This window comes from Vulpes lagopus, chromosome 19 (assembly GCF_018345385.1).
Source record: "Vulpes lagopus strain Blue_001 chromosome 19, ASM1834538v1, whole genome shotgun sequence".
Taxonomy (NCBI): Eukaryota; Metazoa; Chordata; class Mammalia; order Carnivora; family Canidae; genus Vulpes; species Vulpes lagopus.
In genome coordinates, this window is record NC_054842.1 from 8,869,898 (window position 1) to 8,971,765 (window position 101,868).

The 101,868-nt window shown below is 39.7% G+C and overlaps 1 protein-coding gene across 1 annotated transcript; it reads right to left on the reverse strand.

Moving 5' to 3' along the window:
* Positions 1–15,282: 15,282 nt before the first annotated feature.
* Positions 15,283–95,727, reverse strand: SCN11A (sodium voltage-gated channel alpha subunit 11). Its single transcript, XM_041734234.1, has 26 exons — positions 95,461–95,727; positions 92,202–92,320; positions 90,829–90,930; positions 81,390–81,518; positions 79,989–80,095; positions 74,976–75,149; positions 74,160–74,223; positions 73,157–73,298; positions 72,383–72,580; positions 71,391–71,564; positions 68,807–68,936; positions 67,534–67,772; positions 63,933–64,115; positions 62,657–63,025; positions 60,338–60,727; positions 49,244–49,357; positions 48,394–48,508; positions 46,013–46,167; positions 42,893–43,066; positions 38,133–38,234; positions 37,386–37,655; positions 36,659–36,712; positions 33,536–33,677; positions 26,918–27,018; positions 19,733–20,003; positions 15,283–16,793 (listed from the first exon to the last, which is right to left on the reverse strand). Exons 1-26 carry the CDS (start codon positions 95,725–95,727, stop codon positions 15,763–15,765), a joined length of 5,316 nt encoding a protein of 1,771 aa, XP_041590168.1. The 3' UTR covers positions 15,283–15,762.
* Between the last annotated feature and the right edge of the window lie 6,141 nt (positions 95,728–101,868).

The window sequence follows — 101,868 nt, forward strand, 5'->3', positions numbered from 1 at the left end:
AAATAAATATGTTTGGTTTAACTATGTCCTGCAGCTGCTATGAGCCTCAGGGGAGCTAATGCACATAACAGCACCTCATAAAATATGAAGTACTAGCACTGTCCAGGACTGCACTACTAAATGAGGTCCTAGAACCAACAGCATTGACACCACCTGGGAGCTTGCCAGAAATGAAAATTCTCAGCCCCGCCCCAGCCCTAATGAGCCAGAATCTGCATTGTAACAAGGTCCCAAGTGATCCAGGTGATCCAGGTGCATATTAAGCTTAAGATGCACTTCTCTGAAGAGTTGAGGGCCTGTCTCATAGGGAGGTCAGGTGACAGAAGACAAGTCAGCTCACCCAGGACACTTCCTCAAGCCTGATTAAGTATCTTGTGAGAGTCACTCTCCCCATCTGGGCTCAGTCTTCCTGCCTGTTACAGCAAAGGTATGCACCAGCCTCTTGCTCCCTGAAGTGTGATCTTGGACCAACAGCATCACCCATCACTGTTAGGAATGCAGAATCTCTGGCCCCACTCCAGAGTGATAGAATCAGTAGCCTGCATTTTGGCAACCTCTCTAGGTATGACATCTGTTGATTCAAGTTCAAGAAACCCTGCTCTAGATGCCTATGTGCCTTAGTGTGAGAGAAATCCAAATAACGTAGGCAAGTGGTCCCAGGGTTCTGGACTGATGTGGCTGATAAGAGACCACCATATTCCTACAGTTCAGCAGATTGGGCTGAGTACAGATAAACTCCCTCTGAAAGCTCAGTGATTGGTAGACCACAGGGTCAGGGAGTGTAGTGGGCCCTACCACTGGTACTGTAGAGAGAGATGCCTGGGATAGGTCTGGGGGCAGGATCAGCTGGGGGTTCCTCATCTGGCACTTCTCCTCCAGAGCTGGAAGGGTACCTGGAGATTAAGACAGGAGCCGCAGGTAGGGCTCTGGAGATGGCTCTGAACCATGCCTCCCTCATCCCCTTTCTCTCTCCAAGGAAGGTGGGCACATCTGAGATGCATGAGTGAGCAGTGTGTGCACCATTGAGTCAATGCCACCGGCTTTCAACAGCAGAAGTGGAGCCTATCTTGCCAGTCTTCTTGCCACTGAACACTGGGTTATTCAAAAGAATCCTTTAAGACTGCTTGATGTTTTGGACTAAATAAAGCTGTGCTCCCACTCCAATTGAGCTTATAATGGAGTCTAATTTTATAAAGAAGCCGATTAATGGCTTTGTAAATATAAAAGAAAGGATCCCTGCTTTTTTTCTTGACCAGAAAGCCCCAGAAGTTAGTCCTGTAAAAATGTCAAATCTTGCTTTAAAGAATGGCAGGACTTGTCTAAGGAGAATAACAGGAAATGACTCACAGAGGGCACCCCGAGGCAGCTCCACTCAACAAAGGGGCCCCCTGCGCAGTAATGTGAGGCTGCTGGCAGCTGCAGGAGGAAGGTGCCCCTCCCGCCCACGGGTGTGTGTGTGTGTGTGTGTGCGTGCGCGCGCCCATGCCCATGCTGTCTCTTCTTTTTTTTTTTATAAATTTAGTTTTTATTGGTGTTCAATTTGCCAACATACAGAATAACACCCAGTGCTCATCCCGTCAAGTGCCCACCTCAGTGCCCATCACCCATTCACCCCCACCCCCCGCCCTCCTCCCCTAGTTCATTTCCCAGAGTTATGAGTCTTTCATGTTCTGTCTCCCTCTCTGATATTTCCCACTCATTTTTTCTCCTTTCCCCTTTATTCCCTTTCACTATTTTTTATATTCCCCAAATAAATGAGACCATATAATGTTTGTCCTTCTCCGATTGACTTACTTCACTCAGCATAATACCCTCCAGGTCCATCCACGTCGAAGCAAATGGTGGGTATTTGTCGTTTCTAATGGCTGAGGAATATTCCATTGGATACATAGACCACATCTTCTTTATCCATTCATCTTTCGATGGACACCAAGGCTCCTTCCACAGTTTGGCTATTGTGGACATTGCTGCTAGAAACATCGGGGTGCAGGTGTCCCGGCGTTTCATTGCATCTGAATCTTTGGGGTAAATCCCCAGCAGTGCAATTGCTGGGTCGTAGGGCAGGTCTATTTTTAACTCTTTGAGGAACCTCCACACAGTTTTCCAGAGTGGCTGCACCAGTTCACATTCCCACCAACAGTGTAAGAGGGTTCCCTTTTCTCCGCATCCTCTCCAACATTTGTGGTTTCCTGCCTTGTTAATTTTCCCCATTCTCACTGGTGTGAGGTGGTATCTCATTGTGGTTTTGATTTGTATTTCCCTGATGGCAAGTGGTGCGGAGCATTTCCTCATGTGCATGTTGGCCATGTCTATGTCTTCCTCTGTGAGATTTCTCTTCATGTCTTTTGCCAATTTCATGATTGGATTGTTTGTTTCTTTGGTGTTGAGTTTAATAAGTTCTTTATACACCTTGGAAACTAGCCCTTTATCTGATACGTCATTTGCAAATATCTTCTCCCATTCTGTAGGTTGTCTTTGAGTTTTGTTGACGGTATCTTTTGCTGTCATGCTGTCTTTTCTAGGCTGGGACTGTCTGTGGGGCCTGGGAACTGCTGACATGCTAGCCCCACAGAGACAGAGCAGCATGTCGGGCTGAGAGCCAACACAAGCAGCATTTGTTGCTTTAAGAAAACTCACCTAAAAATAATGTTAAACTCACCACACCAGCCCACAGACTCTTACCTGTAGTAGACTCTTTGGCTCTCACCTTGATCCTATTTGATGAGCAAGTGGAGACAGGGAGATGCCTCTCCTGGTTTCCTGTGGACTAACTCAGGCCTAAACCTTCTATTCTGTCGTCTGCCTCTATACCATGTGCCCCCCCCTTCCATTGCTTCTTCTTGTACTATTCCTTCCTCAGTCCCTAGGCTTGCCCTGTCCAAGGCCCTCACTGAGGACAGGATCACTGAGTCTCCCCCAGACTCCTAGATCTCAGGTGATGGATGGAAAGGATGGCATTCAGATGGAACACACTGGTACAACCACAGTATTGTTAAGATATTGAATTTTTTCCATGACAGTTGTTAAGGAGCTACTGCCTTGAGGTCCTGCATTAGTCAAAAAGTAGAATCTACATCAGATTGTTCAGGAAATGTTAATGGAGTGACTATTTACAGAAGTCTGGATGTAGTTATATTAGTTATCTACTGCTGTGTAACAAATTACCCCAACATTTTGCAGCTTAAGCCAATCTACATTTATGATCTCACAGGGTTTCTGAAGGATGAGAACCTGGGAGTGGCTTAGCTGGGTGGTTCTGGCTCAGGGCATCTCACGAGGCGGCAGCCAAGCTGTTCACAAGGCCTGCAAGCATCTCAACATTGCCTGGGGCTGCAGGGTCCATGGCTCACTAAGGGGATTGTCTGTCAGCAAGCCACAGTTCCTTGCTGGCTGTTAGACCATGTAGCCACTCCCTAGGGTTGCTGACCTGGTGGACTGCCCCTACCCCCAGAATAAGCAACCAAGAGAGTGAAAGCTAGAGGACACCCTAGACAAAAGTCTGCAATCTTCTATAGCCTATTCCCACAAGTGGCATACCATCCCTTCTGCTTATTCCATTGCCCATACAACACAAACCTGGCACAGTGTGGGTGGGGACCACTCAAGGCAAAGAATACTAGAAGTCGTAGATCAGTGGGACCACCATGGAGGCTGGCTCCTATGGGCATTAAGGATATTGAAGCACTCAGAGCCCAGCAATGGCAGGATGCTTTTTCTATCCCTAGACCTGAAGGGGTAAGAGGGAGCTAGACCTGTGGATGAGGAGCACGTAGCAGGACACAGCCACTGCTGGAAACACAGCCTGGAGCAAGCAGGAAACAGGGGAGATATCCTGACTGCTTCCTATTCCTTCCCCTCAGTCTCCTGCTACTGTCTCCCATGAACTGAACCCAACTGGAAATCAGGCAGCAAGTGAGTCCAACTGATGCAGCCTGAAAGGATCAAGGAAGCATGACAGAGAATGATCTCAGGTGAGGATGTGGATAAATCAGTTCTAACCAGCACCCCCAAATGTTCTCTGGCCACCCCAGCTGCCCTGGCTTTTTCCCTGTGACCCTCAATCCCAATTATGTCCTGTGATCCAACAGTTCAAGGGCTACACTGGCCATACCTCTAATCCTCACACTTACTACTTCTACTCTGGCCACTCTCAAGGACCCTCCACTACTTAGTGACACCCATTCTGTTTGGTCAGTGCCCAAGTCTTATCATTCTAAATATTTTGAATACCACCTCTGGTCAGAACAGGCAACAAAAGAAATAATTTGAACCAAAGCAGAGAATGATGGACAAGGAGGGTTAAATGAGAGAGTTCAGTCTAGGAAAGGAGGAGCCCCCAGTTCACACATTGTCCCACATTTCTGAAGCAGCCTGAACCCAGAGCAGAATTGGGCTCTTGGATGCTCCCTGGCTCAAAAGAGCTGCCTTTTAGAACACGGAATGAATCTCTCAGGGCCACCAGTATTTTACCTGTGGTTTGTTATGCAGTGGGAGGCCCCAGTGGTAGGATGGGAGAGCAGACAAAGCCTTTTCTAGACAGAGCCTCCTCCACATCATGTCCGAGCTGTTCCCTGTGTAATGATGGCATATGCAGAATTTAAGGATAGGAATCTTCTAAGGTATCTTGGAGTAAAGTCAGGCAGAGAAGTTTCATGAAGTGGAACTCAGAGCTGCTTTGGAAAGGAACAAGAAGGGGAGAGCATTCTAGTGGAGGGGATTAGGGGGAAGGGGATGTGGAGGCAGGAACCACCAGTATCACTCAAAGACCAGCTGAGGGATGGCAGGCCACAAACAGGAAGTAATGAGGGGGCTGGTTAGAGGTAAATTTATCATCATGACCTGCGTAAGAAGACCCAGACCCTGGAGCCGACCTGAGACATGTAGCCCATGACTGAAGCCAGCTGTGGCACATCTGGGGCCAGCTGATGAGATGTTTGGAATGGCACAGGGAGTTGAATGCCATACAGAAAAGGTGGCCAGGTCACTGTAACCTGGACTGTGCTTTGCATAAATCTCTACATGTTAATTATAATATATTTACCCTCTCAAAGAACAGAAACCCATCCAGAATCTCTTCCTCTTTTCCAACACTTCTGTTTTTTGACATTTCTGCTGCTGGCTATTTCCTTCGAGATCTCTAACCTGATGTGTCCTCCTATTCTTGCTCTGCTCATCCAGTGATGGATGACTGTGATCGGGGACTGTGAGAATGACCAGGTGAGCACACACCTCAGAGAACAACCGAGGCAGTCCTTCCTTTTAACTCATGTCAAATTAAGCCAACGGAGGGGATGGGCCTTGCTCAAGGTCACATAGCAAGTTGGTGGCAAAGCAGAGGTCAGGACCCTGCTGCATTGTGAGGAAGGGCAGGGAGGTTTTCTCAGCATTGTGTAGATGGAGCGGGAAAGCATCTGCAGGCCCCAGCGGCTCTGAGAAAAGGCTGCTGTGGGGCTCATCAGAGCATTCTTAAGTGTAATTGACTTTTAGGCATTAAATTTTTACCAGAATGAGCTCACAAGGTCTGTAGGGAGAAGGAAAGTGCCTGGCATTTCCTGCCTCTTGGGGCAGTGTCTGGGGTGCAGAAAGCTCATCCTCAGGATGAGCTCCATCCTGCAGTATGGAGCCCTCCCCTGAGAGGGAGAAGAGTGAGGCCCTAGGAGAGAATGCAGACCAGGATACAGAGTTCAGTGGCCAACCGGTTCTCATTAACTCTAGGGGAGGAAGAGAGGATGAGAGCTAAGTACCCACCCAACAGCCCTCAAGCAGACATGCTTATGCAAAGGGTGCCTACTACAGAAGTCTCGGAGAAAAGACAGGCAACTCAGTACTGCTCATAGGGAGCATCCCAACCTCCCCTGACCATGCTCACCCACCATTTTCATCCCTAAACCTGTCCCACCATCAATCATGGACCTTAGGTTGGATCACTACCAATCTCAGGGCCACAGTTTTCTTATCCATACACAGTATGGTCAAGATGATATCTGGAAGTTTTTTGAGCATTGTCATTTCTTAATGAGGGAGTTAAGGTTTCCACATATTGATGCAGCCACTCCTTCCTGCTGCCAGGCAGGGTGTCACCTGCCAGGCAGGATGTGCAGGTGCCAAGGCTTAACAGCCATCCCTGGAACAGCAGCAGCCACTCCCTTTAGGCTTTAGTGCTAAAATAAAGATCCAGAGGCTTATGGAGACTTATTTCCATTTAGATCTGAAAAATTCAAGAGCTGTGTTTTTTTTTTTTAAAGCAGACTTATTGACATGTAATTGACATACCATGAATTGCTCATTTTTAAAGTGTACAAGTTGATAAACTTTGATATGTATTATTTGCTTATAAAACCATCACCACAATCAAGATTGTGAACATATCTATTATTCCCAAAAGTTTCCTCATGCACCTTTGTCCACCCTTTAACCAACTCTTCTTTCCCCTATCCCCAGGTCACCACTGATTTATTTTCCGTCACCATCATTCTGTTTACATTTCTTAGAGTTTCATATAAATGGAAACATACAGTGCCTATCTGTTTTTATCCAGTTTATTTCACTTAGAATAATTCTTTCAAGCAAGCATCATTTATGTCCTCACTTGTATAAATAGTTCACTCCTTTGTACCAGGTAATGTAGCCTTGGATGGATATGCCATGATTTATTTATCCATTCACCTGTTAATGGACTTGTTTGCAGTTGTTTGGGTCTATTAAGAATAAAGCAACTATTAATATATGTAAACAAATCTTTGTATGGATATATGCCTTAATTTCTATTGGGTAAATTTCCAAGACTGGAATACCTGGTTGTGTTATAGGCTAATGTTTAACTTCCTGAGAAATAACCAAGCTATTTTCCAAAGTGTGTGCACTACTTTCCACTCCTACCAGCAATGTATGACAGTTCCAGTTGCTCTACATCCTCACCAAAACGTGGTGCAGACTTTTCCCCTTCTTTTCTCTTTTTTTTTTTCACCATTTCAATAAATGTGAGGTGGTGTCTCACTGAGATTTTATTTTTTTTTAACTTTATTTATTCATGAGAGACACACAGAGAGAGAGAGAGAAGAGAAGAGAGAGAGAGAGAGAGACTGAGAGGCAGAGGGAGAAGCAGGCTCCATGCAGGGAGCCTGATGTGGGACTCGATCCCGGGACTCCAGGATCACACCCTGGGCGGAAGGCAGGCGCTAAATGGCTGAGCCACCCAGGGATCCCTCACTGAGATTTAAATTTGCATTTGCCTGATGACTGATGATGTTGAGCATCTTTTCATGTACTTTGTTATCAGCTGTCTAAAATAGTTTACCCATTTTTTATTAGATTGTCTTTCTTCTTATTGAATTGTAAGGACCCTTTGTATATTCTAGATATAAGTCCTTTATATCTTTGGTATATGTTTTTCAAATGCTTTCTCCCAGGCAAAGTCTTTTAAGAACAAATGTCTTTAATTCTGAAGTCCAGGAATACTAAATCCAGCAAAACTATTCTTCAGAAATGAAGGAGAGATAAAGGCATTCCCAAATAAAATACAAATCAAAACCACAATGAGATACCACCATGAGATATCTCACACCAGTGAGAATGGTGAAAAGTAACAAGACAGGAAACATTTGTTAATGTTGGAGAGGATGTGGAGAAAGGGGAACCCTCTTGCACTGTTGGTGGGAATGTGAACTACTGCAACCACTCTGGAAAACTGTATGGAGGTTCCTCAAAGAGTTAAAAATAGATCTGCCCTATGACCCAGCAATTGCACTGCTGGGGATTTACCCCAAAGATACAGATGCAGTGAAACGTCAGGACACCTGCACCCCAATGTTTATAGCAGCAATGCCCACAATAGCCAAACTGTGGAAGGAGCCTCAGTGTCCATTGAAAGATGAATGGATAAAGAAGATGTGGTCTGTGTGTACAATGGAATATTACTCAGCCATTAGAAGCGACAAATACCCACCATTTCCTTCGACATGGAGGGATCTGGAGGGTATTATGCTGAGTGCAATAAGTCAATCGGAAAAGGACAAACATTATATGGTCTCATTCATTTCGGGAATATAAAAATTAGTGAAAGGGAAAATAGGGAAAGGACAGAAAATAGAGTGAAAATATCAGTGAGGGTGACAAAACATGAGAGACACCCAACTCTGGGAAATGTACAAGGGATAGTGGAAGGGGAGATGGGAGGGGTTTGGGGTGACTGGGTGATGGGCACTGAGGGGGGCACTTGGCGGGGGATGAGCACTGGGTTTTATGCTATATGTTGGCAAATTGAACTCCAGTAAAAAATTTTTTAAAAAGGCATTCCCAAATAACCAAAAGCTAGAGGAGTTTATCACTAAACCTGCTATAAGAAATGCTAAATGGAGTTCTCAGGTTGAAATGAAAGGATGCTAAGGGCTAACAGGGAAACATGAAAATATATAACTCACTGGTAAAGGTAAATATATAGGCAAACTCAAAATACTCTAACACTATAATGGTGGTGCATACATCAATTTTATCTCTGGTATAAAAGTTAAAAGTAAGTAGTATTAAAAATAATGTGGCTACAATAATTTGTTAATGGATGCACGACATTAAAAGATGTAAAGTATGACATCAAGATCATGAAATGTGGAGAGAGGGGAACTAAAGGTATAGAGTTTTTGTACATGATTGAATGTAAGTTTTTTGTTAGTTTTAAACAGACTATTAGAGCTATAAGACATTTTATGTAAAACTCACGATAATAGCCACACACACACACACACAATATTTCCAGTAGATATACAAAAGATAAAAAGAAAGGAATTAAAGCATACCACTATGAAAAATAAATAATTAAGGAAAAAAACAAGAGAGGAAGAAAGGAACTACAAGCAGGTACAAAACAATGAACAAAATTGTAATGGTAAGTCCTTACCTGTCAATAATTATTTTAAGTGCAAACGGATTAAATTTTCCAATCCAAAGATGTAAGACCCAACACCATAAAACTCTTATAAGATCTCTCTGACATTGGTCTTGACAATGATTTTTTTGGGTTTGACACCAAAAGCACAACAAAGCAAAAATAAACAGATGGGACTATATCAAACTAAAAACCTTCTGCACATCAAAGAAAACCATCAACAGAAGGAAAAAGCAATGCACGGAATGGAAGAAAATATATGCATAGCATATATCAGATATGGGGTTACTATCCAAAATATATAATGGACTCATGCTACTCAAAGCAATAAATAAATAAATAACCCAATTTAAAAATGCACAAAGGACTGAGTAGATATTTTTCTAAAGAAGATATACGAATAGCCAACAGGTACATTAAAAGGAACTCAAATCACTGATAATCAGGGAACTGCAAATCAAAACTGTAAATATCCCCTCACAACTGTTAGAATGGCTATTATCAAAAAGATAAAACATAACAAGTGTCAATAAAGGTGTGGCATTAAGGGAACCCTTATATACTGTCGGTGAGAATTATAAATTGGTATGGCTATTATGGAAAACAATATGGAAGTTCCTCAAAAATATAAAAATAGAACTAATCATACAATCCAGCAAACTCATTTCTGGAGGAAATGAAATTACTATCTCAAGGAGGTGTCTGCACTTCAATGATCATTGCAGCATTATTCACAACCACCGAGATGTGAAAACAACCTGTGTCCATCAACAGATAAACAGGTCTTAAAAATGTGAGTGGAATATCTTTTGGAATAGTAATGGAATATCATGCAGCCATGAAAAAAGAAGTCTTGCCATTTGTGACAACATAAAAGAAACTGGAGGGCATTATGCTAACTGTAACGAGCCAGACACATACTGCATGATCGCATTTATATATGAAATCTAAAAAAATGTCGAACTCATAGAACCAGAAAGTAGAAAGGTGAATCCCAGGAGGGGTGGGAGTGGAGAGTAAGGGAAACAGATATACTGGTTAAAGGGCACAAACATTCAGTTGTAAGATGAATAAGTTCTGGGAATTGAATGTACAGCAAGGTGATTATAGTTGGGGCACCTGGGTGACTCAGTGCTTGAGCATCTGCCTTTGGCTCGATCCCGGAGTCCTGGGATCGAGTGCCACATTGGGTTCCCCACAAGGATCCTGCTTCTCCTTCTGCCTATGTCTCTGCCTCTCTCTCTCTCTCTCTGTATCTCATAAATAAATGAATAAAATCTTACTATAGTTAATAATACTATATTGTATACTAGAAATTTGCTAAGAGAGTAGATCTTACATTTTCTCAGCATGCCAAAAAAAAAGGAAACGGAGGTGATGGACGTGTGAATTAGCTTGATTGTGGTAATCATTTCACAATGTATACATATATCGAAACATTGTGTTGTACACCTTAAATATATACAATTTTTATACCTCAATAAAGCTGGGAAAAAATAGAGTATGAGCCATCAGTGTGATTTGGAAGTGATTTTAAAATATAAGAAAGAGCTTAAAGGAGGTAAAGGCACTTGAAGGTGCAACAGCTCAGCAGACACAGTGATTTTAGTTTGACTGTACGCTCCTTCTGGGTGGCTGGGGTTGGGAGGCTGATGGACAGTAAGGAGAACTAAATCGGCATGGCCACCATACCTCTCATACCACTACTATCACATTAGCGCACTTGAAGCCTTCATTAATAACCTTATTTAGATCGTCCAAAAAGAGAGGAGAGTCCACTCCTGCCACCTTGGGCACCAGCTGCTAGAAAAGGTAGATTAACCAGAGTTTGCCTGGAGAAGGAGGAAAAAAATGAGAAAAAGATGGAAACTAGGTCAAAAATATTAGGGAATCGGGTACATTGACAGAACCTGAGGATGTAGAATTTGCAGAGGGGGCACAGCATCTCCATTTCCTCATGTACAGGATGCTTCTACAATGTAAGAACTTCAAAACTATGTTTCATCTCCAGAGGAGAGGAGATGGATGGTGAAAGGTTCACAGACTAACGTGAACAGGGAAACTGCATCTTCTCTTTCAATTGCAGCCGCACTATCCCTTGGTGTCTGGCCAGTGTGGTGCGGTGGTTGGTAGCTTGAGCTCTGCGGCCAGGCTGCTTGGGTTTTGAACTAGTCTCTTACTTCCTCTACATGCCTCAATCTTCTCATCAGAACAATGAAGATTAAAAGTAGTTTATGTCTAATAAAGCTGTCGTGCAGATTAAGCGGGGTATTCTTGGTAAAGTGGCAGCTCAGTCCAGAGTAAGTGCTCAATAAATGTTAGCACCTGTTTTCTCACCGCCTCTATGATTACTCCTTGTGCAGCAACGGACAGGATTGCCCAGCGAATGACCCCGGAGCTTCTCTCTTGGGTTGCCAGGCAACAAGCTATCTGGGACTGGCAGCTCCCCCTCCTTGAGCAGGAAGAGCCATACAGGATTTCAACTTTCCCAAGGGCACTGAGCACTAGTAGCTGACATTCCAAGACAGCTCCCCAGAACAGCTGGCTTCTGAGCCTGGATTGTTTATAAGGCAAGCTCTCATGCTGGTTCAGTAAAAAGGTAGAAGAGTAGGGAGTGGGGGGTCCTTTCCTGGAACACAACCACACTGTGTCCTGGCTCCTTGCTTGCTTCTTGGTGGAAGGGATGAAAAGGTGGAACCATGTAACTCATCTTGTTAGCCGTGAATTTCTCAGGAAGCCTGCTCCAAGCCCAAACTGTGTGTTGTGATGTTTACCTTCACCTGCCTCCCCACACCCTTCCCTGAATGGTCTCTGCTCCTTATCTTTACTCCCTGAAAGCATGCCCCTAGGACAAGTCTTCTGCCTCCTTCTAGATCTAGGTATGCTCCATTTCCCCAGGATTTCACCTGCTCCTGGGGTTTCAGATATCATTCCTGTGCTGAGGACCCCTGCTCCTGTCAAGTTCCTGGCTGGATACTGTCACTTGGAGCTGGCATCTTAAACCTTTAAAATGTTCCAAACTGAATAACTTTAAAAATTTTCCTCTGTAATAGCCATGAAACTAAATAAACCTTTTCTCTCCTATATTCATTAACTTCATAACTTGTACTACCATCTACCTTCTCACCATGACAAAAATCCTAAGGTTCTCTCTAAACCCTTCCGCCATGGCCAGTTAGTTGACACAAGCATCCCTAGGTCTCACTGCATTGCCCCTACCTCTCTCCTCACTCAGTGCCTCTTCCGCTCCAGGACCAGATTCTGCTCTCTTTCCATTGTATTGCATCCTGCACACTCTGTCTGATTAATTTTTCTCCCCCTTTCAAATACCTTTAATCCCTCCCTATTACCTACATATGTTCTAACTCCTCACTGGCACCTAAGGCTCTCCACAAAACAGCCCATTTCTAAAATTCTGTTGGAGCTGCTCCACTAACTACACTCTTGAGTCCCAATTGGTCAGTTGGATAGCCTGTACTTCCTTACACTTTCTCCACACACTCATTACACTCTGCTGTCCCCTCCACTTCAAGCACCCTCCTGAACAAGCTCCCCCTGTCATAATCCTGTACATCTATCAATCTCATCTCAGGTGCCCCATTGTCTCTCATGAAGCCTTCCCAGCCTGCCTACAGTCACACTCTCAGAGCAGAGCGGGTGTCCCTGGTTTACCAAACCTGTTATGTTGCATTGTATTATTCTCACATGAATGCTTGCCTAATACTTTTCCCAATCAATATATATGCTCTTGAGATTAAGGGCCATTGGTTGTAAGCAGTTTATACAGGGTGGTATGGCACCGGCCCTCAGGAACACGTACGTCTGTTGACTGAATTAGTAGCCCAAATCAGTAGGGGCTGATTTGCCTAGAAATAAGCTCAGAAGACAAGACGTCTGACTTCTTGTGCCAGGTAGGGCTGTTTGCCCTGGACATTCAGCGTGACCCCAGGAGGATGGAGTTCAGACTATCATCTCTGTGTTTTAGGGTATCTTAGATCCCGTCAAGGGAGAGGGCTTTCAAGCACCCATCTATGATTTAAATAATTCACCACTCCCTGCCTTGACTTTCCTTCCTTAGCCCTCTGGCTCTTTGAGTGCCAGGCTCACACACAGTTGCTGGGCAGCACCCAGAAAAGAGCATGTTGGGCATTTGCTGCCATCTAGTGAAGCAAATGTGGCTCAGTCTCTTGCTAAAACTAAGCAGATCCTATGCTGTCCCAGAGAGCTGGCTTTAGGAACCCAGCCTTGGTGAAAAGGGACCATCTGGGGATGGACAGACATGTAGGGGAAAGGTAAAGCTTCTGCACAGAACACATCACACCCAGGCCCCTAAACTGTAATCCAGGATGGGCAAGACCATATCCTTCTAGAGCCTCCCCTACTTCCAGGCAAAGGGTATCCCTACTGGAATGATGGCCAGCCACCTTGTTCAGAAAACTTGGTAAGCATTGAGTGTTTGTAAAACATCCAGTGTTTGTAATCAGAGGCATCTTTTAGGGAAATCATCAGTCATCCACAGTGCCTCAGGTGGAACTGGCCATGACTTTGGAGCTGGTGATTTCTATAAGGCCCTTGCAGCCCTGCAGGTAGCCCTTGTGGCCCTGTCTCAAGTTTCCTGGCTCTGGGAGCATCTACTCCCCTTCCCCAGCATTGTACAGAAGCTCTGGCTTCACTAGATGAGTGACCACACACTCATAGAGTTATGATCATGAGATTATTCATGATAAATGCTCAGCCAGTGCCGAATGCACAGCCACCACTAAGGAAAAATTAGATATTGATAACAATTAGATAATGATAGTATTGCTATTTTACCAATGCTCCAGAGCATAAGGCTGCCTACAAAACCTATAAAATTCAAGCCCTGAACATGAATACACACTAAAAATAATCACTGCTTCATTGCACCAGAGCATCCAGTGATGGCCCCTTTCCCTTGGGCAAGGAGGAACAGATCAGAGGCTCAGACCTCAGACCTTGTGCTGCTGATTGGACACGTCAGCCCCTCCAGCTTGTCTGTGGGATAGGTTTGTGGAGGGTTTTCCTCCAGACTCAGTTATCATGATGTAGGTTCTCTACCTTCTAGGGCAACTTGTTACCAAGCCTGATGTCTTATTTGGTCTCTGGGCATCTCAAGTTTTTAGGAATATCCTGGGCCTTTTGATAGGCCTGAGTTGTTCTCTGGACTGCATTTCACACAGACATTCAAGCAGAACTGACTACAGGGATCATCAAGTTAAGATCGCTGGCTAACCAATATCTTCTCTGGATTCCCTAACCTGGGGTCCAGGTGTGGCTTCTAAGGTGCTCTCTCAAGCCAAGGTGGCCACTATATATATATATATATATATATATTATATTATATTATATTATATTATATTATATTATATATATATATATATAATTTTTTAAGACTTTATTTATTTATTTATTTGAGAGAGAGTGAGTGAGTGACAGTAACAAGCCAGGGGAGAGGCAGAGGGAGAGGAGGAAGCAGGCTGTCCGCTGAGCAGGGAGCCCAATGTAGGGCTTGATCCCAGGACCCCAGAATCATGACCTGAGTGGAAGGCAGATGCTTAACTGACTGAGCCACCCAGGTGCCCCAGCCACCACAGATATTTTATTTTATTTATTTATTTATTTTTTATGATAGTCACACACAAAGAGAGAGAGAGAGGCAGAGACACAGGCAGAGGGAGAAGCAGGCTCCATGCACCGGGAGCCCCACGTGGGATTCCATCCCGGGTCTCCAGGAGGGGGGACACAGCTGTAGAAGGGGGATGGGCCAGGTTGGATGGTGTGAATCGACGTTTTCTTTAAGAAAAAAATTATAACAATCTATTTACACCCGGGGGGGGGGGCATGCAGGGAAGGGAAGAGGAATAGACAGGCCGGTCAGGCACTAAACCGCTGTGTCACCCAGGGATCCCCACCACAGATATTTTAAGTGAGTCTTTCTTATTGGCTCCAGCCAGCGGTGTGCTGGAGCCAGGTAGGGCCAGCTCACAAGAATTGATTGGGCATCTCTTCCCAACTCCACATTCAGGAGTATCAGGTTGGTAGCCTACAGTCCTGATGGGAGTATTCACCACAGAAATCAGTACATGTTACAAATCAGGGTTCTTTTTTTTTTCCCTAAAGATCCAATTGTTATACACTTATCAGCATATGACTGGCTCCCATCTTAATTCCAAGCAAAGCACCACTTTTGAGCGGCTACTTAGCCACCAAATGAGATTTTTTAGTGTACCACCTGAAAGAAATGCAAATTGAAAGTCTCATTTATTTATTTTTTTCCAAATGTGCAGAACAGAGATTGTGAAAGACAGGGTGGTAACTGACAAGTCAAGATCATGCTTTTTCATTAGAAATAAACCCCAAATACTAATGTTGGTAAAAAATATCTGCAATAAGCTATTTATTTATTAGCAGTTTTTGAATTTTTACTCAGCATGCAAAAGAGTTTTATGTGTTTAAGCAACATATTTGCATTGGGGAAAACATGGAACAAAAGTATTGAACAGTGTGCCTAGAAACAATATAGAAAAACATCTTCTAAATTTTTAACATGTTTTTGTTTCTTTTTTTTTTTTTTACATTATTTGATTTATGTTTCAGTCCTAACATCGATGTGTCCTCTACAGCCCTTCGTTTTCTTTCTTGCTAAAACAGTACCAGTGGTTCATAGTCAGGCAGACTTATCTTCTATCCCTGTAAGAATCATTTGAAATAAACATTGAAATATCACTTCTTTTAGGCAGAAAAATATAATGGCTAGTTCAGAGAGTCAACTGCTTGTTCACAAACTGAGCTATGGACCTGGAGCTCAGACACCAGAGGCCAGATTGTGAGGCTCTGAGGTAAAAAGTGGAAGTAGGGTCTCAGTCATAGTGGACCTTGCCCTCGGCCACCCCAGAGCCAGAAAGGTCTCCATTGCAGAGTGTGTGGAGTGGTGAACCAGGCCTATCTTCCAAGGCATACGTGGACATCTTCACCTTATATTTTCGAAAGGCCTTTTGAATAATAGCAGCACACCTTTCCTCTTCCTTCCTCTTGGTGGTGGTGACTATGGGTTCATATAACTTCTTGGAAGGGTTGGCTTCCATGAACTTCTCCTCCATCATGACCTTCATGTTGTCCAGGCCACTGGAGTCACCGAGTACCCTTGTGGTGAATGCGAAGAGAATATCCAAGCAGTGAAGACGATCTCCACTCACCATGGGCAAGTCCATCATGAGAAATTGAAATTTATTTGGCTTTGCCACACGCAAAGGTTCAGGAAGGGCATCAGCAAAGTCAGAAAGGGCAGAATATTTGATGAACTGTGTTGCTTCTGGGTCAAACTTTTCCCAGACTTCATAGAATATCTCAAAGTCATCTTCACCCAAAGGATCCTCACTTTCTTCTGTGGCTGTGTTGAAGTTCTCTAAAATCACAGCAATGTACATGTTGACAACAATGAGAAAGGAGATGATGATGTAACTGACGAAGTAGGTGATGGCTATGGCAGGGAGGTGGCGGCTGTCTAAATTGGGGTTGCATGAATCCTTTGATTGCAGCATGGGCCTAAGGAGGGCATCCCAGCCTGCTGAGGTGGTGATCTGGAAGAGACAGAGTATGCTGCCAACAAAAGTTTTGAAGTTGAATATGTCATCAATTCCAAACTCCTCATTCACTTTGCAAAAGCAGCTCATACCAAAAATGGCATAAATAAACATAACCAGAAAAAGTAGAAGACCGATGTTGAATAGAGAGGGAAGGGACATCATCAGAGCAAAAAGGAGAGTCCTTATTCCTCGTGCTGCCCGAACAAGTCTCAGGATTCGACCAATGCGAGCCAACCGGACAATCCTGAAGAGTGTTGGAGGGAAAGGAATATGCTCCTGGTTCTCCAAGGCAGAAACCATTGTACCTTAGGAGAAGGAGATAGGGTGATTAATTTCCAGCAGGTACCCTGCTTCCAGAGGCAGCTTGTCTCTCCTGCCTTGGAATCTAACTGGACCAACTTTTATCAGTACTTTTCGTAATTCATATACTGCATAAACTAAGAACCTCCTTTACCAATATCAGCGAAAATATCTATCTGTACCTTAACCTGGAAAGTAATTTTCAAGCACTGTACAACTTTAATGGGACTTTAGATGAAATAAGATGTCTATAATATTGAAGACACCCAAGGAAAGGGAAGAGAATACAGTTTATGAAAAGCTATTTTATGACGTATCTCATACATTTGAAATACATTATCTATGTTGGGTATTGAAAGTCACTCATGGAATAACAAATATAATAGTTTCCCATATTTATTGGATATATAGAATGGAAAACAGATAAATTAAGGATGGAGTCCTACAGATTAGAGTAAGGAGAAATTTCTGATACTGATGGTTGGCTTGACCCTGAGCTGTCAGTGGAAACTGTAGAACTTCTAACAAAGTCCTGCCTTAAAAAGGCAGGTTCTTATTTGTATAGAGAATTTGAACACAACCTACTATAAGAGACAACAGGATAGGGCTGGAGGAAGATGGCAGTGTTGTGACCTGGGTGGAGCTGCCATGGAGCTGTCATATTTGACCATATGCTCATCCCAAGGAAGGACTCTTGAGGTCCACTCAAAAAGCTTAAGGGACTAAATTGGAGATACTTTCTATTGTTATAGACACTCCCCAAAATAGCATCTTGAGCAGAGGTTTTTGCAAACAGTTGAATATTTGACCTAAATGTTATCCTGTTCTATTATTGGCTGTTCAGCAAGGAAGTGATACAAGATTTGAAACAACTCACATTTTGACCTGAATATTATAGAATGGCTGGAACATGCTTGTCTTGTGTAGACATGGCCTTGCTCTTGTTCTGGGGGTTCCTCAAAGAAATTAGGGGTAATTGTCAGCCAAAATTATCTGCTATCCCCTAATGACTAAAGAGAACTTGTGCATAATATATTTTACCAACTGCCCAATTGTGCCAAAAAAGCTGAATGCATATGTTAATTATGCAACCAATGCTAGTGAGATGTGGAATTGATTAAGTTCCAACTTCGTAACGACTAGAGGAGGTCCACCCTTTATGGCCACCTCCTTTACAAATATTTCTTTGACTAATGGAGTTTACAGTAATCTGTCCTTTATCTGAACTCAGTTCTTCTGTATACCATGAGTTTTGGTGTGCAGTTAATTTCTCTATGTTTTTTTTTTTTTTTGACCCTTTAAGGTAGAGTAAGTCTTAATACTTAAACTGCATGGCTAACTCCTACAGAGAGATTCACTTCAACTCATACTCATTTTGTATTTCTCTGAAAGCTTAAGAAAGAGCTTGGGAAAGTGTAGGGGTTTAGTGTTGGGTGGCAGATCTACTGGCAAAGCCATATAAAATGCTATCCACATTGGTGAGTAGAATTTGGCTCAAAGTGTGGATGTTCTCATCCACTGGAGCAAAATGTTACGCAGTGCTCTGCTGTGTAACTGCAATTGCCTAGCAGTTGTTCAAATGACAGAAGTAAGAGATATTTCCACAATCTGCATGATGGCTGGCACTGCCTAGAAGGAGTTCAGTAAGTAGTGGAATAAATGAGCTGCTCTCTGCATAGTGGAGGAAGGGTCTCCTCAAGTTCTCAAAGGGCTGTGTTAGAGTCATTCTACCATCATTTTCTGACCTTATTGTTGCTCTCAGTTTCATCAGGACTTGGGATTGGAATTAAGTGATAAAGATTACTGGTCTATTTCCCTGGAGGCATGTGGAAGGATCTATTGCTAAACTTTATCTACATAAACTTCATGGCTTAGAAACCAGAACAGACTATGAACTGTACCATTTTCTTGTTCTTGGAAATATCTGCATTGCTGCTGTAGTGATAGGAACCAAAATATTTTGATCTCACATATCTGTTTAACACATTCTTTCTGAAATAGTATAAAAGCTTCCACTGTGAAACCAGTTTTCATTGTCTTCCTTGCTTTTTGAACTATGAGAATAGCCCCTGGGTGGTTGCACACAATTATAAAAAGTCAAATTATCAGTGTATTTAAAAGCAAACTGCAAAAACCCAGAGAGTAAACTCTTATGGGTAGCTATGAAGAATCTAATTTTAAAGTTGATGTGTATATGTATTATAAAAAGATATATGTCAACAACCCTTTTTTCCTTTATTCTTTTTTCATAAATCTTATAGTTAATCCTGCCTATGTTAAGAAAAATATACTGATTATAGAATAAGACTGGTTGGTGAATGGGATCCAACAGTTGAGACAAGCATAGTTCATGCTGTGGTTTAAGTTAACATGGGATACAGCATAAAGAGAAAGCACTTCTTGTCTTCATGACATATTCTTGGAAGCCCAATCTAGCCTGGGCCATGGAAATCCTGTATAGGAGGTGAGAGAAGGCCTAGCAATGTCACAGGGGCACACTAATTGTGATATGATATCCACATGGATTTTGAACTAAGGAAAACCGTGGCAACTAAGTACCAAATCCTTAAAACTAAAAGATGCTCATGAGAGTTTATAGTTCAACATGAAAGGTAGAATTTTGACTCAGTTGCCTGGATATACCCAAGAATCCCCACAAATACTTTAAGGTCATCTTAATTTTGTCTATCTCCACTGAATAAATGGATCCACACAATTCTTTAACTCTCTGCTTCAGTTATGTAAACAGTCAAGGGAATGAAAATTGCTCTGTATCTCCTAGCAACTTCCCAGTACAGAATGGCATCAGTATACCTGTCTATTTTTTTAGAAACCACAGTAAGCCTAATTTGTTCCTTTGTGGATAGTTTGGACATACTTCCAAATGATAAGATTTACTTCTAGCTCTCAGATTAAAGCTCCCCTGGCTTCTGATAATACTTACTAACAATAGAAAGAACCACGATCACACAATCAAATAAATTCCAGCCAATGGTGAAGTAGTATTGCCTCAAAGCAAAGATTTTGATGAGACACTCAATTGTAAAGATGACCACAAAGGCCAGGTTGAGACGATCAAGGATGAATTTTGTGGTATCAAGCTGGTTTTCTGATTCAGCCATCATGCTAAGCATGTTGAGGAAAATGAGGATGATGATAATGACGTCAAAGACTTGGTTTGTGACTAGGTCATACATGAGACCCTGGCATTTATTCTGTGAGGGGAAAAAAAAGGAACCTTAGACCATTTTGCATTGGAAGAATGAAATCACATAAATTAAAAAAGGCACATACAACAGAATTTGTCCTTTTTTTACAATTGAAGAGTTTTCTTGAAAAATGTACACCCTTTTGAAACAAATTCTTGCACTTACATTTTCATTTAAATGTAATTACATGACTGTTTTTAAGTTGCAGGCTTATAGCTTTAATTCCATTTTAAAACAAAAAATGTTTGGAAATGACATAACTTTGATGTGATATATGATGTTGTTTTGCTGAAATAAAACAGCTCATGTTGGATTTAATAATAAAAAGATGACCTTTGGTTTCTATATTTCATGTTTCTTTATTTAGGCTTCAGTAATATTAATGCAAAGAATACCTACTCACATAATTATGTTGGAGAAAATGGAATTAACATCCTTAAGCCTCCTTTTGTTAATTCAGAATAATCAGACCTTATATGTAATTAAATCTCTGTATTCAAGCAGTTCTTGAATGCCAATTTTCTAAATCTTGTTCACTTGAAAATAAGGCTAGATAAATGGGATTGTAATGCAATGATTACTAAAAACAAAAATAGAAAAGTTGATTATTTCATTTTATTACTGATGGTGAGCTTGCATATTGATTGGTACATAGATGGCCCTACTGCTCACAAAGTAAGTACATGCTAATTGTTCTGGTACAGGTTCTAGCTCAAGTTTGCACACCTAATCTACAAAGTGCATCTAAATTACTCACTTGTCTCACTATATTTTCTGTAATCTAACAGCTGTGTAACCTAGGATTTCTCTTTACTTAGTGGAAAACTATTCTCAAACACAGACTCAGACACTAATATTGTAGGTATTAGGTTTGGATTCTATCAGTGACTAAGCCAGTGATTCTATCACTGATCTAAGCCAGGTTCCTGGGTTCCTATTTTGACTTACATCATTATCAACAGGGCTCACCTAATTTACAAATCTTACAATTTTACTCCAGCAACCAAAATGACTCAGTACTTCTCTTTTGCTTCTATAATAAAGTTCAAGTTTATCAACTTGGCAAAAATCCTTCTCTGAATGTGGCCTCAACCTGCATCTCCTGCCCATTCTCACTTTGCACTTTGAGTTCTATTCTCCCACTAAACACACTACCTTGTGCTCTGTACCACTGCTGAAACAGATTTCTCTGCTTGGAATATCTTACTTCCCCAAGGAGCTAATTCCCACTCATTCTTTAGTATTCAACTTGTGCTATGTCTTTTTTAGGTTAGTAAATTCCCCACTCAGAGATCTCTCATCATTCTGAACACACCCCGCTCATAGCAAGTACAACTTAATTAGGAATTATTCCTTTATAGATGTGTCTCCTCTAACCAACAGTTTATTCATAGTCACATTCCCAATACTTGGCATATAAAAAATATTCTAAAAATGGTTGTTGAAATTTTAGTGAAGACCAGGTATTCAACATGAACAGCATTTCTCTGATCTATATACTCAACAGCAACATTTGTTGGACTGCTGAAAATAGCCTTTGCCATCATTGCCAGTAAGGCTGTAGGACAAAGATATTCTCATGTGGGGTTAAGGAACATAAACATTGATTCACAAAGAGAGTCACTCAGGATGAAGTGTAGCTTGTGACTACCATCATGCAGAATCCAAGCCAATACAAGATTACAGACTGCTTCTGGAACAGACAGAGTGACATGAAATATGGAAATTACATGCAGGTTCTGGCTAATGGTCTGGAAAACAAACTCTATAAAGACCTGGAGCAACTGAAAAAGATTCAGGTGCCACTCCTGGGGCCTTCATGCTCAAGGTCAACATACCAAGACCACTCTGGCAGTGGCTGCATCATGGGTATGACCCAAAAGTCCACAAAAAAAGTCTATGGGCCTCGTATATTAGAAAATAGTTTATACACCTTTTAAAAATTCAACATCGAGTCACTGGTATTGATTATGAAAAATTCCCCTTCCACTTTTTAAAACAGGGACAGGACTTATGCATCTCCAGTAAACTGGCATTTCTACCATTCTTTATAGTTCTTCTTTTCAGATTGGATTGGCAATGTAATTTGCACATTTTTCACAAAACACTGGGATACAGTTTATTAGAATTAAGAGACTAATTTAAAGTAACTAAGTTCTTCCACCTTGGCCTTCCCTTTCTTTTGCTAACATGTCTCTCCTCTCCCCAGTAAGAAAGAAGTAAAAGCTTAAACAGCATGGTTTTTTTCTAAGTAATCTTTCAACAGTAGATCACTGCTGCCTTGATGCCACCCCAGGGACCTCCAAACAAGAAGAGGTTAGTGTCTGGGGCACCTGGGTGGCTCAGTGGTTGAGCATCTGCCTTTGGCTCAGGTCATGACCCCCGGGGTTCTGGGCTCAACTCCCGCATCAGGCTCCCTGTGGGGAACTTGCTTCTCCTTCTGACTGTATCTCTGCCTCTCTCTCTGTGTCTCTCATGAATAAATAAATACAATCTTAAAAAAGAATTCCCCAGCTGTTTATTATGTGCTGTAACGTTTGAGAACCATTGTTCTAGACACTATTCTCTTATTTGGGCCCAAAATGAAGAAGTGGGACTACTGGTTAGAAGCCACTGGGAGACAGATCTGAACTCCACATCCCAACTAATTTTCTAATAAGCAGAACTGTCTGAAGAGGAAATGATGCCTTTAGAGATAGTGAGTTTTCAGTTGTGGAGATGTGTTGGGTAAATTTCTGACACCTCTGTTGGGGGATAAGGCAGCTTTGGGATGAGCTTTGGGGTAGAAACAGCAGCAGGGCTTGGAGTTGGGTGTGGGATCCGATGCCAAACAAACTATAAATTGTTTTACAATATATGTACATATTAGGTATTTTATATTATATTATCATGTGATCCAAATATACATCCACTAACTTATTTAGAAAACTCATAAACTCCTGAGAATAATTTTTAGAACTCTAGGTATCTGTTATGGTAATCAGGCAAAAGATGATGTGGTTTGTGATGCTAACAGTGGAGAGAGATGTAAGCATTTAGGTTTTAAGAGCTAATATGGAAGTAGATGCAGGAGTCAGAAGGTGTTTGAATGGAGGTGGCTATGGGAAAATGATAGGCTGAGGCTATCATTTCTGATTGGTAGACACATTCAATCACCAGAGAACAGAGAATAAGGCATTTTGGAGGGAAAGGATAAGATCAGTCCTGAGTTTAAGGGCATAGTGGGGCATCTGAGGGCCCTGGGCAGGTAAAAGTATGGGTTTGGAACTCAGGTACAGAGCTGGAATCCAGATGTGGAATTCAATGGCATCATTACTGATATGAATTAAAACTATGAGAGTGGACGATATCAGTCAGGGAGAGCAAGAGTGATGAGAACTGAGAGGGTAGGGACAGCACTGGAGGGATACTACATTCAAGTTGGTGTCTTTCAAATTTTATCCGAGAATCATTCAAGCTTTTATCAAAGAGTCTGGAGAAGAAACTTGAAAGTCCATTGCATTTGCTGTGTGAGAAATCATCTGGGAAGTCAGAAAGGACTTGGTGAAAAGGTGCTCTCCAGGGAATCACGGTGAATGGTAAGAATAACAGCGAGGGTGAGGTGCCTGGGTGGCTTAGTGGTTGAGCATCTGCCTCTGGCTCAATTCATGATCTGGGGGTCCTGGGATCAAGTCTTGCATCCGGCTCCCCACAGTGAGTCTGCTTCTCCTTCTGCCTATGTCTCTGCCTCTCTGTCTATGTCTCTCATGAAAAAATAAATAAAATCTTAAAAAAAAAAAAAAGAATAACAGTGAGGCAGGGTAGGTCTAGGCCTAATGTTTAATATTTAGACAAGAGATCAAGAATATAAGTTACCTAATGATATCAAAAAGCATTTGATATCACTTTGGAATGATTCTACATCTCAGTATCATTTTTAAACCAGTAATAACGCCACTCTGTGTGGATGGTTCATAAAGAATCAAAAATTATCCCAAATCCCTTCTTCTACTGTTTTTTTTTTCTTCTACTGTTTAATTAAAATGCATCACTGCTTAGATTAAAACAGCCAGATTCCCCCTTCCCTGTACAACTGCTATTCATTTGTTCCAAAGGTCAAAAATGGTATTTAGATTTTAGAGATTAAAAAAAGTCTGTGGGGAGATAAAGTTGTGAGTTAAGGGCTAACAGCTGATTTAAAAGTCTTAACTGAAACTCAGGGACATCTGGAAATATGTATTTATCTCATGCAACACCTCTTTCTGGAATTCAGAAGTTAAGGTAAGTGTGATATATTCACTGAGGAGATGGTACCTGGTTGTTGGAATTGCTCCTTGTGAAGTCCTGACTGGTAAGCTGTAGCTACACAGGGATGTCTATGGCATGACACCTATTCCCAAATGAACCATGTGATGAACATGCCATAAGACATAGACTTATGGGGCATGCCCCATGAGACATGCCACCATGGAGGTGGAAGCTTGCCTTGGGTAAAGTAGACCATGCCTATCTGAAGCTCATCACTTGCAGTTTAGCATGCCCAGTGCAATGGAGAGGCCTCAGAACTGCAGCTGTGTCATTGCAACTCTCTTTGGCTATGTGCTTCCTTGCTCGATTCATATTCTTTTTGAAAGAAATGGGTAAATATGTGGGAAGCTATTGTGTCTCATGATTCTTTTAGTTAATCTCAAATCTGGGACCAACTGGTATTGACAGTGGGTGCACAGCATGCACATGTAAATAAAAATTCTTTTTGTCTTTTTTGTTGGCTCAAGTTCAAATAAGAACCTCTCCAGATATAATTGTATCATTAACCTCTCAGTAAAAAATTCTTCATTGTATAAATTCTAAACACTTTGCCTTAACATTCCTAGGTATTTTTAGTGCAATACAAATATTTAATCCTAATGGAATAGACTCTGTGTGTACCCTAAATCATAGTCTTTCATTCAACTAATAGTTACTGAGGATATACTTTAAGCCAGGCTCTATTCTTAGTCATGGGAATAGCAGTAAACTAAACATACCCCTGATAATTTTGGGTCTCATGTTCAAATGAAAATCTCTAAATCCTCTACATGCTTTGGATATCAAGCCCCTCTTCCATACCGCTTTCCTGAATTGAAAACCTTCCAACTCACATGTGAGAGCTATCAATTATTCTTAGCATATTAGCTTATAATCTGATGTGCTCAAATTCCAACTCCTCAATTAGACTGCAAGCACAAAGCAGCCCTGGAGTACCTGAAAAAGCAAGATTCATTGAGAGCAAGGGTCAGCAAACTATAACCTTTAGGCCAGATCTGGCCCACTACTGGTTTTTGTATAGCCTGCGAACTCAGGATAGGTTTTATGTTTTTTAATGTTTGGGGGAAAAAACTCAAAAGAAAAATAAAATTTTGACATGTGAAAATTAAAGACATCCAAGTTTTAGTGTTTATAAATCAAGTTGCACTAGAACATAGCCATGCACATTTGTTTTATACTATCCATGGCTGCTTTTTTGTTACATGGCAGAGCTGAATAGTGTGGCAGAGATCATGTGGACTGCAAAGCCTGAAATATTTATTATCTGACTCTTTATTTTGTCAACTCCCAATATAGAAATTTTATCATAAGTACTGGTGAAGTGGAAGCCAGTATGCATGACCTAGACTTCACACCAGGAAAGGCTGCAAAAATATATTATAAATACATTTTTAAATGGTCAAGTTTTAGTCAAAACTATAATGAGATATCACCTCACGCCTGTCAGAATGGCTAAAAGCAACAACATAAAAAACAAGAGGTATTGGATGTGGATAAAAAAGAACCCTAATGCATTGTTGGTGGGAATATAAACTGGTGGGAAACAGTATGGAGTTTCCTCAAAAACTCAAAAATAGAACTACCCTAAGATCCAGCAATCATACTACTATTCACTCAAATAATATAAAAATACTAATTCAAAGGGATTCACCCCAATATTTATAGCAGCATTTTCTATAATAGCCAAATTATAGAAACAGTCCAGGTGTCCATTAACTGATGAATTGGGTAAAGAAGATGTGGTGTATATACAATGGAATATTATTCAGTCATAAAAAAGAATGAAGTCTTGCCATTTGCAATGACATGGGCGGTGCTAGAGAGAATAATGCTAGGTGACATAAGTCAGAGAAGGACAAATACCATATGATTTCACTCAGATGTGGAATTTAAGAAATAAAACAAATGAACAAAGGGGGATAAAAGAAAGAGAGGCAAACCAAGAGACAGACTCAACTATAGAGAACTGATGGTTACCAGAGGGGAGTTGGGCGGGGGGATTAAGGAGTGCACTTGTGATGAGCACTGAGTTATGTATGGAAGTGTTGAGTCACTGTATTGTATACCTGAAACTAATATAATTCTGTATGTAACTATATTGGAATTTCAATTTTTAAAAAAGATTTAAACTATTAAGTTTACATCATTGCAATGAGTTACACTAAGGACCTATTGTGTGCTTACTAAAAATCAAATGAAAGTTGTTGCTCAAGTTCCTTTTTTTTAAGATTTTATTTATTTATTTATTTATTTATTTATTTATTTATTTATGAGAGACACACAGAGAGAGAGAGAGAAAGAGAGAAAGGCAGAGACACAGGCAGAGGGAGAAACAGGCTCCATGCAGGGACTCTAATGTGGGACTCAATCCTGCGTCTCCAGGATCATGCCCTGGGCTGAAGGCAGCACTAAACCACTGAGCCACGCAGGCTGTCCTCAAGTTCTTATTATTGAATTTGAATGTCCAATTTTCCTAAGGACTTGAGCTGGACACCACTGTATCTGAGTCTTTGTTGAATTTTTAGATAATGCCTATAAACTTAAAAAAAAATAAAGGAGAACAGCACTGCAGACATCTGACCTCAAGACCACTTAATGGATCTATGTGTTTAGAATGAATCAATTGCTCTCACCAGAGGCCTTGGAATGGGCTTTTGAGGTTTTTTGGATCCTAATTTTTTCATTGCATTATAGTATTTCTTCTGTTCTTCAGTCATAAAAATGTCTTCACCACCTAAGTATACAGAGAAAATGATCGCTAATTAACAGTTTTTTTAGAAACAAGTTCTGAGTTTTCAGAAGTAGTTTCAAAGTTATATTACATTCTATCACAATCCCTAAAATTCCAATGGGAAATAAAAGAGGCTGGACTCTGTGGGAGGGCTGAAACAACATTTAAATTAAGGAATAGGAAAAAATGTTACTTTTATCAGGTGTATCTTTATAGAATATGAACAAAATTACATACTTTTTCCAAACATCCACCAAATCTTTACAAAAATTGAGTATATTTCAGGTTGCTTACCTCAAATCACAGTGCAAGCAAAATAGATACTAGTAACAAAAATTTAAACAAACAAAATCTCATCAAGTGGCAATTAAAATTCTCCTAAAGAAATGAATAAGTGCATAATCACTAATAAAATCTCATAAAATTTTCCAGACCCATTCTCAGGAAAACAAAACAAAACTAGAGAGCTTTAAATGTTTTCACCATTGAGCAAGAATGAATAGAAATATGAACCAAAATTTTCATTTCTGGAAATTAAAATATCAAGAAATGCTGAGTAAATTAGAACAGAATTCTTTTAAAATGTATAGGTAACTTGCAAAAGTAAGGAACATTTCTGGGGTCTGAAAATCAATAGTGATCAAAAAGAGTAGTAAACTAGCCTGAAGCCACTGTTGGCCTAAGAGCATTCTTCAATCTCTGTAAAAACTAGAATCTTAGGCTTTAATAACTACAAGAGAGTAATGGGGAAAAGACTGTGGGCTTATGCCAAGATCCCTGCATGAATCTGAGACTTGTCAAGTGCTGCCGATAAAAGGGTGAAGAAGCAAACAGAATCTGTCAGTAGGCAATGCAAGACAAGGAGGAAACTATCTTAGTCTGGACTACGGGTAAAAACCCAGTCTTCCCTGACAGTTTGTGAATCCAGGCCTGCCTTGATACAGTGTGGGATTTGAATTTGCACCACTATCAGTAGGGACCAAAAATATACAGTCCTATGACAGTCTTTTTGACAATGATGCTGGGGAAACTGGATACCGACATGCAAAAGAATAAAGTTAAGTTCTTACTTAACACCATACACAAAAATAGCTCAAAATAAATTAAAGACATAAATTTAAGATCTAAAACAACAAAATCCTTAGAAGAAAACATGGGGCAAAAGCTTTACAACACTATATCTGGTAATGATTTCTTGCATATGACACCAAAGGCACAGATAACAACAACACAAAAAAACAGACAAACTGGACTTCATGAAAATATTAAAATGGGTCTCACATAAATGTGAGGGTCTTTAATCCATTTTGAGTTTATTTTCACATGTGTTGTTAGAAAGTAGTTCAGTTTCATTCTTTTACATGTAGTTTTCCAGTTTTCCTAGCACCATTTATTGAAGAGACCCATTGTAGATTCTTGCTTCATCAATGTTTTATGGTTTTCAGAGTATAGGTCTTTTGCCGCTTTGGTTAAATTTATCCCTAGGTATTTTCTTCTTTTAAGTGCAATTGTAAATGGAGTTAATTTTTTAGTTTCTCTCTCTGCTATTTCATTATTAGTGTATAGGAATGCTACCAATTTCTGGGTATTAATTTTGTTTCCTGTACCTTTGCTCATTTATTACTTCTAGTAGTTTTTTGGAGGAGTCTTTAGGATTTTATATGTGTAGTATCGTGTCATCTGCAATTAGTGACAGTGTAACTTCTTCAACAATATGGGTGATTCATTTCTTTTCTTGTCTGATTGCTGTGGCTAGGACCTCCAGTTCTGTGTTGAATAAAAGTGCAGAGTGGATATCCTTGATTCTTCATCTTAGAGGAAAAGCTCTCAATTTTTTCCCACTGAATATAATGTTAGCTTTGACTTTTTCAAACATGGCCTTATTATGTTGAGGTATGTTCCTCTAAACCCACTTTGTTAATAGTTTTATCATTAATGAGTGTTGAATTTTGTCAACATTTTTCCAGATATGTCTCCTGAGGCAAGGGAAATAAAAGCACAAAAAAAAAAAGTTATCAAGACTACATCAAAATAAAAGGCTTATGCACAGTGAAGGAAATGATCAACAAAACAAAAAAGGCAACCTACTAAGTGGGAGAAGATATATGCAAATGATATATCCAATAAGGGATAAATATCCAAAATATATAAAGAACTTATACAACTCAACAATCCAGTTAAAAAATTAGAAGAGGACCTGAATAAACATTTTTCCAAAGTAGACATACAGATGAGCAATAGACACATGAAAAAGTGCTCAACATCATTAAACATCAGGAAAATGCAAATCAAAACTAAAATGAGATATCACCTCACACCTTTCAGAATGGCTAAAATCAAAAACACAAGAGAGAACAAAAGAAACCCTCATGTACTGTTGATGAGAATGCAAAATGATTCAGTCACTGTGGAAAACAGTATGGATGTTCCTCAAAAAATGAAAAATAGAAATCATATGATCCAATAATTCTACTACTGGGTACATATCCAAAGAAAATGAAAACACTTATTTGAAAAAATATATGCACCCCTATGTTTATTGTTAGCATTATTTATCATAGCCAAGACATGAAAGAAACCTAAGGGTCCATTGATGGATGAATGAATAAAGAAGATATGGTACACACACAGAGGAAGATTATGCAACCATAAAAAAGAATGGGTTTGTGACATGGATGGACCTAGATGGTATTATGCTAAGTGAAATAAGAAAAACAAATACCATATGATTTAACTCATATGTGGAATCTAAAAAACAAATGAATAAACAAACAAAAAGCAGAACCAGATCTTTAAATACAGAGAACAACAGATGATTGCCAGAGAGGAGGGAGGTGGGGGATGTTAAATGGTTGCGGGGGAGTGGGAGGTACAGTCTTCCAGTTATGGAATGAACAAGTCAAGGGAACAAAAGGCACAGTATAAGGAATATAGTCAGTGATATTATAATAGTGTTGTATAGTGACAGATGGCAGCTACACTTGTGCTGAGCATAGCATAACATATAAACTTGCCAAATCACTATGTGTATATCTGAAAGTAACGTAATATGTGTCAGTTATACTCAAATTAAATAAATAAGTAGTAAACAATCTGATTGGCAAAGGACTTCAGTAGACATCTCTCTAAAGAAGATATGCAAATAGCCAACAAGCACATGAAAAAACGCTCAACATCAATAGTCATTAGGGAAATACCAATAAAAACCACAGTGATATACCACCATACTCATTAGGATGGCTACTATCAAAAAAAGAGAATGCAAGCATTGGTCAACATGAAGAGAAATTAGAATTACACTGTTGGTAGAATGTAAAATAGCAGCTTCTGTGGAAAAGAGTACAGTGATTCCTCAAAAAAATTAAAATATATTATTACCATATGATCCAGCAATTCCACCTCTGGATATCAGGGTTTCAAAGAGATATTTGCATACTTATGTTCATAGCAACTTTTCAAAATAGCTAAAATGTGGAATCAACCCAAATGTCCATCAACAGATAAATGTATGAGCAAAGTGTGGTATATTACATATAATGGAATATTATTCAGCCTTAAAAAGGAAGGAAATTCTGAAATATGCTACAACATGGATGAGCCTTGAGGACATTATGCTAAATGAAATAACTCAATCACAAAAGACAAATACTGTACAATTCCACTTATATGAGGTACTTAGAACAGTCAAATTCATAGCAAAAGAAATAGAATGGTGGCTGCTGAGGGCTAGGGAAAGGAGAATGGGAAATTATTGCCTAATAGGTGTAGAGTTTCAGTTTTACAAGATGAAAAGAGTTATGAGGATGGATGTTGGTAATGGTTGCACACCATTATAAATGTATTTAATATCACGGAACTGTACACAAAAAAATGGCCAAGGTGGTAAATTTTATGTTATGTATATTGTACCACAGTAAAAAAATTTGTGGAAAAAAAAAAAAAAGCAGCCTTAGAAGTTAAGATTGTTTCAGGATGCCTGGCAGATAAAAGTGTCTTCAGTAATTATACTCATCATGATAGTTTGTATTAATACTATTATTCTGAGACTGTCCTATGTGTGTGTTGGGGGATAAAACAAAAACGATTAATTACAGAAAATTTTTATACTATTATTTCCTATGCCCGCGAGAATCAGTTTTCTCAATGTGGAAGAGAAGAGATACAGATTATTATTAGAGAAGAAGTTAAGTGAAAACCTTGTAGTTCTGAACTTGAATGACCAGTATTCATATTTCCACATACATTTCCTTGAAGTCCTAAATATGACATAGCTCTGTCCGCTGAAAAAGCCTTGAAGCAATGACAATGAGCATTCTGGGTTGTGATCCTGAAATACCACCTCCCCACCCCATCCCCAGAAAAACAAAACTCCTTAGAGAAATGGCTGATTCTTGATCTGGCATAAGAATGGTATCACTTAGCCCTGGAATATCTTGTCACTTCAGAGATCAAGGAATCTGTCAAATGGGAGGACCTGATTTTAACCCTGACTTAAAAAGAATATCAGTTGATCAAAGAATGAATAAATATTTTAAGAAAATGAAAGACTCAAGGAAATTTGAACATCGACTGGGATTTGACATATTTAGAGAATTCATGTTAAACTTTTTAGATGTGATCATGGAATTATGATTATCTTTAAAAAGAGATATATTTTGAAATACCTGTGAGTAAAACAATGTTAGATTATTTGCCCTATTAAAAAATCTGGTGGCATGATTGGATAAGGGTGTAGATGCCATAAAGATGTTCTTAAGTCAATAAACGTGATGGGTGACTGGTCTTTTAGGTTCATTTTAATATACTCTTATGCATGGTGGAAATTTTCTGCAATAAAAAGTAAAGCAAAACAAAACAAAATGCCATGGCCTGATCAAAACAGTGATTTCAAATATAAGCTTCCATCTAAAATCAAAGGCCTGACATCCAAATTGCAGAGATTGATTGCAATCAAGCTGCATATTACAGAGGTGGCTCTACAAAGTGCACTTCCAAATAATAGCAGCAATGTAGTTACAGAAGGACAATGAGTGAGTCTCCCAGCAGACAGTTAAGAAGGCTGATCGGCACCAGGATACATTTTGGATAGACTGCAAGAGTTCAAAAAAGATTTTAAAAAGCCATAAAGACAATTAGGAAAACCAAAGGTGAATATTTAGTTACCCCATTTTAGAATTTTGGGATTCAGTTCCTACATGAAAGGGAAGACGTCAAAAAGGACAAGATTAGGAATCTGACGCAATAAAACCACTAAAGGTCTATAAATAAAAAATGTCATTATAGACATATAAGAAGCAAGTCACAAATTAGACTTAATATATAAAAACATGAGAAAAAGATGACAATTTCAATTTTAAAAAAGAGACAAAGGGAGAAATACAGCCATTTATCTGTGAAAAAGTATAATCTCACAAATGATCAAATAAATTAATATAAAACAATGAGATGACACTTTACCTCAAGCTAGAAAAAATAATAAAAATTATAAAAATAAGAATGGTGAGAACATAGTGTATAGGCATAGTTATATCTTGCAAAAGGAGAGTACCTAGTACAGCATTTCTGAAAGGTTACTGTAATGCTTTAAATTCTAGAAATGTATCCTGAGGAAATAATCACAGATATAGAGAGAATTTTAAGAATGTTCATGATTGTTTTAGAAGAGCAAGAAATTTAAAAATGATCTAAATGTTCAAAAAAGAAGGGAATGATTAAGACAAATTATTATTTATCCATCATATAGGAAGCAATTTAGTCCTGAAAATTCTTATAACAAAGATGATTTCATCACATGGGCTCATAACTAATGGGGAGGAGGGGAAGCTACAAAATCATTATCAGGTAATCTCAACCATGTACAAGGAATACATACATATTTAGTGAGAAAGTAACTAGAAGAGATTATGTCAAAATGATGAGTTTTAATCTAAAATTGTTATAATTTGGTGGTCACCTTATGGGTGATTAAAATTTTTTAAAATCTTTCTTCGTTTTCCACATTTACTACGGATACCTTATGAATTATAGAATCAGAAAAAAATAAACATCTGTTTATTACAATGCATGAAGAAAAATATCTCCCCCCGAAAGCCTGCCTTCTCCTCAAACATCTTTCCAAGTTCAATAAATCTGCTGAGACTGGTGTGCTATAAGCCAGGACACAAACTTTCTGGGAAAGGAGAGTTTTTCTTTTTATCCTGAATAACAAGGTACCCTTGAAAGGTTACTAAAATTTGACTATAGTGTCATAAATACTAATCCTGGTACTTGTTTTTCTGTTAGGGTTTAACAATGCCTTCTGTTTGAGGGTAGAATGGAAAGTAAAAACGATGACTTAATAAAACCCAGATGTCCTCAGTCTCTTTTCAGCCAAATCTTCGAGGATCTTCCCCAGGTGGCCTTGTTCCCATGCAGATGATAAAGGTTGCACCCTTGCACAGCAATTCAGATCAGAACTGTGTTCCATTAGAGCCCTTTGGAAAAGAAAGTTGAAAATACCAAACCAGGACAACCCCCATACTTATCTTTTTCTGCTGTTGGTTGAAGTTGTCAATTATAACACCAATAAAGAGATTCAGAGTAAAGAATGAACCAAAGATGATAAAAGCCACAAAGAAAAGGTAGTTGTATGGGCTTTCCTCAAACCCTGGCTGTTGTTCTTTCTGTTAGGGATTTTAAAACAAGAAAAGAAAACAATTACTGGAGAAAATTATAAGCCTTCTTAATAATTTATCTAGAAGACCAAAGTATTTCTCAGCAGTAGTGTTAACTACTCAGGCTTGTGAAAACAGCCCTGGCCCCTGCAGGGAAGACCCTCTTTCAGTTTCCCCTAGAGGAGCTTGACTGTTACCATGCAATGGGGAGGACATGTGACAAGAGGGGTAGGCCTTTTCTTCTAAGCAATGGAGAATCATGAAAGAGTTGTAAGAGAGGAGAATGGCATAATCACAGATGTCCTTTGAGACGGTTTCTAGGATGTCTGTATGGACATAACTTGAGGGAGCCAGACTGGAGATGAGGCCTCTGGAGATGGGTCACAGTCTCTTCAGGCACAAGTGACTGACTACCAGCTCTTGATGAATGACAACATCCTTCATGCAGAGCCCACTGTTGTATTTAGTCTGTGCTTGTGTCCGTCACTCTTGAATTCCTAGAGCCTAGCATACTTTGTGACATGTAGATTCTCAATATATATTGAATGAATGTTTGGATGGATGGACGGGCAGATGGATGGATGGACAGATGGATGGATGGGTGGATGGATGGATGGATGGATGGAAGGAAGGATGGATGCATGAGTAAATGAATGAATAATCAAGCTATAGAACAGACACAAAAATGGACTTTAACCAAGTTCCCCCAACTCAAAGTATGGCCAAAAGCATCCAAAATCCCTTTTATCCAAGTTCTTCACATTGTTATTGGCTTTATGCAGTTTGGGCATAGCTGGCAGGAGAATTTTTCTTTTCTTTCTCCAGATCACATTCAAAGATAGCTATGAGTGTTGCTAGCTCTGTCACCTGTTGAATGTTTTTATATTTGTTTTTCAAAACCTACCGTATAGACTAATGTAATAAAGGTAATATTTGAAAATATTTTTGTCTTTGCCTTGAAGAGTACATGACCTTAGTCCCAGTTGGTTTTATATGCTAAGGGCAGGCATTAGTACAGAAACGATACAATGGAAAGAAAAAATCACTATCAGCATCTGACATTTCAAATAAGACTATGTAGGCTAACAGTCCTACAAAAGGAGGTTCAGATAGGAAGAGGAAATGACAAAAGCTCACCCTTCTTGTACCTAGGGAATTGCCAGAAAAATAAAGAGAGAATATCAGAGCCATGAGATATGTGTCCTGATTCTCTCACTTTGGGTTTATAGAAGGGACTTGGGATTCAGTAAACTGAAGGGAACATGGGAGTACAAAAGAGGGTATTCTAGCTCAAATTACTCCACAGGCAGGATTACTTAAGAGGCTAGATGGAGTTGCATAATTGGACAGAGAGTCTCAAATTTTTCAGTTTTCATGAGGCTTGGACATGGAGTTGATAGCCTAGGCCTGCCATGATGGGCTTTTGGCAAGAGTTAGGAGTAGACTGCTGGATCAGGGGACCATGTAGAGGACATCACAGAATCAGTGTTTGAGGCCAGGATGAACTAAGTGGGGAGAAAGGCCCATGGTTTTACCAATATTTGAGACCAGCAAGATTCTCTGTGACTACACAGACAAGGGCATCATTATGCTAGAAGCCAGTACATACACACCAACTATAATGTCCCAGGACCAGCATCAAGATGGGCATCCCTCCACATACCTCCACCGACCGTCATTCACTCAGGGAACATATAAGCCACATATCTCTTCATGCATACATCTGCATAAAATTTCCTCCCCATCTCCTATCTCCACCTCAAGGCACATGGATGCCTTAGGTAAACTAGGGTGAAGGTCATATATTCAGAAGACAAAAAAAAGCACATTAATATTTTAAAATACTGTCTTTGTTATAAATTGGCTCTACTACTACTACTATAACACTTCTTGGCGTGCATGGGTGGCTTGGTCAGTTAAACATCCAACTCTTGACCTCAGCTCAGGTCTCAATCTGAGTCCAAGCCCCATGCTGGGCTCCACGCTGAGCATGGAACCTACATTTAAAAAAGGGGGGGGGACACCTGGGTGGCTCAGCAGTTGAGCGTCTGCCTTCGGCTCTGGTTGTGGTCTTGGGGTCCCGGGATCGTGTCCTACATCGGGTTCCCCGCACAGAGCCTGCTTCTCCCTCTGCCTGTGTCTCTGTCTCTCTCTCTCTCTCTCTCTCTCTCTCTGTCACTCATGAATAAATAAAATATTTTAAATATATATATTTTTTAAAACCCCACTTCTTATACCACTTCTGCTGCCACTACTAGCTCACATACCAAAGTGACTCTGTGACTCTGCAGGCATCAACTCTGCAGACTCTCAGACAGAACAACAACATGTGTGTGCTGACAATAATAATAATAATAATAAACAATGCTGATTCTATTCTTGGTTCAGCCATTTGCTTACTCCATGGTTTTGGGCAACACTCTTCCTTTCCAGTTCTCAACTTTCCTGACTGGGAAATAGAAATAGACTAGATGGCTGAGTACTCCTCCAACTCTCAGAATCCATGATAACATTTTACTTAACTAGAATTTTACAGTTGGCAATCACTAGAAACCCATTTAGTCTCTGAGCCTAGAGAGGTCTCTCTTATAGAGACCCTAGTCCAGGTATAAGGTTTTCCCAGAGTTCAGGGCTGTACCCTTTGAAATTTGGTTTTTGCCTGGATACCCATTTGGAAAAGAAGTGAGAGAGGAAAATAAAAGGCATTCCACAATTCTATTGCTTCTGGCTCCATCTCCTGCAGAAGAGGTTTCTCCCTGGTCACTATGGAGAAACAGGACTGGATTTTGGAGCAAAATAGGATGTAATACTAATGAAAGGGTGAATAAGAACATCTTTTATCCCTATTTTATAGTCATTGTCCCAAGGAAAAAAAGGCAAAGAATGCTGGCTGGTGAAACTATGATGTGGGATGTTCTAGACTATCTGTGCAGTCATGATATCCCTGATTTGACCATAGCATTCTAGAACATGGCTCAACAAAAGCTTACCCCTCTGGAATCGACAGCTGCATACATAATATCCATCCAGCCCTTAAATGTTGCCTGTAACAAAAGTAGAGAAACATGAACACAATTATAGACTTGCTATCAACAGACAAGTGCAATACAACAGCAAGCAAGGCTCACTGGGCAGATATATATAAGATAGAACTGAATGTCCAGAACAGAATATCTAGATAAAAGAACACTAGAAGGGAATTCAAAAACAGGTGTCTTGGGTTTTTTTCTTCTTTGTTTGTACAAGATAAATTTTTAAAGGATATTTCTACATTAAAATTTCTAGAGAAGTTGTGTAACAACTGCTGGAAAGAGCCTTTTGAGACTTTCCTGATGCCATATGTTTGCACCATATGCCTAAGACCTGGCAACTTTGTCTTGACCAGGGAACTGACTTCCAACAGAGAACTGCTGCTAATGGTGTGGCTTAGCATCTGAGGCTCTAGTCCTCTTTGGATGGAGCTCTGGAGAGTAAGGCACCATACAGGACAGAGTGATATGTACAGGGGCATTGCTTGGGGGTTGAGGATCAGTAGACAGTAAACTTGGAGATGCTTAATGGGGAACAATTCCAGAGGGCATTGGCTTCCACATGAGGAATTGGGATTTGATTCTACTATCTCAGTGGAGTCACTGTATTTTTATTAAACTGAGAAATGATTTATGCTTCTTTAAAGGTTTCTCTCCTCAGAGTGAAAAACATACCAACAGCACTTACCACTTGCAGCAGGGCAAGGTAAGCCATTCCCACATTGTCAAAGTTGACTGGAAGGTTGACCCAAGATAAATTTCCACCTTCACATTGACTTTGATTCGCAATAGTACTGTAATTTATAACTGAGTTTATATCTGTTCTATTAATGCATCTTCCAAATTTTCCAGAAAAGAAGTTTACTCCCAGGATACAAAATATCAGCCAGAAAATGAGGCAGACAAGCAAAACATTCAGAATGGCAGGTATGGCACCTATGAGAGCATTGACTACCACCTTAAAAAAATAAAACAGAAGAAAAATATAACAGATGCATGGGATTCACCAAGCTCTGGATCTCAGGATAGGCTTGATGTGTGAGACTGGACCTCTTAGAGCTCTGTCTTTACTTTCTACCTCCAACCCCCCAACCATGCATCCTATGACAAGCCCTGCTCTCAGCTTCACATACATAATGGATCCTTTCTATTGTCACTAAGGATCACTTGAGAAGTGTCCTCTGATGACAGTGTTACAGACTTATGGGACACCTGCCCTAGTATGGAAGGGAAGCCAGAGCTCATCTTGGCTACCACAGAATGGATGCTATACCTTAAATTTTTCTCCATCTCTCAGATTCTAAGCAGTGGACTAGATGAGAAGGAGCCCAGGAAGAGCCTGGCAATTTAAAGGAAGCCCAGCCAAAGAAGAGCAATTGGCTTTTCCACCTCTCCCTGACAGCTGACCTTCCTCCCATCTGCCTGAAGAATGTACCTTCATTCCTTGGAACTGGGACAATGCTCGCAAGGGCCTCAGTGCTCGTAGGGTCCGAAAGGACTTCAAGCTCTTTAAGTCAATGAGACTGGTCACAGAGACCTGGTGGGAAGAGAAGCCACAGATAGTATACCTGACTCGGTTTCCAGAGAAGCCAGTTGGGGGCTGGTAGCCCTCATTCTGAGAGGCAGACACAGGGTGACTTCAGTGGATTATTCAGAAACAGAAAGCAACCAGCCCCTGCTGGAAGTGGGAGGGCCAATGAAGAAGCTATTTTTCTCCGAGATTGCCAAAGCTACAGCCCATAAAGGTGAGGACAACGCATTTACATTATCTGTTTAATGAAAGACAAAGAAAAGCTGAGAAATTGTTGTAAGTTAAAGGAAACCAAAGGGATATGACAATGATATGTCACTTGGGGTTCTGAACTGAATCCTGGATTAAGGGGAGGTGAGGGAAGACCAGGGTGGATGGATAGAAAGAATTAATCATAAAGGACCTTGTTGAAACAATTGACAAAATTTGAAAATGGATATTTTTACTATTGAGTCATGTTAAATTTCCTAACTTTGATCATTGTGCTGTGACTGTGTGAGACAATATCTTTTTTCTTAGAAAATACACACTAGAATGTTTAGGGATAAAGGGATGTAGTGCCTGCAACCTAAGCAGTTCTCTCCAATGAAAAACAGAGAGAAAATAACAAAGCAGATGGGGTGAAATGTTATTAATTGGTGAATCTGTGGAAAGAGTATAGGGGGTTCTTTACACTATTTCTTGCAACTTTTCTGTGAGTTTTAAATGATATAATAAGTTACAACGAAATAATAAATTGTTTGCTAATATTTCCCTTCCCTCATATGACTCCTTTTTGGGGAATACGCTGAATTGAAACTCAACAAATACAGTGAGTTTGAGTTGAAGACCACTATTTGCAGATTCCAGTCATTCGTACTGATCATGCAGAGCCTTCAGAGATTCAACTTGGAAGAGGGGCAGCTCAGCAGGATAGGAAGTGAATTATATGACTGACTATGCTGGTATCAGAGTCCACTATTGTCTAGCATCATTCCCCTACCAATTCATTGTAGTAGTAAAATACTACCAAATTGAGAGAAATTAAGTGAGTCAATATGGCAGGATAACAAAATTTTTAAATTAAAAAAAATCACCATCAATTCAAAATGCTTTTAATTATAAAGGTCTCCTAAAATAGGCTTTCTGTTTGTTCTCTTGTTTATAATCACATTGTCTGTTGGGAGAGTTAGATCTGCAGGTTTTCCACAAATACTCCTACCTTGTTCCTAGCCAGAGGGAAAAGGATGGCGCAATTTAGCAGTTCCTCTGGCTTTACCAAATAACTGTTATGCTGGGTGGGGAAGAAGCATCCCTAGAAGGACACTGTACACCTTTTCACCTGGAACCTTATCCCCAATCTGTGTTCCACCAAACTGGGAAGCATTGATGAGGCTTGCAGACATAAAAATAGCCACATTCTTACCCACGCTACATACAGTATTCTAAAGGTGGGAAGTTTTCTGCTGGTTTTATCTTTTTTTTTCTAACTTGCATTTATTACTTTCTACTCTTTTGACATTCACCATTCTGATATACACATTCTTGTGGCTAGTTCCTTTTAACTGTTATAAAATATTACAGCATAAAAATATTCATATTTTATGGATCCATTCCCCCTTGGTGAATATCTGGGTTATTTCCATTTCTTTGCTGTCCAACAAACTGGACAGATGTATGCATTTTTCCTGCATACATACACAAAAGTTTTCCAAAAATGTATAATTAGAAGTGGTATTTCTGGATAACAAATTGGGTTCACTTTTAATTTTACTTAATAATGCAAGATCTTCCCTAAAATAACTGCACCTATTAAGTTGTTAGCAGTGATTAGAAATTCCATTTTCTTACATCTTTCTCAATATTGGAGATTACTCAACTTAAAAATTTTTGGCATTCTGATGAATAACACAAAGTCTCTCATTTTAATATGGACTTCTATGCTAACTGGTAATAAGGCTAGTGTGTATTTTTTCATATATTTCTTAGTAACTTAGCATTCCTTATGTGAATTACCTGTTTACATCCTTCTCCCATTCTTATACTGAGTTGTCTTTTTCTTATTGATCTGTAGAGAGTTTTTATATACTATAGAAAATAATTTTCTGTTATGCATATGGCAAATACTGTCTCCAGGCTCTAGCCTGTTTTTGTAATTACAATTCTATGAAATAAAACACCAAAAGTTTTACATTTCGATATAGTTGAATTTAGGTATATTTTTTATGGCTGCGTTTATATTTTTCTACTTCAAAACAATAAAGATCATTTTATATAATGTTGATTAACAAGCAACATAAAAGGACTATTCATGGGGTGCTTCGTGGCTCAGTTGGTTGATCATCTGACTCTTGACTTTGGCTCAGGTCATGATCTCAGGGTTGTGAGATCAAGACCCATGATGGGTTCTGCACTAAGTGTAGAGTATGCTTAGGATTTTCTCTCTCTCTCCCTCTCCTTCTGCCCCACCTCCTGTCCCCACTCACACTCTCTCTAAAATTTTTTTAAATGTTTTAAAGTATTATTTACATATATTCTCTTATTTAATCTGCACAATAATGTTCTGATTTAAGTATTATTATAGATCATGTACCATGTAATAGAAAAGGAAAGCTGAAGCTCAGAGTATTAGCAACTTGTTTCAGGTGGAATTGGGATTTACACCTTGGTCTATATGATACTAATGCTAACAGTAATCGTGAACCATACTTATCAAGTGCTTTCTCTGGGATTTATAAAGATAAATGATTATAAGATTATTTCTTTTCTTATTCTACTCATTTTTATTCCATTCATTTTGTTATCAAAATTATACTTGCCTCATCAAATAAAGCTTGCAAGCTTCCTTTTTAAATTTTTTTGTAACAATTCGAATAAGGTTGGGGTTAACTGATTATTGCAGGCTGCTATAACAGAATATAATAGCCTGGGTTGCTTATAAACAACAGAAATTCATTTCTCACAGTCTAGAGGCTGTGTAGTCCAAGATCAAGGTGCTAGCAGAATCAATGTCTGATGAGAGATCACATCCTGGCTCATAGCCAGTTTTCTTCTCCTTATGTCTTCACATGACAGAAGGGGTGAGGAAGCTCTGTGGGGTCTCTTTTATAACAGTGCTAGTCCCATTCGTGAGGGCTCTGCCTTCATAACCTAATCACCTCCCAAAGGTACCACCTCAAAATATGAACACACTGGGGGTTAGGCTTCAACATATGAATTTTAGGGGATGCAAACATTCAGTATATAGCACTACTCCTTGAAGGTTTTGTAAAACTTGCCTGTAAAATGATCTGGGCCTGGTGCCCTTTTTTGACAGTATGGTGTTGAACTACTGTTTTGATATTTTAAATGGCTATTGTTAGATTTATGTCTTCCATTTGTCTCTGTTCTAATTTGGGCAATTTGTAGCCAACACTCTAATTTTTTATTAAGGTGGACTTGTCAAAAGAAGGAAGTACTTTACCTAAGGATACACAGAAAGATAGCAGACAAGTTAACTTTAGAATCAGTTTCCTGAGTTTAGGTCAGTGGACCACAGGTCCCTAGAATGGAGATACCTATAATCTGTCCACTGTGTTATGGGTTCTTCACTATACTATAAGATAACAGGTGCAAAGTGATTTCCACCCTGGAAAATGATAGAGTTGACAGACATGTGGATATTTTTATTCTTTTTTATTATTCCTGTTGGAGCTCCCATGGCACTGATACCTTTCTAAAATGCCTGAACCACGTGCCTCCTTGTGTCCACCAACAACATCAACATTATGGTTCTCCAGTCAGTATGTTGACCACATGGCTTATGCTTATGCATTTGTCATGTCTACTTTTTAAATAGCAGGGACAAAGTCTAACTAATTAGCACTTGATACAAAGGATATAGATGTTAAAATCCAGGGCTTCACAGTGAGGCTTACTGAGTTTGAGTTTCATGTCCACCACTTCTAGCTAGCCAATCTTTATATGTTTCTTAACCTCTCTGTGACTTAGTTTCTCCCTGTATATATGAGAAAAAATAATAGTACCTATCATATGGAGTGGTTGTGATAACTAAAAGAAAGAATGCTTATGAAGCCTATGGCAAAATTCCTGGCACAGAGAGAGCACTCGATAAACGTGATGTACTCTTATTAGCCTTAGCATCACACAGGCCAAGGTGTGAATCCCAGCTTTATTTGAAACAAGTTGCTGACCATCTGAGCTTCAAGTTTCCTTATTTGTTATGTGGTATGTGACGTGTAACTCTGCTTAACTCAGAACACTGTTGTGTGGATTAAATGAAAGAATGTATGTGAATATTCCTCTTATGTTGCTTGACAATCAAGATGGAGACCAGCCTAGTCTGTTGGCTGCTGACCAGAAATCTCAAGAGAAAATAGAAAGTTGGAAGGAGAAGAGTGGGATGCTCAAATTTATTCTAGGTATACATCAGATATAAGTGGTGGATGAATGCAATCATGGAAAGCATTAGGGTAATGAGAATATGACGTGCAGTGTGAGGAATGAGGTGCAGAACAAGCAGGGATACTGATGGATAAATGACAACTACTTACAAGTACTGTGAAGAAAAAAAATTTTGGAGAAGTACCCAAACAAGGCACACAGGAAAAGCAGCTCCCTTATGATATTTTCCCCTCCCCTACCTCAACCCCTGCCTGCATGGAACACAGAGATGGGAAACTTACAATCACAATGATGAAATCGAGCCAGCACCAGACACTGGTGAAATACTTCCCAAATCCAAAGGCCACCCATTTTAGACCCATCTCCAGGATAAAAATGTATGTGAAAATATGGTCAGTACAATTAAGTAAATCTCGGATATTGGGTCGTTCCTCAAGGTAAATATCTTCAAATACCTGAAATGATAAAGCATAGCCATAGGCCAGGTTGAACATTTGCTTAGAATTACTTGCTTCCTTACTTTTCAGTTTTTCTTCCTTATTTGAATAGACTAACATCTCTTTTGGTGATAAGGTTTTGCTCAAAAGGTATTAAGAATGAAATTTCCCAGTGGAATCAATTCATTGAGTAAGTAAAACTGGAAGAAAGAATATTCTATTTCTAGACTTCTATTGCCACAATAGCTCCCTAGGCTCTCATCATTGACCTCTGAAATACGAAGATATCTTCCTACTAACAGATCACACAATTTCCTTGTCTTCCTGATCCTTTCAACTCTTGCCAACAATATCTTGCCAACTTTTCCAGAACCACCTAGTGGCACATTCCATCTCTTTTATCCTCCTAGTTACCTTATTGGCTCTATTCAGTGGCTCTCCATTGCTCATCACACCTTAATGCTAAACACCTTAGTCCACACTCTAGATTCTGCCAACCCTGAGGCCAATGATCTACAACAGCCTTACCACAGTGCTCCCGATGTATGTGCCCATTTTTTGTGTACCAGGACATGCAAAAGTTGAGGAAGCTCTGGGCTAGAGCTTCCAGTGTAGATTACTTTGAATATTAAATACATGTTGAATGTGATCATGAAAGTGAGACATCCTGTCTTCTGGAGAGTCCCTTTTTCATTGTACATACAAACATTCCCCTCATCTTAAGTGTGTATGTGGTTCTTTAGGGTCTATATAACTAGGGTAGAAGCTGTCCTTTGGCCTTTACAGGGTTACTGAAAATGAAAAAAGAAGAATATAAGGGTCCCTGGTACTGAACCTGTCAAGACATTTGGGCAAAAACTGAACGCAAGAAAGAAATTGGTCCTGCTGTTGGGTACGAAGGTAATCCTATAGCCTCATGGCCCTAGGGAAAATAAATGCAAAATAATAAAACAGTCTAACTTCTAACTCCCAAGTGGGCTCTTGATTGGAGAAAACACTCCACCTCAGTTTGGTTGATATTTTCTTTGGAAATTTCCTTCTTCCACCAAGACAATTAGGTGCCTGTTCTGCATGGCCCCTATGTCATCCACTGCTTCTTTGACTGTATCATATGGCCCTGGTCTATAATTGCTTGAACCGCATCTGTCTTTCCTACTAGACTCCACACTCCTGGAAGTTAGGGACTTGTCTGTGTGCCTTGAAGAGAGACAAATCTGAATTGTATTGGAAGCTCATTTCCTCTCTCACCTTGGAGGCTGAGCAACAAGCTGTCTCAGCAGATCTGAGTTTGCTCAACTGAAGAGTAGGCTAATATTGGCAACTGAACTTTGGAGTCTCCCACATTATAATGAGACCATTTCCTCGTCCAGAAAGCTCCCGTTATTACCCAGTTGCCTGGACCAGAGCTTCCCAAACTCTAATTAGAGTCCCAAAGCACTTAAGTTCTGTGGGTCTAGGGCAGGTCCAAGACTGCATTTCTAACAAGCATTTAGACTGCTGATCCATATACCACATACAGTGGCAAGGGACTAGATCTTTCTTGTCTCCATTTGTCTACAAATAAGTTAAGTGAAACAGGACCTGAGTCCTCGTAGAACCCTCTACATTGTGTGTTCAGTCTTGCTCTGCTCAACCTACACTTGCCTCATCAGAAGCCATATGAGACCAAGGAGGATGGTACCACATGTCCCTGACCATCTGACAACACCATGCTTTCCCACTGACTAGCCCATGGTTTGGTAGACACCTATTATCATTTGTGGAATAAGTTAAAGAATCCTATTACTTGAATAAGAGTAAATAGCCAGTGAAAATGTAAGTACTAGAAGACTACAGGGACTCCTAGACCAAGGATTAGCAATAAAAATTAATTAAGAGAGTTCTCTGCAATGGTTTAGAGAAATTTACTTTTTTTTTTTTGCTTGAGAAATAATTTACAGTGCATTAAGTATATAAATGGAGATGTGTGCTGATCATAGGCTCTGGTGGGTCCCAGTGTGTGCTCAAATCCTTTCACCTAGAGATCACACAGGTGTAAAGCACTAACCAGGAAGGTAATGGTGAAGAAGCAAGACATTTCCTTGTACCTTCTAATTGTTAGCAACTTACTATGAAATGTTCTGTGACTCTAAATCAAAAAGGGGAACCTAAGTGCCATTTACTTATGCAACAAATAGTTTAGTTCTATATTATGGCCATTTTAAGGGAATATAAGATACAAGAGGAGGGAGGGAGAGAATGAGAGAGGAACATGTAGATGATAAGAGCTACTAATAGCTAGTTATAGTTATAGCTATAGCTAAAGCTATAACTCAAGTAGGGGAAGCTAAGAGAGGGCAAGGACCAAAAGGTGAGGAGAGAGAAGGAAGGAGTTTAGGACTATAGACTATGGAGGCATGGATTTGGAGTTATTTCCAAACCTCACTGGGACACACTACACCTTGACCTGGAAGGATCTGCTCCGTGCATAAAGCAGTATCTATTTGACTCTTCTCTCAAGGGGCCATGACCGATGGAAAATGGAAAATGCCGACAACTTATTACATCCTAATCCAATCTCCCTGTAGCCTTCTCCCTCTAATGTTCTACCTTTAGGAAAGCAGCATTATGGTTTTCCAGAAAAGAGAGGTAGGAACATTGCTGTCTAGAGTAAGAAACATTTAAGATACAGTGAAAATGTCTAGAAATTCTTCAGGAATGAGAGACAGGCATGGGATTAAGAGCTAGACTCCAGGAGCCACTTTAAAGTGCTGATTTGAGTCATGACTCCCTATAAGTAAATTTTCATTGGGTTGGGACTTCCTAGTTGGAGCAGGACTCCAGAAGTTGTGCAAAATCCTGCCTCAAGAGGGACCAGTAGCAGAGATCCCACTTCCACCTGGTCTCCCCGCATTAACAGCCCCATGTCAGAATGTAGCCCAGCCACCTGGCCCACAATGTCCCCACAAGACTGTGACAATTTACCAGTGCCCCACTGCTCAGCAGAATCACAAAGATAATAAAGCTCTCAAACCAGCTGTGTTTCACTATTTGGTAGCAGGTTTTCCGCAGGTTCCACCAAATGATCCAGGGGGATTTTCTCTTGTTCATGGAACAGCATGGGAAGCAGTGACCCAGGCCTGCAAGGAATGGGCAGTAGCACTATCATTAGTGTCTGTAATGAGCTGCATTAATCACCCTAACTCTTCACCCCTCCCCTGTGCATGTCCGTTAGCTTTGCAATTCTTCCCACTGAAGAGGTAGAGTTGTATTCCAACCCCTTGAATCTGGGCTCAGCCATGTGACTTGATTTGGCCAATCAAGTAGAGTTGGAATCACACATACCAGTTCTGAGCTTTAGCCTTGAGAGTCCTTGCATGTTTCCACTTGCTCTCTGGCACCATTTCCATAAGAAAGGAATATTTGGGCCAGCCCATTGGTTTCAGGAGAAGGGGGATGGACATGTGGTATAGAAGACAGGGCCCAGTTATGCCCAGGGGCCCAGTTAAGCCCAGGCCAGACTGGTGGACTCCCAGTCATTACCATTCATATGAATAAAGCCAGCCAAAATAAGCAGAAATAACCAGCCTAGATGAGTGGAGTCATGTAGAGGCATGTTTATTATTGTGTGCCACTGAGGCTTCATGGCTGTTTGTTGTGCAGCAATTTCTTTTGCAACAGTAAGCAGTGCCCTAAGGACTGAAGGGAAGAGGTAAGGATGGGAACAGGCTCTGTGAACTACTCAAACCACACTTGGAAGAATCTGATCAATTGTCAAGGTGTTTACACATAGCTGAGCATTTGACCTCAACACACACCAGCCTTCAGCTTGAATCACATCACCCTTCTCACCTTGTCTCCTCCACCCATCCTCCAAGTTCCATGGATGTTAATTTCATGGTGATTATAACATTCCATTCCTTTCCTCATCATCTTCCTAAACTACTATGAGGTCTCCTTAGTCTGACCCTGCCCTCCTCCATCGTTCAGAACATCAATAGGTTAATCTTCTGAAAAGGCTTTTATTCTTTTATGCCATTCCTCCCTTCTTCTAGAAACCAACTTTTCTTCTCTAACTTCACTGTTGACATCCTGTACACACCTCAAACACAGTCCAAATGTAAGTCAGGATAACTAACTGTCATCTATCTCTAACCTGACCTCTACCCCTATGGGCAGTTTGGGGACTGCTAAACAATCTGGAATAAGTTTGAAACTCATTCTTAGTGTCTGTTCTGAGACAAGTCTAATGTCAAACTTATGGAGAAATTTTTAATTTTAGATTCCTTCATTGATTTAAGTATCTATCTATCTATCTATCTATCTATCATCTATCTATCATCTATCTATCATCTATCTACCTATATTTGTTGAGCCCATAATCTGGGCAAGATTCCATTCTTACACTAGAGATACGTTATTGATTAAGTCACTGCCTTTATTTTTAAGGACCTTACAAGAGAAACAGACACAAATAAATTTCCCACAATGAATATAGGAGATAATAAAGGCAGATAGGAAGGAACCACTATATACACTTTATTGATTGCTTATTGTGTGCCAGATATTCTTCTAGGTGATTTACATTCACTCATTTATTTTTTTTAATTTTTTTTTATGATAGTCACAGAGAGAGAGAGAGAGAGAGGCAGAGACATAGGCAGAGGGAGAAGCAGGCTCCATGCATCAGGAGCCCAACGTGGGATTCGATCCCAGGTCTCCAGGATCACGCCCTGGGCCAAAGGCAGGCGCCAAACTGCTGCACCACCCAGGGATCCCCTACATTCACTCATTTAATAGCAAAATAATCCTTTACAGTAGATACTATCATAGCCATTTTATAAATGAGGCACAGAGAGGCTAAGTAAATTGAACAAGTCATACAGCTAGTAAATGAAGAGGCCAGAATTGAAATCAGGCAGTCTGGCTCCAGAGCCAAAGCTCCTAACTACAGTATTGTCCTTCTTCCAGAGAAAAATCTTGGGGGATGTGTTGAGGGTCTGGCAGGTCTCCATTCAACCCTGGACTTATGGTCATGTTCCTTTGGTCTATCATCTCAACTATATCCTGACAATGGATGTACTGGGGGCAAACATATTGGCCCAGTGGGATTTCCAGGAAAGTTTTCTAGAGTTTCTACCCTGGTTGTTAGACTATGTTAGTTGAACCCACCTAAAATCAAGAATTTCCTGAAATCTCCTTTGCCTGGGTCTGATAATAGCCCTAAGAATCTACGGATGCCCTCTCCTTACTTCTGCCTCCAACAGAAATAGAAAGAAGGAATCTATCAAATCACAGAGCTTCAAAGAATAACAGAATCTCATCCAAATATTCTGTAAACTGAATGCAGAAATACTTCCACTTACCTTTGGGAAAACATCGCTCTGGTTCTTTTTTGAGAACCATTTCAGTTACCCGCCCAAAGGGATCCTGTGGATCAATGGTGCTACATTCTGAGAACACACTGGCAGTATCAGACTTCTGCACATCAGAACAAAGGAAAAGGGGAAATATTTACCAAGATGGTCTCTCACCATGGTAGCACCTAATACCTTATTGTATGACTTTTTAGGAACGAAGCTAGCTAGGCAAAGGATTCTAGGTATAGGTGTATCTAGAAAGTGTCCCTCTCATTTGGTGATTTTTTAAATTCTCTGACTAGCCTGACTTTAGGAGAGAATTCTCTAACTGTTCTCCCCTGGCTGAGAAAAGGTGAGATATATAAAGACATGGTATCTCAACCTTTTCCTCCCTACAAATCATACCTCTGATATACTAATTAACTCCAAATAAGGAGGCTGGGTGATGAAATGAAGGTTAATTTACTGAGACTAGTTTTTAGCTCTCTCAATTCCTGGAATTATAGGTCTAGACTAGTGGTTCTTGTTGATTTTGCCCTCAAGAGACATGTTGACAATGTCTAAGGACACTTTTTATTTCACAATTGTGGGATACTATAAACATCTAGTGGATAGATGCCATGGATAGTGCTAAATATCCTACAACAGACAGAATAGCCAAGCACAAGATGGAATTATCATGTCCCAAATGTGATAGTGGAGAGGTTAAGAAAACTTGGCCTTTGATTAAGATCTGATTCTGGCACTTTGCTCTGCATTTATCCTGATACTTTAATCTTGATAGCCATAATGGCTATCTTGGAGAATGTGTATGGATAAGCTATATGTTCCTTCTGGAACACCCTGGGAAAATTACCTTTTGGGGATCTTGTTTTGACAAACATATGTCATCCTCAGAGAACACGTCAATTTCCACACTTTGAGCTCCTGGGCTGGTGGACTTCTTGGTCTCCTGATGGAATTCAAAGGCCTGACACTGAAAATCCCAGAGTAGAATTAATATGCCTCTTGGGCTTCTCACTTGAGATAAAACAAGTTTGAATTGTGACATTATTACTCTTTTTCTTTTTACTTTTTAAAACTGCTCCTGGAGAATCTCAACATAAAATAATTCTGGGAAAACTACTAAAGGAAACAGATAACCAAACTTACTCAAAAGTCATATAATCAAACAATATGGTTTTCTACAAAATTTACCTAATAATTCAGAGGTGAAACTTACTGTATCCTTTCACTTCAATGACTAAATGATAAATTACTTAATAAATGGTACTAGTATAATTAGTTATCCCTGAAAATATAACATAATGCCAGAATATAGTAAAAATAAAAACCATAATGATTTTATATACTGATATAAAAATAGATGAACAAGGGGATCCCTGGGTGGCTCAGCGGTTTGGCGCCTGCCTTTGGCCCAGGGCGCGATCCTGGAGTCCCGGGATCGAGTCCCACGTCGGGCTCCTGGTGTGGAGTCTGCTTCTCTGTCCTCCTGTGTCTCTGCCTCTCTCCTTCTCTCTCTACATCTATCATGAATAAATAAATAAATAAATCTTTAAAAAAATAACTTTAAAAATAGATGAACAAAAATGATATAAGACTAATTTGGAAATTTTTTTTATTCTTTGGGGTACAGAAAGTTGGCTTAGTGAAATAGAAAAAGATATAAGAGAAAAATGAAAATATATTACTTTTAAAAAATAAAAAATAAATTTTGTCTGATGACCTGCAGGTATATTCAAGACAGACATGAGAAGTCATGCCTTAGGTGAGGGTTTCATCCTAAAATCTGTGTGAGTATTCCTGTGACTATGACACAGTAAAGTCATGATTTAAGAACAATTCTCCCATTTGAATACATGCATTGATATATTACAAACACACACACACACTCACACACACACATGAAAAACAAGTAAATATGGCTACAGAACAGACACAGAACAGAAATATGAAATGGTGACCATTTAAAGCATGTAGCAGGTAATGGTGACTAAAAGTGTCCCATGTGAGGAAGAGAATCACAGCTATGTCCAAGGCTTGAAACTGTGGACTGGGCTGAGTTCTTGCACTTAAGAAAGAAAGCCAAAACGAGTTATGGCTAATGCTTGGAATTATAATTATACACAGCTGCATATCTAGGAAGCAGACGGAGGTACAGCCTCAGAAATAGGATCTGGGTAAAGGTCCCCACTGGATCTGAAATATACTCTGTGTCACTGTTAGACAAGAATCCCAAATTGTCAGTGTAAGATTTGGTTCTGCAATGGTTGCCCTAAGAAGGTTGATTAAAGATATCATAGAACTTAGACTGCAAAGACAGTGACAGATCCTCTCACTAAAGTTGAAATTTAAACTAACCCTCCAAAATATAGGAGGAAACAAACAAAATCAGTAGCCATAAAAATTAACTACTAGGTGAATTTACTTGAGGAAAAAATGAAATTAATATAATAATCTAAAGTGTCATTAAAATAAGTAAGTTTAGAATTTAATGAAAAAGATATGCAGATTTTCACTTCCTAGATGGCAGTATAAGGAGCTCCATGGACATGATCTCCAGAGAAATAAGCATAAGTGGTTAAAAATATTTTTAAAACATCATTTAAAGTCTCTAGAAATTGTCCTAAGGCATACAGCAAATAAAGAAACATTTATTCAAAAAATCTTCAGAATTCAGTAATAGTATCAGGAGTCCATGGCAATTGAGCCATGATCTTCCCTCTCTCTCCCCACCTTCCAGCTCAGTTTGACGAAGTCCTACTCTAGGAGGCTATGATCAGGAAGATGGGGCTCCCTCTACCCTCAGCCCCCAATCAAGGGATATGTATCTTAACAGGAGGTGTAGATCACCAGTTTTTCTTATCATCTCCAACTCTAAGAAGCTACATTCCTAGTGAATATGGCCAAGAAATTGGGCTCTCTTTTTCAATCCAGCCTCTATTCATAGGATAGAGACTCTATTCCAGATTCAGCAGCTTAAGAATCCTGGGGTTCTGATCATCCTCAATCCAGTTTGTTTAAGGGGAAGAGATTCCATGCAGAAAGAAGGAAGCTGAGAAGATAAGAGGCTACTGTCCTTCCAAGTACTTGGATCAGTACTAAGAGATTTTCCGTTTGGTAGGAGGCATTCCATAAGAAACAAGAACTCTAAAAAATTAAAAAAAAAAAAAGAAAGAAAGAAAGAAAGAAAGAAAGAAAGAAAGAAAGAAAGAAAGAAAGAAAGAAAGAAAAGAAACAAGAATTCTGAAAGCTCTCCTCAAAGAATTGACTTTATCCGGAATAATGTAGGGGAGTTGAAGCTTAAGGATATTCTTGAAAACAATGGAGATTTTGATGATAAGCAAATAAGAAGAGACTGGTCACTCTTCTTCATTAAAAGTAACAAATTAAACCACAGGTCAGCAAGTTTACCACAGAGAACCATGGAAAGAGACAGCTAAGAAGAATCTCCCTGGGGTCAAAACAAATCTCAAAGACTGGCTTTATAAGTATCCCTCCTGGAAATTAATTAGATCAGACTGTGGAGGAATTAATGCCCTGTGGTATTGTCAAAAACAATAGAGCAATTAGCCAGCAATTAGTTCAGCCTAAAATCTGGGTGTGATACCAAATAAGGCAGACAGATTAACAGAGAGATCAAGGAAAGAGATAGTCAAAGAGAGCCCTGCTAAAATAACTGTCATCCTGCTGTGACTGTCTACAAATCCAAGGGTTGCCCTCTGAGTGGTAACACCAAAGATTTCACATTTGTGTGTGTGTGTGGCAAGGGGGGATATGGGGGAGGAGGGAATAGACTTCACTAGAATAGTCTAGTCAAGTCACCAAATAAGCCCCAGAGAGTGGAAAAGGGAACCCATTCCAGATCTGCTACAATACATTAGGTAAAATGTCCAATTTTAAACAAAAATGATTAAACATGGGACAAACCCAGGAAGTACGACCCACACATAGGAAGAAGGCAGGCAAGATAAATTGTGAAAGGGCGTGGATGCCAAAGTTAAAAAACAAAGAGTGCAAATCAGCCATTTTAAATATGTTCAAAGAATTTTAAAAATATATTTAATAAATAAAGGATGCTATGATGACAATGTATAATCAAATACAGAATATCAATGAAGAGATAAGTTATTTAAAAAAACAAATAAGGGATCCCTGGGTGGCGCAGCGATTTAGCACCTGCCTTTGGCCCAGGGTGCTATCCTGGAGACCCGGGATCGAATCCCACATCGGGCTCCCGGTGCATGGAGCCTGCTTCTCCCTCTGCCTATGTCTCTGCCTCTCTCTCTCTCTCTCTCTCTCTCTCTCTGTGTGTGTGTGACTATCATAAATAAAAATTTTTTAAAAAATTCTGGAATTGAAATGTGTAATAACTGAAATGAAAAATTCACTAAGTGAAGAAAGAATCAGTGAACTTGAAGAGGGATCAGTAGAGATTATGCAATCCAAAGAGCACAGGAAAGAAGAAAGACAGAAAACTTAAAGGAAACACAAAGGAATGTAAAACACCATTAAGCATACCAACCAGAAAGAAAGGAGAGAGAAAGGAAACCAGAATAATGGCTTAAATTTGACTGGAATTATTCATTTACACCTCTAAGGAGCTCATAAAACTCACAGTAAGATAAACACAAAAGGATCCAAACCTAGATATAATCATAGCAAAAATGCTGAAAGCCAAAGACAGAGGAAATATTGAAAGTAGCAAGAACAAAGTTGCTCATCACATACAAGGGGATTCCCAACAAATTTAACAGCTGGCTTTTTCTTCCTTTCTAAGTAGGCTCCATGCTCAACATGGATCTTGAACTCATGACCCTGAGGTTACAGGTCATATGCTCTACCAACTGAATCAGCCAGGTACCCGAACAACTGACTTCTTATTAGAAATAATGGAGACTAGAAAGCAGTGGAATGATATACCATGACTGTTGAAATTAAAAAACAAATGTGAACTAAGATTTTATTACCCAGAAAAACTGTCTTTCAAAAATGAAGGTGAAATAAAATAGCACATAAACAAAAACAGAAAATTCTTTGCTAGCTGACCCACCTTACAAAAAATACCCAAGAAGATCCCTCAAGCTGAAAGTAAGTGATCCTAAATGGTAATAAAGTCCACACAAAAAAGCAAAGAGCCCAGGTAAAGGTAAATCTGTAAAGATGAGAAAAACTCATATTTCTTTTCCTTTCTTCTCTATACTTGATTTCAAAAGAAGTTGTCTAAAACAGTTTAAAATTAATGTATTGTTGGACATGTAACATATAAAAATAAAATAAATGTGGTAATAACAGCACCAAAAAGATGAATGGGAGCAAAGTTGTACTGTAGTAAGGAAATGACACCTGAAGGTAACTCAGATTCACAGAAACAAATGGAGAGCTGGAAATGGTAAATAAGAAGATTAATAAAATAAACTCTATCAATATAACTTGCTTTCTTTTCTCAGCTTCACTAGTAAACATATATGAAGCAATGATAAAAATGTATTGTTGGGTTTTTAACATATATGGAAGTAATATGTGTAATAAAAAATAGTACAAAAACATGGGATAGGAAATAGAACTATACATGAGTAATGTTTCTGTATCTCACTAGAATTAAGTTAACTTACCAGACACCAATTCTGATAAGTTAAATGTATGTGACAGCCCCTAGAGCAATCAATAAGAAAATAATCCAAGAAATATTGTGAAAAATCATTAAAGGAATTAAGATGTTATATTAGAAAATATTCAAATAATGCAAAGTAAGGCAATAAAAGACGAAAAGAGGAATAAAAACAAATGAAACGCATAAAAACAAAAAGTAAAATACTAGAAGTAGATAAACTAGACCAAAAATTAGATCAAATGTGAATGGGTTAAGCAATCTAACAAAAAGGCAGAAACTGTCAGACTAGATAAGAAAACAAGATCCAATTATGTACTGACTACAAGAGACACATTTTAGATTTAAAGATACAGTTTGAAAGTAAAAGAGTGGAAGAAGCTATCATACAAGCAGAAACCATAATAAAACTGTAGTGACTATATTAATGTCAGAAAAAAATAGACTTTGCAGTTTTTTGCTTGTTTTTTTTACTCTTTTGAGAGAGCTTATTAGCATGGGAGGTGGGAGGGGTGGAGAGAGAGAGAGAGAGAATCTTAAGCAGGCTCCATACCCAGCACAGAGCCTGAGACAAGACTCAATCTCATGACCCTGAGATCATGACCTGAGCTGAAATCAAGAGTTGGACACTTAACTGACTGAGCCACCTAGGTGCCCTAGATAAAATAGACCTTGAAACAAAAAAATTTACTAGAGATAAAGAGGGACATTGACAAAAACATAAATATATCAGAAAGATAAAACATTTATAAACATATATGCACCTAACACAAGAGCCACAAAATATACGGAAGGAAAAACTGACAGAATTGAAGGGAGAAATAGATAACTCAACAATAATAGTTGGAGGCTTCAATAACCCATTTTTAAAAATGAACACAACTAAGTAGAAGATAGAAATAGAAGGCTTGAACAACATTATCTGTCAATTATACCTAACAGACACCTGCAGAACCTTCAACTTCAAAGAGCAGAATACGCATACGTGTATTGAAACTGTACAGAATGTGTTCTCTGATCATAATGAAATAAAATTAGAAGTACAAAAAGATATTTTAAAAACTCACAAACAGGAGGAAATTAAGTAAAACATTCTTAAATGACCAACAAGTCAAAGAATAAATCACAAAAGAAATTAGAAAAGACTTTGAGATAAAAAACAAAAATATAATATGCCAAAATTTGTTGGATGCATGCAGATAAAGTAGCACTTAGAGGGAAATTTATAGCTATAAATACCTACAATTGAAAAAAAGTCTCAAATCAATAACCTAAACTTCCATGTGAAGGCACGGGGAGAGAAAGAGAACATGAAATTCAAAAAAAGAAATAAGGATACGGTAAGTATATGAGCAGAGATTAATAAAACAATAGGATCAACAAAATCAAAAGCTGATTATTTTAAATGATCAAGAAAATCGACAAAACTTTAACAAGATTTACCAAGAGAAAATGAAAGATCAAATTACTAAAATCAAGAATAAAAGAGGAAACATTGCTATCAACCTTACAGAAACCAAAATGATTCCAAAGAAATACTACAAATAACTGTACATCAACAGTTATTTAGAAGCTTCAATAAATAAACCTATTCCTAGAAATACAAAAACTACCAAAATAGGCTCAAGAAGAAAGAGAAAATCTGAATAGCCCTGTAATCTCTGTAACAAGAAAACAGACTGAATTTATAATTTAAAACTTCCCACAGGGCAGCCCCGGTGGCCCAGCGGTTTATCGCCGACTTCAGCCCAGGGCGTGATCCTGGAGACCCGGGATCGAGTCCCACGTCAGGCTCCCTGCACGGAGCCTGCTTCTCCCTCTGCCTGTGTCTCTGCCATTCTCTCTCCCTCTCTCTCTCTCTCTCTCTCTCTCTCTCTCTCTCTCTCTCTCTGTCTCATTAATAAAAAAAAAAAAAAACTTCCCACAGAGAATTCCAGTTTCTGATCTGACATGTTAAGAAGCCTGGAGGTCTCCACTCCAGCCCAACATGTGCAAAGCTAAACAAACTTGAAAAACAGTAACTCTTCTTACAACCGTAAGAGAAGCGAGGTCCAGGGAAAACTGCTGCCCCCCAAATTGAAGGGAAAGACAGCCTAATACAGAGAATCACAACTTAGCAAAGCAGAAACCTAGAAGAACAAACCTTTGTGGGAATCAGTCCCAGAGTAAGAAAACCTGAACTATTATCAACAAACTAGGGGAGGCTCAGTGAGAACAAGTGTAAGAGATAAAAACTTGAGGGTCCCAGGCAACAGGAGTCCCCATAATTTTGTGCATTTTACCTCTTCGAGCTTTACCAGGTTCTCACAGTGAGTTTGGGAGAAAAAAAAAAAACAACATTTGCTTCCATCAGGGGGAGAGTAAAAAGAATCATTCTGAAACATGCAAACACGTCTTGTTCTTCACAAGGCCTTCCCTCAAGAGAAACTAGTTAACCAGAGTCTAAACTGCTGGGGTTTTATTAGGACCTGACTGACCTGGGGTGTGGGAAATACTCAATTCTAGCCAGCTCTAGATTTCCACCTGGAGGGAGGCAGATACCCAACTCCAGCTCTCACTAGCCACACTGACATGCACTGTTCACAGTCCAGAACCACAAGCTCTCTAAAAGCCTGAGATCTACTCATAGGACCGCAGAGCTTCTTCATTCCCCTCACACCTCACCAACACATTAATAAAGACCTATTTAGAATATTTCCATTTACCCAGTACAGCATGTCTGACTCTAAAGAAAAAATTAGAAGGTATATTAAAAGGCAAAAAATAAAGTTTGAAGAGACAGAGCAAGCATTGGAACCACATTCAATGTGGTAAAATTGTTGAAATTGTCAGACCAGGAATTTAAAATAACTATGATTAAAATACTCAGGGCTCGAATGGATGAAGTAGACAGCATGCAAGAACACAATATAAGCAGAGATGGAAATTCTAAGAAAGGACAAAAAAAAAAAAGCTAGAGATCTAACACATTGTAACAGAAATGAAGAATGCCATTGATGGGCTTATTAGCAGACAGAACACAGCTGAGGAAAGAATCTCTACTTGAGAGGTTTCAGTAGAAACCTCCAAAACTGAAGAACAAAAAGAAAAAAAAGTATGGAGGAAAAAAGAAACAGAACAGAATACTCAAGACCTGTGGAGCGACAGGTGTCAAACATAAATATAATAGGAATACCAGAAGGAGAGGAGAAAAAAGAATAGAACAAATATTTGAAACAATGACTGAGAATTTCCACACAATGTTATGGGTCAATTATAATTGATAATATTTGGATGGACCCTGAAGACATTACACTCAAATGAAACTAGTCAGACAAAGACAAGTACAATGTGATATCATTTATGTGTGAAATCTGAAAAACCCAAATCTGCAGAGTAGAATGGTAGTTGATGGAAGCTGGAGGCAGGGGGAGAGTAGGGAGATGTTGATCAAAAAGTACAAACTTTCGATAAGAAGATGAGTAAGTTCATAGGATATAATGCACAGCATTGTGATTATAGTTAATAATACTGTGTTATATAGTTGAAAGTTGCTAAGAGAGTAAATCTTAAATATTCTTACCATAATAAGAATTATGTGACATGATGGAGGTGTTAGCTAATGCTGTGATGGTAATCATATTATAATATATAAATATATCAAGTCAACATGTTATATACCTTAAACTTACACAATGTTACATGCCAATTATATCTCATAAAGCTAGGGGAGGAAGAAAAGAAACAGAAGAGAAAGAAGACCTCTTGACCCATTTAATGAGGCCCATATTAACCCGAGACCAAAACAAGGCAGACACATTTTAAGGGAAAAAGCTAGGGATGCAAAATCTTTAATGAAATATTAGCAAGTTGAATCCAAATATATATAAAAGGCTAATATACCATGACTGAATAGGGATAATCCAAGGAATATGTAAGTGATTTAATATTCAAAATAAATGTTATTTATGGCTAGGATAATATGATTAGAAAATGTATTTTAGAGAAATCAATATACATTCATGATTTAAAAGAAAAATAAAACCTCCTAGCAAACTGGGAATAAAGGGAACTTCCTCAACTAAAATCTTACTTAATGGGGAAAGACTTAATGTTTCTACCTAAGATTAGGTGCAAGGCAAGGAATATACTCCTATGATTCCTATTCAACATTATACCAAAGTTCCTAACTAATGTAATAAGACAAGAAAAAAAAAACCCATACAAATTTATTTAAAAAGCTATTTTTATTTACAAATGAAATAATTACTTGTGTAGAAAATGCTAAATAATCTTTTAAAAGCTACTGGAATTAATAAGTCAGTTTACCAACATTGCAGGATACAAAGTCAAAATACAAAAGCCCAGGACACCTGGATGGCTCAGTGGTTGAGCATCTGCCTTCTGCTCAGGGCATGATCCCAGAGTTCTGGGATCAAGTCCCACATCATGCTCTCTGTAGGGAACCTGCTTCTCCTTCTGCCTGTGTCTCTGCCTCTCTTTGTGTCTCTCATGAATAAATAAATACAATTTTAAAAAATTCAGAAGCCCGTTCATTTCTATGTACTTATAAAGAAAATTTGGAAAGTGAAATTTTAAAAATTACATTTATAATAGTATAAAAATATTAACTTCTTAAGGAATAAATGTAACCAAAAATGTCAAGACTTATACACACTGAAAACTACAAAACATTACTAAAAAAAAAATAAAGAAGATCTAAATAGGTGGAGAAAAATACATGTTCATGAATCAGATGACTCAATGTTGTGAAGATACCAATTATTTACAGAATATTCAGTGCAATGCCAAACAAAATCCTAACAATCCTTTTTATGGTAAGTTAACACACTGATTCTAAAATGCATAAGGAGGGGATCCCTGGGTGGCTCAGTAGTTTAGTGCCTGCCTTTGGCCCAGGGCATGATCCAGAGACCCGGGATCGAGTCCCACATTGGGCTCCCTGCATGGAGCCTGCATCTCCCTCTGCCTGTGTCTCTGCCTCTCTCTCTGTGTCTCTCATGAATAAATAGATAAAATCTTTAAAAAAATAAAATAAAATGCATAAGGAAATATAAAGGACCTACAATAGCCAAAATAAATTTGATAAACAATAAAATTATATAAAACTTATTATAAATCTACAGTAATCAAGACAGTCTGGTCTTGGTATAAAATAGACCTATAGATCAATGAAACAGAATTAAGAATCCAGAAAAAGTCCTGATAGATGATAGATAGATAGATAGATAGATAGATGATAGCCAATTTGATTTTGACAAAGATACCAAATTGATTCAGTGGCATAAGAACAGTCTTTTCAACATATGGTACTAGAATCACTTAGATATATGGGGGAAAAGATGACACAAATCATTGATTTGTAATGATTAGTCATTAAATTGAATTGGATCATGGACTTGAACCTGAGAGGTAAACTTATCAAAGAAAACATGTGAGAAAACTTCGGCAGTTTTGGATTATACAAAAATTTCTTAGAACGGAAGCAAAACACATGAGCCATAGGAATAATACTCATAAATTATACTTCACCAAAATTAAAAATTTCTGCTCATTAAGATACCATTAAGAAAGTGAAAGATGAGGCACGGTTAGAAAATATGTGCAGTGCACATATCAAAGGACTTGTATCAAAATATGTTATAAAAACACCTCAATCATAAGAAATCCCTCAATAAAAATGGGCAATAGACAATTTACCAAGGAAGATATATTATGCAACATCATTATTTAACAGTGAAATAAAACTTGAAACCTCAACAAGGCACCACCTCAAACCCATTAGAATTATTCAAATTATTGCTGGGGGAATGCAATATGTTACAACCATTGTGGAAAATTCAGGAATATACAAACTGCCATGCTGCATACAGAATGAAGTCTGTAGTAGTTCATTTGGGGTGTCCACCACCCTGCCACTCCCTGACAGCCCTCATCTCCCACCATTCCTCGTCCTTTGGTCCCTTTAGAGGCTAAGTTTGTTCCCACTACTGTCTCCTTTTCTGTGCTGTTCAGGTCACTTTCCTCACCTTTCAGCTAATCCAAACTTTATTAGGGCACAAAGTCACTTGATTCCCTTATTGCCTCAACCCACTGTGATCTCACTCCCCTCTCGACTCCTCTTCCATCTCCCACTTCCACATGTGCAGGACCATGATTAGAACCAGCACTGAGGTGTACACATGAGTCCTGAAGGGCAGCCTCCACATGCTATAACCTTATTATCCCAGCTTGGTGCTTAGGGTAGGGTACATGGTGCTCAGAACAGGACAGGCAACCAGTGTCTCATGGCAGCTCTAGTTTCGTATGACTTCTGCATTTATGTATAAACTTTCTTACCTGTTTTTCAGCCTCAGGTTGTGTGATATGCTGTGCATTGTTTTCTCCAGAAGATTCAAAACCATCCTCTTCCTCTGCAAGTGGGGCCAACCACGTCTGATCATGCTCCTCCCTAGTCTCTGGGCCCCTTTTCATCTCTGTGACCAACGGAATGATATCTTTGCTTTGGGCAGCAGGGCCTCCTGTCACCTTTGTTCTCTTTGGTGACTTTTGAGTCCTGCACCACTTGTGACAAAAATGCTCAAGAGTATATATAACAATGCAGAAAACCCGGTGGAACCGATCCAGGGCTAATTGGACTTTGGTTTTTTTGGACTCTCCATCCAAGTTTCCATCTCTCTCCTCATTACTGAAGGAATTGAGCAGCAAGGCAATGAAGAGGTTGAGTACCTAGGGTGGGGTGGGGTGGGGGGGTGACACACAAGGGGAATGGAAAGTTTAGAAGAGGGAAAAATAGAAGAAGATTCCAGAACAACTTTTCCCCAAGATCTCAAGCTAACTCAAATTAGATTCTATGTCCTCCTTTTTTTAAAAAAGATTTTATTTATTTATTCATGAGAGACATACAGAGAGAGGCAGAGACATAGGCAGAGAGAGAAACAGGATCTCTGTGGGGAGCCTGATGTGGGACTTGATCCCAGGATCATGATCTGAGCCAAAGGCAGACCCTCAACCACTGAGTCACCCAGGCATCCCATTCTATGTCCTCTGTCTCTTGAGAAAGTTCATCTATAGAAGGAGTAAAAGGAGACAAGATTGAGGAAGTCAGCAAGAAAAGACAAGAGAAAAATTGAAGTGAAAGGGTGCAAACAGCCAAGACCAATGTGTCCACGTACAAGCAACACGTGCTGTAAACCCTGGCTAGGGTAAAGTACAACTGTGTGACCATTGGCAAAAAATTAATTAATTAATTAATTAATTAATTAATTAAAATAAAAAAGTATATTCCTTGAGGATCAGTCGAATTGTGAGCTTGGTTTTGCTAGGATGGATATGGGTCTGATGTCTAATACTGCCATGGGGTCCTCCCCTGTTGGCACAGTTTGAGACATAATGTGCTTTGTACAGGGTCTTTAGGTCCTGTTGCCTGAACCACAGAAAAGTATTGGGGCTGAACTGAAGGGGTTTGAATTGAATGTGTAACTCTTCTGTTGATGATGAAGCATGGATCGCTTTAAATTTAGAACATCTCATCAGCGTCCTACTTGGGTTTTTTTTTTTTTTTTTTGCTTACATTTACACACCGTCCAATTCATCATCTTCACCTCCTCAAACTCCTTTGTTTGTGGCTGTCACCAGCTCAAAAATATACAGCCTTTGAGGGCAGGGTCTTGTGAGTGGTCTAGTTACTCTCCCGCAGCTTCACCACAAACTCCATCTGTGGAGCTTTGCTCAAGCTTTCCTCTGTTTGCCCAGTCCTCCTTGCCTCTGTCACGCCCTTCTCACGTACTATATCTTCCACACATCCTTTGCTAACTCTCCCTTCCCACTCCCGTTGGTTATATTCTGTTCTTCTGAACCTTTGTATCATTTACTGTCTACCTAACGTTGCCGATCAGGTACATAGGATAGAGTCAATGTGTGCGTGGATGGTTCAGTATATTTGCATGATAGCCCCAACTTGATTCTGAAGACCTTGTGCTCAGGTATCCTGTGTGTCTCCAGTCTTTTCATACTCTTCATAGGTACCCAATTAGCTAATATCTATGTTTCCAGCTGCAAGTGACAGACTCAAGGTAACTTAAGCATAAGAAAATGTTGTAACCTAAGAAGTTTGAAAATAAAATAGGAGGACCAATTATGACATGAAAGTAGGTTTGTTCCACCTTTTCCCTCTACCTTCCTCAGTACTGGCTTTGTCTTAGGCTAGCTCTTCTCATGCTTGCGTAATGTTTATAGTTCTACCAGGAATCATAGTCATAAAAAGCCCCAGAGAAAATAAAAGACCACTTTTTTTTAACTCATCCCTTCTTCTTTTAAGAACAAGAAACCTTTTTCACTAGATGTCCCTTTACAACTTATTGACCAAATTGACAAACCCCTGCCTCAGCCATTCACTGACAAAGTGAATACAATTAGAATAATCACCTGCAGTAAAATAGCTATTGAGGCATCAGTCAAGATGAGCACTATGTGACAAAGAGGTTTTGTTTCATGCTTTTTATAATTTCATCAAGTCAAATTGAAATGCAGATTTTAATATAATATAGCATTAAATGTATAATATTGGATTTAGAATAATAATTATTAGTGAAGTGTTGCAAAAGAAGCTAATACATTTATTTTGTCCATATGTTAAAAAAAATCTAAGACACTCACCACGAGTTTCCCTATCACCATGATCAACAGAAAGACGACAATGCACAGTGTTTGATTTGTTTCTTGCATACATTCCCACATGTTTTCAATCCATTCCCCACAGAGGATGCGGAATACCACCAGAAAGGAATGGTAAAAGTCCCCCATGTGCCAGCGTCGTAAACATGGGACTGTAGGGTTGCAGGATCTTCTATTACTCTTTACAGAATTGAATTGAGAGCCAAAAAGCTGCATGCCAACCACTGAGAAAATAAAGACCACAATAGCCAGGACCACAGTCAGGTTTCCCAGAGCTCCAACGGAGTGGCCAATTATCTTAATCAGTGTGTTTAAAGTTGGCCAGGATTTGGCTAACTTGAAGACCCTCAGCTGTAAAAGCAGACAATAAACAAAGGTGGAAGAAAAACCAGTTAAAGACAAATTCCATTTGCTCAGCTATACAGTAAATGACACACTCCCAAACCACAGCATTTATGACTTTTAAAAATCTTTTCAAAGTTAAATCCATTCTAAACATAGTTATTAACTCCCTGTTCCATGATAATACCTGTATCTACTCTTTGTTTTAAAAACGGGAATGTTTTGTTCCAATTTTTGTTAAATGATAAAGTCTTTGGAGTCATGATGGTGGAATTAAGCATCTATGTTTATTGCAGAAAATGAATGTTTTGGAATCCTATATTAATACACTAACGGTAAAAAACTCTGGCCCAAGGGCCAAATCCAGCCCATTGCCTGTTTTTGTACGGCCTGAGGGATAAGAATGTTTTACATTTTTTAATGGTTGGAAAATAATTGAAAGAAAGTTATTTCATCACACATGAAAATTGTATGAAGTTCAAATTTTTGTGTCCGTAAATAAAGTTCTATGGAACACACTCATGCCCACTTCTTCTCATATGTCTATGGCTACTGCTGTGCTACAACAGCAGAGCTGAATGATCTCAACAGAGACCGTACAGCAGAATTTTGACACCAAAAGACACAATGTTTTATCAGGTTGCCTAAAGGATCATTTTAGCACAGGAGAGGTAGGGAGTTCAAGGGGGAGAAGACCTCCTGAGACTCCCAAGAGTACGCAAAACCTGGGTGGGAGGAGGAGCACAGTTGTGATTCTTGGGTTAAGGTAAAATGAGTTAAAGTTTAATGTAAAATAGCCACTGAACTCACTCAAGACTTGTCAATCCTAAAAAAAATAAAAATAAAATAAAATAAAAAAGACTTGTCAATCCTGGTAGCTAAGGTATTCAGTAAAATAAAACAGTAAGTGCCTTACCACTCTCAAGGAATGGAAAACCCTCGGACATTGTTTTCCTACAATTATATTGATCATCACATCTACAAAACTCAGAAGAGCAACGATGCTGTCAAAAATGTTCCAGCCTCGGCGAAAGTAGTTGTAGGGATCAAGTGCAATAATTTTTAGGCACATTTCTGCCATGAAAATGCCAGTGAAAACCTACAGTGAGACAGGGAAGAATGAGAAAAGGAAGCTACTTCTCCTTGAAGATACACTTCTAAGAATGGTCCAAGGGAATTGCAGAGTTTACAAAGAAATAAAATGCGTTTTCATTTACTTTGTTCCTCTTCTCCCATCCCACCATAGTGCCCATTACAATAGTACCAAGCGCACAGACATCAGGGTAGAGAATAAATATTTCCCATTCTTTTGAAAATAGAAACAACTGGCCTTTTGATAGAGGGCAGAGCTATAGAAAGCATCAAGCAATTCCTCCTCTAAGTTCCCTTTAAAATGAGAATAAAAACTCCCAAGTGAGGGGAGAGGCAGGATACATGACAGCTCTGAAAACTGAAGATAAATACCCACCATAAAGTAGAATCCAGGAAGAGTTCTCCTAACCACTCAATCTTAACACCTTGATCAGAAAAGAACATTTAAAAGGGACCCAGAGCAAAGAATTGAAAGCACTACTAGGAACAGGAAAACATCTTTAACCAACTCAATATAGAGGCTTATCCTATGTGATGAATTTCTTGGGATAAACCCTAGATTGGTTATGGTTGAAAGACGGATTAACGAGTTGGAATAGAATCTTAAATCTTACAGTTCACTCAGAGAATGCAGAGTTCATTATTCCAAAACAAAATACCAAGGAATTAAAAGGAAGGGCAAGAGTTACAGAAAGTGCTAAACTACGTGATTTCTATGGGCACAAATAAGTGTTTTTGTTTTTGTCTTTGAAAATTAGATAAATATAGGCTTAAAAACATTGCACAATGTTGAATAAGTTGTAGCCAAATTCAAAACTAAATCTATCATCTACATTTTGTATAAGATAAAACAAAGCATTTCTTTATAGCAAATAGCACATTCTCACACATATACAATTAAAAAAATATGAGAAAACAATAGTGTTGTTGACAACAAAAGGTTGTCAGTAGTAAGACTCTCCTCTATAGTTCTGGAAAAGAAAAAAGAAACAACTCAGAAATTATATTTAAGTCTCCTTATTAAAAGTAAGAGATGATCTATTTTCATAAATAATTCGATGACTTGCTATTTATTTTAAAAATCCCTAAAATAAAGTGACATGAGTTAATAAAGGATAGGCAAAGACAGATTCAAGATAAGCAAAGAGAAAACAAATCAAAGTGGCAAAGAAAACCCAAAGCTTTTCCCTTTAAATATTGCTATTTACCTCTACCCAAAACCATAACCAGTGCCTAAAAGCATGCAGTGTTACCTGTTGTGGTTGATTGTGCTGGACTGATCCCTGTCCCTTTTTGAGTTCCTCCTCCCCATCCTGTCTCCTTCAGGCTTTAGATATCTAGCACTACAGCATCCCTACATGCCTTGTGACCATTGGTTTTGCAATCCAATTCAACTGCTATTAGCTTCTTGGGAGCTCAATGTACTCCCCTGATTCAAGCAATCCCAAAGCCTAGGGAGTCCATTTCCAAGTCCAGTCCCACAGAACTCCACAGGCCAGTTGAAGCCTGGTCTACCTGTCAGAGGAAGGAGGTTTGCATGTGTTCTTTGGAACTCAAGGCTCCAAGACCTCCCTCTACCACTGCTATGGGAGCACAGTAAATGAGGTGGCGGCCACCTTTGTAGTGCATGTTTAGGGAATGGGGCACATAGAATGGAAGCGCAGGCTACAAGCCAGCTCTGCATGTTTCTTATCAGTTTGCAGGGGCCAGGACACAGAAGCTGCCTGTGAACTTACACACCAACAATGTCCCTGTGCTTCCTTCTGTACCGCTTCTGGGAGAGTGAAGAAGAATGTCACTTAATTACTCAGTTTCTAACTACAAAACGTAGCTTCACCTCAACACCCAGAACATCTATTCAGTGGGAGTTCTGAGAGGGTGGCTTCAGTCATTTCCTATAGTTGGATCAGCAAATGAAGGGATGGACAGACCACCTTTGCAAACTGGGAAGCTCTGCCTAGGGGCATGACTCGGTTCTTTGGGTATTCTCTGGAACTTATCTAATAACTCCATCTACTAGAAGGTGCTGAAAGATGGGTCTGCTGACTCTGCTGAGGCAGGAACCATGGCCCTGCAGGCACAGTTCTTGTCTCCAAGTGAAACAACATTGTCAACCTGTTTCTGGGATACATCAGCAGGAGAGAGCTGAATACACTGGCCTGGAGCCCAAAAGATAACAGCTCATTAGAAGGTACCTAAGTGTATTAGGTTCATCATGCAGCATGAAATCTAATCTGACCCATGCACACCCACAGAGCACTTCTTCCCAAGGGTAGTTTGGGGGAAAGAAACTTACATGCAGACTCTCTGTAAGGAGAACCACCCTGGTCTTTCACTGCAGTCCCACTGTATCTCTGCTCCTCCTGAGAGGGGCATGGAACTGAGGGTGACCTCAACCTGATGCATAGAAGCAGCTTTGTGGATCAACTTCTGGTTCAATAGGTATAGTGGGTTCTGATCAATAAACTAATTAATTAAAAAAACTAAACTAACTAGTAAACTAATTAATTAAAAAATACATACACGTATATTGCCTAGAAATCCTCTGCAATGCTAATGATCGCCTTTACTAATAGGACCGTAGGAAATGAGTTTCCCCTTTGTATTTCCTTTATTTGTACTTTTCCTTATTTTTAGAATTGCAGAAAGCATATCTTGCTTCTTAAATTGGAAAATAAAACTTTAATAATAAATGGCTAGATATTCTCGTAAGATTTTTAGCCTATTAATTCATTAGCTAATTAGGGTAGAACATTCAGTGGGTAATTGTTATTTCTGATATTTGGGAAACTAATTAATCCTTAGGGGGAAAAATACCTTCTCCAAGAACAATAAATTGAATGTTTGTGGGAAATCTGCTCTCCTATCTTATTTTCCCAGTTTAACTGGGACTAGATCCATCCGATAAGAAACATACTGAAGCAGGCTCAAGCCTGGAGGCCCCTCCCCACCACACCACTCCATAAGCTCTGTACAACTCCTCTTGGGAAAATATGCCTCCCACAGCTGCCAGCCTCTGACCCACATTTCCGGGGGGAATAACACCTTGTAATGGCAGTCACATTATTTTGTGACAAATGATGTCATCCATATCACTGGGGATCATGGGACACATTACCAGGGTCTCTGGATATGGCTAATGTCTGCTTGATCATCCCAAATGGCTGAACTTTTATGATGTCTACTGGCTTCTGGCTTCCCACTGGATGATTAAAGAGATGCCCTAGCATACCAGAGGGCCAACACAGGGCCCGGGGAAAATTACTGAACTGCATAAAAACGAAATCCTAATAGTCATCTTTTCCCTTTACCTAATGGGACAAAAGACCTAGGCTAGGTTAGGCCACTCACAAAATGTTTAGACTTAGGAAGAATTATAATTCACTATTTGAAATATTCTTATATTTTAAAAAGCCTAACGTTACCAAATTCCCTGTGTACAATATAGACTCAAAACTCTGGTCCATTTTGTAATGCTCCATGGCCAAGAAGACAGTATTGATGATGATGCAGACGGTGATGGCCAGCTCAGTAAAGGGGTCAGTCATCACGGTTCTCAGGGCCTTCTTAATGCATAGCCAACGTGGACTACAGTTCCACACGAGGTATCTGGATGCCAGGTTTTCCCCACATGGGAGGCAAGGCTCCTGTGATTTTTCTTGTTCTGTAGAAGGAGAATGAAAAGAGCAGTTGAGTAGTATGCTCTGAATCTATTTGGCTGCTGTTAGCCTGAGTGCATTCTTTCCTCTCTCTTCCCTAGGGTCTCTTATGAAAAACCTGATCAGCCAAGAAGGGCACTGATGGATGTAGCTGGAAAGGTTTCCCATATACAACTTCCATATGGTATAGCCATACATCTAGTCATTATACTTGTATTCAGCATCTGGATACTCGGCTGCACTGTTAGAGATACAGATGTGGAAGACAGCACTGACTGGCTGTGAACCCATGAAAGAGAAAGATCTAAGCTCAAGTTATATTCATTCAAAGCAGACCATGGTGACAGCTGTAACAGAGGCACACAGAACTACCAGGGCTCAGGGGAATGCATATCTATATGCATTGAAAGAAAAGGTATTCTTATTAGCCGGTTGAGTTCAGCCCATAAGGCTACTGGACCCCTGATTTCCCTGGCACCATTTCAGGGACTCATGCAAGTCAAACGAGACGATACAACAGGCTCAAAATTGCTAAGGATCAATCTGACCCCATCCTTGAAAGGACTTGAGTCCTACCTTTGAACACTAACCCCTTAGTTGGGTCCTGGTTACCTGCTGTTAACGAGATCCATCAGATGGTTCCAGCCTATCTGGAAGACGTAGGTCTTCCATTGTCCATGTCAGATTCCTAATTCTAACTTCAATGACTACTGTCACCTACTGGAAACTTCTGTGTCTTCCCTTCTTTGGTCACTAGCTTTGTCGCTGAGACCTCCTGTTACTGCCTGGCTTGATTGGGAGGTCCCAGCTGTACTCTTGGTCCCAAGTCCAATCCCAAAGGCTAACCAGTTCCCACCACTAACCGAGGGCCAACTCAGGATGGGCCCACTTCTTCCAAGCCATTTTTCTCACATGTTCCAAAGAGGCAGAAGAAGTCACTCTGCAGGAAGTACAAGGGGCTTCAGAGGGCTCTGGGGGAGGAGAATGGAGGGAAATCACAGCAGTTCGGATCTTCCTGGGGCTGGAAGGCAGAGCTTACCCTGCATGGTAATGGTGAGGATGCTGACAGCACTCAGGGCCCTCTGCCTTTGGAAGGGGTCCCCGTGATCATCACAATAATCCACTGATAGATTCTGGGAGAGTCGTTTGGTTTGCTCCAGGATGTGAGGCTGTAAGAGAAGGCAGGCATGATGAACCTTCAGGGAAGGGGCTATCTCTCCTCAAAACTTTACCAGCTACTTTGTTTCAATGTCACATGCCTCAAAGATACTTAATATCTTATATAGATCTACTCACTTCCATTTCATGGCATGCTGAAGGTTCAGTTTTTGTATTTCATATTGAATAGAGAAGTGAAATACAGTTTGACCATTCATATTTCTTATGCATGCACATTTCCAGGGTCCCAGCTACAGAAAGTTTTCTTTCTCTGTGATTTATTCATTGTTAACAAAGAACAAACAAAATTTTACAAAAACTAACAAACGATAGTTCAGAGTACAAAAATAATAAAAAGTTGAACTTGGAAACAATGTTTTTGGGTGGCAGAAGAGGGAGATACATTGAGAAGGGTGGATTGGGGCCAGATAATGAAGTGCCTTGAATGGCTGCCTAAATTGATTTTGAAACAGTAACTAAAAGGAACTGCCAAAATATACATGACAGAATCTATACACTAAACCTCAAGCACTCTTTCAGGCTATGCCCCGGAGCTTGACTCTCACCTTACCTACAATTCTAAGATCTCTAGAGATGAAAGGATATAAACCTTCAGATACATAGAAAACTGTCCATTATGACTTATTTCCCTACACTTCTGACTAACCAGGGTTCCCAGGGAACTATCCCTTGTGATAAGCTATTTTAAAGACAACCTATAAACTTTCTATAACTATTTTTGTTTTGATCTAGGGAAAAGACACTTTTTACTAACTATCGGGTCTTGATCTTTTGTTTTGTGAAATGAGGAAAACCTTCGAAATATTAAAAAAATATTTACAGTCTCTTCAACATACTATAATCTGACATTAAAGAAGCCTCTTGGGATGCCTTGATGGCTCAGTGGTTGAGCGTCTGTCTGCCTTTGGCTCAGGGTGTGATCCCAGTCCCAGGATCGAGTCCCACATTGGGCTCCCTGTGAGGAGCCTGCTTCTCCCTCTGCCTATGTCTCTGCCTCTCTTTCTGTATCTCTCACGAATAAATAAATAAAGTCTTAGAAAAAAAAAAAAAGAAGCTTCTAAACCAAGAGATGGGCCCATGTCATTTCATCAGAGAACCGCTGACAGCAGTAGATGAGGTCTACCAATCAGGCATCTTCCCCACCCTGTATATCTAGTCAGCTGCCAAATTTTATCGTCTGGAGATTACTATACCCTGTTATTCTCTCTTCATTCTCCTGCCTTAACCACAATTTAAGCCCTTGTTGCTTCTTGGATTACTGCCACAGCTTCTTAATTGGTTGTGTCCAGTTTTATCTTACTCCTCCCCCATCTTTTCAATGCATCTAGGATTTCAAAACTGTCAATTTGGTCAAGTCACTCTTTTGCTTAAAACCTTTCAATACTGCCTAGCTTTTGCTCTCTAAGGGAGAACCCTGAGCAAGGCCTTTTGTGATGATCCCATCCCATCAGCTATAGTCTGTCACTACCCACCCTCATTTCATTACATACACATATACATGTGTGTATATATACTCTCAAGTGTTCTATGGGGTCACATTCTCCAGCTCTCCTTTGTCTCAAAGCCTTTGTATATGCCATTCCCTCTACCTGTGGTGCTCCATTCACTTTTTTCCAAAGAATGAAACATTAATTCCCCCTTTCTGCACAGACACTGCTTCTTCTGGGAACTCTTCCTATCTACAGCTCTTCTCCCACCCCCACCAAGTCTGGGTTGGTTGTCTGAAGCAGATACTGCTGTTCAGTTGAATCTGTATGTTCCTGGGACCTACCTGGAGGCTTTCTCTGGAGACTTGACCACCATTTGCCCTAATGCATATCAAGTCAGAAATTCAGAAAAAATGATTATCTCCTGAACCCAGCAGTCAGGAGCCAGTGATGGGCCAAAGTTGGTATATAAATACTCTAATGCCCTCATGCCATGGAGATTAAACTCTAACCACCTTCATTGGTAACTGGCTTGATAATTACCCTTAATTGGCCACCTTCTTTTCCATGTATCCCTTCTTCCCACTCCTCTTGATGCTTCCTGGGATCATTTCCTAAATAATCTACTTGCCCTCTAATGTCTCAGGGTTTGCTTTGGAGGGAACTCCCACTAAGAACTTGTTCCTCCTCCATAGCAATCATCATGGCAGCCATCACACTGGACAGTAACTGCCTCCTTATTAGTGTGCCTTCATCCTTAGTTGTCTGTTTCACACATCTCATGTATCCCCAGTACCTACCCCAGGGCCAAGCAGATAGTAATCACTATCAACACTTCAAATAGATGCCTGTAAACAAATGAGTAGTTGAACAGACACATAGATGTGGGTAAATATGCACAAAGGGATGAATGGATAAATGAGTAAATGAATGAATGAATCCTTTCAAGTAGACTAACAACTTGACCTGTCCCCCTAACAATGTTATGGTATCATTAATTACTGGGCCAAGACTTGCCTTTTTTGTGGAATCTTCATCAGAATCTGATCCTGGAGTCTGGTCTTTCCCAGAGTCTCTCAAAAAAAAGGACTTTCTTTTCCTATTACCAAATAGCTTTCTCTTCTTTGAGGAAAAAGATGATGCTTCCAGGGAATTAAGTGAACTTCTGTCAATTCCCATGGCAACTAGAGCCTTAGAAAGTGGACAAAAACAATTAATAAATGGATTACACCTCCCCATACGATGCTGCAAATGACTCGAACTTCTTAAGTGTTTCCTCCTCTCTTCTGGAAGCATCATACCATTTAGATTGTTCATCACCTACTTGGAATATGCTAGATTTGTTATTATTTATCAGGAACATATCCTGTTTGTTTATTCACTGGGATTGCAGCCTCAAAGGCAAGGTTAACTCTTTCATATCTCTATCACTAACCCTTTGCACAGAGTACAGTATGTGCTATGCACTCTATAAGTGTTTGTACCTGATGACTCAGGTATTAAACATAATGGGCTTCCACCTGATGAATCTCTATGGAGGATGAGAAATAAATTTTAGAATTGGGAAAATGATACCAAGGAAACAATAAGAACAGGCTGTAAATATGACAGGAATTTCAAGAAGGGAAAGGTGATCACAGTTGTTGTCTCTAGAGCACCATTATTGCTTTCCCAAACCCTCCCAAACAAAGGCCCTAAACACAAACATCTTCAGATTCCCATAAGAAAGCCTGGATCCCAGCCTTAGTTTACATATATGTACATTTTATCCTCTACCAGCAGTCTGGGATCTGTCCTAGAAGGCCCAGGTTTCAGAAGACCTAGTGTTCCCTGTTCTCAAGAGTTCTGTACTTGGACACCATAGGGAGAGATGGCAGCAGAGCCAGTCTTTGAGAGGCTTAAATTCTCAGAGAAGCACCAGTAGAGAAAACTCTAAGAGCAGGCTTGATGGCCTCTGCAGTCCCCTCCACCCCAAGCAGACCCCACTGTCTGACACTGTGTGCCCCTACCTCCTTCTCCTCCTTCAGCAGCCGCTGGGCTTCCTGAAACATCTTTTCCTTGGCCTCTGTTTCAGCAGCTACGTTTCTGTTCTGTTCCTCATAAGCCATGGTGACAACAGCCAGGGTTAAGTTAATCAGGTAAAAAGAGCCCAGGAAGATGACTACCACAAAGAAGAAAACTGAGAAGAGCCCTGAGGCACGCAAGGTCTGCAAAGGACAAAATACACAGTTGTATCTAAAGCCTTTTTCCACAGAGAGGTGACTGTCACCTCAAGCAGACACAACACAGTAGCAACCAGTCTTCCTCCAGCACTGCTTGGGTTAGCTGCCTGCAGCACCGTCTATAGCCTCCCATCACCCAGGGACTCCTGCTGCCCATCAGTGAGCAGATGCCATCCCGACATTCTCAGGTAAGACTTGATACTTTATTATGACTTTCTCAAGTGTATTTGCATTTTCCAATTTAAAAGGCAGGAGAGAAAGGAATGCTTCATGAAAACTGAAGTACTGGTGGTGGAAGTGCAGGCAGAAAGGAATCTGGAGAGGGGTAACATTTCTAGGAAGAGATGTTTTTTGATGTTTCTAACAGAATAAAGTAGAATTTAACAATACAGCTATTGAGGATGAGGAACAGATGACAAAAGAGGAGGGTAGATGGTAAGTTATGAATAAATGACAGAAAGATAGATGAGTGATAGAGGGTAGGGAGTGGAGGGAGGAGGGTGAAAGGAGGGAGGGCGAAGGTGGAGGCAGGAAGTGACAGAGAGAGAATAATTAGATAACCTGTTGATAAAGCTTCTCCCAGGAATCTTGGGTCATAAGCCGAAACATGGCAAGAAAAGACCAACCAAAGTTGTCAAAATTGGTATAATTATAGTCAGGATTCCTTTTGGTGTGGTTGCATTGAAATCCTTCAGAACAGGCACTAGATGAAAACAAGGGAACAGAGGAGGAATTACATTCCCTGCAGGACATCTTTCCTCTCAACCCATACCCATCGCAGCTGAGGCGCTGGCTCTTTTGAGGGCCACAGGCTCATGTGGGAAAGTCCTGGGTGCAGAGTATTTATAGAGTGGCCATGCCCCACCTGGCAAGCCTCCTGACCTATCCCTTACTGTGGACACTCACAGTAAGTATCTTATCTTAATTTGAAATATACTCATTAAATCACCCTTAATTGAATTTTTCACCACAGAGAACACTGATACTCTGGAAGAAAGAAAGGTATCCCTAAAGAGCTACAGAGTTACAAGCTGGATGAGGTGAATGTGTGTGAACACACTGTATATGAAATTAGAGGCAGCGGTGATCAACACTCAGTTTTATATCAGGGCCATGCTGCTGGACAGGAAATAAGAATTCCATGGGGGGCTCTCAGTCATAATGTTCTTTTTACCCTTTGAAAGTCTTGAAAATCCACTCCATAAAGTCAAAATATCATATTTTCCGTAGGTTTCTTCAGCTACAAATTCAACATGACTTGGGAGACAAAGCTGTTTTAAACACTTGGAAATACTTATTATAATATTAATTATAATTAAGTGTGTCCTTTTATTATTAATTTTTAAATTACTTGATTAATTTTATTAATAATTATAATAATGAATTATTGATAATTTAATAACTTATTCTAAATTTGCCTAGACTCATGAAATAATCAGTCTTGTTTGTCTACAACCATCACTGCTTCCACAAATCATTAGATGAAAACTGTTGGCCACATTACCCCAAAAGGTCCATGATGAGTGCTCTGCTTGGGAGAAAAATGGAGACATGAACCTCTTACCTTTCACCCATCCAGATGCCACACATTCTGAATTCAGAGGAATTTTTCTTTTCAAAGCAACTATCTGAGAAGCAAAGAATCACAAGTTCAGGTTAAAAAAAAAAGAGAATAGAAAATATGCCAAATTTGCTTGAAACTAATGGTTTGAAATCCTCTAAAATGATCAAAGTGGATGGCCAGAGAGGAATAGAACCTAAATGCTCAGGAAGGAGCCAGAGAAAAAGAGAGAAAGGAAGATGCAAGAAGGAGAAGGAGGAGGAAGCAGTGATACCACCATGCCCCCACAGCCTCTCAGTTCATAAAACTGAACCAGGGGCCATGCCCTGGAGGAAGCTAGACACAGACTCAGCCCATGAGAAGTGCATAAACCAAGATAGACATGGATAAGGGGTAGTCACATGAGATCCAGAACACGTGAAATTGCTGTAGGGTTGACCTCAATGTAGAGAGAGTGCAGCAGAAAAAGAAGTGGTGTCATTAGAGAAAATACCAAGGAGGAGGGCTGGGAAGTTGCTGGCCAAATCCAGGCATTCTAAAGACTTCTGCAAAATGTGGCAAAGAAATGGACATATCCACAGGGGAAGGGAAAGGGCTGACACCACTTGTGTGGATGTGGCTTCAGGCTTTACCTTCTCCATGGAAACCTGAAGAACAAGGCAGTTCTCTAAGAGACTCATCTGCCTGCATGAGAACCCTGGATGGATGAAGTCATCCTTACTCCTAAGAAACTCTGTAATACAGATCTATAGATAATATGAGTGGTGACAGTAAAAGTTAACCATGCACAGACCAAGGTGTGAAAGGTGGGATATTTACCACTAAGTTTATTGATATCCGTACAGCTCGCCTTAATACATCTTTGGTTCAGACTTCCCATGAAGAGCTGCTGACCCACCAGGGCGAAGATGCTGAGGCAAAAGAGAGTCAGGATCATCACGTCGACAAGCTTCTTCACAGAGCGTAGCAAGGCCCCAACAATGACTTTTAGACCTGGTGAGAAGAAGGACCGGTGTGGGGAGAAGCCCCCACTCACACACACAGGAGACACATGCCAGGGGCAGGGAGGGAACAGCCAAGGTCTCAAATGTCACTTGACTCTTTCTGGAATCAGAAACTGGCCTGGCCTATGATTCTGATGCCATGGATTCTGGTTCTAACTCTGCCTGAGAAGTTGTATGGCATTGAGCAGTCCACCAATCTAGAGCTTAGCCTCTTCATCCTGCCTGTGTCTGCCACAGGGTTGTTCTAAAGAGTAAGTGAGAAGACTCTGACTAGAAACATCTCATACAGACAACTTAATTACATTGTGCAGACACCTCACAGCTAGGGAATACATGCAGCACCAAGGCCAAAGTGAAGCCACCCTAGAGGAGATAGAACTGTATTTAACATTCAACGGTCACTGGTTACTACAAGTATGCAAGGTGCTATGAGACAGTGTTAAATTGGAGGGCAGGGAGCTAGAAGGAGGACCTTTGTCTGGATTCAGATAATGAGAATATTTAGGAGGAAAAAACTCAGATTACTACTTATAATAGGTTTTTTTCTTTAAAATTCAAGAAATATTTACTAAGCACCTATTGTGTCCATGGCACACTGCTAGGCTGCCAAGTTGCAAAATAAGAAAGACATAATCTTGTGGTACAATGGTAAATGTTTAAAATCAGCTTTCTAGGGGTGCCAGAGTGGTGCAGTTGGTTAAGCATCCGACTCTTGATTTCTGCCCAGGTTGTGATCTTGGGGTCATGAGATCGAGCGCCATGTCAAGCACTGCACTCAGCACAGAATCTGCTTGGAATTCTCTCTCCCTCTCCCTCTGTCCTTCTCCTCTTCTAAAATTAAAAAAAAAAATCTTTAAAAAAAATCAGCTTTCTGTATGAGGGAGGAGTGTACAGAGAAAGTCCCATCTATAGCATTTACGGTCCTCCTTGTTTGCTGAATTATGTAGTGTAGATCCCTTTTCTCTCTGCATACAGCCCTCTTACCCAGCTGGTTTCAAGCTAAACTACATGACATCCCTGGATGCAGAGCTGGAAAAGGACATGCACAATCTGCTGCCAAGGAGCCAAAACAAGTAGCTCCAGTACACCACTGAGTTAGGGACTCTGCTCTCAGCACAGCTGGAAAGATAGTCAGATATGACTTACAATGTGTGAGATTACGCAAAGTGACAAAGTTTCAACTAATCGGTGTAAATCATGACTGGTAGACTTGGGAACAGAAAGTGACACCTAATGGGAAGCCAAACCTGCAGCAAATGACCCTCCCACAAAGTGGGATGCCACATAAGGAGGAGGCTTCAGGCCAAGCTGGGACATTCACTGTGTCCCCAGCTGCAGCCAAACAAGTAGATGCTCCAGTCTCATTGAAGTGTGACTCTCATCTATAACAATATGCTTGAGTCTTCTCCAAAGCAAGAGGATTTGGATGAAAGATGGATGAAAAAACTGCTCTGATTCCTCAATAATTTTTACAAAGTCCCTGAAGAGATCATAATACATCATTATTTCCAGAAAGTATCCAGAGATCTCATGTGTTTCATGGGTCAAAATGGAGACTATGTTCACCTCCTTAGAGGTGAAGAAGGAAACACTACAGCTGCTAAGTGACTGCCTGATACAATGTTTTACCCATTGGAAACACAAGGCACAAAGTCCCTAACCTTACCTGAGAAGCCAGGGTCCACCTTGCAAAAGAGGAAGAAAAGGAGGAGAGAGACAAATTCTACATAAAATGTCATTTGCTGATAGTTTATCACTATGCAGTTTTTCTTCTGAGGTTTCTTTTTTTTTAAGATTTTATTTATTTATTCATGAGAGACACAGAGAGAGAAAGAGGCAGAGACATAGGCAGAGAGAGAAGCAGGCTCCATGTAGGGAGCCTGATGCGGGACTTCAATCCCAGTACTCCAGGATCACATCCTGAGCCAAAGACAGGTGCTCAACTGCTGAGCCACCCAGACGTCTCATCTTCTGAGGTTTCAAAAAGTAACCCACTGCCTCTGTTTGAAAGGATTCAAATTGCCTAGAGTTTCAGTGGTACAGCTAAGCACTGATAGAAAATACTGGAAGGGAAGAAGGGGGGGTGAAGGACTCCAGAAAGAGAATATTTTTTAGTAAAGATTTTTTTAATGTAAAGGAAAGAGGAAAGAGAGGAGAAAGGTATGCCACAGCAACCTCATTTTTTAAATAAACTGTAGCTCATATTCACAACCCATCCTTAGCTTCATCCTGACTCACAGAACACCTTCCTTACCTGGCTTCCAGGATGCACCTTTCCCTCCTACTTTCTGGTGACTCCTTCTCATCACCTCTCCTGGTCTCCCCCTTCCCTCTTCACCTTTAAGGTGATGGTGCCCTGGGACTCAGTCCTCTGCCCTTTCCTATTCTTCATCTAGGTTCACTCTCTTGGTGATCTCATCAGATTTCATGGCTCAAGTATCATCTATAGGCTCATGATTTCCAAAATGACATCTCCAGCCCAAGCTGCTGCCTGGAACTCCAGACTCATATACGTAATTACCTGTTTGATATTTCTATTTGATGTCTCACAGCCATTTCAAACAGAAAATGTCCAAAGCTAACTCTCCATCTGACCCCTAGACCTGTTCCTGTGACAGCCTTCCCTATGTCAGTCCTCGATGATTCCGTCTTTCCAGTCATTCAGGCCAAAAACCTTGACTCATCCTTAACTCTTTTCTTTTGCTCACACCACACATACAATCAGTCTTTCAGTAAATTCTATTGTTTCTATCTTCAAATTTAGAATCAGACCGTTGTCTACCAACTCCTCTATCATCACCTGATCTGAGAGCACAATCATCTCCTTTCTTGGATTATGACAGTGGCATCTTGTGTCATTTTGGGTTCTCTGAGAATCAGATACTCTGGAACCAGAAATGTAAGAGATCCATTGGGTGATACGTCTATGAAGAAGAAGGGAGTACAGCTGGCAGGGAGAGCCTCAGACTACGACACAGGGCTGATACCTGGGAAAGGAGAGTGGGAAGGAAGCAGGACTGGACAAGGAGAGTCTCAGACTGTAGTGCCACTGTAAGAGTCACAACCAGATTGCTGAGGAGCCCCTGAGCTAAAGTCCTTCAGGACTTTAACCTTCAGGAATGGCCTTGTACTTGTCCCTCTGACATGCAGGGCAAGTGTGATCTTGGGATGTACATGAATGCAGTGGTGAATCCAGAGATGTGGTATCTGGGATCATCAGTCAGCTATGCTCCCTAAAGCAGGAGATCTGAGTGGCACATTTCCATGGCAACCACCATGCCTCCTATCTGATCTTTCTACTTCTACCTTTACTCCCCGACATTCTATCCTTCATTCAACAGCCAAAATAATCCATTTAAAACCTTCAGATTAGATGAATGGATAAATAAGATGAAATTTTGGAGCAGCCCGGGTAGCTCAGTGGTTTTAGCACTGCCTTCAGCCCAGGGCGTGATCCTGGAGACCTGGGATCGAGTCCCACATCAGGGCTCCCTGCATGGAGCCTGCTTCTCCCTCTGCCTGTGTCTCTGCCTCTCTCTCTCTCTCTCTCTCTCTCTCTCTGTCTCTCATGAATAAATAAATAATATCTTAAAAAAAAGAAGATGAAATTTCTCAGCCATAAAAAAGAGCAAGTTTTTGCCACTTGCAACAACATGGATAGACCTAGAGGGTACTATGCTTAGTGAAATAAGTCAGAGAAAGACAAACACTGTATGATTTCATTTACATGTGGAATCTCAAAAACAAAGCAAATGAACAAACAAAACAAAATGGAAACTCATAAATACAGACAATAAACTGGTAGTTGCCAGGGGGATGGGAGGAGTGTGGTGGGCTGGGAAAAAGGGTGAAGGGGAATGAGAGGCACAGGCTTCCAGTTTTGGAATGAAGAAGTCATGGGGATGAAAGGCACAGCATAGGGAATATACTTAATGGTATTGTAATAGCATCATATGGTGACAGGTGGGAGCTACACTTGTGGTGAGCACAGCGTAATTTATAGAATTGTTGAATCACTCTGCTGCACATCTGAAGCTAATGTAACATGTGTCACCTCTACTTCCATAAAAACAAATCAAAACAAAACCACTGCCAGATCATATGACTCCTCTGCCCAAAGCCCTCAGGTGGCCCCCATTTACCTCAGAGCAAAGCCCAAGTCCTCCTAGTGCATATGTGCCTCCCCTCCTCTATGTGGTCCCACTTCTACCATCTGGCCCCTCACTGTCTGCTCAGCCTGATCCATATCCTTTATATTCCTCAGTCTCTGCACCACTGGCTTGGCCCATGCTATGAACACTCTTTTCCATAAATCTGCTTATGAAACGCCCTTGTTACCTTCAAACCCACTCCCATCTCCTCTCCCCAATGACACCTATCCTGACTATGCTGACTATGCTATTGAAAACTGCACTCTGTTTCCCTGAACCCCTGTGACTCCCAGTAGCCCTCATGTTGCTCACTTTTCCCTTTTATTTTTCCATGGCACATACCACTTTCTAAACAGGATAGAGAATTACCTATTTATTATAGTTATTTTACCTATTTATTATAGCTATTGCTTAGTGTCTGTCTCCCCACCCTACCCAGAAGGTAAACTCCATTAGAGCAGAGACCTCTGTCTGTTCACTCACTGATAAGATATGCCCCCAGGCAGCTAGCACAGTGTCTATACATATGCTGAAATACACACTGTTGATGAATGATCAAATAAATGAGTAAAGCAGAATTTTTTTGGTTTTGGTTTATATGACATCTTGAGAAATTTTAAATATAAAAGAACATTCCTCCTGCTTAAAAGGCAATGTTGAAGATCAGAGTGACTTACCTGAAACCACTGAAATTGCTTTCAAAGCTCTAAACACTCGGAAGGTACGCAGGGATGACATACTGATGCTGTTGTTGAGTATGGTATTTGGTGAGTATGATACAAACCTACAAGACAAAGCACAGGAAAAATTCTGGGCCTACTCAGTTCTGCAGCCACACTGTACATCTGTACATCTTGCACAAAGGCCACAAATAACATGGCCTGGGCCCTCTGTCCCTGGGCCTTACCTTCTCAGCCCCACTTTCATCTTAGGGTCTGGTAATATCATTCTCTATTGCTGTGGACTACAGATTGCACAGGAGGCTGTTCTCTACTAATATTTATATTTGGACACAGATGAGGATTTCTTGAAATAGCCCATGCAGTTGTGCTACATCCACTGATAATAAAAATCAATCGAAACACTTATTGACTACCAAGTTCCAGGCCCAGTGCACTTCCCTAAAGTCTCACTATGTGGCCAAGCCAGAAGAAATCCAGGCAGTCTGACTCTAGAGCCCTCACAACTGCACTACACTATCTTTCAATAAGTAAGAGTACCCAATCATTGAATTTCAAATATAAAACTCTGATATTAATAGCATCTACTTCAAAGGACTCTTGTGAATATTAAATAGGAAAACATATGCAAAGTGCTTGAAACAATGGCTGGCACAAATTAAGTAACATTAGGTTTATTATTATTGTGCTGGCAATGAGCCATTGTTCTTCTTGTTCGTTATTTTGCTAACCCTGTTTCATCATTCAGATGCCAAACTGATGTCCTTTCCTTCAGGAGGAACTTCAACTCTTGCCTCATATAAAATACAATATACATAATAATTAACTCAAAATGGACCATGGACTTAAACATAAGAGCCAAATCTATAAAACTTCTAGAAGAAAATGAAAAAAAAAAAAACTCCTTGAGAGCTTGCAGTAGCCAAAGATTTTTAAGACTCTGTAGTTCCTCCTACACATTCTGACAGCCCCATACATGCCCAACTCCTGTCCTAGCACTCACCCTACCAGATTGTGATGGTTGTTAATTTTCTCTCTTTCCATCTGGACTGTGAGCTTTAGGAGGGTGAGAACCATGTCTGTTTGTTTTGTTTTGTTTTCATTATCACAACCCCTGTATCTCACACAGAAGTTGGCCCATAATAGGCCAGTGTTTGGGAAGTGAATGGCTGAAGGAATGAGAGCATGAATGTGGCCTAGAAATGGATTCGTGCGTGGAGGCCTCTGGCCAGTTGGCTGCCTGGTGCTGTTCACGGTCAACCAACACTGCATTCAGAATTCTAGACATTATCAGGACACACTTAGCTACTCACGTGGACCCACACAGACCCCTGGGGGAAGCCAAAGAGCTTCTTTCCCACCCTGAATTTCCTCAATAAACATATTGGATATACTTACGCTGTTACAATGACAATGGAGTCCAGCCAGTTCCATGGATCTCGAAGAAAAGAAAACTCATCCAGAATAAAACCTCTTGCCAATATTTTTATTAAAGCTTCAAAAATATAAATCCCAGTGAAGACATACCTATAAAGCAAATCATTCACAACAAGAAGGAACATGATAAGTGATGTGAAAAGCAGAGAGCTCACCCATCTTATCTGGTCTTTATGCAGTTCTATTTCATTTCAATGTGACATTTAACATTCTGATTTTCAGCAAACCAGAGTTCAGAGAGGTAAGCTCCTTAAGCAAGTTCTAATAGTTAGAATTTCTGAGAAACAGGCCCACAGATAAAGTTGTAAAACTGCTGTTTGATGCCTCACTCCACAGCCATATTCTTGACAGTCACCTAACCAACATGAGACCTTAGGACTAGGGGCTGTCACTGCTATTTTGTTACTACTATTCTAGAATTATCACTTTGATATATAAAAGAGGATGATAGCAAAGGAACAAAGAGAATAAATGACAAGGCTAAAAAGTTAATCTTTCCATATCCCATGTTCACGGATCAGAAGACTTAATACTGTTAAGATGTTCCTGCTACTCAAAGTCATCTACAGATTCAGTACAATCCCTACCAAAATCCCAATGACATTCTTTGCAGAAATAGAAACATCTGTCCTTAAATTCATATGGATATCCTGAATAGCCAATCTTGAAAAAGAAAAAGTTGGAGGTCTCATACTTTCTTATATCAAAATATATCACAAAGCTGAAGTAACCAAAACAGTGTGGTGCTGGTATAAAGACAGACATATAGGAGGAAGGGGAACCCTCTTGCACTGTTGGTGGGAATGTGAACTGGTACGACCACTCTGGAAAACTGTGTGGAGGTTCCTCAAAGAATTAAAAATAGAACTGCCCTACAACCCAGCAATTGCACTACTGGGTATTTACCCCAAAGATACAGATGCAGTGATATGCTGGGACACCTGCACCCCAATGTTTATAGCAACAATGTTCACAATAGCCAAACTGTGGAAGGAGCCGTGATGTCCATCGACAGATGAATGGATCAAGAAGATGTGATTTATATATATATATATAAATATATATATTTACTCAGCCATTAGAAAGGACGAATACCCACCATTTGCTTTGACACGGATGGAGCTGGAGGGTATTATGCTGAGTGAAGTAAGTCAATCGGAGAAGGACAATCATTATACGGTTTCACTCATATGGGGAATATAAGAAATAGTGAAAGGGGAAAAGGAGGGAAAATGAGTGGGAAAAATTAGAGAGGGAAACAAACAAGGGTTTGTGGAAGGCAAGGTAGATGGGGGGATAGGGTGACTGGGTGACGGGCACTGAAGAGGACATTTGATGGGATGAGCACTGGGTGCTATACTATATGTTGGCAAATTGAACTTCAATAAAATATAAAACATATATATATATTTGACCATATATATTAGGGCGTATTTCTGGGCTCCCTATTCTAGTGGTTTATATGTCTGTCTTTATATATATATTATATATACTAGAACCACCAGCTACTTACTAGAACCACCAGCTACTCACGTGGACCCACACAGAGCCCTGGTGGAAGTGGTTTCTAGTGGTTTATATGTGGTTCTAGTGGTTTACATATATTATATATTATATATGTATTATATATATTTATATGTGGTTCTAGTGGTTTATATATATTATATATTATATATTATATATATAAAGACAGACATATAAACCACTAGAATAGAGAGCCCAGAAATAAGCCCTAATATATACAGTCAAATGATTTTCAACAAAGATGCCAAGACCGGGACGCCTGGGTGGCTCAGTGGTTAAGCCTCTGCCTTCGTCTCAGGGAGTGATCCTGGAGTTCTGGGATCGAGTCCCACATCGGGCTCCCTGCATGGAGCCTGCTTCTCCCTCTGCCTATGTCTCTGCCTCTCTCTGTGTCTCTCATGAATAAATAAATAAAATCTTTAAAAAAAAAAAAAGATGCCAAGACCATTCAGTGGGAGGACAGTCTTTTCAATAAATGGTGTTGGGAAAGGTCAATATTCACATGCAAAAAAAAGAAATGAAGTTGGACCCCTACCTTACACTGATGTACAAAAATTGACTCAAACCAGATTAAATAGCTAAGTACGAGAACAGAAACTATAAAACTTCTAGAAGAAAATATTTGCAAATCATGTATCTGATGAGAGGTTAATATCCACAATATACAAAGAACTCCTACAACCTAACAACAAAAAACCACAAAAAAATCACACCATATACAAAAATAAGCTTGAAATGGATTAAAGACTCAAATGTAAGACCTGAAACCAAAAAATTCCTAGATGAAACCTTAGGCAGTAAGCTCTTTGACATTGGTCTTAACAATATTTGTTTGGATATGTCTCCTCAGACAAGGACAACAAAAGCAAAAATAAATAAATGGAACTATATCAAAGTGAAAAGCTTTTGCACAACAAAGGAAATCATCAACAAAATGAAAAAGCAATCTACTGAATGAGAGGAGATATAGCATTTGCAAATGCTATATCCCATAGCCCCCTATGGGATAACATCCAAAATATATATTAAAAAATTCATACAACTCAATATCAAGCAAAAAATCTTATTAAAAATGAGCACCCAAAAAAGGGCTTAAAGAGACATTTTTCCAGAGAAGATATACAGATGGACAGCAAGCACCTGAAAAGACACCTAAGGTTACTAATAATGAAGAAAATGCAAATCAAGACCACAGTGAGCTCTCATCTCACACTTACCACAATGAATATTATCAAAAAGACAAGAAGCAAGTGTTGGCAAGGATGCCAAGAAAAGGGAACCCTGTGCACTGTTAATGGGAATGTAAACTGATGTAAACACAATGGAAAATGGTTCCTCTAAAAAGTTAAAAATAGAAGTACCATATGATCCAGCAATTTTATTTCTGGATATTTATCCAAAGAAAACAAAAGTGCCATTTAAAAAGACATACATACTTCTATGTTCACTGCAGTATTATTTACAGTAGCCAGCATATGGAAGCAATCTAACTGTCCATCAGCAGATAAGTGGATAAAGAATATGTGGTATATGTACACAATGGAATATTACTCCACATAAAAAAAGAATGAAATCTTGCCATTTGTGACAACAGAGATAGACTAGAGGGTATTATACAAAGTAAAATTAGTCAGAGGAAGACAAATACTGTATGATTTCACTTATATGTGGAATCTAAAAAGCAAATTAAACAAAACAAAACAGACTCCTAGAAACAGAGAACAAACTGATGGTTGCTGGTGGGAAGGGGTTGGGGATGAATGAGTTAGGTGAAGGGGATTAAGAGGCATAATCTTTCAGTTGTAAAATAAATAAGACATAAGGATATAATGAATAGCGTAGGGAGTACAGTCAATAATATTGTAAAACTTTTGTATGGTAACTAGACTCATAGTGATCACTATACACCTGAAACTAATATAATATTGTATGCCATTATAAAAAGATTGTAAATAAAAAAATGAATAAAAAACAGCAGCAAAAATCAAGTAATCTAATTTAAAATGGCTAAATGAGTTGAATTAGATATTTCTCCAAAGATGACATACAAATGGCCATCAAGCATATGAAAAGATGCTCAATATCACAAATCATCAGGGAAATGTAAATGAAAGCCACAATGAAATACCACCTCACATCCATTAAGATGGCGACTTTCCAAAAAACCTCAGAAAATAATAAGTATTGGTAAGGATGCAGAAAAGTTGAAACTCTTGTGCAGTCCTAGTAAGACTGTAAAATGGTACAACCAACCATGAAAAAATACTATGAGGGTTCTTCAAAAAAATAAAAATAGAATTACCATATGATCCAGCAATCCCACTTCTGGATATACATACAGAAGAATTGAAGACAAGGTTTTAGAGAGGTATTTGCACACCTATGTTCACAGCAGCATTATTTAGGTACTCATATTTGTCTTGAGCAAGAGATGGAAACAACCTAAATGTCCATCGATCGAAAATAAATTAATAAAATGTCGTACATACCAAGAAATAGTATTCTGCCTTAAAAATGAAGAAAATCCTAAAACATGCTACAACGTAGATGAACCTTGAAGTCATTCTGCTAAAGGAAATGAACCAGTTACAAAAAGACAAATACTGTGTGATTCTACTTAAGCAAGGCACTTAGAGCAGCAGTCAAATACCTAGTGACCCAATGTAGAATGGTGGTTGCCAGGGACTGGAGGGGAGTTAGTGCTTAGTAGGCACAGAATTTCAGTTTTGCAAAACGAAAAGAGTTCTGGAGATGGATGGTGGTAACTGGTTGCACAACTCTGTGAATGTACTTAGTAACCCTTAAGAATGTTAAGATGGTAAATTTTATGTAACATGTATTTTATAGTAATTAAAAAGAAAAACCTATTTCCATTCTCTTCCCAGAGTCCTTCGTCATGTTCTATCTTCTAATTTATTTCCTTTCCTCTCCCTCCTCCTTCAAAAACAAACCAAAAAAAAAAAAAAGCAAATAAAAAACAACAACAACAAAACCCCACAATATTCCATCTCTCTTGTTATAATCCCAAGCTGTCAAAAATGCAGGTCTGCATACACACACACACACACACACACTCTCTCTCTCTCTCTCTCTCTCTCACATACACACATGCACAGTTTCCTTTCTGGGGACTATCAATTTAAACAATCTGTCATTTCACAATAAAAGAAGTGGACCTTTCCTGGTAAAATATCCAGCCCACAAGTCTAAAGAACCAAGGTCTTGGGAACTTAAAAAATTCAAAGTAGCCAAATCCAAGAAGAGAAATGGCTATGAGCAGCTCTCTGCTTTAACCTTTTTTAAAGTTGATCCTCTTTTAGGTGACAAATGAACACAGCAGATTAATTCATGTCTGCCCTGAAACACCATTTTTAAAACTTAGGTATAATTTACAAAGTTAAGGGTATTTTGGAAGAAGGCTGTAATTGCAGATTTGTGGGATTTTGCAAGTCTCCATCCAGTTCTCACACAATTGAGACAACATCCTCTGACTGCAATTTCTGCCTAAACACCGGGCCTCCCACTCCCACCCCTTCCCATTCTCTCTTTTCCAGCAGAAGCCTGGCCAATAGAGAGACAGGCAGACCACATGACATCTGATAATTGAGTAGAGCCATGCCTACCACCATAGGGCTTGGGAACTCCTTTATCCAACCCACCAGACAAATAAGGCCTTCTGGAGTGTATCACTATCATTTCAAGCATGGTTAGAGCATCCAGTCAGGGCCATGGGTGGCGTCCAGGTAGGTTGATAGAACACCATGACCTGATCCTAGGGCACTTTGGCATTCATTCTCTGAGAGCTATCAACCTGAAACCAATTTCCTATTTAAAAGTTTCCTAACCAAAGGACATTGACAAAGCTAAAGAAACTCTCCCCCCATGCCTAACAATTCAGTTGCATGCTCTCTTTCATAAAATCATTTTCGACAGCCTCCTCTCACCCCCACTTTCATGCACACATTGTCAGTCCAAATGCCACCAGGAGACAGTAGCAGCTTTCCTACAGCCTAAACAAAGGTTCTTTCATATCTCTGCTTTATGGGTCTTTTAGTAGTGAAAATGGCCTGGGAGAAAATTAGCATCCAATTGGGCCACTGCTTTCCATTAATAGGAAAAGAAGACTCATTTAATCTCACCAGAAATGCTGGCAAAGCAGACCGCTGCTATGGGAGCAATCCCCACTCCTGGAACTGCCTCCTCCACAGATCTCACTTTGTTAACTACAAAGGCTTTCAGAGACACTGCAGTAAACAATGAGCAGCAGCCCTGCACTATCAGTTAGCTCCTCACATGGAATAGCTAACTCTCTAGAAGGGGGACCATTTTCCCCAGTGATATTGCCAGGATGATTCTATTCTCATGGGTGTCCATGCCCCTTGCTCCAAGGCACAGCCCTGAGCTCACTGGCCTTAACTATACCCTAAGACCCACTTAGCAACAGAGAAGCAGCAATCCCTAAAAAGTAATGCAAAGAAGCAAAGCTAAAAAACCAGCAGAGAATTAAAATGAAATACTAAACATACCTGATTAACAAAAAAGAAGGCAGCAGTAGAAGAACAACAGAAGAGCAAAAGAACAAAAAACAGATGAGATCAACAGAAAACCGATAAACAGCAGACCTGAATTCAAGCACATTCATAATTACATTAAATGTAAATGAAATAAATATTCCATCAAAAGTCAGATATTGGCAAATAGATTGCATAAAAGACAAGAACCAACTATGTGCTCTTTACAAGAGATACACTAATCATACAAATACAAAAGGTTTGATAGTAAAGGATGGAAAAAGATATGCTGTGTAAACAATAAGCATAAGAAAGTTGGAGTAGCTATAGTAATCTCAGACAAAACAATTACTAAAAGGCATGCCACTAGAAATATAGAAAGACATTTCATAATGATTAAAGAATGCATACATTAGGAAGATATAATAACCATAAATATGTACATGCCTAGTAATAGTGCTACAAAAATACATGAATCAAAACTTGCCAAAAATAAAGGGATAATAGACAAATTCACAGTCATAGATGGAGACTTCAAGCCTCTCCTCAGTAATTCACAGAAGTACTAATAGAAATGCTGAGTGAAGTAAGTCAATCGGAGAAGGACAAACATATGTTCTCATTCATTTGGGGAATATAAATAATAGTGAAAGGGAATAGAAGGGAAGGGAGAAGAAATGTGTGGGAAATATCAGAAAGGGAGACAGAACATAAAGACTCCTAATTCTGGGAAACGAACTAGGGGTGGTGGAAGGGGAGGAGGGCGGGGGGTGGGGGTGAATGGGTGACGGGCACTGGGGGGGCACTTGACGGGATGAGCACTGGGTGTTATTCTGTATGTTGGTAAATTGAACACCAATAAAAAATAAATTTATTTTTAAAAAAAGATATGCAATTATATATTTTATTTATATTAGCAAACCTTATATTTAACATAGCATTTTTTATATTGTTAGACATTTACCAATGTTGAATATTTTTGTATCTTTTGGCCAATTATTGAATGGGTTAAACAATATGAAATTGCCATTTGTGTTCTGTATCAAGGATTTAATTTGTACAAAATATAAATGCTTTTTAATACTTACCCTTCCAAAAAAAAAAAAAAGAAATAGTAAAAGGACAAGATATCTAAATGATACTATCAGCACCTTAACTTAACTGACCATTTACAGAATATCATACCAAACAACTGCAGAACCTGTGTTCTTTCAAGTGCATGTGAAACATTCCCCATGGTAGAACCATAAAATAAATTTCTCCTAATTTTAAAAGATTGAGATCTTACAGAGTATATTCTCTACAACTGAATTAAATTAGAAATCATTAACAACAAGACAACTAGAAAAATATAAAATATTTGGAAACTAAAAAACACACTTCTAAATAACACATGGGACAAACAAGAAATCACAAGAAGTAAGGAATATGTTTAACCAACAGGGAGCAAAAACACAACCTATCAACATCTGTGGTATGAAGCTTTAGCAACGCATGGTGGAAATTTATAGCTTTATATAATTGCACAAGAAAAGAAGAAAAATCTAAAACAACTATTTAAGTTTCTACCTTAAGGACCTAGAAATAGAAGAGCAAATTAAACTCAAAGTAAATTGAAGGATGAAATTAATAAAGACTTTGAAACATTTACATATTGCTGGCAGGAATGTAATAAAGTGCAGTCACTTTGGAAAAGTTTGGCAATTTCTTACAAAACTCACTCAAATTCACCAGGATAAAAGCAAAAGTGATACACGGGCAAAGATGGAAACACACAATTCACAAACTAAAACAAAAAAGCCCAACTCATCCAGAAATTAAGGAAATGTAAATATTTTTAACTCTATAAATTACAAAGTTATTCATATGCTTAGCAAATGACACAGCAATTCCACTCCTAGGTATTTATCCAAGGGAAAGCAAACATATATCCACAAAAAAGACTTTTATACAGAAATTTTCATAACAATTTTATTCATAATATCAAAAATTAGAAACAGGTGATGGGAAAACAAATTGTGGTATACTCATACAAAGGAATACAACTCAACAACAAAAAAGGGAAAAACAAGAGCATGGATGTATCTCAAAACATGCTAAGAGGAAAAAGCCAGACATAAAAGTATTGTATCATACCTACCATATGAGTCCATTATATGAAATCCTAGAAAAGGCAAGACTAGCCTAGAGTGACAGAAAGCAAATCAATATTTGAGAGTGGGACTTGCCCACTCTAATGCCAAGAGGCATTGAGAAACTTTTAGGGTGTCTGGAATGTTCTGAAATGTTGACTTTGGTGGTTTCTAACACATAGTTAAATATGTGATCAAAATAAGAGATCTCTTATTATTCTGCCAATTAATTATTCAATATATTTCTAAAGGACTAAAGCAGTAAATATGTTAAGCTAGAAACTCTAGGACAACATATAAGAGAATGCTTATCAAAATATGGAACTTTCTAAGTTGAAAAATAAAATTGTATGTCTGAATAGCCAACTAAAAATTACAGAAAGTTAATATTTTCATTATACAAAGAAGGGACTCCTGGGTGGCTCAGCAGTTGAGCGTCTGCCTTCGGCTCAGGGTGTGATCCCAGAGTTCTGGGATAGAGTCCCACATCAGGCTCCCTGCATGGAGCCTGCTTCTCCCTCTGCCTATGTCTCTGCCTCTCTCATGAATAAGTAAATTTTTAAAAAAATTATTATACAAAGAACTCACTCAAATTCACCAGGATAAAAGCAAAAATGATACATGGGCAAAGACGGAAACACACAATTCACAAACTAAAACAAAAAAGCCCAACTCATCCAGAAATTAAGGAAATGTAAATATTTTTAACTCTATAAATTAATAACTTTTCCAAACTTTTTGGAAAATATTTTGTCACCATATATTTTTCAAGTATTAAAATGTACCTTTTAATCCAGTAAATCCATTTCTAAGACTCTATCCTAAGAAAATAGTAATTTTTAAAAAATACCTATGCAAAGATGTTGCTTGTTGCAATATTTATAGCAGTAAAATACTAGAATGGTTAAGTAAATTATGGTTTACTTACCTAATAAAATATTATATAAGCTAAAAGTAGATTCCTAAGAAGCCTATGTAAACCCAAAGAAAACCTTCTAAAAGCTAGACATAAAATGTGTATGTGTGCTCTTTATTATTTTAAAAGGTCTTTAAAAACAGTTGTAAAGACTATGTATACACAACTAAAATGGACTCTGCCAGCAATTGTGTTGGGGAATTGGGACTATGGATGAGTCTGTCTTTCTCTACATATTTGAACTCTGATGTAATCGTAAGTCTTTTAGGAGTAGTTGTAAAAACCTTGGGATAGATGAGGGCAGGACAAACACTTACTCAGCATTGTCGGTATCTGTATTATTTTTGTCCTTCCCATGAGCGGTGGCCATGAACACGCAGTTGATGATGACGGTGCAGATGATGAACATGCTGAACAATGTGATCGCTGTCCGTTAAGGCTGGTACGCTACAGGGCGGCACATGTCATCAGTCATAGTGAAGGCTGTGGGCATACCTCCAGGTCTCCTTTTCTGTAGGTGCACCTGTCTGCTAACTGTGAGTGTTGGCAAAGAACAAATCATAGCTGTGCCCTCCCCTGAAGAACAGTCCTCAGCTGAATAGCAGCCTCCTCACATGGAGGGCTACAACCCTCTTCCTCATGTCTGACTGCCTGAGACTTAGAAAAAGTTGCCCCCTTGGTTCTGGGTTGGGAGTAGGGGTAGCTCTGTGACATAATTAGTGCTCCAGAGTTCCCAGTGGGCTCGAGCTGACATAGGATTAGCTGAGACACTGCCCTTACTAGCCTCTTCTTTCTGCTCCATCCTGCTTCCCTCTTTCCTTCTTCGGAGAGCATTCTTCAACTAAATCATTTAAATAAGAATCCCCATCTCAGGCTCTCCTAAGGAATCCAAACTGAATAGTTATTCCTCCCATGCACCCAGTACTTCAATATGTCTAGCAGTCTATGTCTTCCTCACCTTCCCCAGTCTAAAAATGCCCAGTGTCTCCACTACCTGCTGGACACATCAGGAATGCTCCTTGTCTTTATTCTTTAAGACTGAGGTTGCAAATTCAAAGTCTTAAGAATTTGAGGAGTCATTTAAATGGGTGAAATGGGCATATGCTGGGACAAAGGGAGGTTGAGATGTGTTGAAGCAGAGCTTGCATGGCCCCTCTAAAAGAGGCGGTGTCCTCACTACATTGACATTTGCCAGGTAGGAATGCAAATCTAGTCTTGATAGAGGTTCCACCTTCAAAAAATGCTGGAAATCTAGACTTTTAACATTATACAGTGTTTCCATAAAGTTTTAAACACTGTATAGGTCCAACACAACACATTTAGCAGCTAAATACAGAGCACAGATTAACAGTCTGCAACCTTTGTTTGGGTCTCAACTCAAGTGTTCCTTTCTCCAAGAAGTCATCCTGGATGTCTCCAAAGCACAACTACCATTCCCAAACTGCCCACTTCACTAAAAAAATCACCTGCCTTTTGGGCCAATCTCCTTCTAAGGCCACAGGATCCTAGAGCAGGGCCAAGTCTTATTCACACACAGCACTACCATAGCTCCTGCCATGCAGCAGTAGGCATTCAACAAGTATTTGTTCCAAGAATGAGCTAACTTCCACTCAACAAGTATGTGAACAATCTAGGGCTCTTGCACTTTCCACATGACATGGACTTAGGAAAAGATGCAATGAAAAGATATGAATGGACTGAGATTTTGATGGCTAAACTTCGGATTGGATTGAAAGGCCCAAGAATGAACAAGGCACGCTTGGCACTGAAGCGGTAGATTGTTCTCTTTTTATTCAACACCATAAATGTCTGCAAAAACAAACAAACACAACAAGAATTACATTCAGTGACAAAACAATATTTATGAGTTCATTTAGAGAAAATTCAGAAGAACCACAGATTGAGGTGTGGCTTAGTTTTTTATGATAATGACAGTTTATAATCAAGTGCTGTCATTCTGAAGCCCAAGGTACTTTTTAGCCAGCCTACACTTTGACTCTGGACATCATCAGATCTACCATGTGGCCTGGGTCTTACTCAGAGTCCCAAGATAGGTACTGGGCTGTGGACTGTTCACCCAGTGGGATACTTTGGAGGTCCAGAAAAATGTAACATCCAGGCCCAGCAGATAAGCAAGAATAGAGACTAGTAACTGGGGCAAACAAAATCCTTCATAATATACTCCATGGTATGTATTTATGAAGTAGACTAGAAGGGAACTTGAAGAGATGGAAGTAGTATTGAACATTGACATTCAGCAAATTATTTTAAATTATTTTGATTACAAATGAAAACTTCCTAAAAAATCATAGCATAGTCAGGGACTTAGAGAGTTCACATTGTTGTTCACATTGTATCTATCTCAATTCTACACGAGATAGTCTAACAATAAGTTCTAACCTTGAGCATCATCAACATAAAAGTCATCAAGTTTCCCAGACTTGATCTCCCATTCTCCTCACAGACATACAGGCAAGTATGCCTGTGGTTCCCAACTGGTAGGAGAGGCCCTAAAAAAGACATCTGGAAATGCATGTGAGTATTTTTGATTGTCACAATTTTGATTGCCTGTCACAAGGCCCTACTGATTAGATAGGTTTAGTGATGCCAAACATAGGACAGACCTGCTAAATGTTACACTGCCCCATCCAAAATGCCCACTGGGCTCCGTTGAAGAATACCATACCTATGCTCATTTCTTCCTAGTATGTCTCTTTGGGCTTTGGGAATGAAACAGCCCCTGGACAACAATCCATCATCCACAAGCTTTTAACATCAACTCCCAGATCTCCTTCCTTCCATTCAACTGTAATCTGGCTATCCCTTTACATGTCCCTAAGGCTATTAATTACAAAAGCCTTCACAGAATGAGGGTCATTCCTGTTTCCCCATGTCTCTGCTCCTTTAAGATTTGCAAAAGTACTACTTGACATGTAATCCAGTATGTTCTTATACAGAAAAGATAGGCCTTGTCATCCAGGCCCAATACAGCAGGATGAATGCTGCCTTGGCTGGGGTACGAGAACTTCAGCCACTGCCAGCCATCAACCATCCTTTGTTGAGTTGCTGGAACTTACTTGTCTGCTGGCCATCTGGCTGCAGGAAAAAATGGAGTAGGATATTTTCTGTTGCCTCTATAACAAAAGGAAATGGCCACAGAGTTCTTTGAAAGCTATGAGCTCAGGAGCCAGAGACCCATTTTAGGGATTCCAGGCACTTCCTTTGGATATAAAGACAATTTTAGAGCAGAGAGCAAACTTCTCCTTTAGGTGGGTCACCCTAGATTAATAGGTGGCATGATATGGCTCTGCCTCTGTACCCCTTGATGTTTTATTAATGCTATCTCTGACTGCTTTAAATATTTCAACTAATGGTGTATTTAACTATACTCACCAGGGTTTTAATTATTAAAATGAGAGGCACCAACTCCTTTTGTCTGCTGAGATATCTCTACCCTGTTTTTTGTAGCTCTTCAGAATGGAAATTTCTGAAGATAGGAAGTGGCCTTAGATGACAGAAAGAGCCCTTGGGCATGAGTACCAACTCCATCCCTTATTAGTTGTTTGGCCTGGCATAATCCACCTCCCCATCTAGTCTTTGGATTCCTTATCTGTGAGGTGGAGAGCTAACTACCACATATACCTCACATGACTACTGCGAGTACCAGGCACATGGAAGTCATTGGTGTGCAGAACTCTAAAATCATATCTTCTGACATAAAAGGAGAGCCCAAGATGAGAAGAGATGATTCTAGAACAGAACCTATCTTCCCAGGACTATCTGCACCACAACAAGCTGCTGCCTGCTCTAGCCTTGAGGCAGAAGACCTCCAGCAGTTAATTCACACTTAACAACTCTGCCTTCAGGAAGGCTCTGGGATTCTGGGGCATAAGGAGAAGAAGAAATATTGGAGTGTTTTTGTTCCTTCATCTCTCATCCCCTTTCTTGAATTTCCCCCTCACATCTCTCTTTCCTCTATACACACAGGTCCCATTTGGTCTGGTAATTCTAGGTCTGTCCCAGGTGCAAGGACATACCAGGCAACATTTCTCTGGAGAGATCAATTTCATATAGTTGCCAGCAGAAAATGGTCTCAGTATCTCATATTTCTAGGACTTCTCCCCAAACTTCATTCTTCTCTGAACTCAGACAGGTGAGGTTGGTTTTCTATTCTCTGGAGTATCACACAGTGAGATGATGATGGCAAGGTCTTCTGAGCTTCTCTTGAAAGGGGAGGACTGTCCTCACTGCCCCAGTCTTTCAAATAGCCATCGGAGGAGCCCTTTTAAGGAACTTTTACTAGAATTTCCCTGTAAGAACTACATTCAGGTTTAACACCAAGCCTATCACATATTGGCATGGGATTTACATAAAATCTCCATATGCCCAGTTGATTACCATATTCTTAGCTTCATTTATTGAATTTCAATTATGTATCATGTTGGCGTATGGCTCAGGCCTCCAAAAATCTCATTTAATAGCCCAACAAGCCACAGTTAGTTGAGAGGTTTTCCAAGGAAAACTCTTATAAAACTCTTTTAAAGTGCTTCCATATCATGTCCATGTTATAGGAAGCAGGCATTTTACAGATCAGAAAAATGAGGATTGGTGAAGTGACTTATCCAAAGTCAAAAAGCCAGTCACTTAAAGGCCTACACCCAATTTTTCGGAATATTGGTCCAGTCCTCTTTCTTGACACCATTTGTTTTCTGTTTCCCTTTTAACCTTCCTGCTGCTCCTAGTCCTCCTCTTTTTTTTTGCCAAGACATACATTACAGAGAGAAAATGAGGACTGAAAGAGGTTTTTAGTACTATGAAGGCAATGACAAGTGGTGATAGCAAAGGAGAAGAACAGACATCTCTACAAACCCCCAGATCCATGTTTGGAAATTCTTGTAATAGTCATTGTAACTGCATGGCTAGAACACCCCAGGCCCCCCTTCAACTACCTTATGATTTCTGTAGAATGGGTCCAAGTCTTCCAGGGGCCTTGCTATCAGCTCATGGGGAATATCACCATAGAGCTTGGGCAACTTCCTGGAGACCTTTAAGTCAAGCTGAGGCCGAGGCTGGGGTTCTGCTGTTGTCTTGTCTTTGCACCTCTTTTTCTCCTTTTGGATGGCAATCCTCTTCTCAATTGTAGCCAGAGTATCAGAAGTGAAGGGACGGAAATTCCGTTCATCTGGAAAGATCACTGGGTAGCATCTGTCATCCATTGTCATCCTCAAGACAGAGATAAACAACAGATCCTCAGAGAGCCCTGGAAGGCAAAAATCACACAGCCTGCCCTGGAATCCCACTCTCCAAGGATAATGTCATGAGAGGCTATAAGAATTAAGTGAAGTGAGGTGGCTTGGGAGCTCATTGGCTGTGGAGCAGTTCCAATGGACCTGTGGAGCAGGATACAGTAGGATTTTGGGCATTGGGAAGACCAAAGCAGGCCATCATTTCTGGAGGACCTGGGCGTAAGTGGTAGTAAGTTCAGAACAATGGGCAGAAAAAGCCCAGTCTCTAAAACTGAGACCCAAGCATTGACCAAGACAGTAAGACTGAACCCACCTAACTACTGAAATGGAGCCTGCAGATGGTGGGCAAATGGCTGCAGTGTGAACAGAAGCAGAAAGAATAGGGTATTGAGTGGGACATAACTATGGGTTGCAAAATCAAAACCATAAGTGCATGCATCTTCTCACTGTTTGGTCAGCAAATATCTTAAAAGGTGATGGAATGGAAACAAAAAGGCCATAAACATAGGCACAAACTCTTACACTAATACCCATGATTCTATGCCAACTCTTTTACTTCTGAGATCCCTCACTTCTGGTAGAAGTGAGACCCCAAGAAAGCAGAAAGGTTTTGCCAAAGCTAACAGGGTCACTCTGCTGCAGGATAATAGCTGTACTGGCCCCTATCCCTGACAGCCCTTTCTATAAGGACTTTTTTCTATAGCCTCAAGTCTAAAAGTAGGTTCTGAGAAAATGCAGTAATGCTCAGGTTAAATGCCCTTACTCCCCATGCCAATGCCAAGCATCTTCTTCCTTTCCTATTTACCTGAATGCCAATCTAATATAGATTTCCAAGGCACTCCAGAGAATTACAATGGGTAATCCAACATAGCAGTGGTTTATTCATTCAGCAACCAATGTCTGCTCGGTGTCTGTTTGGAACAGTGCTAGGCACTAACAGAGAAGAAACACTGGTCCCTCCTCCTGGTCCTACAAGTTATGCTGCCCTGAGGTAGTAGTGGAGAAGACAAATAAAAGATAGTATATTACAACAAAAGTAAGACAGATGCTAATATAGGGATAAGTAGATGGTGCTATGTCTGCGCATGGGATGGGTGTCTAACCGGTCTTTGGGAATCAAGGATGATCTGCCAATGCTTTAATGTCTCAGTTAAGACCTGAAGGGGATGTAAGACATAGATAAAAAAAAAAAAAAAAGGAGGACATTAGAATGTGTAGAAGAAACAAACAGCATGTACGGGAACCCATCGGTGAAAAAGAACATGGTGTCCATCTGCCAGGGATGGAAATTTTGTGGGATGGAAAGGCCAGATAAGGCTCCAGTCAGCATTGAGTGAGCATGTGAGGCCCTATAATCCTTAGTAAATGTCATGGATTTCATCCTGAGGGTAATGGAGAATTGCTAAAGAGTGAGTTGTTGTTGTTGTTACAGAGGAGTAACACTATCAGGTTTTAAAAAATATATATCCCTCTTATTGATGAGAATGGATAGGACTTAGGATGAGGGGCTGATGGAAGTGAGGAGTTGGACCTACAGAGATTGTTGCAGCAATCACAACCACTGAGGATGACCTAATGGAGTGGTGGATCTGATAGTCACTTAAGAAATAACCTTGACAAGTGATTTATGGGGAAGGAGAGATTTGAGGGACAAGAAGGAGCTGAGGTTCCTGGTGTGGGCAGCTGGGTCAACATGGTGCTGCTCACTCAGAGAGCATTGTGTTTAGGGGCCATGATCAAGGCAACATATGTGTCTTTAAACACACTAAGGGTAATGTGATGCCCATAATGTGAATCATATGTCAACTGAAATGAAATAGGGAACCTAGATTCACTGCATTCTGTTCCATGCATTCAGGGTCAAGCTCTTTATGGATGTGCCTGGATGATTGAGTTGGCCACGCTACTTAAATTACTCTCTCTCTCTTCCCACTCACCCAGCCACTTCTCTTCCCCTCCATTCCACTTCCCTCTCTCTCATAAATATATATGATTAAATTGGTATAAATTAAGTGGGAATATAATTATACTGTACTATATTTGGTTCTAGAACTCATGAAAGACATGTGAGACAGGGATGAAGTTCTCTGCAGTCAACAGCATATGGATATTAGTTGATCCTAGAAAATAGATGAGCCTAGAAAGACCCTGGATGGCAAAAACTAGACCTGATGCTAAGGTACAGCAAGGAATCCAGTGCAGGACTGCTATCATAATAAGGAGACTCTTAAGGAAGAAACTGGACACTCTGCCCCTATTGTTCTGACCCTGGGGATATTTTGCTCAGTCTCTAGAAAAAAGAGACTTGATGGAAATAAGTAACACAAAATAATGTGCCCAGAAACTGTGCACATTAAAATTTGTTATACATGCTGAAATAAGAACCACGTGTTAAAGTTAACACTGAAAACTACAAAAATTGACCCAGGAATAAGAGGACTTAATTATCAACCCAAATAAATCTGACAAAATAAAATCACATGAAGTAAAATTTTCTTAATAACTGAAAAAAACTGACAAAAGAATCAAATATTTTTAATAAAAGCAGACTCAAGAAGATTGGACTGTAGGAATACAGGCTGTGCACGCAAAATGAATTAAATTAATAAAAATCAATATGGTATAATTGGTAAAATTTGAAATGATTCAAATCTTCATTATGAAATTTATACACCAAATACTTAATTCTGAAAATTTTCCTGTACAGAAAATATATCGCATTATATGGAAAATTGGTTGAAGAATTAAACTGGCTATAGTGCAATTCTTTCCCAAGCTTCACTAATAATCAAGTGTGATGGCCAATTTTTCAGACTCTGAATGATTCTTTACAAAAAAAAAAGTATTTGAATATATGCTTCCAAACAATGAAAAGAGAATGCAAAAATGGAATCCAGAAAAATCCAAAACATAAGTGTACCTAATCCAAGAGTCCAATAAAAAAAAAATTCCAGGTAACTGCACTACAATCAGCTTAAAAAGCAATTGATCCAACTAGAATTAGAAGTCAGACAGCCCTAAGAAAAACCTTTCGAAGGGAGAAGAAATGCGTGGGAAATATCAGAAAGGGAGACAGAACATAAAGACTCCTAACTCTGGGAAACGAACTAGGGGTGGTGGAAGGGGAGGAGGGTGGGGAGTGGGGGTGAATGGGTGACAGGCACTGAGGGGGGCACTTGACGGGATGAGCACTGGGTGTTATTCTGTATGTTGGTAAATTGAACACCAATAAAAAATAAATTTATTATAAAAAAAAAACCTTTCGAGATTGAAGTAAATTCTCTGTAACAAATAACATGATTAAACAACTGATTTCTTCACAGAGGAAGACATGGACATGGCCAACAAGCACATGAGAAAATGCTCTGCATCACTTGCCATCAGGGAAATACAAATCAAAACCACAATGAGATACCACCTCACACCAGTGAGAATGGGGAAAATTAACAAGGCAGGAAACAACAAATGTTGGAGAGGGTGCGGAGAAAAGGGAACCCTCTTACACTGTTGCTGGGAATGTGAACTGGTGCAGCCACTCTGGAAAACTGTGTGGAGGTTCCTCAAAGAGTTAAAAATAGACCTGCCCTACAACCCAGCAATTGCACTGTTGGGGATTTACCCCAAAGATTCAGATGCAATGAAACGCCAGGACACCTGCACCCCGATGTTTCTATCAGCAATGGCCACAATAGCCAAACTGTGGAAGGAGCCTCGGTGTCCATCGAAAGATGAATGGATAAAGAAGCTGTGGTTTATGTATACAATGGAATATTACTCAGCAATTAGAAACGACAAATACCCAGCATTTGCTTCAACGTGGATGGAACTGGAGGGTATTATGCTGAGTGAAATAAGTCAATCGGAGAAGGACAAACAGTGTATGTTCTCATTCATTTGGGGAATATGAATAATAGTGAAAGGGAATATAAAGGAAGGGAAAAGAAATGTTGGGAAATATCAGGAAGGGAGACAGAACATAAAGACTCCTAACTCGGGGAAAGGAACTAGGGGTGGTGGAAGGGGAGGAGGGCGGGTGTTGGAGGGGAATGGGTGACGGGCACTGAGGTGGACACTTGACGGGATGAGCACTGGGTGTTTTTCTGTATGTTGGTAAATTGAACACCAATAAAAGTTAATAAAAAAAAAACTGATTTCTTAATAGGTAAAAAAGAAAGGCATTGAAACAATAGCTCTTTGGAAGTCAGGTTTTACATATGATGCCAACTAAATGGCTTGAGCAGCTGATAGAAATAAAAAAGAAAGTCCAAAAAAAATAAAATAAATAAAAATTAAAAATTAAAAAAAAAAGAAAGTCCGGAGGTGCCTGGGTGACTCAGTAGTTAGTTAATGCATCTGCCTTTGGCTCAGGTCATGGTCCCAGGGTCCTAGGATCCAGTCTGGCTCCTGCTCAGCAGGGAGTCTGCTTCTTCATCTCCCTCTGCCTCTCTCCGTGCTTTCTCATGTTCATGTGCACACTCTATCTCTCTCAAATAAATAAAATCTTAAAAAAAAAAAAAAAGTCCACTTGACCTTGACATTTAGGACATTCTTCTTCCTGCAGTCAGAGTTCATCCCCTTCTCTATGGGTCCAAATGTAGTACTTGGTTTTAGAGACTAGAAGCTACAAAATCATTGCATCATAAAACTTGTGTACCAGTTTTTAATTTTAACAATCATCCTATATATAAAGCAGAATTTATTACAATTACAGAATAGAATTCAAAAGATATAAATGTTATAAGATGTTTTTACATGCTAGAGTTGTAAAGCAAAGATGAAGGGAGGCTCTGAGCCACCAATTTCCTCATCTTAAACACCTGGAGAATCAAGATATTCTATCAAAGGCCGACAGATCAAGCAATCGACTCTAAGTCTAACCCTTAAAATTATGCAAGTAACCAAGCACAATACCAAATGAAAAATCTACTAAGTAGCAGAAAGTGGAGGAATCAGGAGGACAGCAGAAGGATTACTGTCGCACTAAATTCCTCATCTTGCACAGGGACAATTCGATAACTGCTACTTAACCTTGACAAATCAAGAAATAGAAGCATAATAGAATCAATGAGAGTTAACTAGACAATGGCCAGCACACTAAAAAACTAATAGGGTTAAAAGTGAGGATACAGGCAGAGGTGGGGACATTTTATTTTTCATGTGATACCCTCCGCAGCATTTCTTCCTTCTCAGTTATTTGAATTATGTGCATATAAGTGTTACTTTTGCAGATTTGCAAAAGGACCATAAAAATCCTTACAGGGCTCCAAATATCCTCGGATTTAACCTAGAGAGTCAAAATATCGGTTACAGTGACAGGTTCTAAATCTGAGTCATAAAGAAAGGAAGCATAATCTCAATTTGCAGTCCGAACCAAGAGGCCTGCACGATATAGATCATGATTTCACATGGGAAATCGCAGTGACAGGAAGGCCCATGCAGAGGCTCTGAGGTGAGAGACCTCCCTGAGGTGAGGCGCTAGATTGCAAGGGAGGTGGGAGTTACCCATCAGAAGCTCCGCTTCTGTTCCTCTGAGGACTGGCCCCCAGCAGGCTCACAGGCTCACACTCCCCCTGAATAGCCAGAAGACAAGCACTCATCCTGGAAAGAGGGCTGAGGCGTCACCTCCCTAAGCAGAGACTCTAAATTCCTCAAGAATTCACTTGCAGTGAAGATTAGGTAGCTCCAGGCTTTACTTCCAATCTTCAGCCCTGATAGAGCTCCAATTGCTCACTCATTCATGCACTGGGTGCTGGAAATACAAAATGATTTAAAACTCTACCCCAGCCCTTGAGGCTCTTACAATGGCGTGGGGAATTAGGTGAGTCAAAGATGAAGGACAAAACCATACAGTGAGTGTGACTGCACTAGGGGGAACTTTAGGAGCCCAGAAAACAATGTGGTAATGAAGAATCACGTGGACCCCTCAGTGGGATCCCCTGAACTCTGGCTTCTGGTTGGGTTTGGCCAATGGGAGGCCCCAGCAAGAGATCCAGAGGATGGTGAAGAGTGAAGTCAGGGTCTTCCTCTCCACCTCTCTCCCCAGTGGCAGCCATGCCCCACAGCTGCTGCCAGGTGACCCATCCACAGGGCTCTCTCTGGTTCTACAACACC

Excerpts from the sequence above, each read along its gene's own strand:
- SCN11A (XM_041734234.1), bottom strand. The coding sequence starts at position 95,727 with ATGGATGACAGATGCTACCCAGTGATCTTTCCAGATGAACGGAATTTC. Across the intron at positions 68,937-71,390 it reads ATGAAGATTCCACAAAAAAG|CCTCACATCCTGGAGCAAAC; the intron begins GCAAGTCTTGGC and ends CTTCTCTTACAG. Across the intron at positions 67,773-68,806 it reads CCTCACCATTACCATGCAGG|AACAAGAAAAATCACAGGAG; the intron begins GTAAGCTCTGCC and ends CTCCTTCTACAG.